The sequence below is a fragment of the Macaca mulatta genome, chromosome 12 (genome assembly GCF_049350105.2).
Source record: "Macaca mulatta isolate MMU2019108-1 chromosome 12, T2T-MMU8v2.0, whole genome shotgun sequence".
NCBI classification, from domain to species: Eukaryota; Metazoa; Chordata; class Mammalia; order Primates; family Cercopithecidae; genus Macaca; species Macaca mulatta.
This window is the reverse complement of record NC_133417.1, coordinates 123,253,818-123,397,390: the sequence shown is the minus strand read 5'-3', so window position 1 is coordinate 123,397,390 and position 143,573 is coordinate 123,253,818. Positions and strand designations below refer to the sequence as shown.

General features: G+C 45.5%; 3 protein-coding genes, 1 long non-coding RNA gene and 1 pseudogene across 10 annotated transcripts; 3 read left to right on the top strand and 2 right to left on the bottom strand.

Annotated features, from left to right (window-relative positions):
* The first annotated feature begins 10,637 nt into the window (after window positions 1-10,637).
* CXCR1 (C-X-C motif chemokine receptor 1) lies at window positions 10,638-14,367 on the top strand. 2 transcript variants are annotated; one of them, XM_028830352.2, is made up of 2 exons: window positions 10,638-10,779; window positions 12,446-14,367. In XM_028830352.2, exon 2 carries the CDS (start codon window positions 12,479-12,481, stop codon window positions 13,532-13,534), a length of 1,056 nt encoding a protein of 351 aa, XP_028686185.1. In that variant the 5' UTR covers window positions 10,638-10,779; window positions 12,446-12,478; the 3' UTR covers window positions 13,535-14,367. The 2 variants fall into 2 exon arrangements, with proteins under 2 accessions (XP_028686185.1, NP_001035510.1); NM_001040420.1 differs by lacking the exon at window positions 10,638-10,779 and having other exon boundaries at window positions 12,479-13,534.
* Window positions 14,368-42,613: 28,246 nt separating this feature from the next.
* Window positions 42,614-54,421, bottom strand: CXCR2 (C-X-C motif chemokine receptor 2). Of its 2 annotated transcripts, XM_028831101.2 has the most exons (4): window positions 54,157-54,421; window positions 53,737-53,799; window positions 50,727-50,778; window positions 42,614-45,196 (listed from the first exon to the last, which is right to left on the bottom strand). In XM_028831101.2, exon 4 carries the CDS (start codon window positions 45,154-45,156, stop codon window positions 44,089-44,091), a length of 1,068 nt encoding a protein of 355 aa, XP_028686934.2. In that variant the 5' UTR covers window positions 45,157-45,196; window positions 50,727-50,778; window positions 53,737-53,799; window positions 54,157-54,421; the 3' UTR covers window positions 42,614-44,088. The 2 variants fall into 2 exon arrangements, with proteins under 2 accessions (XP_028686934.2, XP_014966531.2); XM_015111045.3 differs by lacking the exon at window positions 54,157-54,421 and having other exon boundaries at window positions 53,737-54,149.
* Window positions 50,900-56,224, top strand: LOC144333480 (uncharacterized). Its single transcript, XR_013402152.1, has 2 exons — window positions 50,900-51,238; window positions 54,646-56,224. It is a non-coding gene; the product is annotated as an uncharacterized LOC144333480 (long non-coding RNA).
* Window positions 56,225-89,717: 33,493 nt separating this feature from the next.
* Window positions 89,718-112,427, bottom strand: RUFY4 (RUN and FYVE domain containing 4). 4 transcript variants are annotated; one of them, XM_077957556.1, is made up of 14 exons: window positions 112,047-112,427; window positions 111,773-111,871; window positions 111,564-111,641; window positions 110,482-110,676; window positions 110,259-110,365; window positions 108,660-108,785; window positions 108,274-108,380; window positions 107,792-107,935; window positions 107,300-107,369; window positions 105,436-106,083; window positions 104,646-104,752; window positions 97,126-97,272; window positions 91,005-91,115; window positions 89,718-90,415 (listed from the first exon to the last, which is right to left on the bottom strand). In XM_077957556.1, the coding sequence occupies exons 4-14, from the start codon at window positions 110,525-110,527 to the stop codon at window positions 90,313-90,315; spliced, it is 1,716 nt and encodes a 571-aa protein (XP_077813682.1). In that variant the 5' UTR covers window positions 110,528-110,676; window positions 111,564-111,641; window positions 111,773-111,871; window positions 112,047-112,427; the 3' UTR covers window positions 89,718-90,312. The 4 variants fall into 4 exon arrangements, with proteins under 4 accessions (XP_077813682.1, XP_077813683.1, XP_077813685.1 ...); XM_077957557.1 differs by lacking the exons at window positions 107,300-107,369; window positions 108,274-108,380 and having other exon boundaries at window positions 112,047-112,172; XM_077957559.1 differs by lacking the exons at window positions 89,718-90,415; window positions 91,005-91,115; window positions 97,126-97,272 and adding an exon at window positions 102,957-103,657 and having other exon boundaries at window positions 112,047-112,426.
* Window positions 112,428-116,157: 3,730 nt separating this feature from the next.
* On the top strand, window positions 116,158-122,327 carry LOC106992730 (C-X-C chemokine receptor type 2-like; annotated as a pseudogene). The gene is made up of 2 exons (XR_013402151.1): window positions 116,158-116,365; window positions 120,095-122,327. The product of XR_013402151.1 is annotated as a C-X-C chemokine receptor type 2-like (transcript).
* The last annotated feature ends 21,246 nt before the right edge of the window (window positions 122,328-143,573 follow it).

Sequence of the window (143,573 nt, the reverse complement as noted above, 5' to 3'; positions counted from 1 at the left end):
TTCTGGTGGATTGAATGTTGAGTGTAAGAGATAAAGAGGCATCAGTGATGCTTCCATGAATTTTGGCAATTGGAAGAATAGTTGCTATCCATTGAGCTAAGGTGAGAATTCTGTTCTGCTATTTCTCCTCTCCACTCCTTCAGTATTTCATCTATCTAACGCATATTTAACTGGCATCAAGACTGGCTACATAATTTGCAGTACCCATTACAAAATGAAATTGTAGGCCTCTTTCTATTTTTTTAAAAATTTTTATTTATTATTATTTTTTTGAGACAGAATTTCACTCTGTCACACAGGCTGGAGTACAGTGGCACAATCTCGGCTCACTGCAACCTCTGCCTCCCGGGTTCAAGTGATTCTCCTGCCTCAGCTTCCTGAGTAGCTGGGATTACAGGTGCATGCCACCACGCCCGGCTAATTTTTGTATTTTTTAGTAGAGATGAGGTTTCACCATATTGGCCAGGCTGGTCTTGAACTCCTGACCTTGTGATCTGCCGGCCTTGGCCTCCCAAAGTGCTGGGATTACAGGCATGAGTCACCGCGCCTGTCCTAATTTTTTTTTTTTTTTTTTTTTGAGACGGAGTCTCGCTGTGTCTCCCAGGCTGGAGTGCAGTGGCGTGATCTCGGCTCACTGCAAGCTCCGCCTCCCGGGTTCACGCCATTCTCCCGCCTCAGCCTCCCAAGTAGCTGAGACTACAGGCGCCCGCCACCACGCCCGGCTAGTTTTTTATATATTTAGTAGAGACGGGGTTTCACCATGTTAGCCAGGATAGTCTTGATCTCCTGACCTCGTGATCCACCCGCCTCGGCCTCCCAAAGTGCTGGGATTACAGGCTTGAGCCACCGCGCCCGGCCGCCTGTCCTAATTTTTTAACATTAAAATTAAAATTATTATTATTTCTTGAGACAGGTTCTTGCTCTGTTACCCAGGCTGTAGTGCAATGGCATGATCATGGCTCACTACAACCTCAACTCCCTGGGCTCAAGCAGTCATCATGCCTCAGCCCCGCAAGTAGCTGGGACTACAGGCACACACCACCATGCCTGGCTAATTTTTGTATTTTTTGTAGAGACAGGGTTGTGCCACGTTGCCCAGGATGGTCTCTAACTTCTGAACTCAAGTGATCCACCTGCTTCGGCCTCCCAAAGCGCTGGGATTACAGACGTGAGCCACTGTGCCCAGCGAGGCCCCTTGTTTAAATGCTGCAGAAAGCTTTTTCCTTTCTTCCTTTGTCTTTCCCTTGACTGGAAAGAGGGGTGTGTGTGTGTGTGTGTGTGTGTGTGTGTGTGTGTGTGTGTGTCTGTGTGTGTAAGTCAGTTTATTGATGAAGACACAGTCAAGCTTCCCCCAATTTCCACTCTCCCCAAGAACGGATCCCAACAAGAACAGAGGAATGAGACTCATTCTTAGGGCAACATTTACCTATCCCCGTTTCCCCATTTCCTTCCAGAGTCCCAGGCTTTACGACACAGACACAGGGAGCAGACTGGGGTAAGGACAGACACTCGGGGAATCTCTGACCAGCTCTGGTCAGAGCGCTAGGTGTGAGCTTCCCTTGCCCTTTGTATGACAAAGGCATTTGGAAGCAGAGGAGAGGGGAATGTGGGGCAACTCCCACCCCACATCCCCAGTTTGGCCAAAATTGCTGTGGCAGAGGCAACAGTTCTGTCTGCTAGGAGAGAGGTCCTTTGATGGAAGCAGGATCCTTCCCTGACTCCGCTCAGGGGTGTGAGGTGAGGCAGCCACCTCAGGGAGGTAAGCGTTCATCGCTTAGCTCAGCCAGGGCAGCTGAGAACAGGAGCTGTTACCCGTCACTGGTGGGGAAGCTAAGAGAAGCCTCACTTCAGGGCGTGAGGGACACATCCTGATACAGAATGGTGTTGTCTGCTTGCCCTGACATACACGGTTTCCTTGGGAAGTATAGTTTGCTTTGAGATGAGAACGCTGTGTTTGCAGTGTGAACCTTCTTCACCACTTACAGCCATTGATTTCACAAATGAGTCCCAACAAGGGAACTTTATCAATCTGCTTTTTCACCCCACACATCACTGAAACTGCCTTTGGAAAATTATGACTGAGACAGTGAAAGAGATCTAACTTAATCCACTCCATCTTGCCGCTAACCTCCAAGCTATCCTTGTTTATTCCTGGGCGTAGGCTGAACTAACTTTGAGAGAAACTCAGTTTATAGTTTATAGTTTAAAACAAAGATGATAACAGCCCTTTCCCAAAGTAGATCTCCTTCTTGCCTGGGGACTAGATGGCCTCTGTAGGGCTAACATTAGCCATAAGATTAGAAATTATAATTTAGGAGTCATGTAGCTGGAGGCTGCAAGATTCTGACACTCCCTAAACTGCTCCTGAGATCAGTGCTTGAGATATTTCGCAGACTCTGCGCTTGATGGATCAGCTGGCACCACCCAGATCGATAAACTGGCTCATCTGATCTTGTGGCCCCCACCTAGGAACTGACTCAGCACAAGATGACAGCTTCGACTCCCTGTGATTTCATCCCTGACCAATCAGCACTCCTCGCTCACTGGCTTTCCCTGCCCACCAAGTTGTCCTTAAAAACTCTGCTCCCTGATTGCTCCAGGAGACTGATTGGAGTAATAATAAAACTCCAGTCTCCCACATGGCTGGCTCTGTGTAAATTACTCTTTCTCCATCACAATGCCCCTGTCTTGAGGAATCGGCTCTGTCTAGGCAGTGGGCAAGGTGAACCCCTTGGGTAGTTAGATCACTGACTGTCCACCTTCCACACACAATCCTGTGCTATCTCCTGTTGCCCACGTGCCTGAGGGGTGGTGAGCGAAGGACATCTTTCCCTTCCCCAACCCCAGGCATTCTTCTCTGGGAGAGTCTTAGGGCTTAGGAAATGCTGTTAAGGGACCCACCCTCCCAGGCTTTGTAACTGATATGAAACGGGGTCATTTATGACATGATGAGGCTGGAGGGTAGTTTTTGCTCTTGTTTTCCTCGAGTCCTCCTCTGAGGCCAACACATTAGGTCTGAGTCCAATATGAGGCCTCTGGACGCCGGCATGCCTCTGATTTGAGCAGGGGCGTCTGAGAAGAGCATTCTCGGTCATGGACCCTGAAGACTGAGTGCCAGGCAATGCCACAAGTGCCCAAGATCAAACAGTGCCACACTGCTAACAGGTTGGTGTCTGGGGCATGAAACATTCTTTGACAAATCATATCCACTGTGTTAAGGTGGGGATATTTCACATCCCCCCTGTCTTTTCAGAGATTACAAGAACTGCTTGAACCTCTGGAATAATCTTCATATGCCCTGCAGCCCAAGTAACAAGAAGAAAGAGCAGATCGAGGACTGAAGGGATAAAGAGAATTTGTGGCATGTCTAAGCTCATTTCATCATTGTATTCGCTGGACAGAGTGTTTTTTATTTGCTTCTAATGTTGCAACCCCTGGGGCACAGGGATACTTGTGGGACAAGTTCAGATTGTCGTGGGAGCCTGGGTCCCGATGCTAACCTTCCCTGTGGCTGCACCAAGGTCACCTCCAGGGGGTGAGGACTGTGGTGGTCTAGCGGCTGGGGAGTGGGTAGCTGAGACCTCATCCCTCAAGGCAACAAAGGTAGGACAGCATGTGAGCTGAGGCTCCCAGTACCTGTGCATGATCCAGTGGACTTCACATGTTTTTTTTCTAATTTGTAGTTACAAAACAATTTTTTTTTTTTGAGAGGAAGTCTAACTCTGTCGCCCAAGCTGGAGTGCAGTGGCATGATCTCGGCTCACTGCAAACTCTGCCTCCCAGGTTCAAACAATTCTCCTGCCTCAGCCTCCCGCATAGCTGGGATTACAGATGTGTGCCACTATGCCCGGCTAGTTTTTGTATTTTTAGTAGAGACAGGGTTTCACTATGTTGGCCAGGCTGGTCTCGAACTTCTGACCTCGTGATCCACCTGCCTTGGCTTCCCAAAGTGCAGAGATTGCAGGCGTGAGCCACCACGCCTGGCCTAAAAAAAAAAATTTTTTTTTTTTTGTAGAGATGGGGATCTCGCTATGTTGCCCAGGCAGATTTCAAACTCCTGAACTCAAGCGATCCTCTAGTCTTGACCTCCCAAAGTGCTGGGATTACAGCCATGAGTCACTGTGCCTGGCTGACTTCACTTGTAAAACACACATTCCAAGATAAAATTATTAAGATTTATAAGACAGTGACTGTAGAATATCAGACCCTAAGTTGGGGCTTTTCTAAGCCCAGGTCCCAGGCAGCTGCAGAGGTCACACACCCCTCCTTGTGTCACACACTTTGCTGGGCACCAGGGATGCAAACTAGAATCCTTTACAGTTCTTGCCTTCAGGAGGGGCCAAGGGAGAAGGCAGGGGAGCTTTATGAATCATGACCACGTGCCAGGCGTGGTGCCCGAGTCCTGCCTACTGATACTCCAGTGGAAGACAAAGACTCCTAAAAATAAGCATGAAACAGTCTGAGAAAACAGCAGCGGTGGAGAACTAAGTGGTGTGGGAGCCCAGAGGCAAAAAAGCCTGTAGGTTTCAGGGCTGAGGAGGGAGGAACCCAGTGGGGCCGAAGCTCAGAGTCCTGGGCATCTGCTCACAAATGGAGCTGTGCAGGCAAATTGGAGTGAGGGGACGGGAATGACTGCTGCAGTGGTATTTATTTACTGATTTTTATGAAAACGGCTAAATATGTATTTTTTTTCTTTTATTTTTTGAGACCGAGTCTTGCTCTGCCACCCAGGCTGGAGTGCAATGGTGCAATCTCAGCTCACCTCCGCCTCCTGGGCTCAAGTGATTCTCCTGCCTCAGCCTCCCGAGTAGCGGGGATTATAGGCACATGCCACCATGCCCGGCTAATTTTTTTTTATTTTTGGTGGAGACGGGGTTTCACCATGTTGGCCAGGCTGGTCTCGAACTACTGATCTCAAGCAACCCACCTGCCTCGGCCTCCTGAAGTGTTGGGATTACAGGCGTGAACCACTGCGCCTGGTGTGTATTGTCTTGTTTTGCTTTTTCTGATTGCAAAAGTAATGCTCATTTTAAAGATTGGGCAACATCGAAAGACGTAAGCAAGGAAGCAAATAGCTACAATCCCAAATATCTACAGTCCTCAAAGATAACCCCTGCTAACATTTGACTACATTTCCCATGTTTTCCCTGTGCATATACATATATGTATTTGACACAAAATGTTATACTGTACATTCTGCTTGTTAATCTTTATTGCCACTTGGCATCCTATTACAAACATTTTTTCCATAGCATTAATTATAGCTGTACATTATTTTAAATAGAAGCATAGTGTTTCATTTTATAAATCCAGTGTAATTTGTATAAACTTTTTTGAAGAACATTGAAATTATTGCCGTTTTATTATTATAAACAACCCTGTGATAAACTTCCTTCCTTCCTTCCTTCCTTCCTTCCTTCCTTCCTTCCTTCCTTCCTTCCTTCCTTCCTTCCTTCCTTCCTTCTTTCCTTCCTCCCTCCCTCCCTCCTTCCTCCCTCCCTCCCTCTCTCCTCTCCCTCCCTTCCTCCCTTCCCTCTTTTAGTGGAATTTCAGGGTCAAAGGTTCTGCATTTTTGGGTGTGTTTGATACACAGTCCCCCAACGGGACCACAGGGGGTTGTGTACTAAATAAATAAATAAAGTGATCATAAGAGCCTGGGCAACATAGCAAGATCCTCATCTCTAAAAAAGCGTTTTAATTATCTAGGTGTGGTGGCACACACCTGTAGTCCCAGCTACACGGGAGGCTGCGGCAAGAGGATCGCTTGAGCCCGGGAGTTCAAGGCTGCAGTGAGCTATGATCACTCCACTGCACTCCGGCCTGGGAGACAGAGTGAGGTCCTGTCCTGAAAGAAACAAAAATAAAGGAAAGTGGGCATCTGAGCCCTCGTTTGAAGGAAAGCCTCCAGAATGGATTCAGAAATCCTCATGAGGGACCCAGAATTCCCTGCTTTGGAGCCAGCCAGACCAGGATGAACTAAAAGTGACTTAACACTTATTGTCTGCCAGACACTGTGCCAACCACTTTACACATATTAACTAATTGATCCTGATGCCAATCCTACAAACTAGGTCCTACTTTTATTATCCTTTTACAGGTGAGAAAACTGAGGCACAGAGTGAGCATCTAAGCTGCCCAAGAGCATACATCTAGCCAGGGACAGAGTTAGGATTTGTACCAGCTGGTTTGGTGCTCAAGCCTTCCATCATCACAACACCTTGGAGAGGTGAGTATTATTATCCCCATTTTTTATAGATAAGGATATTTTGATAAATGATAAGAGATGCCACATTTTGCCAGTTGACTGGCATTCAGGCTGCACCTGTCACAGCTTTCTTCGTGGCACTGAGTGTTCGGCATAGAATATAAAAATGCTTTCCTATCACCATCAAGATCACGAACTGGTAAAGAAGAGCCAGTATTTCCATCCTGCTCTGTCTGGCTCCAAAGCAGGGAATTCTGGGTCATTCATGAGAATTTTCTGAATCCATTCCAGAGGGTTTCATTCAGATGAGTGTTCAGACGCTCACTTTCTTTTTTTAAATTTTCTTTCTTTCGGGACAGTATATCACTCTGTCTCCCAGGCTGGAGTGCAGTGGAGTGATCACAGCTCACTGCAGCCTTGAGCTCCTGGGCTCAAGCAATCCTCTTGCCTCAGCTTTCCATGTAGCTGGGACTATAGGTGTGTGCCACTATATCCAGATAATTAAAACATTTTTGTAGAGATGGGGTGTCACTATGATGCCCAGGCTGACTTTATTTATTTATTTAGAGACAGGATCTCACTTCATCACCCAGGCTGGAGTGCAGTGCTGTAATCATAGCTCACTATAGCCTTGATCTCTCCGGCTCCAGCGATCCTCCTGCCTCACCCTCCCTAATAGCTGGGACTACAGGCACTCACCACCATGCCCAGCTAATTTTTACTTTTACTTTTTATTTTTAGAGAGATGAGGTCTTGCTGTGTTGCCCAGGTTGGTCTTGAACTCCTGAACTCAAGCAATCCTCCCACGTTGGCCTCCCAAAGTATTGGGATTACAGGCGTGAGCCACCATGCCTGGCCTATTTATTTATTTGTTATTTTTTTTTTTAATTGAGATTGCAGGAAACAATTTTTTTATTTAATTTTTAAAACGGAGATTGCAGGAAACAAATATGCTCATTTTTCAAGGTCCTTCTCTGGCTTCCTCTGGAGGTTGGAGATCAGGGCTGGGAGGTCTGCGCCTGGCCAGGTCACGTGTCTGTCAATGCCCCTGTATCTTTACCACTGCAGCCGGGACCCAGTGTCTCACTGACACTACTTCCTGCTCCTCTCATCCTAGACCATGTTTGGTTTCCAGAATTCTCACAGTTGGGCATGTTTTGGTTGCTAGTAACAGAAAAGTCAACCTGAACTGGTCTTAACAATAAAGAGAATTTATTGGCTTTTGGAACTGAACAAAGTACAGAGAGAAGATGGCCTCTGGGCATGGTTTGTTCAGGACTCCGGGTCTGTTTCTCGGATTCTCTCAGTTGTGCCTTCTTCTGTGTGTTAGTTTCTTCCTTGGACTGTTTTTGCCATTTATGGTAGCAAAATGGCTGCTGTCTGCAACAAGACTATATACTTGCTTTTCTGCATTCGTTGAGCAAACATCTGACCTTTGCTCTGACCGGATCATCTCAGGTCACAGACTTACTCCCTGAGCCTGTTGCTGTAGTTATGAGGATGTCACTGGAGAGAGAGGAGAAACCTCCTTCTACCCTTTTCCTCCACTTTGATCCCAGATCCAAGTGGATTCTTCTAGAGGAATGAGAAGAGATGCTTAAGCTGGCATAAGGCTGATTCAGGGACAAAATAGATGTTCTTATAGCCATATCGTGCTGTTCATATGGTCTGTGTAGAAGCCACCATGTTTGAAACAGATTGGTAAGAAGATGTCACCCAAAGAGATGTCCCATTTTGCCGGTTGACTGGCATTTGGGCTGCACCTGTCACAGCTTTCTTTGTGGCATTGGGAACTCTATATGGAATGGAAAAATGTTTTCTCAGCAGGAGCATTCTAGGCCATTTTAAGAGGGCACAGTTATATGTGGGAAGTGAGGTATAGAAGATAGTTCGGGTGGGCTGACTCGCTGGAGCATTTTAAAGTGGGTAAAATTTTATTCTAAACTCATCTGTATGTGCTTTCTCCCTCCTTCAGTAAAATGCTCGTCCTACTGCGAAGTGAAAGGTTTCCACCCTTGTCCTCCAGATGCAACTTCTCCTGGAGACACCCGCATCGCTGTTGCCCCCACCACACTCATGCAGCAGGGCTGCTTCCCCTTCACTCCTCGGGCTCCAGGAGACCAGACCCTTCCCTAAGCCCTCAGTGATTCCTTGAAATACACTGGAATGGTGAACCGACTTACTGAGGGTTTAGGAAAAGCAGAAGGAAATTATACACCAAGAAGAACTTCACACCGGGTATTAAATACACCTGTTCTTGGCTGGCCCTGTTCTTTCTCAAGGGGGTGTCTCTCAGGGGATTCCCTGTCCAGCGACTGCTGCCCCCTTGTGGCAAAAACTATCCTTCTCCTGGCCTCAGGGTCATTCTTGAGTATAATAGGCAGGTGTTTTGCAATCCAGGCCCCCGTCTTTTTTCTCCTTTGTCCCCAGTGACTATTTGCTGCCCTCGGGGCTGCTTTTACCCTAGATGATTAATAGAGGGAGTCTCCCACCTCCTGGGACTACCCCATCTTTGACTCCTTTCTAGTCTAGGCATCAGAGCACAATAGTCCAACATCAGTAAAAGCAAAGCATGAGTGGCTATTGTCTCCTTGCACTTCCTGTTACCATTTATGAATGATAAAAGAGCCCAGGAGGAGAGCATGACTTAGCTTAAAAAATAGGCTTGCCGCCTGGGCATGGTGGCTTATGCCTGTAAGCCTAGTGCTTTGGGAGGCAAAGGTAGGAGGATCACTAGAGGCTAGGAGTTCAAGATAAGCCTGGGCAGTATATCAGGACCCTTTCTCTACAAATAAATAAATAAATAAATAAAATAAAATAAAATATATAAAAAAAAGAAAGCCAGATGTAGTGGCTCTTGCTGGTAGCCCCAGCTATTCAGGAGTTTGAGGTGGGAGGATTACTTGAGTCCAGGCATTTGAGGTTACACTGAGCTATGATTACACCACTGTACTCAGCCTCAGCAACACAGTGAGAGCCTGTCTCTTAAAAAAGGAAAAAATGGGCCAGGTGCAGTGGCTCACGCCTGTAATCCCAGCACTTTGGGAGGCCAAGGCGGGCGGATCTTGAGGTCAGGAGATCGAGACCATCCTGGCTAACACGGTGAAACCCCATTTCTACTAAAAATACAAAAAAATTAGCCAGGCGTGGTGGCAGGCGCCTGTAGTCCCAGTTACTTGGGAGGCTGAGGCAGGAGAATGGCGTGAACCTGGAAGACGGAGCTTGCAGTGAGCCGAGATCCCGTCATTGAACTCCAACCTGGGAGACAGAGCAAGACTCCGTCTCAAAAAAAAAAAAGAAAAATTGTCTTTCCAGTGCAGAGCTGTAGGAATCCATGGCATGATAAATTTGGCATTTGTGGTAGGGCAGGATTTATATTTGCACAGACTGGCACTAGCTCCAAACATTAGAGGAAGGTTGGGAAGAAGCAATGCCAGGCAGACCAGCTGGGCTGTATGGAAGTGAAACTATCAGGCATACCAGTGACTTTAGTGTGTAGCCAAAAGCAATAGATGCTGAGTCGTGGTGGTGACGTATGGTCCATGAATCACAGGCGCAATGTCTCTCTTCATTTATTCTACAACCATTGATTGAGCACCTACTATATTCCCTGAAAGAGAACATAAAAATGAACCGAAGAGGGTTCTTGCTGTCTCATGGCTCCCAAGCTAGAAGAGGGGTGACTTGCAAATGCCTCACAGTTGGGTTCATGTTATATGGAGAAGTGACGAAGGTGCCAGAAGACTCAAGCTAGAGGACAGCTATTAGCTGCTGGAGGCAGCTAAGGTGGGTTCCCAGAGATGCTGTTCTCCATTACTGAGATAGGGGCAGCAGTGACCTTGACCCCAGCTCTTCCATTCGTGGACTGCCCCAGCTCTGTGGTCTCTCTGCTAACCAGCCAGCCTCTGGGAGTGGCCTATGCCCTCAGCCTCAGAGCCATTTCAATCAACTGGTCATTGTCAGTGGTTGTGCAAAAGAGTGGCTGGCAGCAAAGGAGGGTTCGTGTTCCCTTCAAATCCCCACCAGGCCACCTCAAAGAAGGCTGCAAAATAAATAAAGATTGAGGGCCTGCTATTCAAACACAACTCAAGTGCAGTCCTCCTGCTCTTTCCCATCGAATTGCCCTCAAGTCCCTCCTACAGGGGACTCCTTCTGAAGTCTCTGCTGTAAGTCAAATCCTTCCCCCTTTCTTCTTGTCAGGCAAGTTGCAAGCTTCTACAGGTGATCTACCAGGGAATTTAGGAATAAACAAATGGAAATAAATCCAAGAAAAGGAAAAGAATAAAAACGATCATCCATAGAGTGGAGAATTCAGATAATGGATCCTGAACCCCAGCTTCACACCTGGGACCCCTGCTTGGTCATATGGACCCTGGCAGTCTAATCACGAGTCTGCGATCCCTTGACTTAAACTGTTCTTCCCCAAATGTAGACATGGGTGGGGCTCAGAAGGGAGGTGTCGTCTGACGTGGTTTCCTTATTTTCCTTTATTCATCAAGGGCCCTCTAGCTGTTAAGTCACTCTGATCTCTGACTGCAGCTCCTACCTTTGGACACACCTGGCTGGTGCCTCAGGTAGGAAGCCGCCTCCGCTTGCTAGGACTTTCTGTGGGGTAGGGCTGCTCGGCTTGACTTTATTTTGGAAAATGTGTTCATTTCTGTGGGAGCTGGGGATTTCTGCTGCCCGCTTCCTCTCTTGCGACCACCACTAATACATAGAGGGAGCAGGTGAGGAGGACAGCCTCCTTGTCCTCTCTTTTTATACCTCACCCTTTTGTGGAAAGAGGCTGAGAATTCCCCAATTTGGTGTTTATTGCTTCACCTTAAGACTTTGTCTTTGGTGAAGATGCAAATACTGGTAGGGAGGGAACATACTAAAATGTGTGGATCTCAGTGGACTCATTATACACCCTCAGGCCTGGCAGCAAATGAGAAGTGGACGACTCTGTCTTCCTCGATTTGCAGATGAGAAGACTGAAATCTATAGGGATACGAGACTCCATTGAAGGTCATGAGACTTATTTATTTACTTATTTTTTTGAGACAGAGTCTCGCTCTGTTGCCCAGGCTATAGTGTAATGGCACGATCTTGGCTCACTGCAACCTCCATCTCCCAGGTTCAAGTGATTCTCCTGCCTCAGCCTCCTGAGTAGTTGGGATTACAGGTGCACGATACCACACCCAGCTAATTTTTTTTGTATTTTTAGTGGAGACGGGGTTTCATCATGTTGGTCAGGCTGGTCTCGAACTCCTGACTTTATGATCCACCTGCCTCGGCCTCCCAAAGTGCTGGGATTACACACGAGACTTATTAATAGTAGACTCAGGATAGAATGAAGACTGGATGCTAGGTGACTTTCCAACCAACCTAGGTGACTTTCCAAAGGTTTTCAGACGGTTCTCTGGAGAGCCCTGGAGCTTCAAGGGGCTCTTTAGGGGCCATCTGGGTTGGGAGGTTAGCACACTCTGCCCCACAGTGGCTTAGCTTTTATCTGTTTCACATACTGGGCTTCTGGCAAGATCTTATTTCAGCAAAATATTTCACAATAGGAAATACATTTGAAAACTCTTGAACAATTTTGTGAATTTTGTCAGGGGTGGAGGGTTTCAGGGACCAAGAAGGAGACTTTGTCTTCTCAAATACTTAAAACTCCTTTAGACAGAGGAACAAAATGTATGCTGCTCATTTAAAGACAAGGCTTAAAATATACAGTTTAATGCAACGTGTTGTTATCACTTGCTTCCCCCAGTGGATTTTAAGGAGGGAAAACAAGAATCAGGGAGAATATAGGAAAGGAAATAGTAGAAGGGGCCACCTGGGAACAGGTTTGCCTTCTTACATTTTGCTTAATGCTGGCCCTTCCCTGAATGTCTAAGACCAACCTGGTTCCCACATCTGAATGCACAGACACAGCTGAGGATGGAGAAGGCTAAAGAGGGACAGAGGTAGAGACATAGGCTGAGAGGAGGAAGTTGTAGGTTGAGCTAGGGCTAAGGCATTTTCCCCATATTCCCCATATTACCCCATACTCAGGCCAGGCCTTGGAATTGTGGAAGGTGGAGAACACTGGGAAGCCAACCTCCAAAGAACCCCAGGTCGGAGGCAAAGGAGGAAGGGGGGCTCTCGTTGCCAAAAAAAACAGGGAAGCAAAGGATATCCCAGTAACTGCTCTCTCATCCTTTACGACAATGCCTTGAATCCAAGCTACTAAATCACATTTCCTTCCTTCTAACCTTCCAGCTAGATCAAACCATTGCTGAAACTGAAGAGAACATGTCGAATGCTACAGATCCACAGATGGGGGATGATGACTATGATCTAAATTTCACTGGCATGCCACCTACGGATGAAGATTATAGCCCCTGTAGGCTAGAGACTCAGTCACTCAACAAGTATGTTGTGATTGTCACCTATGCCCTAGTGTTCCTGCTGAGCCTGCTGGGAAATTCTCTCGTGATGCTGGTCATCTTATACAGGAGGGTCGGCCGCTCCGTCACTGATGTCTACCTGCTGAACCTGGCCATGGCCGACCTACTCTTTGCCCTGACCTTGCCCATCTGGGCCGCCTCCAAGGTGAATGGCTGGATTTTTGGCACATTCCTGTGCAAGGTGGTCTCACTCCTGAAGGAAGTCAACTTCTACAGTGGCATCCTGCTACTGGCCTGCATCAGTGTGGACCGTTACCTGGCCATTGTCCATGCCACACGCACACTGATCCAGAAGCGTCACTCAGTCAAATTTGTTTGTCTCAGCTGCTGGGGACTGTCTGTGATTCTGTCCCTGCCCTTCTTCCTTTTCCGCCAGGCTTATCATCCAAACAACTCCACTCCAGTTTGCTATGAGGTCCTGGGAAATGACACAGCAAAATGGCGGATGGTGTTGCGGATCCTGCCTCACACCTTTGGCTTCACCTTGCCGCTGCTGATCATGCTGTTCTGCTATGGATTCACCCTGCATACGCTGTTTAAGGCCCACATAGGGCAGAAGCACCGGGCCATGAGGGTCATCTTTGCTGTCGTCCTCATCTTCCTGCTCTGCTGGCTGCCTTACAACTTGGTCCTGCTTGCAGACACCCTCATGAGGACCCACCTGATCAAGGAGAGCTGTGAGCGCCGCAATGACATTGGCCGGGCCCTGGATGCCACCGAGATTCTGGGATTTCTTCATAGTTGCCTCAACCCCATCATCTACGCCTTCATCGGTCAAAATTTTCGCCATGGATTCCTCAAGATCCTGGCCACACATGGCCTGGTCAGCAAGGAATTCTTGGCACGTCATCATGTTACCTCCTACACTTCTTCCTCTGTCAATGTCTCTTCCAACCTCTGAAAACCATCGATGAAGGAATATCTCTCCTCATAAGGAAAGAATAACCAACACTCTGAGGTTGTGTGTGGAAGGTGGTCTGGCTCTGGACAGGCACTATCTGGGTTTTGGGGGGACGCTATAGGGTGTGGGGAAGTTAGGAACTGGTGTCTTCAGGGGCCATACCCACCTTCTGAGGAGCTGCTGAGGTACCTCCAAGGACCAGCCTTTGCGGCTCCATGGAAAGGAAGCACCATCATTCCTGTTGAACGTCACATCTTTAACCCCTAACTGGCTAATTAGCATAGTCACATCTGAGCTCCGAATCTGACATTAGATGAAAGACTAGGGCTGAAGCTATGTCCTCATAAGGGTTGGATGCTCTCGTTGACCCTCTCAGGAGCATCTCTTCAACTCTGAGTGTTAAGTTTTGAGCCCCCAGGCTGGTGGCTCTGTGTGCTGTGATCGGAGCTCCGGGAGTGGTTTTCCCACCTTAGGTTTGTTACAGTGTCAGCTGGAGACATTGAGGCAGGCACTGCCAAAACATCAACCCACCAGGTGGCTTTGTGAGGAGCTGGAAACACATGTTCCCCTTGGGGGTGTTGGGTGAACAAAGAGGAAGAGGGTTTGGATGCCAGATCCATGCCACAAGAACCCCCTTTACCCCCATGCCCAACATTGCACACACATGTGCTGGCCACCTGCTGAGCCCCAGGTGAACCGAGACAAGCAGCCCTTAGCCCTTCCCTCCTGAAGCTTCCAGGCTGGCACGGAGCATCAGCATCCCCAGAAAGCCATGCACAGCCACCAGTCCACTGGGCAGGCAGATGTTCCTAATAAAGTGTCTGTTCCATGCTTGTCCCTGTGGAAGTATCTTGGGTGTGACAGAGTCAAGGGTGTGTGCGGCATTGTTGACTGTTCCTGCAGTAGAATGGGGGTAGCACCTCCTAAGAAGGCACTTCTCTGGGTTGAAAGGCAGCATTCCCTGGGGCTTTAACTCCTGCTAGAACAGTCTCTTGAGGCACAGAAACTCCTGTTCATGCCCATACTCCAGGCGGAGGAGGATCCCTTTGTCCACAAGTAAAAGGAAATGCTCCTCCAGGGAGTCTCAGCTTCACCCTGAGGTGAGCATCATCTTCTGGGTTAGGACTTGCCTGGCTTCCTCAAACTACGTGAGCTTGCCTCTCCCTCCCAAAATGCTTTCCGTGAGTTGCAGTTTTTTCCTAGTCTGTTTTCCCTCCTTGGAGACAGGGCCCTGTCAGTTTATTCACTCTATGTCCTTGGTGCCTGGAGCCTGTTAAATGCTCAATAAATAATGATCACAGGAATGAACGCATGTTGAAAAGACCACAGCTCAATTTTTTTTTTTTTTTTTTTTTGAGACGGAGTCTCGCTCTGTCGCCCAAGCTGGAGCGCAGTGGCACGATCTTGGCTCACTGCAAGCTCCGCCTCCCGGGTTCACACCATTCTCCTGCCTCAGCCTCCCGAGTAGCTGGGACTACAGGTGCCCACCAACATGCCCGGCTAATTTTTTTGTATTTTTAGTAGAGATGGGGTTTCACCGTGTTAGCCAGAATGGTCTCGATCTCCTGACCTCATGATCCACCCGCCTCGGCCTCCCAAAGTGCTGGGATTACAGGTGCGAGCCACTGCTCCCGGCCAACCACAGCTCATTTGCACACCATCTGCTCAAAGCTCCTCTTGTCTGTCCTCTCCCCTTTCAGCCTCTCGCTGTCCTCTTATTAAGTTTGCCTTTGTGGTTTAGCTTCATTAGATATTTATCTGTGTAAAGATGTCCCAAGTGAGGGCTGATGATGTCAGGGCTCTTCTGATAGCAAATGATAGAAACAGAAGTCAAACTAGCTTAAGCAAAACTGAGAGTGTGTGGGTTTAGCATGTGTGGGGAAGGATCAGGGATGGCTTGAGGTTGGGAATAGGGTGAGGCTCAGAGACAGGACCTAGATCAAGCTTGAGATGGGGATCAGCGATTGATGTTGAAATCAAAGATGGGGTGGGGGCAGGGATGGGGTGGCAGCTTGGGAGGAGGTCAGAGAAGGATGAATGCCAGGAATCGGGAGAGATCTACAAGGAGGGAGAGTAAGAGTCAGGGTCGCAGTGAGGTGTTAGGAACAGGGAGATTCAACATGGAGCTGGGACCAGATACAGTGTGAGGCTTTGGAATGGGATAAGTGTGGGGGAGTGGTGAGGCTCAGGGAGGGGGTGTCAGGCCTAGAATGAATGTCAGGGAAGGCTTAGTAGCTACGAGGCTGGAGCAGAAGACGTGCCTGGTAGGGTCATCACCCCATATGGAGTATTATCTAAGATGCTCTTCAGGGGCCAGGACTGAGGCTCCTCAGTCTGTCTTGCTTGAGGCTCTCCAGACAGGTGAGTGAGGAGTGAGTTAGGCACTCGAGCCCTAAGAAATAGACCTGATTCAGCAGAGAAGACAAGAGGGATGCAGATGATGCAGAGAGAATCTAGGGCAGAAGGCTGAGACTGGGACCTCCTTTTCCTCTCTTCCTTCCTCTAATCCCCCTCCACCTCTCCTACTGTTTCCTCAAAGTCCAACTTCCTCCTTCTTCACCTATGCCCCTGCCAGGATGATTCCATCAGGGGCTTCAGTAAATAAATTCCTTCAGGGGCTTCCATGTTGGGTCCAGGGGAAATGCAAATTACTCATAACAGCATGAAAAATGCTCAGCCTCACTAGGAACTTGGGAAATGAGGCTCAAACAGCAACAAAACAACTCAGAAGTGCTTTATACAGGGGAAGGATATAGTGGACTCTTCAAACAAGTGCAACATTTTTTGATTAGATTTTTTTTTTTTTTAAATGAGACAGAGTCTTGCTCTGTCACCTAGGCTGGAGTGCAGTGGTGCAGACACAGCTCACTGCAGCCTCAACCTTCTGAGTTCAGGTAATCCTCCCAACTCAGCTTCCAGAGTAGCTTGGACCAGAGCTGTGTGCCATCATGCCCAGCTAATTTTTAAAATTTTTTGTAGATATGGGGTCTTGCCACATTGCCCAGGCTGGCCTTCGACCCCTGAGCTCAAGTGATCTGCCTGCTTCGGCCTCTTAAAGTGCTGGGATTACAGGTGTGAGCCACTGCACCCAGGTTGATTGGAAATTTTAATGCAGCCTGTAATTTTCTGGGTATAGCTCAAGACACAAATGATTTGGATTTCAGATTTTTAAAAAATGTCAGGATTTTGGTACTTAGTTAACAGCATATTGAAGTATCAAAAACTGATATTTCAATTACTAGATAGGGTGAGGATTAGATCTGGTCAGAGGCAGGGAGAGTGTTTGCCTTAAGGAGGGACTCACTTGTCTAGGATAGGGCTGGGACTAGGGATGGGGTGAATCTTAGGACAGGAGTGGGGGTCAGAAATGGGAGGGGTCAGTGATGAGATTGGGATTATGGAGCGGATGCATATCAGGGTAAGGTGAGGGACGGGGATTGGGAGGTAACAGCATGTTCTGCACAATGCTTCCCAATGTTAAAATTTGTTTTGTAGCCTTGGTACAACATTTGAGACTCTAAATCAAATGTCAAAATCTACTGTTTTCCCCTAAACCAGTTCCCCTTCTGACCTACCACAGCCTCTCACCACCCCTTGCCCTCCATCCCCTGGCCCATTCTTGTTAATTCTAGCAAAAATACTAATTGATAATCCACATTTTATGCCATAGAGGTAAAATTTGCCCCTTTCTCAGCAAAGTAGTATTTCAATAAGAGTCTTTCAGAGACTGAAAAATCTCAAAGATGCCAATGAAGTAAAATGACAGTCTCCTCTCTGGTCTGAGGATTGTCCCAAAGATGCGCCTTCCTAGAGAAGACCACTCACCAAGAGACAGTGGTGGAGCCCAGTCTTTTGTTGTTTCCATGCAGAGGTCAGAGAGGCCACTCTGGGTTCCACCCAGAAAGCCCTAAGGAGCTAACAGTGGAGCTCTCAGCACCAATGTTTTCTTCCAGCTTGGTATTCAGTTTTTAAATCCAAAGTCTTCCTTCCAATCTTCAGGGTAGAAATGAATCAAATACATAATAAAATAAAAAATAATGGAAATATGTTAACTCGACTTTTTAAGATTAAATTTTCTTTTTATTGTCTAAGTATTTCATACACATTGTTGAAAAAATGAAATGGCTTTATGAAGCTTATAACAAAAAACCAGCAGTCTTCCAGCTCCAATCCCTGCAGACAAGGGCAGCAGCTGTCAGCTCTCATAGCTGTTTCATCTGATAGTGATCTATATATTTCTAAATATCGTACTTGTTCTGCTAGTTTTTTTCTTTTTCTTTTTCTTTTTTTTTTTTAATCTCACTCAGTCTCCCAGGCTGGAGCGCAGTGGCATGATCTCAACTCACTGCAACCTCCACCTCTCTGGTTCAAGTCATTCTCCCACCCCAGCCTCCTGAGTAGCTGGGACTATAGGCGTCCGCCACTACGCCTGGCTAATTATTGCATTGTTTTGGTAGAGACAGGGTTTCACCAAAGTACCAGGTTTCACCTGGTATTACCCTACCCAGGTTTGGCCAGGGTAATCTTGAACTCCTGACCTCAAGTGATCCCCCCACCTCAGCCTCCCAAAGTGCTGGGATTACAAGTGTGAGCCACTGTGACCAGCGCTCTGCTAGTTCTTGTTTTTTTCCCCCTCCAGGTTTAGGTATCATCACTGACTCTCTCTTTTGACTTTGAGAATGTAATATTCTCCCAATCTCTCTCCTGCTTTCACCCCCATCCAAGCAAACACAAATACTGCCTTCTCCATTCGCCAGAAACAGATACCACCTTTTTGGGTTAAGTCAACATTCAATTTTTTGTTATTATCACTAGGTAAAAAATTATTCACAGTTGGGTTCGATGTTTACACTTCCTTTCTTTGTACAAGTTTTGTTTTCCCTGCAGTTGAGGAGAGGATGTTCCATGTATTTATCATGACATCAGTTCCAATGTCTCCCTCAACACATCCACATTCAGCAGATAATCTATTAATTTTTCTTTCTCGAAGACCTCTCTCCTGGAGTCCTTCATTGTCTTCTTCCAACCTGGACAGGTGACTCTTAGGGAAGGGGCCAGTTCCTCTTTCCTAAGTTGCTTTGACTATGTTTCCAGAGAAATTTTAGAATCTGCTTATCAATTTCTATAAAACATCCAGCTGGGATTTTGATTTGGATTATGTAGAATCCATGGATCAATTTAGAGAAAATTGACACTATAGTATTGAGTCTTCTAGTCCATGGGCAAGATATCTTTCTCCATTTAAATCTTCTTTAATTTTTTGCAAAGGATGTTTTATAGTTCTTGGTACATAAATCTTGTACTTATTTTGCTAAATTTGTCCCTAAGTATTTTATGGGGTTTTTGGATGCTATTACAAACGATATCTTTAAAAGTTTTCATTTTCCAAGTTTTTTTTGGTCACTATAGCATATAGAAATGTAGTTGCAGTATGTATATTGACCTTGTAACTTGGGACCTAAGTAAATTCATTTATTAGTTCTAGCAGCTTTTTTTTTTTTTTAAAGATTGCTTTGGATTTTAACTGTATACAATCATTTCAGCATTTAAATCTTCTTTTTAGTTTTAGAATTCATGATGTATACCTTGGTGGTGCTTTTCTTCATTCATTGTGCTGGGCACCTGGTAAATTTTCTTAATCTGGAAGTTTAGGTTATGTAAATTTATCTGGTATTAGTTCTTTGACAGTTTTCCACCCTTTGTTTTCCTTATTCTTTAATTTTCTTTTAAATAATTTTTTTGTTTTTATTTTTGAGATAGGATCTTACTGTATCACCCATGCTGGAATGCAGTGGCCTAATCTCAGTTCACTGCAGCCTTGACCTCCCACTCAAGGAATCCTCCCACCTCAGCCTATTAAGTAGCTGGGACTACAGGTGTGTGCCACCATGCCTGCCTGGCTAATTTTAAATTCTTTAATAGAGTCGGGGTCTCCCTATGTCACCCAGGCTGGTCTCCAACTCCTGGGCCCGTGGTCCCCTCACCTTGTCTTCCAAAGTGCTAGGATTACAGGTTGAGCCATTGCACCCTGCCTATTTAAAAAAAAAAAATTAAAAAATCCTCCTGCCTCAGCCTCCCTAGTAGCTGGGGCTACAGGCATGCAACACCACCTTTGGTTAATTTAAAAAAAAAATTGTAGAGACAGAATCTTACTATGTTGCCCAGGCTTGTCTTGAACTCCTGGGCTCAAGCAATCCTCCTTCCTTGGCCTCCCAAAGTTCTGGAATTTCAGGCATGAACCACCAAACTTGACCTATTATAAAAAAAATTTTAGGGGCTTGGTGCAGTGGCTCATGCCTGTAATTACTGCCCTTTGGGAATCCAGAGTGGGAGGATCATTTGAGTCGAGTTCAAGGCCAGCCTAGGCAACATGGTGAAACCCCATCTCCACAAAAAAATACACACATGCACAAAATTAGCTGGGCATGGTGGCGTGCACCTACTCTGGAGGCTAAGGTGGGAGGATCACTTGATCCTGGGAGGCAGAGGTTGCAGTGAGCCAAGATTGCACCACTGCCTTCCAGCCTGGGCAACAGAATGAGACCTTGTTGTTTCAAAAAAAAAAAAAAAAAAAACTCCTGCCTTAGCCCCCAAGTAGTTGGGAGTACAGGGACACACCACCACCTCTGGCTAATGTTTAAACTTTTTTTTTGTAGAGATGGAGTCTCACTACATTGCCCAGCCTGGTCTCGAATCACTGGCCTCAATTGATTCTCCCAACTCTACCTCTCAAAGTGTTGGGATTATAGCTGTGAGTCACTGTGCATGGCAAAAAATATAGTTATTTTAAAGTCAAATCCAAATTGCTGTATTATCTTTAGCTCCTCAGGTGTGAATTCTCCCATTTGCTGTTGACTGACTGTTGATCGCGATGACTGTCAGCTCTTTGTAACATTTTATTGTGAATTCATCTTTTGAAGGCATCTTTTTTTTTTTTTTCATGGGAGTCTTGCATGTGCCCTGGATTATGAAGAAGTCTATACAGGGTGGCTTTATGGCTGCACCTGCTGGGGCCTTACTGGGTTACACGGCTCAGAGCATTTTTTGTTATTGATATTTCTTGGCCCTAAGTTTCCACACCATTGCAAATGGCAGATTTAGGTCCTCATCACTTGATACTAGGGCTTGAGATTCTGAAATGTTCCTCAGTTGGCCCCTTTCCTCTCATGACCTAGGAAGGCAGCTCACTTGGGGGTTGTGTCTCAGGCTGCAAAGTGCTTTTCTTTTTTTTTTTTTTTTTTTTTTTTTTTTGAGACGGAGTCTCGCTCTGTCACCCAGGCTGGAGTGCAGTGGCCGGATCTCAGCTCACTGCAAGCTCCGCCTCCCGGGTTCACGCCATTCTCCTGCCTCAGCCTCCCGAGTAGCTGGGACTACAGGCGCCCGCCACCTCGCCCGGCTAGTTTTTTGTATTTTTTAGTAGAGACGGGGTTTCACCGGGTTAGCCAGGATGGTCTCGATCTCCTGACCTTGTGATCCACCCGTCTCGGCCTCCCAAAGTGCTGGGATTACAGGCTTGAGCCACCGCGCCCGGCCGCAAAGTGCTTTTCTATTCCCATTCAAGGGCATGGCAGCTCTTTCTTGGTCCTGACTTTTTATAGGCAATCAAGTTATAGCTCCTGCTATATATGGGGCCTCTAGGGTCACTGGTATTATCATTCCCATCCTTAAGGCACATGATCAATTTTAGTATCTTTCTGGGTTCCTCTGGTTTTAATCCTACCCCCTGATAAGCCCATACATTTTTAAACTCCCTCTTCATTTCTGGCCCTTGGAGATTTTTTCTGTCTCCCTTGCCTGCTTTTGATCTCAGATATTTATTTTTAAAAATTAATTAATTAATTCATTTATTTTTGAGACAGAGTCTTGTTCTATTGCCCAGGCTGGAGTGCAGTGGCATGATCTCAGCTCACTGCAACCTCTGCCTCCCGGGTCCAAGCAATTCTCCTGCCTCAGCCTACTGAGTAGCTGGGATTACAGGCACCCACCACCACGCCCAGCTTATTTTTGTATTTTTAGTAGAGACAGGGTTTTGCCATGTTGGCCAGGCTGGTCTCAAACTCCTGACCTCAGGTGATCCTCCTGCCTCAGCCTCCCAAAGTGTTGGAATCACAGGCGTGAGCCACCACGCCCAGCCTAGTTTTAAAAATTAGAAAGAATTTTATTTAGGATGCCTATGGAGGGCATCCTTGTATTGCTGTGTTGCTACTATGCCTCCTCAGTCCATTATCATGACCAGAAATCAGTACGAATTCAGACAGCACATCAAACAAAAAACAAAGTTCCTTTTCTTGTATTTTATTTCCCTTTCTTATGTTAAAACTTTCTTCCAGAAAACGTTACGTACCCCAGGAGGATACACTGACGGGATTTCTAGGTAACCCACAGTGTGTACGTGCATGTTGCTTATGCATGGGTGTATACGTATATCCGTTTTGGGGATGAATGATCCAATGTTATTCCAGAACTATCACCCCCTTCTTTTAGCCAGGCTTGCATCAGGGGTATGGAAGAAGTAAGATCTAGAACGTAAATGGGGAGGGGCCTCTGAAGAAATCTAGTCACTTCCGACATAGGAAGGAATTGTGTTGCCCAACTGAAACCTAAGAGGCCACATCCGTACCTCTCCCTTGGTTCCCATACTGTAAACAACATGGCTGTCTTTAAAGGTATTGCTCCAGCTTTAAAGGTATTGTGGGTGTGGGGAGATGAGGCAGGTACAGGTCTCAGGGCTGTGCAGTGCAGGGTTCCCCACTTGGCCAGCATCCTTGAGCACTCCTCTGAGTGGGACCCTGGCAAGACTCAGCATGTACTGTCTTTGTGCACATTCCCACATGTTCCGAAGTGAGAATCCGCTAGTTGTCTGATTATGTAACAAATGCTTATTTGCATCCAACTCTGTGTTAGGTATTAAAGTAATGGGTGGCGCGGTGGCTCACACCTGGAATCTCAGCACTTTGGGAGCTGAGGTGGGTGGATCATCTGAGGTCAGGAATTCAAGACCAGCCTGGCCAACATGGTGAAACCTGGTCTGTACTGAAAATACAAAAATTACCTTGGCGTGGTGGTGGGCGCCTGTAATCCCAGCTACTCGGGAGGCTGAGAAAGGAGAATCGCATGAACCCAGGAGGAAGAGGTTGCAGTGAGCCAAGATTGTGCCATTGCACTTCAGCCTGGGTGACAGAGCAAGACTCTATTTCAAACAAACAAACAAACAAACAAACAAACAAACAAACAAACAAAGTAATGTACTAAAAAGAAGTAAAATCTAAGGGGACAAAGGAAGTGAGTGAATGGAGGATATGTGAGGAGTTTATGAAACTTCCTGTAGGGTCATTGGAAAAAAGAGATCTATTTGGGGGTCCTAGTGTACCACAAGCTGAACTGGAAGATTTGGAAAAATGTTTCTAATTAAATAAAACAGAGCAAAAAGACAGACTTAGTTGCTGTGTTGCTGTGTTACTTGAATTTTCACTTAAATTTTCAGAACCTTGGTTTCCGCTCCCATAAAATGAAGTTTGATTAGGCAAGCTTCCTTTCAGTTCTAAGAATGGGGGATGCTCTAAATCTAAGAGTGTACTGCTACGGACAAACAGCACTATAGCTCTAGTGAACTTGACATGAAACGTCTATCTTTGCCCAGATTATGATTATCTGCAATTAGGTGTCCTGTGAAGGTCGATTCTTACTATGTGTTTTCCAGGTAGCTGCTGGCCAAGTCTGACCTGAGGAGTTCCTAGGAGGCCTTTCTCTGTCCCCTTCTCTTTCTCCTCTCTTCCACCTCCCCATCCAATATTTCCCTCCCTGGTCTGTCAGCCATTCTTTTATTTGGCCTAGGCAGGCCTCTTAGAAAAAGAGCAAATGCTGCTGGGTTGGGGGAATTCTTTCAGTCATTAAGCCAGGGATGAGAATGGAGTTTTGAAAGTGTTCTCCAGCATAGGATCCTCTATTCTAAGCCTTCAAGGTCATGAGCAAACTGGCACACTCCAGTCCAACGTGTTAAGCTCAGCCTCTCACTAACAGGTAGGTCCGTGCTCACTGATATGACCCCACTTTGGATTTAGGAATAGCCTCTTAGATGCTAACATTAATCTGTTGGAAGATTTTGCAAGGAGAGAGAGAGGAGTAATCTGGGATTCCTGAGGGCTTTGTTGCAAAGGAAGAGCAATGAGTTGTTGAAAGGGACCCAGGCCGGGGGCAGCGGCTCACATCTGTAATACAACACTTTGGGAGGCTGAGGCGGGTGGATCACTTGAGGTCAGGAGTTTGAGACCAGCCTGGCCAACATGGCAAAACCCTGTCTCTACTAAAAATATAAAAATTAGCCAGGCGTGGTGGCGCACGCCTGTATTCCCAGCTACTGGGGAAGCTGAGGCAGGAGAATCGCTTGAGCCCAAGAGGTGGCGGTTGCAGTGAGCTGAGATTGTGCCACTGCACTCCAGCCTGGGTGACAGAGCGAGACTCCGTCTTAAAAAAAAAAAAAAAGCACCCAAAGGTCAGCTGCTTCTGCCCTACTTCCATGGAATTGTCACTGTGATCCCTGAGTTCTATTTTAGATTCTACAACACAAGGAGAACCCTTATCTAAATCCTTATATGTACAGTGTGTTTCCCATGATATTGTAATTGAAGATTTACTCTGTGCCAGGCACTGAAAAAAACACTTTTACTTTATTTAGTGGTCATCAAGACCTGATGGTGGGAATTATTATTATCCTTATTTTATAGAAGAGGAAAATAAGGGCCAAAGAGATTAAGTCCCGCCGGGCGCGGTGGCTCAAGCCTGTAATCCCAGCACTTTGGGAGGCCGAGACGGGCGGATCACGAGGTCAGGAGATCGAGACCATCCTGGCTAACACGGTGAAACCCCATCTCTACTAAAAAATACAAAAAACTAGCCGGGCGAAGTGGCGGGCGCCTGTGGTCCCAGCTACTCGGGAGGCTGAGGCAGGAGAATGGCGTAAACCCGGGAGGCGGAGCTTGCAGTGAGCTGAGATCCGGCCACTGCACTCCAGCCTGGGCGACAGAGCCAGACTCAGTCTCAAAAAAAAAAAAAAAAAAAAAAAAAAAAAAAAAAAAAAAAAAAAAGAGATTAAGTCCCTTACTCAAGGTAACAGCAGTGGGTAAGTGGCAAAACTGGAGTTTAAGTCAAGGACTAGCTGCCTTCGGAGTCTGAGCTCTCAACTGCAGTGTGACACACGGAGAGGTGCTGTGGTGGAGAGAGAGCCACGGAGTGAATTTGCGGTAGCCTAGGGCTTAGTCTATCCCAACTCGTGTGATCTTGAGCAAGTAATTTAACCTCTCTGGACCCCTCCCTCCTTGAGGGGATGGCAGCATTGGAAGCTTGTCAAGGTTCAGGGTAATATATGCCAGGCTCTCAGGGTAGACTAGGGTCTCCATAAATGGCAAACATTATATATCATAGCAGAGAAATCTTGGAAAGGCAAGTCCACTGGGAAATCGGGATGTAACTTCAAATCCTCTAACTGTGATGGCAGTGTTTCCTACATGATGTCATAACTCCAGGGAACTTGGAGGAGAGTTGGGATATACCTCTTTCCAAGAGATGCTTTGAGATGAAAAGATAAAACTTGGAAAGGTGATCAAGGTATATCCTTATTCCTGTGACATCCATTTTTTTCTCTCCTAGATCGCCCGTCAGCGCACAACCCGCTGTAGGAGTTCCCATCTTATAACAACCCTCCCTTGATCCCACATCACGTCAGCTACGGTCCTATTTTTCTGCTCCACTTCGCAGCTAAGGTCTGAGGCCCGCTGCCCAAGGGGTACTTCAAGTCCGTGAGGGGAGATTAGCAATACTGAGCAGAGTCTCAGTTTGAACCTAAACTGGTTTCACTCTGGAATTCACGTAAGTCAATGCAAGCAACGTCCCTGAAAGAAATGAAGAGTTGAGAGCTCTTAGGGAGGAGCTCATTTCTGGGGGTCAGGAGGAAAGCACACAGGCCTGCTGAAGGCAATGCTTCAGGTTTGGGGCTTAGAGAGACCTTGAGGGTTACAGGAGTTGAGTGCTGAGGCCAAGACCAGCCCAGGTCCAGGGCTTCTCACCTGCGTAGTAGGGAGATGGGGCTGGGAGGGAAAGTGAAAAAAACTGGGGAGATTTTGGCAGTGCCAGCAACACACTCAGGGAAACCTGGCCCTATTCCCCTGCAGGTGGCTGGGCTGGAATTGGTAGAGGGTGGAGGCCAACGTGGCAAATGGGTGCAGGCAACCTCAGGGATGCATGTGGGAGGAAGGACCTGGGGAGGCTACCTGAGGTGCTGAGTCACAGGTTGGCTCACGGGGTACACAGGTACAGAGTGTGAACACAGAAAGAGCCAAAAAAAAAAAGGTAAAAAAAGAAAAAAAGCACTCATATTTCCATCACTCAAAGTCAACCCAGTGCACATTTTGGTTTATTGCCTTCTAGCATTAAAAAACAACAAAGAGTTTATTTTTCAGAGCAGTTTTAGGTTCACAGCAAAATTGAACAGAAAATCTTCTAGTATTTTTTCTTCACTTTACTTTTTTTTCTTTTTGAGTCAGAGTTTTCGCTCTTCTCGCCCAGGCTGGAGTGCAATGGTGCGATCTCGGCACACTGCAACCTCTGCCTTCTGGGTTCAAGCGATTCTCCTGCCTCAGCCTCCTGAGTAGCTGGGATTACAGGCACCTGCCACCATGCCCGGCTGATTTTTGTATTTTTAGTAGAGATGGGATTTCACCATGCTGGCCAGGCTGGTCTCGAATCCTGACCTCAGGTGATATACCCGCCTCGGCCTCCCAAAGTACTGAGATTAAAGGCGTGAGCCACTGTGCTCAGCCACATTTTTTCATTGTGGTATTTCTTTTTGAATGTTTCAATGTCATATGTGATGGTATCACCACAATGTCTTGTCAGTACAGCTTAGGTTCATACTATGTTCGTTGAATAATTTAATGCAGTTTTCATGTTATTACGTTTTAATCTTTTTTTCATTTTTAAAAATCAGCCTACATAGTGCTTTGATTTCATGTTATTATCATATTTAACATTTCCTTGCCTGTTATATTCCTCCCACTTAGTGATTTTCTCTGGCTTTCTCCTGGCCTCTTGTTATTTCGGTCACTTTCCTCTCTAGCTTGCCATCCCAAGGTTGTGCATAGTCTTGCTTTCTCTCTCCCAGCTAGATGCCTCCCATCGACCTAAGAAACTAAGGCTGCTGGCCGGGCGCGGTGGCTCAAGCCTGTAATCCCAGCACTTTGGGAGGCTGAGACGGGCTGATCACGAGGTCAGGAGATCGAGACCATCCTGGCTAACACGGTGAAACCCCGTCTCTACTAAAAAATACAAAAAATCAGCCGGGCGAGGTGGCGGGCGCCTGTAGTCCCAGCTACTCGGGAGGCTGAGGCAGGAGAATGGCGTAAACCCGGGAGGCGAAACTTGCAGTGAGCTGAGATCTGGCCACTGCACTCCATCCCGGGCGACAGAGCGAGACTCCATCTCAAAAAAAAAAAAAAAAAAAAAAAAAGAAACTAAGGCTGCTGGGCCGGAGGTTCCTCAGCAATTTGACGCCTCACCAGCATCCACACTTACTCTCCTCTCCTCCCTGTCCCTTATGTGATGTCCCGGGAGGAGGTGGCCTCCACTCCTTCTATTTGGTTGAATCCTCCTGCAGTGCCTGATCCACCCACCTCCTCAGCAATGTTGAACCAGCTCTGGCTTCCTGCCCCCTCTTAACCCACTGTTGTGTCAACCTCTCCCAGTCTTCAGTTCCTCCCCTAGGTCTCTGCATATGGGATTTCCGGACAACACTTCCTCTCTGTAGCATTTGACCCTATTCATATCCTTTCTTCATTTATGAAAAAGAAATGGAGCAATGTCTGTGTGTCAGGCCTCCTGCAGTACCTGAGGAACAGCAGGAGCAAAACCTGCCCTACAAAAGCCTAAATCCACACCTCTTGCCTGATTTTTTTTTTTTTTTTGAGACAGAGTCTTGCTCTGTTGCCCAGGCTGGAGTACAGGGCGTGATCTTGGCTCACTGCAAGCTCTGCCTCCCAGGTTCACACCATTCTCCTGCCTCAGCCTCCTGAGTAGCTGGGACTACAGGTGCCCGCCACCACGCCCAGCTAATTTTTTGTATTTTTAGTAGAGATGGGGTTTCACCGTGTTAGTCAGGATGGTCTTGATCTCCTGACCTCGTGATCCACCCGCCTCAGCCTCCCAAAGTGCTGGGATTACAGGTGTGAGCCACCACGCCTGGCCTCCTCTTGCCTGATTTTTTAAAAAAACACAAATCCCCAGATTCACAGTATGAAAAGGAGAAAATTTATGTATAAAAGATTATTTTGGGGGTTAGCGGTTGTGGCTCACACTTGTAATCCCAGTGTTTTGAGACACCGAGGTGGGAGGATCATTTATAGCCAGAAGTTTGAGACCAGCCTGGGCAACATAGTGAGACCCCTGTCTCTATAAGAAATTAACACAATTAAAAAACATTAAAAAATGAGAAGATTCAGAAAAACTAAAGAAGACCATAAGAGTCTATTTCCTCACTTACAGATAACCACTGTCAACTTGTGGTATATCCTGCCGTACCTTGGTCTATGCATATAACACTTTAAAAAACAAAACAAAAATGTGGTATTTTGTAGCCTTGTTTGTTTTCCTCTCAGTACCATCCGTTTTGCCATAACACCATACAGTATTCCTAGGAAATTTCGTTATACCAAAAGTGTCTTAAGGGGAGAAGAAGGGTTGTAATCCAGAGAGCTCAAATTCACAATAACAGTTATTGCTTTCTAGAAACGTACATAATGATAATTTTTGAAGATAGTTAAGTCTATGGCTATAAGCCCTAAATATCACCAAGCAAATTCAGAGTTGATGAAGTCCACCTTTTACTCAAAAGACGAGTTTTCTCTTATTATCCCTGATGTGTAGAGTCTCCTGTCATTTTATAAACTGTCACCTTCAAGTTCTCCCTAAGATGCAACCCTAAGTCATTACTTTCTCAAGTCTTCTGAGATTCCAAGAGGGACCAGCACCAGGAGCAGGAAGGTGGTGCCTTTCTCAGGCTTGCTCTTTCTGGGGCCACTGATTCCTCACCTTTACGTCATTTGGCAGGTCTGTGTCACTCTTCTTTCTAGGCCCACCACCTCTCCCTGCCTTTTTCTGCCTGTAGATGCTCCCTGAATTTACATCACCCCAGATCAACTGACAAGTCCAAGTAGCATCGCGGTTGCCCACTTCCAGGAAAGCAATTGTGGTTGACTCAGCTATGGCCAGGGAGGCGCCTCCAGGAGAATGCAGGAAAGGGTGGAAGAAGGAAGACCAGTTAGCAGGTTATTTCAGTCGTTCCAAGAGAGAGGGGATGGTGGCTTGGATGAAGGTGATAGGGGAGGAGATGGTGAAAGGTGGTCGGATTTCCACTCCCATCAGGAGCGCAGCAGAGCATTATTTTCTCACATGTCATGCTTCCCCTTGCTTCAAGTTCTATTTCTCAGGCCTCCTCTTTTTATCCAGAGTCTTTGGCTTCTTTTCAGTCCCCTTTGAAAGCCCCTCTTCCTCTTTTAGTCCCTCAAATGCTGGCATTCTCCAAGATTCTGTTCTCTCCCATTTTCTGCCCTTTCTCTGTTTCCCAGTTTCCCTGTGTGATGTCATCTCCTCCTGTGGCTTTAATGTGCCATCTCTGGGAGAATGATCTCTGAAAAAGTGTGTGGAGGCTCTGAAAAATGTTTTTCCTGGGCTCCCAAAGCTAAGTGTCCCAATGCACAGTGACACATCTACTTGTACTCTCACCACAAGACCGGAATTGAAGCCAACATCTTCCCCCCAAACCTGTCCCTTTAAGCCATTTGTCCAAGCTATGGGCTGAAGAATCCTGTTTGAATCCTTCTGTTTTTCTCACTGCCCCATCCTCCTTCCAGTTGCTAGCCAAGTCCTGTTGGACTTGCCTTAAAGATCTCTTGAACTTACCCCTATCTCCACCCACATTGTTGCTCCAGGTCTTCACTACCTCTGCTCTAGTCTCCTAACTGGACTCCTGCCTTGAGCCTTTACCTCTTTCTATGTATTCACACACAAGCTCAGGGGAGTGATGGGATTGTATTATGCATTTGCTGAAAGCTCTTCCAGGGCTCCTGTTGCCTGTGAGATAAAGTGCAAACGTTTTAGCTCAGCACTCAAAGCCCTTTGTGGTTTGGTCTTGCCTTCTGGGCCAGGTGCATGTCTTATCTATTTCATCCCACATCTGGAATGGCCTTTGCTCTGGTCATTCTAGATTCCTTAGTTTTCCCCTGATGCCTCATGTCATCTGCCTTTGACTGGATTTCTTTTGTTGTAAGGGACAGAAACCTGCTTTGAAAAGGCTGAAGCCAAGAGGGAATTTAGCAGAAGGATCAAAGGGTATCTGATGGGCCCCAGGGTCCTGAGATTCCATGATTTTCTCAGGCTCACTCTCTTTGTGGCCACTGATTCCTCACCTCTACTTCATTTAGGGGATCTGTGTCACTCCTCTTTCTAAGCACACTATCTTTCCCTGCCCTTTTCTGCCCATGGACACTCCCTGAGTTTACATCACCCCAGATCCACTGACAAGTCCAGGTGGCATTATAGTCTCACATTTCCAGGAAAGCAATTGTGATTGGCCCTGCTATTAGCTATAGCCAGGGAGACAACCTCATGGAGAACAAACACAGCTTGGAGAAAGAAGGCTTGGAGGGACAGCCCCAGAAAAATCCCCAAACTCTCCATGTGGATCTTTACGTATACTATTTCTTGTCATTGGATACCCTTCCCTGTGTCTTCATCTGGCTAAATTTTTTTTTTTTTTAATTGAGACAGAGTTTGACTCTGTTGCCCAGGATAGAGTGCAGTGGCGTCATCTCAGCTGACTGCAACCTCTGCTTCCTGGATTCAAGCGATTCTTCTGCATTAGTCACCCAAGTAGCTGGGACTACAGGTGTGCACCACCACGTCCGGCTAATTTTTGTATTTTTAGTAGAGACTGGGTTTCACCATGTTGGCCAGGCTGATCTCAAACTCCTGATCTCAAGTGATTCACCTGCCTTGGCTTCCCAAAGTACTGGTGAGCCACCTCACTCGGCCCATCTGGCTAAATCCTATTCATCCCTTAAGAGTTAGACCTTCCCAGAAGCCTCCTCTGGCTGAGTTAGGAGACCCCTCCATGTGTTTCTGTAAATCCATAGCAAACCTTGGTTCGAACACATCATACTTGGGTCATATCCATTGATTTCTTGTCTGTCTCTCAGTAGACCATGAGATCCTTGGGGGTAGGCTCAGAACCTGTTCATCTCCTTTTCTCTAGAGTCAGGGGAAGAACCAGGTCTAAAATAAGGACAGATTCATTTTTTTTTTTTTTTGAGACAGTCTTGCTCTGTCAGCCAGGCTGCAGTGCAGTGGTGCCATATCAGCTCACTGCAACCTCCGCCTCCTGGGTTCAAGTAATTCTCCTACCTCAGCCTCCTGAGTAGCTGGGATTACAGGCACCTGCCACCATGCCCGGCTGATTTTTGTATTTTTAGTAGAAGCAGGGTTTCACACCATGTTGATCAGGCTGGTCTCGAACTCCTGACCTTGTGATCCACCTGCCTCAGCCTCCCAAAGTGCTGGGATTACAGGCGTTAGCCACCGTGCCTGGCTGATAGGTTCAATTTTTAAATGAAGGAGCCAAACAGCCTTTTAGTTTTCATCCACCCTGGGCAGGACGCAGGGCATGTGATAGAAAAAAAGAGAATACCACAGCTAGCTTGCTTACGGCATTGGCTGCCTGTTCCTCATAGCTCATCAGAGTCCCACGAGTATCAACCCTCAGGAAGCTACGTAACTTAGGATTCATTTTCTGCAACACTGCAGGGTTATCTGTGGCTTTGTAGATTAAAATTGCCCAATCTGACTTATTAGGTGGTGTAAATAAATGAATGGCTAAAAGTAGAATAAGCCTGGTTTAGAACAGATTTTATTAACTTAATTAATTTTTTATTGAGACAGTCTTGTTCTGAGACCCAGGCTGGAGTACAGGGGTATGGTTATGGCTCTCTGCAGCTTCTACCTCCTGGGCTCAAGGGATCCTCCCATCTCAGACTCCTGAGTAGCTGGGATCACAGGTGTGCACCATCATGCCTGGCTAATTTTTACAAATTTTTTGTAGAGATGGGGTCTCCCTATGTTTCCCAGGCTGGTCTTGAACTTCTGGGCTCAAGTGATCCTCCTGCTTCAGCCTTCCAAAGTGCTGGGATTATAGGTGTGAGCCACTATGCCTAGCTAGAATAGATTTTAAAATGTCACAACGTTTGACTGGGTGCCGTGGCTCATGCCTGTAATCCCAGCACTTTGGGAGGCTGAGGCAGGCAGATCACCTGAGGTCAGGAGTTTAAGACCAGCCTGGCCAACATGACGAAACCCCATCTGTACTAAAAATACAACAATTAACCTGGTGGGTGGCAGGCATCTGCAATCCCAGCTACTCGAGAGGTTGAGGCAGGAGAATTGATTGAGCCTGGGAGGTGGAGGTTGCAGTGAACTGAGATTGCGCCACTACACTCCAGCCTGGGTGACATAGTGAGACTCTGTCTCAAAAAAAAAAAAAAAAGTCACTACTTTTATATGACAGGCTAGTTGATGATGGCTATGTGTATTTTGTATTAATACTATAGCTAGGATCTTTTTTGAACTTTATATCAAAATTTCTATTTACAAAATTTAGCCCAAATTATTTTATTTGTGAACTTGAAACAAAATTAAAGATTTAAATAAAGATCAACAGCTAACATTTATTGAGAGCTTACCATGTTCTAGGCCCTGGGCTAAGTGCTTTATATATGTTTTTCTTAACTAACCTAATCCTTCAAATTACCTTATAAGGCTGGTTCTGTAATGAGCCCATTTTATGCAGGAGGAAACTGAAGCACAAAAGTTTAAGTAACTAGAGTTGGGATGTGCATTTAACATTCTGGCCCCAGGGCCTACACCCTTAACCACTCTGCTAGACCGCCTCAAGGCACAATTTGGTACCTTTATCCCAATTCTTATTCATTAATGGTTGTTATTTCAGTTATGTCTTGTTCACCATACTTTAAAATAGTTTTTCTTTTAACACTTCTTAAATGTTTATGTTTTTGGGTAAAAAATGAAACATCTCTCTGTTTGAATACAAGGCATCTTGGCATTAAAAGCTCTTGCAAGAAGCTGTCATCATGCCAATGTTTACCACTAAACCAGCTCCAAATACTTACTTGACTTGCATGATGAAGAGGAAAAAAATGAATAAGTGAAGGAGTAGCTTTAGGACTGTCCTCTGTGTCTCTATTCCTGGGTCTTCTTTTTCTCTGAATCTTTATCTACAGGTACTGGAAGAAAAAGGCCATGGGCATAATCTTATGAGTCTTGCCACCAGTCCCATAAGAATCATTTTCTCAGTGACTTGAGAGTGGCTTCCTGGTAGTGAGGAGGGTAATGAATGGGGAATCTGGAGACCAGTGTCCAGTGCTGCTTCTGTCACTTATAGTTTGAGATCTCTTGCAAGTGTCCACCTGCTCTGGGCCTCCAGTCATTCACCTGTCAAAAGGGGAGGTCAGTTCAGAAGTGGATCTTCAAGATTCCTTCCACCCAGACAGGGTGGATTTAGGTAAAGCAGTTCAAGGCCACCACTCACACAAGTGATGAGTGGAGAGTAGAGAGTATGATATAAATAACACACTTCTGTGTGTATGTCCTAAACTGAATGAGCAGAATCTTCCCATAAACAGAGGGTTTCTGGGCACCCCTGACTGTGGTCCCTGGGAACTACTATGACATCGAGACCCCTGAGCCTTGCAGAAGATCCCTGGTAGCCCTGCTTATGCATTTTTGGCAGTTGGGTTGGACTGTTGGGCAAGCATGGAATTAGACATGGGAAAGCGAGGTATTCCAAGTGCCATAGCTAGCTGTGCAGTCCAGCAGAGCAAATCCCTTAGCATGTTGCTTGACTTCTAAGAAAGTCCTCTAGAAATGCCAGCTGGGATCATGACTGTAGCAGAATAGACAAAAAACACTGGACAGACCACCTCGTGGGAACCAGGACTTTAGCCCTGTCTCTGGGTCTGCCTGGCACAGAGCCAGTGTTGATGGGAAGCTGGCTCTTCTGTTTATGAGCAGGGAACATGTCTGACATCAGACCTAGCAAGTCCCTGTTGAGAAATCAGTGGTGTGTTTGTCTTCTCCCGGAAGGTGCTCCTTTGTTCACGTTTCTGAAGCTGTCCTTAGTGGAGGGCCCTTGAGTTGGGGCCATGATTTCTGCTCCTCCCTGTTTTCCCTCTGGACTCCCATAGTTGCTCCACCTTGGGCAGATGGAATGACCACAAGAGGCTCCAATGCAAGGCCATCTTCTTTTTGGCTAGGCCAAAATCATGGCCGAGTACCAAGACCAGCTCAGTCAGGAAGACCCTAACCCAGTGGCGCTAGAGGAATTAAAGACACACACACAAAAATATAGAGGTGTGAAGTGGGAAATCAGGGGTCTCATAGCCTTCAGAGCTGAGAGCCCTGAACAGAGATGCACCCAGGTATTTATTAACAGCAAGTCAGTCATTAGCACTGCTTCTATAGATATTAGATTAATTAAAAGTATCCCTTATGGGAAACGAAGGGATGGGCCAAAATAAAGGGGTGGGTCTGGCTAGTTATCTGCAGCAGGAACATGCCCTTAAGCCACAGATCGCTCATGCAATTGTTTGTGGTTTAAGACTGCCTTTAAGTGGTTTTCCGTCCTGTGTGGGCCAGGTGTTCCTTGCCTTCATTCCGGTAAACCCACAACCTTCCAGCGTGGGCATTATGGTCATCATGAACATGTCACAGTGCTGCAGAGATTTTGTTTATGGCCAGTTTTGGGGCCAGTTTATGGCCAGATTTTGGCAGGTCTGTTCCCAACAGCTGGGTGTGGTGGGTCACATCTATAATCCTAGCACTTTCGGAGACCAAAGAGGGCAGATCATTTGAGATCAGGAGTTCGAGACCAACCTGGCCAACATGGTGAAACCCCATCTCTACTGAAAATACAAAAATTAGCTAGGCCTGGTTGCGGGCACCTGTAATCCCAGTTACTTGTGAGGCTGAGGCAGGAGAATCACTTGAACCTGGGAGGTGGAGGAGCAGTGAGCTGAGGTCACACCGCTGCACTCCAACCTGGGCAAGAGCGAGACTGCCTCAAAAAAAAAAAAAAAAAAAAAAAATCACCCTCAGAAACAATTCGAATTCCAAGAGGGCATTTCTCATCTCCAGTTTGAGAGCTCTGCTGCTATTACTTCTGGGTTGGTGGGTTTTAAACTTGAGCCATGACCAGAGTCATCGGGGCTCCAGATTCTCAGGATCCACCCTCAGCCATACAGATTTGGTAGAACTGGAACCATCACTCTTAACTTGAAGCTTGGGTGGTGAATTGGATATCGTCTATGTTTTCCTCCAGATACACTCTCTACCTTTCTTTACTGTGTTCTATGCCCTGGGATGCTGACTACATGGACTATCTCAGGGCACTCCCTTGTCCTCTGGTTTCTGAGCTGAACCAATGGGAATCCTGGTGATACGGGAGTGGGGCAGGGAAGTGCTGGGTAGAGAAGGGTGGGGTCCCTGGTGAGGGATCCACTCTGGGCCTGTGTCCACGGACCTAAATGAGGAGAGTCATTTCTGTTGCATTTTCTAAGCTCACACTGACCCCCTACGCCCCCCTTCCTGTGCCCATATAAACCCGAGAGACCTTAGCAGGTACACACACACAAGTAGCTAGACGTCAGGAGGAGCAGAACAACACACCAACAGACACCAGCAGACACCAGCAGACACCAGCAGGCCATTGAGGGTGGAACAACACGGAAATCGGTTGGGGGTGGTAGGAGGAAAGGCTGGCTGCTGGGCAGCCTGACTCCAGGGGAAGAGCACCTTCCCACTGCATCCTCCTTCTGGCTTCCCATCCACCTCGCTGAGAGCTACCTCCACCACTCAATAAAACCTTGCACCCATCCTCCAAGCCCATGTGTGATCTGATTTTTCTGGTACACTAGGGCAAGAACTTGGGATACAGAAAGCCCTCTGTCCTCGTGATAAGGCAGAGGATCTAATTGAGCTGATTAACACAAGCCACCTGCAGATGGCAGAACTGAAAGAGCACAGTGTAACACATGCCCACTGAGGTTTCGGGAGCTGTAAACTCTCAACCATAGGCGCTGTTGTGGGGTTGGAGCCCAAAAATGCTCCCCACGACCTGCCCACCTGCATGCTCCCCCTCGAGGTTTGAGCACTGAAGAAGCGAGACACACCCCTGTCATACGCCTTGCGAGAGGGATAAGGGAACTCCTCCTGTTTCACTGGTAAGAGATTGGGTTGAGCTCAACCCAAGGGGACCCAAGTGGGAGATGGGACTGAGTTCAGCCAATGGGAACCCTGGTGAGAGAGGCTTCAGGAACCCTAAACAGGAGCAGTGTCAAGTTGGGGCATTTCTTTGCTCAGCCCTGTCCCTGCTGGTTGCTGGGGTTGGCACCTGTCAGGCAGCCCACATCATACTGCTGTCTCTTGGACTCCTGTCATGGTTCCTCACCTTGTTGCTTCAAGCCTAGGGATAGTGACTGCTCCCTACTGTCACGGTCATTAGGGTACTGAATTTCACATTACTTTCCCCAAATCCTCCACACACTGTTGTTCAAGGTCCCTTTATTCAACTCTTACTGAAGTTGATAAAACTCTCTCTCCTTGCCTAGCTCAAGTGCACTGTCTAGTTTCTGCCAGGAAACTGGGGATTATCCATAAATCCATATTTTAAGCAAGAAGCCTATTATATTATATTTTATTTTATTTTGAGAAAGAGTCTTGCTCTGTTGTCCCAGTTGGAGTGCAGTGGCATGATCACAGCTCACTGCAGCCTCCACCTCCTGGGCTTAAATGATCCTCCCATCTCAGCCTCCTGAGTAGCTAGGACTACACATGTACGCCACCATGTCTGGCTAATTTTAAACATGTTTTGTAGAGATGGGGTCTCACTGATGCTCAGGGTGGTCTCGAACTCCTGAGCTCAAGCAGTCCTCCTCCTGCCTTGGCCTCCCAAAATGCAGGAATTACAGGCAGGAACCACCTGGCCAAGAAGCCCATTTTAAGCATGGAGTATTTTAGAAATGCTGTCCCATGGCCATCAGTGGTGCGTAGTTCTTTTTTGGTCAAATATCAACAAGCCTCTTTATTACTTAACTCATTTGGGACTAAGGTGATGTTTTTCAAAAAGCAACTTTACCAGGAAATGAAGTAAAAAAAAGAATATGAATATTGTTCAAGAAAGAATATAAAACATAGAAATGGTCATGTCCACAAAGCCCAGCTTCTTTGCCTATAAGGAGGCCTGTGCAGACCCCTCCAAAATCAGCCTCAGCTCCTTCGTTTTTGGAAAAATACAGCCCCAACCAAATAAATGGAAACAATGCAAAACTGTGCAAACCAGTGATGAACCCCATCCTCTAGTTCTCTCCAGCCTAACTCCTACTGACAGCTTGCTATATGTTCTCTCAGACATTTTTCTGAACATTTACAAACCCATATATAGATTAGAGTGTTTTTTACACAGGCAGGTAAGCCATTTACTACACATGCTGTTCTACCTTCCTTTTTCTTTTTTTTTTTTTTTTTTTTTTTTTTTTTGAGACGGAGTCTCGCTCTGTCGCCCAGGCTGGAGTGCAGTGGCGCGATCTCGGCTCACTGCAAGCTCCGCCTCCCGGGTTCACGCCATTCTCCTGCCTCAGCCTCCTGAGTAGCTGGGACTACAGGCGCCCGCCACCGTGCCCAGCTAATTTTTTTTTTTTTGTATTTTTAGTAGAGACGGGGTTTCACCGTGGTCTCGATCTCCTGACCTTGTGATCCGCCCGCCTCGGCCTCCCAAAGTGCTGGGATTACAGGCGTGAGCCACCGCGCCCGGCCCTACCTTCCTTTTTCTTTTTTGTTGTTGAAATTTTATTTTTTTTTTGAGACGGAGTCTCAATCTGTCGCCCAGACTGGAGTGTAGTGGCCGGATCTCAGCTCACTGCAAGCTCCACCTCCCGGGTTTACCTGCCTCAGCTTCCCGAGTTGCTGGGACTATAGGCGCCTGCCACCTCGCCCGGCTAATTTTTTGTATTTTTTAGTGCAGACGGGGTTTCACCATGTTAGCCAGGGTGGTCTCGATCTCCTGACCTCGTGATCCGCCCGTCTCGGCCTCCCAAAGTGCTGGGATTACAGGCTTGAGCCACCGCACCCGGCTGTTGTTGCAATTTTAAACACTGTATTTGAGCAAACAGCAATTCATGAATCATCTGCCTTCCTTTTCCATCCAACATTATTTCTTGAAGATCTTTCCATGTCCATTCACAGAATTACTTCATTATTTTTATATTACATTATATTTAATTTATTTTTTTTTTAGACAGAGTCTCCCTCTGTCACCCGGGCTGGAGTGCAGTGACATGATCTCAGCTCACTGCAACCTCTGCCTCCTGGGCTCAAGCGATTATCATGTCTCAGCCTCCTAAGTAGCTGGGATTAGAGGCACTTGCCACCATGCCCGGCGAATTTTGTATTTTTAGTAGAGATGGAGTTTCACCTTGTTGGCCAGGCTGGTCTCAAACTCCTGAGCTCAAATGATCCACCTGCCTCGGTCTCTCAAAGTGCTGGGATTATAGACATGAGCCGCTACGCCTGGCCCTACTTCATTATTTTTAAAGATTGTTTTAAAGAACGGTTTACTGAGATATCACTAACCTACTATCAGATTCAGTCTGTCCTGAGAATACCATCCAGTAAATTTTAGTAAATTTACAGAGTTGTGCAACCATCACCATAATCCAGGTTTAGGATATTTCCATCACTCCAAAGGGAACCCTGGTGCCTGTTTGTAGTCAATCCCTTTTCGCACCCTCAACTCCAGGCAACTGCTCATATGCTTTCTGTCTGTATAGATTTGTCTTTTCTGGACATTTTATGTAAATGGAATCATACAATATGTGGTCTTCTGATCAGCGGCTTCCACCTTGCATGTTTTACTTTTATTTTATTTATTTATTTTTTGAGACAGAGTCTCGCTCTGTTGCCCAGGCGGGAGTGCAATGGCACGATCTCCTCTCACTGCAACTTCCACCTCTCTGGTTCAGGTGATTTTCCTGCCTCAGTCTCTCAAGTAGCTGGGATTGCAGGAGTGTACCACCACGCCTCGCTAATTTTTATATTTTTAGTAGAGATGGGGTTTCACCACGTAGGCCAGGCTACTCTCAAACTCCTGACCTCACGTGATCCACCCACCTCGGCTTCCCAAAGTGCTGGGATTACAGGTGTGAGCCACTGCGCCTGGCCGTACTTTCCATGTTTTAAACATCGTTTTCAAACCACTGCATTCACAGTATTCCACAGTGTGGCTGCACCTTCAAAGTGTTTCTAACCAATTCCCCATTGATGAATATTTAGGTTGTTTCTGAGCTTTGACTTTTATTAAAAAATGCTGTGATGAATATCCTGTACACATTTATCCACCTAGATGTGTATTTCTATAGGATAGATTTGTAGTAGTATAATTCTTGGATCAGAGATAGTGTGCATTGAAGTATGTATCACAAAATTGCCTTCTTGAAAGATCGTTCCTAATTCCTCTGCTACTGGCAGTGGACGATAATATCTTCTAATCTGGTGAATTCTGATCCCCAAACTACACCACACAAAAGCTTGCAGTCCACTCCCTGCAGTGGTTCCTTGAAATGACCCAGGTTGTCCTTTTGTTCTTCACTGTTTCTTTATTTTTCCCTTCATTTTAATGATTAAAAACACTTTTATTGTGAATAGCATACATACCACAGGTTACAGAAAACTAACATTTATAGCTTAAAAAATAATAATATAATGGCTCTTAAGCATCTATCATGTAGGATAAGAGAGAGGACATTATCAGTGGTCTCTAAGGCCCCCATGTGTTCCTCCCTTTCCCGACCCTTTAATAAATATCACCTGAACCTTTGTGGGAACAATTCCTTTTCTTTAGAGTTTGCACATAAGTTTGTGCAGAGAATTTGTACTGCGTCAGCATAGATAAGATAGAACTGTATTTCCCTAAATTCTCTTCCTTTCACATTTCCAGGTCAGCGAGGGGCCCGAAGGAACCTTGTATGTGAGATCTGGAAGGTGGAAGTGGAGCAGCAGCTACATTCTGTTTCAGCTCAGGAAGGTCAGTGCAAGGTACCAGATACCACCATATAAGTCACATACCTGCCGGCTTCTGTAGGCGTGGGGCCTGAGTTGGCCTGTAGCCCCTCAGGTGTGGGTTTACCTGCCTGGTGCAGATGCCAGCTTCTCCATAGGCCATTCACATACTGAACTTGGATCAACACAGGTGTCAGCCTATCCTGGTAGGTTCCAACTCCTCCTCGCGATTCCCCACTTTACATCCATCTTTCCTTCCAGGCTGTCCATCCTACCAGCTTCAGATCCCAGCCAAGAAACAAAGCCAACAGGCTGACACTAATGGTTTAGCCAGCTCCCACAGTTGCCTAGGGTCAAATGCTTGTCACAAATTCGTCTTCCCAGTGGTTTTGCTTCTCTGATTGGCCCCTGCCTGATAAGATATGTGTCCTCTGTAGAGGGGTTAGTTGTGCCTGTCTCTGAATTTTGTGTTGGGCTCTGATTGTGTCTTTATTTATTTATTTATTTATTTATTTATTTATGAGATGGAGTTTCACTCTTGTTGCCCATGCTGGAGTGCAATGGCGTGATCTCGGCTTACTGCAACCTTCGCCTCCCAGGTTCAAGTGATTCTCCTGCCTCAGCCTCCCATGCAGCTGGGATTACAGGTCCCCATCACCACACCTAGCTAATTTTTGTGTTTTTAGTTAGAGACTGAGTTTCACCAAGTTGGCCAGGTTGGTCTTGAACTCCTGACCTCAGGTGATTTGCTCTTCTCGGCTTCCCAAAGTGCTGGGATTACAGGCGTGACCAACTGTGCCCGGCCACGACTGTGTCTTTAACTGTCCTGCCTGCCAGCCGAGAATAGGAAAACCCAGCCTGAGGCTGCTCCCACACCTGTGCCCCTGAGCCTCCGCTGGGGCACCCCTATCAGGATGACAGAGACTCCAGCAACCCCAGCTCAAGGCACAGATGAGTGCAGGTGCAGAAAATGTAGACTGATCTTACCCATGTGAGTGAAATGGTCTGAAAAGGTCATATCTACATGTAATTTTCCATCTGTCAGGTGCTCGCACCGAAAAGCAAAATATCGGTTAAAAAACGAACTGTCTAGGAATCTTATTTCAGCTCTACTACTGTCTAGCCATGAGATTTTGGCCAGGTTGCTTTGGTAAAGCTTCAGTTTCCTCGTTGATGTATGGAAATGCGGATCTTCAGGCCTCTTTGACTCTGCTATGCATGGTAGTGTGGTTCTCCCTGTGGGTCTGCATGTTATGAGTTTGAACAGGACATGCAGACTGAGGTGCTCTTTAGACTGGGTGCTGCCTTGATTTAATGAACAAAGGGAGCCCATCCTGCAGAGACTGGGGATTGTGGTGGAGAGAGACACCATGAACTCAGAGAGATAGATAAAAATAGACAATGGTGTTAGAGTGAGTACAGGAAGCAAGAATGGCCAGTTCAGACCGAGCAGGCAGATCAGGCAGAAAGGTGCTGGACCCTGAGACCTTGGGACTCAGGCTCAGAAACATCGGAGGGAAGAAAGAAGTCAACAACTCAAAGGCAAGCCCCAGATTTGCCTGTCCTAGGGATGGTGTGGTTGGTAAATTATTTGTGCCAAGACTATTCTTATGAGAGAGAGTCTGAAAGAGAGAGAGAGAGACAGACAGACAGACAGAGAGAGACAGACAGAGAGAGATTGGAGATAGAGATGAATTACAGAGTTCATGTAAGCATAATTTAATCTCTGCCTCATTTTCCTAGGCTGAGGGTATCCTTTTATTATCCTTGGAGAACCATGTTTCTTCCAGTCCTTGTTAGAGGAAAGAGCAGAGTCCTGAAACTAGAGGCATAATTTGGCCTCCTCCCTCTGGGAGTTGTCTCGGGGAGCCACCTGGTCCATCAGCCTTGTCCAGGCAGAGCACCATTGGTTCCTCTGGCAAGTCAGGTCCTTGGTAAATACACGTTTCCCTGCATTTCCTGCTACTGAATCAGAAGCTGTTCCCAAGACTCAGCCAGAGCAGTTGAGTCATGCTTGGTCCTGAGTTTAGCAAGTGCCCAGCATAGAATGAGCAGGAAAGAAGGGATTGTTGTGCTGAATGCAATAGGAAAGGCAGTTTTGTGGCTTTTGAGTGGAAGTTCTCTGCCCCCAAGCCCTCCCACTCAGAGGTGTGCTCCTGCCTCCCTGTTTTCTCCTAGATTTAGTTGTTAACCTGAAGGGGGTTGTTTGGGAACTGAGGTCGTTTAGTTCCTCTTGCCTCCTTCCTTCCTTCTCAGGCTGCTCAGACCCAGACGCCCTCTAGACAAAGACCCTGCAGAGACAAGCCCTAGGAATGCGAGCTCCCCCAGGGCAAGGCACTGTCTGTCTTGATCTCTGCTGTATCCCCACTCTCTGAACAGTCAGAACTCCATGCTGTTGGAGGCATGATTCGAATCTTTTGTTTTCTCCTAATGACAGATTATAAACCACTTCCCCATTCTGCAATCGGGCTGTCCTGTCAAACCTGGAATGATGGGTGTGTGCTTGGGTGGGAGAGAGGGAAGAGGGTAGGGCACTCACAGCGGGTGCTGCTGGCTGAGCTGGGAGAGCTCTCTGCCTTCCTACTACGTGATCAGGGGGATTTGGTGAACTTACTCAACCCTCTGCACCTTCTAATTCTAAGTCTCACCCCTGACACTCCTGACTACTGCCTAACCCAAGGACATGAGAGGCCCTAAAGCATCCCAGAACACATTTCTTTCTATGATGCGTGGTCTACAGCAGGAAGCTTGGGTTGGGGGCAAGGGGATGGCAAGACTGGGCTCCATCTCTATTGCATCCTTCTCTCTACGACACAACAAATAACAAAGAGATTTACTTCTTGTAAAGACTCTCACTCAAGACCTCTGCTCACCCTTGCCCCACCGCTCTGTAGCAATTTGGAAGCAGTAATATAAACACCCAAGTAAAAATGGTTTATTAAAAAAAAAGATATTAATGGAATCATTTAACAAAAAATATAGCCAGGTGGTTCCAGCCTTGGTTCCAGCCTTGGTTTAATCAGCCTTGGTGCTTAAAATACCTTTTAGGCTTAGTTTTTTTTTTTTTTTTTTTTTTTAAATTGATATAAAATATACATAACAAAATTGATCATTTTAACCATTTTAAGTGTCAATTTAGTGGCATTAAGTCACATTACTGTACAATTATCACTACTGTTTATCTTCAGAACTTTTTCAACATCCCAAACATAAACCCTGTGCCCATTAAACCATCACTCCCCATGCTCCCCTCCCCTCAGTCCCTGGTAATCACTGTTCTGCTTTCTGTCTCTGTGAATTTGTTCACTCTCAGTACCTCATGTAAGTGGAATCATAGCTGTTTATGTCTGGCTTATTTCACTTAGCATAACAAGGTTCGTCCATGTTGTAACATGTATGAGTACTTCATTCCTCTTTCAGGCTGAAGGATACTTTGTTGTGTACATATCACATTTTGTTCAGCCATTCATTCATTCATTCATTCATGCATGAACATTTGGGTTGTTTTTGCCTTTTGGGTCTTGTGGATAAGCTAATAAGCTGCTATGAACATTGGTGGACAATATGGGTTCAAGTCCCTGCTTTCACTTCTTGTGGGTCAATTCCTAGAAGTGGAATTGCGGGATCATGTGATAATTCTATGTCTGATGTTTTGAGGAAAGCTGCCATACTGTCTTCCGCAGTGGCCACACCATTTTACATTCCTGCCCTCAATGCTCAAGAGTCCCAGTTTCTCCTCTACATCTTCATGGACTGAGATAGAGTTCACTCTGTCACTCAGGCTGGAGTGCATGGGCACGATCTCAGCTCACTGCAACCTCTGCCTCCCGGGTTCAAGCGATCCTCCCACCTCAGCCTCCCAAGTAGCTGTGATTACAGGTACTTGTCACCATGCCCGGCTAATTTTTTTATTTTTGTATTTTTAGTAGAGACAGGGTTTCACTGTGTTGGCCAGGCTGGCCTCGAACCCCTGACCTCAAGTGATCTGCCCGACTCAGCCTCCCAAATTGCTGGGATTACAGGCCTGAGCCACAGCGCCCAGCTTGATTTTCTTTCTTCTGATACTAGCCATCCTAATGAGTACACAGAGCTGTCTCACTGGAGTGTAGATTTTCACTTCTTAGAACACAGAGTGCCACGGGCTCAGGGACGGGATGCACAGAGCTCCAGCAAGTGATGTAGTAATTATGGCAAGGGGTGAGGCACCAGGGCAGGCTTTTTAAACCATGCAAGAGAAACTAGTAAGAACGTGGCCTCCTCTGCTTCCTGTGACCACAATGGGGGCTGCACAGACACTGAGACCAAGAAGAACCAGTGGACATGAGGCTTGGAATGTGACTGTGAAGAGAAGGGAGGAACCCCACGGGGCTGCACTTAGGCAGGACGTCTCAGAGAGTAGTGGAAGTGTGCCCTGAAGAAGAGCCAACAAAGGAAGGCCTGCTGTCTTTGGGCAGGGAGTCCTTGCTGATCAAGCCATGTGTGGCTAGAATCTTGAGGAGTCCATGGCGAAACTTCTGGCCAATGAAGGCGTAGATGAGGGGGTTGAGGCAGCTGTGAAGGATGCCCAGAATCTCGGTGGCATCCAGGGCCTGGTCGATGTTGTTGCGGCGCTGACAGGTCTCGTTGATCAACCGGGTCCTCATGAGGGTGTCTGCCAGCAGGACCAGGTGGTAAGGCAGCCAGCAGAGTAGGAAGATGAGGACGACAGCAAAGATGACCCGCATGGCCCGGTGCTTCTGCCCCATGTGGGCCTTAAACAGCGTGCGCAGGGTGAATCCATAGCAGAACAGCATGATCAGCAGCGGCAAGATGAAGCCAAAGGTCTGGGGCAGGATCCGCAACACCATCCGCCATTTTGCTGTATTGTTGCCCATGTCCTCATAGCAGACTGGGCTAATATAGGTCAGGTAGACAGTCCTTCGGAAAAGTAAGACAGGCAGGGCCAGGAGCAAGGATAGACTCCAGATGCTGAGACATACGAACTTGACCAAGTAGCGCTTCTGGGTCAGTGTGCGTGTGGCATGGACAATGGCCAGGTAACGGTCCACACTGATGCAGGCCAGTAGCAGGATGCCACTATAGAAGTTGACTTCCTTCAGGAGTGAGACCACTTTGCACAGGAATGTGCCAAAAATCCAGCCATTCACCTTGGCGGCAGCCCAGATGGGCAAGGTCAGGGCAAACAGTAGGTCGGCCATGGCCAGGTTCAGTAGGTAGACATCAGTGATGGAGCGGCCGACCCTGCTGTGTAAGATGACCAGCATCACGAGGGAGTTTCCCAGCAAGCTCAGCAGGAATACCAGGGCATAGATAATGACCACAAAATACTTGTTGATTTCCAGGGATTCTGGTCGACATGGGGCGACATCTGGTAGAGAAGGGGGCAGGTCAGAGCTGTAACTGTAATTACTAAAATCTTCACCTTTCCAGAGATCTTCAAAATTGAAACTCTCCATGTTAATATCTTCTGTTTTTGAGGTAAACTTAAATCCTGACCTATAGAAGAGAGACGAAGGTTACTGCACAATAAATTCCCCAGATTCTTGCACATCCACCCAAGAAACTGGGATAGGATTCTTTGTGTTGGCTTGAGTATTACATTGAAGTAATTTTTCCCTACAAATTTGTAATCAGTAGCTCTTAGGTTATGAGATAAATTTGGTGATAAATGGTACATTTTATGAAAGGACTATAGTTCTCTTTAATATAAGAGAGAAATTCTTAGCATTTCTTTTAGCATCGCCATCACCTAAAACTTTGCAGAAAGTTCTCTTTGGACAGGCCCTGGTGCGTGATGTTCCCCTTTCTGTGTCTCAAGTGTTCTCATTGTTCAATTCCCATCTATGAGTGAGAACACGCAGTGTTTGGTTTTCTGTTCTTGCGATAGTTTGTTGAGTATGATGGTTCCCAGCTGCATCCATGTCCCTACAAAGGACATGAACTTATCCTTTTTTATGGCTGCATAGTATTCTATGGTGTATATGGGCCACATTTTCTTAATCCAGTCTGTCATTGATGGACATTTGGGTTGGTTCCAAGTCTTTGCTATTGTGAATAGTGCCACAGTAAACATACGTGTGCATGTGTCTTTATAGCAGACATGGCACAGGTATACATATGTAACAAACCTGCACATTGTACACGTGTACCCTAGAACTTAAAGTGTAATAAAAACAAATAAAATAAAAAAATTATAAAATATATAACCCCCTCCCAAAAAAAAAGAAAGTTCTCTTTGGATAATCCCCACAGAACACTCAATACTGCCTGGATCCTGCAGTGGTGAGCATCTTTGGCTATCAAGGCTGGGTTTCATGTTCAGAAATGTGAGATGCCACTCAATTCTTTTTTTTTTTTTTTAGAGATGGGGTCTTGTTATGTTTCTCAGGATGGTCTTAAACTCCTGACCTCAAGTAATTCTGCTTCCTCTGTCTCCCAAAGTGCTGGGAATAAAGGCATGAGCCACTGCATTCAGCCCCATTCAGTTTTTAATCAGGGGATTAAGCAGGCACTCCAAATGGGCTGTACCCTCAGAAAAGATCATGGTTTGACTATAAAACTGAGGCATGAATCCCTTTGTTCAATTTTCTAAAAGTTATTTTAAAAGAGGTACTCTGGAAAATGGTTTGAACAATTGTGGCATGGAGTTTTGGAAGGCTTGAGCTAGCAGAATCTTCAGTTAATTAGTAAGGTCCAGCGTTTCTCCTTTGGGTAGAAGGAGGCCTGCTTTGGGAATGTATGTGTAGTTTGGAAAAGTATATTAAAAATAATAAGCAAGCGGGCTGCCTGATTCTCCCTGTGGGTGGAAACGTAACAGGTTATTCAGGGAGCTCTGGGCAGCCATGGCCACCATGCAGGATGAGCAGACACAGCCAGTCTGCTCCCCAATAAAAGAGAGGGACAGCAGGAAGCAGAGAAGACAGGGGTTGCACTACCCTTGCTTGGTGGCTCTCCAGCCCTGTTGGGGACCCTTCCTGTCCTGCATGTGTTTGTCTCCATCCAGCCCTGACTCCCCTGTTCCTCTCAGATTTAGTCTAACTCCCCGGGCTCTGCCCTTGCCACAAGGACAGCACAGATCCTGCTTTGGGGAAGCCTGGGTGTAGAGGGTGGGCTGCAGCTATTCAAAAATATGATCCTGACTGGGCGTGGTGGCTCACACCTGCAATCCCAGCACTTTGGGAAGCCAAGGTGGCAGGATCACTTGAGGTCAGGAGTTCGAGACCAGCCTGGCTAACATGGTAAAACGCTGTCTCCACTAAAATTACAAAAATTAGCCAGGTATGGTGATGCGTGCCTGTAATCCCAACTACTTGGGAGGCTGAGGCACAAGAATCACTTGAACCCAGGAGGTGGAGGTTGCAGTGAGCTGAAATCACATCACTGCACTCCAGCCTGGGCAACAGAGTGAGACTCTGCCTCAAAAAAAAAAAAAAAAAAAAAAAAAAAAAATTCCCAGTTTCTCAAAGAAGAAGTCAACTAAAGCAATCCAGCTCCCTAATTAACTTCTTTTTGAACCACAAAACAGATCACCCTCCAGCCATTGCCTTAGAGTAAGGGATGACTATCCTACCACCAACCATGTCCAAGTCCATAACCTACCTCCAAATGGAACCCAGAGTCAGAGAAAAACCAGGAAGTTAAAGGTCCCAGGACCCACTTCACACTCACCAGGCTGGGCACACTCAGAAAAAGACGCCCAAGAACAATGTGGGTGAGGAAGTGGAAAAGTCAGAACTCTCCCATATTGCAGGTGGTAATGTAAGATGGTGCAGCTGCTTTGGAAAACAGTTTAGCAGTTGCTCAAAAAAGTTCAACACAGAGTTACCACATGAACCAGCAAACCCCATCCTAGGTATGTACCCAAGAGAATTGAAAGCTAATGTTCATAGCAGCAGTCATCATTAAGCTCAAAAAGTGGAAAGAAACCAAATATCCATCAACTGATGAATGGACAGACAAATTGAGGAAAAGTCATGAGTAACTGGAAGACTTTTTGGTCAATGACACATCACAAATACCACAGTGGTCCCATAAGATTATAATATTGTATTTTTAGTGTTTTTTTCCTATGTTTAGATATACAAATACTTACCATTGTGTTATAATTACCTATAGTATTTAGCACAGTAACGTGCTGTATAGGTTTGTAGCCTAGGAGCAGTAGGCTTTACCGTATAGCCCATGTGTGTAGTAGGCTATAACATCATATACTCTACGATGTTCACATGACATAGTTCTCAGAATGCATCTGCATTGTTAAGCAACCTATGACTGTATTATATACAATGGAATATTATTCAGCCATGAGAAGGAATGAGGTACTGATACACAATACAACATGGATGAACTTTGAAAATGTTCGTCTAGGTGAAAAAAGGCAGACACAAAAGTTTTCCTATTGTGTGATTCCATATATGTGAAATGACCAAAATAGGCAAATGGGTAGAATTGGTAGAGACAGAAAGTAGATTGGTGGTTTCCAGGGGCAAGGGGAGTTGGGAGAGGAATGTTAATGACTACAGAGTTTTTCTTTTGAGTGATAAAAGTGTTCTGGAATTAGTGGCAATGGTTGTAGAATATGCTAAAAACTTTAAATGGGTGACTTTTGTGGTATGTGACTTATGTCTCAATTAAAAACAAAAAGATTAATCAAAGGGTGCACAGCCTTGCAAAGCAAATACAAATATTACAACAATAACAACAAAAGTCCTAGGGAGGATTTCTCTTTAGCAGAAAGGAAGTCTCTGTTGTTGTCAATCATATGTAGCAAAGAAGAAAGCGGAAGAAGATTAAGCAAAACTGGGAAAATAATGCCCTTTTCCCCCCAAGAGTGACGGAATTCTTAGCCATCACCTTCCTGACAAGTTTTTACTTTCTCTTTTGAGAGTTAGGGGCCAGATACATTGCCTTCCCAGCATACCAAGGCAACTGATAGAGAAGATTCAATCAGTTGATGAACCTAGAGAGACATGATGATGATGGTGAGGCCCTGCCTGGCCGGAAGGCTGGGGAGGTATTGAGAGGGCTGGTAATACAGCTTGCTGGACCAGTATAGTCAGCAAGACCTGAAAGAAGTCACCAGCACCACAGTCCCATGGTTGAGAGCAAGTTTGCTCAGAGGTCCAGGGTATGTCCAATGAAGTCACGAGGTCAAGGGTGGATCACTTCTGAGAGCAGATGATTACAGATGCTCTTAAGGGAACAGATGACCCAAGAGAAGACCCTTCTTTGAGAGTAGATGCAGGGCATATTGGGTGCAGAGAGCTTGTGCTCTTAGAGAGCAGGGCCTTGTATGTATGAGTATTGGCTGTGAGAAGCCAGGACTGGGGCTGCTGCAGAAACTGTCGTGTCGGCACAGGCAGCAGTGGCAGAGCATGTTTCACAGGTAAATCCTCACTGTGGATAATCCAGTGCTCAGCTGTGCTGACGGTGGGCTGGACGTATATGGGTGAGCCCATGCTCCCAGGCATTATGGGTCAACTGCAGGTTCCAGAGGGAGAGCATGTAAGTCAGGACAGAAGGTAGAGAATTCAGCAAGGAGAACCAGGTCAGGCCAATGACCTTCAGCTCCTAGGGTAGGGAGAGGGGTGTTCGCTGTTGGTGTTGTTTTTTAGTTTACCAGTCTCTACAGAGGATGACTTGGCAGACAGAGGGACAAACTAAGGGAAGGAGACGACACATCTGAGGTCTGCTTTGTGCCTCACAGGTACATGATCTCCATGGCTCATTACAAATAGATACAATTAGGTCCTGTTTCTAGAAGACTGAGACACAAGGAGGTTCAGCTGACCTAACAGGGAGGCTCAGTAACCAGCCTGCGATAACAGGGTGGAGAAGTGGTGAAACCACTGTTCCAGTGAGGTGTAAAGGGCTCCACTTGTATTATTTGCAGTCTATAGCCCTTCTTCTTAAAAAAAGTGCACCTCATCTATTAAACATATTTGTAAGTTAAGTTCTTGAGATATAATTAAATCAACCTGTGTATGGTCCACTCACATTCTTTGATGTTTTATGCATTGTTTTCTTTTGCCATTTCTTAGGCCCAGAATGAAAGAAACAGCTCTGGCAGGGATGATAAACCAAACACCCTTGAAATGGCTGGGTCCGGCTGGCCACCCAGTCATATTTTCCAGGATAAAAAGGGGGCTTTCGGCCGGGCGCGGTGGCTCAAGCCTGTAATCCCAGCACTTTGGGAGGCCGAGGCGGGCGGATCACAAGGTCAGGAGATCGAGACCACAGTGAAACCCCGTCTCTACTAAAAATACAAAAAATTAGCCGGGCGCGGTGGCGGGCGCCTGTAGTCCCAGCTACTCAGGAGGCTGAGGCAGGAGAACGGCGGGAACCCGGGAGGCGGAGCTTGCAGTGAGCCGAGATCGCGCCACTGCACTCCAGCCTGGGCAACAGCGTAAGACTCCGTCTCAAAAAAAAAAAAAAAAAAAAAAAAAGGGGGCTTTCTTGACTTAGGGAAAATGCCAGCCCCTTAGTGACTCATGGTAGTTTGGAAACTCCATAGATGATGGCATGAATTCTAATTTATTACATGAAAATGCTATAGAATGAGAGACATTTACAAGATCTCAAACATTTAAGGCAATCTTTTTAACAACAAAACAGTCATTTTAGTACAGTTTCAGTATTCTTTCTCTCTATAAATATAATCCACAAATATTTGCATTTAGTGTAGGGAAGTGGGAAGTGAACAGTGTTCGTTCGGCCCATCCTCAGACCCAGTCCTAGCCCAGGCCAGGAGGGCTGGTTGAGTCTTGGAAGGCCACTAGGCCAAGGGAAGAGCGTGGGCATCAAGTGGTCCTGAGCAGTTAGAGAGGGTTGTGAGGGAGGAGGAACAGAAGTTCTCCCTTTGGGGATCGGGTCCCCAAAGGGAGAAAATGAAGAGGCCAAGGGGTGAGGGTGAGGGGCCCACCAAGGGTGGGGAGAGATGCTTGGGATAAATGTAGGCTGGGTATCAAGGGAAACAAAGAACAGAAACATTCTAGCTGTTGGGAAGGGTGGGTGTTCCAAGACTTACCAGGATGCTGGGCTTTTCACCTGTAGGACACCTCCAGGAGGGCAGCTGCAATCTATGAAAGGGAGGTGGTGGTGAGAACACAGTGGAGGAAGTGAGTGGTGGATTGATTGCTCAATGCAGTGCAGGGGTGGAGCTCCTGAGGGTGCGGGTGATTCTGATAACTTTGAATAATTAGTTCCCAGGTCAGCTCCTGGATCCATAGTCATTTCACGGACTCGTAGAGTTTATATTGGGAAGGGACCTGAGGGGTTTTCTAGCTAGTCTTTTCATTTTACAGATGGGGAAACAAGCCCAGAAAAGGAAATGGCTTGCCCAGGATCGCATGGATTTCTTTCATCTTTGCTGTATCTCAGAGCCCCTGGCTCCTTCAGCTACCTTGTCTGAGTCTCCTGGCACTCCAGCTGCCTCAGGCTTCCCCGTCGTACCATCGGCAGTACTATAGCTCTTGAATGTCTTTCACATGTCAAAGGGGAGCAGTGCATTAAAACGACAGAGATGGACTAAAGCTTCTGGTGAGTCTGGTGGTGTTCCTCCCTGGACCTGATGCCTCTACTTTTCGGCTCCACTCCTGCCTCTCTTCTTTCCCCTCACTCCCCAACCATCTGCTCTGACCACAGGTGCATCTCTGGGTATTGATATTCTTTCTTGGTTCATACACTTGGCATTGGGTCTGAGGACCCCAACTCTGTAGCAGCTACCACCCTTGGAGCCAAGACCCTCTAATTTGGAAAGAAAGCCTTTTGGTAAAAGTGAAGATTCCACCCAAGTCCAAATATATTTTTAAAAACAGTGTTGAGTGACCCTAATAATGTATTTTATCAATTTGCTATTGATTACAAATGAATGAATTAATCCAGGGAGAGCTATGAACACTAATTCTGCTCCCTCCCAAGTGCCCACCCCAGTGAACAACACCTCAATCCTCTCCATTACTCTTTACCCTATCTCTTGCTCCATGCATCCCAGGGCCCAGAGGGCACTCAATGCCTGTGGCAGATGCACTTAAACTGCCTACCTACCCCAAAGAAAGAATGTTTGAGTCTAACTGTTTAGCAAATGTTTCTTAGTCTTCGTCACCTCTCTTTCCCAAGCTGGGGAAGAATGCAATGCCACCTGGCCAGCTGACGCTAAAACCAGATAGAGGCTTATTACATATGGAGAGAGGCAGATGAGACCAGAGCTAGCTGAGCAATTCTGAGCTACTGACTTTTCCCATCTGAGTCTCAGTTTACTCATCTGTAAAATGGGGCCAATACAGACTCCAACTTATGGGGTTGTGGTGAGGATGAAATGAGGGATTGCTTGTAAATCATGTAAGACATACATAAAGTACAACGTTAACCTTTATTATTGTGATCATTATTACTGGAATAGTTTATTCACTGATAACATGCTGCCTCTCTCACTACATCCCCAATCAAGGGAAAGCAGTGGGCAGTGGGTGTGCTTTCAAGGCTGACTTTGATGACATCTAATTTGCTTTGCCCTGGATATTAATTGCCATATTAGCTGTAATGTTGAATGTCTACCAGGTTCTAGCTTCTGGGCAAAGTGCTTTCTAGAATTTATATCAATTAATCCTCAGGACAACCTCATGAAGCAGGCACTTTCTGGATGAGGAAATGAAGACTCTGAGAGGTTAAGCAACTTACCTAGAGTGACACAGCTGAATTAGGCTTTCAGTTTAAAAAACCTCTAAAAATCTACTCTCAAATGCTATCTCCTGTTCACTGTAATAAGGAGCAGGATCCCAGCCTAAAGTTTCTGAGCCCCATTAGGTACCTCCTTGTGTCCCAGAAAGCCAGATACGAAGGCTGTAGAGAGGGGAGCCCAGATTTGACGTTTCCCAGTCAGCCTCCTTCACACTCCTTAGGTCAATTTCATTTCCATGGAGATCACTGCTGTTGTATGTAGGGTAGAGTGAATTAAAAAACTGGCTTCTGGTGAGGTGGCTCATGCCTGTAATTCCAGTGCTTTGAAAGGCTGAGGCGGGTGGATCACTCAAGGCCAGGAGTTAGAGACCAGCCTGGCCAACATGGTGAAACCCCGCCTCCACTAAAAATGCAAAAATTAGCCAGGCGTGGTCGCACATGCCTGTAATCCCAGCTACTCCAGAGGCTGAGGCATAAGAATTGCTTGAAATAGGAAGGCAGAGGTTGAAGTGAGCCGAGATTGTGCCAGTGCATTCCAGCCTGGGTGACAGAGCGAAACCCTGTCTCAAACAAAAACAAAACAAAAACCTGGCTTCTAATCCTGCTTGTAGAAGTCATTCTTTCTGGGCCTTGGTGTGTGCCTTTGGAAAATGGGAGCTTCTTTCAAGTCTATTCTGTCCAGCATGATAGCTACTAGCCATGTGTAGCTATTTACATTAAAATTAATAAAATAAAGGCCAGGCAAGGTGGCCCATGCCTGTAATCCCAGCACTTTGGGAGGCCGAGGTGGGCGAATTGCTTGAGCCCAGGAGTTTGAGACCATCCTGGGCAACACGGCAAAACCCTGTCTTTACAAAAAACAAACAAACAAACAAAAAAAACCCCCCAAAAACCCCCCAAAAATTAGCTGCGTGTAGCGGCACGTGCCTGTAGCTGCAGCTACTTGGGAGGCTGAGGTGGGAGAATCACCTGAGACCTGTAGGTCAAGGTTGCAATGAGCCAAGATCATGCCACAGCACTCCAGCCTGGGCATTAGAGTGAGACCCTGTCTCAAAAAAGAAAAAATAAAATAAAATAAAATAAAAATTGAGATCCTCAGTCACACTAGTCACACTTCAAGTGCTCCGTAGCCACGTGTGACTAGTGGCTACCATATAGGGCAGGGCAGATCTAGGACATTTCTATTATTGCAGAAAATTCTTTTGTGCAGCGCTGTCTAGGTGAAGACTTAGTTGTCTTTAGCTCTAAGTTTCTACACTTCATCACCCTAGTTCTCAGGTCCTCAGAGGAGGCTGAAGTTTCTAGATCTCTTCCATTAGAAATATGTCCCCAGCACTCAGACTGAACAAGTCACCTACCTGCTGTTATTGGAGTGGCCACCGATGTCTTCACTGTGCCTCAAGGTTGGATGGTAGTCAGAGCTGTTAGACAGGAAAAGAAAAAAAAAAAAAAAAAGAGACAGCTTTGACAATGAAACTTCTGACCTGGGTTGCAAGGGGGAAATCCAAGAGGCCCTCCTGGGGAGGTGTTCCCACAGAGGAACAATGAGGTCTGTCCTGGGACTTTGGCCCAGGAGAGGTGCCACTTAGTGATTCTGGGATGAGTGCTGGGGATTTTCACATCTTCCTGTCTGATGGCTTCTGGAGGAGCCTACCAGTCTGAAGGTGGAGATTTGCCTACCCACCTTCTGTCTCTAAATGTTTTGAACCTGCACTTCCTTTTTTAACAAGGAAGATGCGGGCATCCCAGCCCCCGCCAATGGACGTGTCTGAACTTACACGCAGTTTCTTCCTTCTTTCCAGGGCCAGAGTGAGAAACGTCCCTCCTTCTGTTTCTGTTGAATCCCCACACCTCTGTGGGCCCCACTGCCTCTCCAGTCCTTGAGGATCCTCTTTCTCTGCCCTCTGTCCTGGCTCTTTTCCTTCCACCACACCTTACTTATGGCTTTATCATGCTCCCTCTGTCCTAGCACCCTTCGGCTACCACAGCTGCTCTTTCCACTTCCTTACCTCCCCTCTGCTGCTCAACAAAGACACTGCAACTGGCTTCCTTCCTACTGCTCCACTGAAATAGCTTTCGCCAAGGTTCCCAATGACCTCTGGGTTGCTAAAGCCAGCAAATCCATTTTTTTTTTGTTTTGTTTTTTAAACCAAATTGCTTCTTTTCCCCCCAAGACAAACAGATTGGAGGTAGCGTTCGCATGTCTCTCCCACTTGGAAGGACAGAGTAGTGTGTAGAGATTCACACTATAAATTTTTTTTCTCCAGGAATGAATGCAGGAACTGAACAGGAAAACTGAAAGAATCCACAAAACTTTTGAAAGAAGTGGCAGCTGCAGCCTACTCTGTGAGACAGGCAAAAAACTCACCTCTAGGCAGAATAGTACTGCACCCAGGAAGGAGAAAACGGCTGCATATTCTCAGCTATCACCATTGCTTACAACACCCTGGCTAACCAGAAGTCCTGCATCCGTCCACGTGATAACATCACTATAATTATAACCAGCATTTGAGAAAGTCAGCATGCTAAGCCTTTCGAATCTTGCAGAGTTTACATCACTCCCCTTCCACGTCTATCAGAGGTGGTGCTGGTGTTCACTGCTGGGAGTCTTAAAGACAGGTCACATCACTGGATCCCTTGCAGACATTCCCCAGCACCAGCCCAGAGTCTGGTAGGCCCCCTGAGGAGCTAGACCCAGAAGAGCACTGTAGTCTGGTCTCAGGAAGTCCCATTCCTAAAGAAAGGGGAAGAACATCACATCAAGGGAACACCCTGTGGGACAAAATAATCTGAACGGCAGGTCTTGAGTGCCAGATCTTTTCACTGGTGTGAAGTTTCCTATAGCAGAGACACAATTGCCGTGCTGTGCTGGGCAGAGTAGGGAAAGTTTGCACCTCTACCCAACAGGCAGGCAGCCTCTGGTATTGTGAAGGGTCTTAGAGAAGGGATCCTTTTTCCCCCTGGTACGCCACTGCAGACAGAGCTGGGGCTTCTCCCAAAGGAATGCAGCATGGATGCACCTACAGACAGCTTTCCTGGACAAATCAGGGTGATTGCATCCCCACGGGAGGAGCACTCCCCAGATTCAGGCTTGCATGACAGGCAGTCCCAATTCCACTCTACTTGGAACATCAACATTTCTACAGATGAAAATAACTGCCTGTCTGATGTGAATAGCCAGAACACTGGGACAGGAGTGAAGTGGGGAGGTGGATAGTTTTCTAGCTGGCCTTGTGGGGGACCTGAGGTAGCTCTTACCCTTCACCCTGACAAAACCTCAGCATATCTAATTGAGAGCTCCCCAGCCACTTTCATCAAGGCTGGGATCTCTGCCCACCATTGGGTATTACATCTACCCACCTGCTTTAGCTACAACTGGTGCCTACCCAGGGATACTTCCCCTACTGGTCCGAAGCCTGAATCATCAACTCAGTAAATAAAATACTGGGGAAAAATTAAATAAATAAAGAGTACACCATGAGAGAATGAGGTAAGCTTAAAGAGATTCCTGCCATTCCAACCCCATAGGAGACAGTAAACCTTCTCACACACTATGTACATAACTACTACAACCAGGATCTGGGAAAGCCAGCACACACTCTCTCACACTAAGGAACTCATACAGAGTCTTCACTCCTAAAACCCAAAAGTCTTCACCCCTAAAAACCAAGGATCAAATTAGGCTAAAATAAACTATAAACATTAAAGTCAGATCCTTAAGAGGAAAGAAAAACAAATTTAAAAAAAAAAACATAGTCGCTGGGCACGGTGGCTCATGCCTGTAATACCAGCATTTTGGGAAGTTGAGGCTGGCAGATCATCTGAGGTCAGGAATTTGAGACCAGCCTGACCAACATGGAGAAATCCTGTCTCTACGAAAAATACAAAATTAGCCAGGCATGGTGGCACATGCCTGTAATCCCAGCTACTTGGGAGGCTGAGACAGGAGAATTGCTTGAACCTGGGAGGCAGAGGTTGCAGTGAGCCAAGATCACATAATGCACTCCAGACTGGGCAACAAGAGTGAAACTTCATCTCAAAAAAAAAAAAAATAAAAATAAAAGTCAAATCAAAAATAAATTCAAGAATAACTTGAAGAAATAGTCTACCCAAATGAGAAGGAACCAGAGAAGTAGTTCTGGCAATATGACAAAACAGGGTTCTGTGACACCCCCAAAAGATCACACTAACTCTCCAGCAATAAATCCAAACCAAGAAGGAATTTTCGAAATACCAGATAAAGAACTCAGAAGGTTTATTATTATTATTATTATTATTATTATTATTATTATTATTTTGAGACAGATTTTTCACTCTTGTTGCTCAGGTTAGAGTGCAATGGTATCATCTTGGCTCACTGCAACCTCTGCCTCCCAGGTTCAAGTGATTCTCCTACCTCAGCCTCCTGAGTAGCTGGGATTACAGGCATGTGCCACCACATCCAGCTAATTTTTGTATTTTTAGTAGAGCTTGGGTTTCGCCATGTTGACCAGGCTGGTCTCGAACTCCTGGCCTGAAGTGATCTGCCTGCCTCGGCCTCCCAAAGTGCTAGGATTACAGGTGTGAATGACTGTACCTGGCCCAGAAGGTTGATTATTAAGCTACTTAAGGAGATACCAGAGAAAAGTAAAAACCAACATAAAGAAATTTTAAAACACCAGTTCAGGATATGAATGAAAAAATTTCTGGAGAGGTATATATCATGAAGAAAAACTAATCAAAACCTCTGGAAATGAAAGTACACTTAGGGAATACAAACTGTGGTGGAAAGTTTCAACAATAGACTAGAACAAGTAGAAGAAAAAACTTCAGAGCTCAAAGAAAAGGCATTTGAATTAGCCCAATCAGACAAAGATAAAAAAAAAAAATCAAAAGAAATGAACAAAGTCCCCAAGAAATATAAAATTATGTAAAACAGCAAAACCTGAGAATAATTGGTATTCCTGAGGGAGAAGATAAGTCTAAAAGTTTGAAAAACTTATTTGAGGGAATAATTGAGGAAAACTTCCCTGACCTTGCTAGAGATGTAGATACCCAAATATAAGAAGCTCAAAGAACTTCTGGGAAATTCATTACAAAAATATTATCACCTAGGCACATAGTCATTAAGTTATCTAAAGTCAACATAAAGGAAAGAATTTTAAGAACTCTGTGACAAAAACATCAGGTAACCTATAAAGGAAAACCTATCAGACTAACAGAAGATTTCTTGTGGAAACCTTGCAAGCCAGAAGGGATTGGGGTCCTATCTTTAGCTACTTTAAACAAAATAATTGTCAGCCAAGAATTTTGTATCCAGCAAAACTAAGCTTCATAAATGAAGGAGAGATAAAGTCTTTTTTCAGACAAACAAATGCTGACAGAAATTGCCACTACTAAACCAGCATTATCAGAAATTCTAAAAGGAGTTTTAAATGTTTAAACAAAAGCTTTATGTGCACCAAAATAGAATCTCCTTAAAGCATAAATCTCACAGGGCCTATAAAACAATAACACAATGAAAAAAACAAAGTATTTAGGTAACAACTAATATGATGAATAGAACAGCAACTCACATTGAGAGGTGAAGCTGGCTGGGCTTCTGGGTTGGATGGGGACTTGGAGAACTTTTCTGTGTAGCTAAAGGATTGTAAACACACCAATCAGCACTCTGTGTCTAGCTAAATGTTTGTAAACACACCAATCAGCACTCTGTAAAAATGCACCAATCAGCATTCTGTGTCTAGCTAAAGGTTTGTAAATGCACCAATTAGCACTCTGTAAAAATGGACCAATCAGCACTCTGTAAAATGGACCAATCAGTGCTCTGTAAAATGGACCAATCAACAAGATGTGGGCGGGGCCAAATAAGGAAATAAAAGTTGGGCACCTGAGCCAGCAGTGGCAACCGGCTCAGGTCCTCTTCCAAGCCATGGAAGCTTTGTTTTCTCGCTCTTCACAATAAATCTTGCTGCTGCTTACTCTTTGGGTCCGCACTACCTTTATGAGCTATAACACTCACTGCGAAGGTCTGTGGCTTCACTCCTGAAGTCAGCCAGACCACGAACCCACCAGGAGGAGCCAGCAACTCTGGATGCGCCACCTTTAAGAGCTGTAACACTCACTGCAAACGTCTGTGGCTTCACTCCTGAAGTCAGTAAGACCATGAACCCACTGGAAGGAAGAAACTCTGGACACATCTAAACATCTGAAGGAACAAACTCCAGACACACCATCTTTAAGAACTGTAACACTCACTATGCGGGTCCGTGGGTTCATTCTTGAAGTCAGTGAGACCAAGAACACACCGGAAGGAACCAATTCTGGACACATTTTGGTTACCACAAAGGGACTATCGCCTATCGCCAAGCGGTGAGTACCATCAGATCCCTTTCACTTCCTAGTCTGTCCTATTTTTCCTTAGAATTCAGGGGCTGAATACTGGGCACCTGTCAGTCAGTTAAAAGTGACTAGCACGGCTGCTGGACTAAAGACATGGGTGTCAGGTTTTCTGGGAAAGGGCTCTCTAACAATCCCTGACTCTTTGGAGTTGGGAGCATTGGTTTGCCTGGAACCAGCTTCCACTATTCCTGTACTTCTGGGCTGAACCAAGGGTCGACAGAGAGGAAAATCATTTAGCTCCAGGGTCCTGACAACAAATTGGTTGACCCTGCGGCCATGAGCGGAACTCTCAAAGTCATGTCACCCAAGGGAGACTTGCCCATCTATCCTATCAACCCTGACCGTTGCCTCCTGGGTCCTAATGCCTGTCAGACAAACTTCCTCTCACCTCTCTTCTCTGAGGCTAGTCCTGCTTCTAAAAACCACTCTCTGTCTCTGGTGCTTTTCTAGTTTCTCTTGTAAGAATGATTTCTAGTACAAACTTCAGGACTCTGTTACCTTCTGTAGGCACCTGGGCTCACCAATCAGAAAGACATAATTTTTCTTGAAAGCCCCATCATAGGGGGGTCTATCTGGAATTTTAGGATCCCTCCCCAGACAAGCAGGCCTAACAAAAGCTATTCCTGAAGCTAGGATATGGGGAGCCTCAGAAATTGTATCTTTCCTATTTGTATAAATGAGGACAAAAGGCCTCACTCTTCCAACTCTGGAAATCCCTTCCCTCCCTCAGGGTATAGCCCTCCACTTCATTTTTGGGGCATAACATCTTTATAGGACATGGGTAAGGTCCCAATACTAACAGGAGAAGGCTTAGGACTCTAACAGGTTTTTGAGAATGCGTCAGTAAGGGCCACTAAATCCGATTTTTCTCAGTCCTCTTTGTGGTCTAGGAGGACAGGCAAGGGTGCAGGTTTTTGAGAATGCATCAGTAAGGGCCACTAAATCTGACCTTCCTTGGTCTTCCTTGTGGTCTAGGAGTAAAACTAGTGTTTCTGCTGCTGCGTTGGTGAGTACAACTATTCCGATCAGCAGGGTCAAGGGACTGTTGCAGTTTCTTGGGCAGGGGGAGAAACAAACAAACAAACCAAAACCGTGGATGGTTTTGTCTTTCAGATGGGAAACACTCAGGCATCAACAGGCTCACCCTTGAAATGCATCCTAAGCCATTGGGACCAATTTGACCTGCAAACCCTGAAAAAGAGGCAGCTCATTTTTTCTGCACTGTGGCCTGGCCCCGATATTCTCTCTCTGATGGGGAAAAATGGCCACCTGGGGGAAGTATAAATTACAACACTATCTTGCAGCTTGACCTTTTCTATAAGAGGCAAGCCAAATGGAGTGAAATACCTTATGTCCAAGTTTTCTTTTCATTGAGGGAGAATACACAACTATGTAAAGCTTGCAATTTACATCCCACAGAATACACAACTATGTAAAGCTTGTAATTTACATGCCACCCCTTACCTGAAAGATCAGGTAAGCTGATCTTTCAGCTTACCCCCATATCCTAGCCTCCCTATAGCTCCCCTTCCTATTAATGATAAGCCTTCTCTAATCTCCCCTGCCCAGAAGGAAATAAGCAAAGAAATCTCCAAAGGACCACAAAACCTCCTGGGCTATCAGTTATGTCCCCTTCAAGCTGTAGGGGGAGGGGAATTTGGCCCAATCTGGGTACATGACCCCTTCTCCCTCTCTGATTTAAAGCAGATCAAGGCAGACTGGGGAAGTTTTCAGATGATCCTGATAGGTATATAGATGTCCTATAGGGTCTAGGGCAAACTTTCAATCTCACTTAGAGAGATGTCATGCTATTGTTAGATCAAACCCTGGCCTTTAATAAAAAGAATGTGGCTTTAGCTGCAGTCCGAGAGTTTGGAGATACCTGGTATCTTAGTCAAGTAAATGATAAAATGAAAGCCAAAGAAAGAGACAAATTCCCTACTGGTCAGCAAGCCATCCCCAGTATGGATCCCCACTGGGACCTCGACTCAGATCATGGGGACTGGAGTTGTAAACATCTGTTGACCTGTATTCTAGAAAGACTAAGGAGAATTAGGAAAAAGCCCATAAATTATTCAGTGATGTCTACCATAACTCAGGGAAAGGAAGAAAATCCTTCTGACTTCCTCGAGTGGCTATGGGAGGCCTTAAGAAAATATACTCCCCTGTCACCTGACTCACTGGAGGGTCAATTGATTCTAAAAGATAAATTTATTACCCAATCAGCTGCAGATATCAGGAGAAAGCTCCAAAAGCAAGCCCTGGGACCTGAACAAAATCTAGAGGCATTATTAAACCTGGCAACCTCAGTGTTCTATAATGGGGACCAAGAAGAACAGGCCCCAAAGGAAAAGTGAGATCAGAGAAAGGCTGAAACCTTGGTGGTTCAGAGAGGACAGAAAATGGAGCAGCCAATAGGACTTGTTATCAGTGTGGTTTACAAGGACACCTTAAAAAAGATTATCCAATGAGAAACAAGTTGCCCCCTCGCCCCTGTCCACTATGCCGAGGCAATCATTGGAAGGCATGCTGCCCCAGAGGACAAAGGTTTTCTGGGCCAGAAGCCCCCAACCAGATGATCCAAAAACAGGACCGAGGGTGCCTGGGGCAAGTGCCAGCTCATGTCATCACCCTCACTGAGTCCCGGGTATGTTTAACCATTGAGGGCCAGGAAATTGACTTCCTCCTGGTCACTGACGTGGCCTTCTCAGTGTTAATCTCCTGTCCCAGACGACTGTCCTCAAGGTCCGTTACCATCTGAGGCATCCTGGGACAGCCTGTAACCAGGTATTTCTCCCACCTCCTCAGTTGTAACTGGAAAACTTTGCTCTTTTCACATGCCTTTCTTGTCATGCCTGAAAGTCCCACGCCCTTATTAGGAAGGGAAGCCAAAGATGGAGCTATTATCTACATGAATATGGAGAACAAGTTACCCATTTGTTGTCCCCTACTTGAGGAGGGAATCAATCCTGAAATCTGGGCATTAGAAGGACAATTTGAAAGGGCAAAAAATGCCCGCTCAGTCCAAATCAGGCTAACAGAGCCCACCACTTTTTCTTATCAGAGGCAATATCCCTTAAGGCCTGAAGGTCATAAAAGATTACAGAATACTGTTAAACATTTAAAAGCTCAAGGCTTAGTAAGGAAATGCAGCAGTCCCTGCAACACCCCAATTCTAGGAGTACAAAAACCGAATGGTCAGTGGAGACTAGTGCAAAATCTTACACTTATCAGTGAGGCAGTAATTCCTCTATGTCCAGTTATACCCAACCCCTATACCCTGCTCTCTCAAATACCAGAGGAAGCAGAATGGTTCACTGTTCTGGACCTCAAGGATGCCGTCTTCTGTATTCCCCTGCACTCTGACTCCCAGTTTCTCTTTCATTTGAGGATCCCACAGACCACACGTCCCAACTTACATGGATGGTCTTGCCCCAGGGGTTTAGGGATAGCCCTCATCTGTTTGGTCAGTCACTGGCCCAAGACTAGGCCACTTCTCAAGTCCAGGCACTCTGGTCCTTCAGTATGTGGATGATTTACTTTTGGCTACCAGTTCAGAAGCCTCATGCCAGCAGGCTACTCTAGATCTTTTGAACTTTCCAGTTAATCAAGGGTACAAAGTGTCTAGGTTGAAGGTCCAGCTTTGCCTACAGCAGGTCAAATATCTAGGCCTAATCTTAGCCAGAGGGACCAGGGCCCTCAGCAAGGAACCAATACAGCCTATACTGGCTTATCTTCACCCTAAGACATTAAAACAGTTGTGGGGGTTCCTTGGAATCACGGGCTTTTGCTGACTGTGGATCCCTGGATACAGTGAGATAGCCAGGCACCTCTATACTCAAATCAAGGAGGGCAAATATTTATCTAGTAGAATGGGAACCAGGGACAGAAACAGCCTTCAAAACCTTAAAGCAGGCCCTAGTAAAGCTCCAGCTTTAAGCCTTCCCACAGGACAAAACTTCTCTTTATACGTCACATAGAGAGCAGGGATAGCTCTTGGAGTCCTTACTCAGACTCGTGGGACAACCCCACAACCAGTGGTATACCTAAGTAATGAAATTGATGTAGTAGCAAAAGGCTGGCCTCACTGTTTATGGGTAGTTGCAGCAGTGGCCATCTTAGTGTCAGAGGCTATCAAAATAATACAAGGAAAGGATCTCACTGTCTGGACTACTCATGATGTAAATAGCATACTAGGTGTCAAAGGAAGTTTATGGCTATCAGACAATTGCCTACTTAGATACCAGGTACTACTCCTTGAGGGACTGGTGCTTCAAATACATACGTGCATGACCCTCAACCCTGCCACTTTTCTCCGAGAGGATGGGGAACCAATCGAGCATGACTGCCAACTGCCGAGACCAGCTTGGTCAGGGAGACCCCAACCCAGCGGTGCTAGAGGAATTAAAGACACACACACAGAAATATAGAGGTGTGGAGTGGGAAATCAGGAGTATCACAGCCTTCAGAGCTGAGAGCCTCGAACAGAGATTTACCTAGGTGTTTACTGACAGCAAGCCAGTGAAAAGCATTGTTTCTATAGATTGTAGATGAACTAAAAGCATTCTTTTTGGGAAACAAAGGGATGGGCCAAAATAAAGGGATGGGTTTGGCTAGTTATCTGCAGCAGGAGCATGACCTTAAGGCACAGATCACTCATGCTATTGTTTGTGGTTTAAGAATGCCTTTAAGTGATTTTCCACCCTGGGTGGGCCAGGTATTCCTTGCCCTCATTCCGGTAAACCCACAACCTTCCAGCGTGGGCGTCATGGCCATCATGAACATGTCACAGTGCTGCAGAGATTTTGTTTATGGCCAGTTTTGGGGCCAGTTAATGGCCAGAGTTTGAGGGGCTTGTTCCCAACATGTCCCCCTTTGATTTGCAAAGCGATAAAAACAAAGGCAGCTTTGTCACGGTGAGCTACTTCTTGCAGGAGTCAGGATCTGCATCTGCAGACTATACAAAGACAAACAACACAGATTAATAGCACAATCACCATTGACATCACAGAGCTTCTAAGTGCTTTTATCCGTTTTAATGGGTTATTAGCTGCTAATCTGTCTGCAGCTCCTTCAGGCACTCCGGTTCCTGGCATTAAGGTCAGGTTTGCCTGGGATGCTTTAAATATTTGTTCTTTTAATTTTGCAATATCCAAAAACAAGCCTGTAGAGTGTCCTTCTAGATGATTTTTTATTCTTTCCCAAATTTTAATCTTATTAAGAGCTATTAACAGTTTCCACAAATCCTTATGTTAAGCTCCTAGAGCAGGCCATGTCACTTGAGGTTGAGGTGCCACTATGCTGTCATGGTTCCAGATAATAGGAACTCTTGCCATACTTCTTATCTCTACCATCTGACCCTTTTGTTCAGACTAGCTGGACATAGTGTGGCCATGGCATGCAGACTGAGAGGTGCAATTTAAGCTAAACATCCCCTTAGGGGACCAATCAACAATGATTCCATAGGAATTGTGCAGTACCTCTGCCTGTTCTGCAATGCAATCTTCCTAAACAAGTAGATTCATTATTTCTGGGCAGGTTCTATTTTGTTTACAAATAGGTTTTTGAGGGTGGTATGCTTCAATCATAGGAGCAGATTTATTATAGTAAATACTGAGATCAGAAAGCACGTGTAACTGTCACAGAGTGATTACATCCAGGCATTATTGCTAGCCAAGATTGATAAATATGCCCAATAAGTATAATTGTTCTCTGTGTCAGACCTTGTTTAAGGAATACTCATGGCAATGGTGATCACCGCGATCATAGCTACCATTAAATCACTCATTGTGACTGGTTGTCCCGCTTTCCTCAGGTTTTCTTCTGCCATCTGTGACAGCTTCTTGATCTGTCCCCAGGTGGGTGGCTGTGTTTGACAGGTGTTGCTTATGACAGTTGGGGTCCTCCTCAGCATCGGCCTTGACATGGCTGCAACCAGGGGGTCCTGGGGATCCTCCCAGAGTATCTTCCTCAGCATATGGCTCATGATAAGGTTTCAGGTGTCTTGATGGTATCCAAATTGGCTGTTGATTTTGGCCTGGAGAAACACAAGCATAACCTCTACCCCAAGTTATTATTGTACCTATTTCCCAACTTTCTGTTATCAGATCTTTCCACCAAACCAGTTGTTCTGCTTGTGTCTTTGCAGCTGGTTTCTGTACATGCTGTTCAGCTGCTGATAACATCTGGCCTTTGGGCATGCTCAAAAAATTTAAAGTTAATAATGCTAGATTCAGTTGTATATGGGCTGTGCTATAATCCGTTTCTCCCCCTTTTTTGTTTTTGTTTTCAGTTGTTCATCTGTATGAAATCATAACTGAGCATTTTCAATTAACTTTGTGGAATGAACCACATATGAAGAATCAGAAATCACATTAATAGGCATATCAAAATCAGTCAATACCTCAATTACAGCTACAAGCTCTGCTTTTGAGCTGAAGTATAGGATGTCTGGAAAACCTTACTTTTTGAGCCAGAATAAGAAGCTTTACCATTACTAGACCCATCTGTAAAATAATGAAAATGCTTAGCAGGCTGCAGGTTGTTTACTGCAGGAATTGTAAATGCAAACCATTTACAGTTTTGCTCAGCTAAGGGGATAGTCAAGAGACAGGCTTTTAAATCTATGACTATTAAAGCCCAATTTTAAGTTCTCTAAAGTCTCCAGTTTCTCTTTACTCAGCAGCCATTGTTCTATCCAAATTGGCTTATCTGTTAACCATTTTAAAGGTATAGGTTCTGGAGGCTTAACAATGGCCACCATCAAAATGATATCCTAAACCTTGGTGGGAATTTGTCTTTCCGCTTGAAGTGGTTCCTTTAAATCTTGCAAATTTTTTCCTAGTCTCATACCAGGGACATACCCCATTTTATGCATCATATGTTGACTTTGAGGGCTATATAATTGTTCTGGAATTAGAATTCGTGCTCCCCATTGTTGTAATAAATCTCTCCCCCATAAATTTATAGGTACAGAAGTTATAATTGGTTGAATAATCCCAGGTTGTCTATGGGGCCCTTCACAATGCAAAATATAGCTACTTTGATATACTTCAGGGGCTTTTCCAACTCCAACTATGTGAAATTGAGTGGGTTGAATTGGCCATGTGGATGGCCAGTGCTGTAGAGAAATGATTGAAATGTCCGCTCCTGTATCTTCCAACCCTTTAAATTTATTTTCCTGAATAGTTATTTTATAGGTAGGATGTTTATCAGTAATTTGATTTACCGAATAAGCTGCTTTGCCTTGTTTATTTGTGCTTCCAAATCCTCCCGTTCATTTAATTTCACTTTTCCCCATTCCCACATACGGCACAATCAGGAGCTGTGCTATGCCCTCTCATGGCTCTGCTTTCCAGGGAACAGAAGTAGATATAACAATTTGAATTTCCCCATTGTAATATGAATCAGTGACTCCTGCATGTATTTGTATCCCTTTTAAATTTAAACTAGACCTGCCTAGAAGTAATTCTATCATTCCCACTGGCAAGGGTCCACAGACTCCTGTTGGGACCTTTTGCAGGGGTACCCCAGGCAGAAGGCTCACAGCTTTTAGGCAGTATAAATCTACTGTAGCACTACCAGCTGTGGCGGGGGACAGACATTGTACAGGGGTGAGGGAATGGCCTGAGCTGGAAACGCCCTGGTTTGGAATGGGGCCCAGGACGGGCCTTTCATGGCATTTCCTGAAATCGGGTTCCCGTCCTTATCAAACTTAGAGTGACACTGATTAGCCCAATGTTTTCCTTTTTTACATTTTGGACATATTTCAGACTCAGCAGTTTTCTTTCATCCCCTATCTGGTGGCCTGACTAGCTGATTTTTTCTACATTCTTTTTTAGTGTGACCATGCTTCCTACAGTTAAAACAAGCTCCAGGAAACAGAGTATTTCCTTTATCCACTCTCAGTCCTGCTGTTGCCTGTGCCAACAAAGTAGCTTTATGCAGATTACCTCCGATACCATTATAGGCCTTGATATAATCAACTAAATGTGCTTTCCCAAATTTAAAAGGAAAAGGCTCAAATGTAGCTATAATATTTCCCTGTTGATCTGGGGGGTATATTCTAACAGGGAACTGCCAAGCCTCCATATCACCCTCTTGTCTAGCTTGCTGAATTCCTGCCTGAATAGAACTGAGAGTGATCACTCGAGGCGCTGCTCAAACAGTCACTGGGGCAACTACTTTTCACCGTATCCTCTGGAAAAGAAAGATCTGGAGGGTCAGGCCACTGTTTATCTTCAAAATAATAATGAAGGGGTACAGACGGGTAGGGAGGAACCTCTCCCTCCTTTGCTATTTTAGTTTTAGCTGGCAAACAAACCTGCTCTGTAACCTCTTTTGTTACTTCATTATACTCTCCTTCCTCCTCATCATCAGTGTGAAAAGGTTCCAAGGTGGAACAAACCAGAGTCCACACTTGTCCCATTGTTACTCTGATGCTTCTGAGCTCCCCTTCTTACTCACTATGGGGATTGCTTTAAGAGTACTTGGGTGTCCTCCAGCTTAGTTCCACATTCTCCAACCATTGCTCCGGCAAGCCTTTGACCTGGATTCGAGCCCCCACAATGGATGCCACTTGCTGAGACCAGCTCAGCTGGGGAGACTCTAACCCAGTGGTGCTAGAGGAATTAAAGACACACACACAGAAATATAGAGGTGTGAAGTGGGAAATCAGGGGTATCAGAGCTTTCAGAGCTGAGAGCCTCGAACAGAAATTTACCTACATATTTATTGACAGCAAGCCAGTGAAAAGCATTGTTTCTATAGATTGTAGATGAACTAAAAGCATTCTTTATGGGAAACAAAGGGATGAGCTGAAATAAAAAGATGGGTTTGGCTAGTTATCTGCAGCAGGAGCATGACCTTAAGGCACAGATCCCTCTTGCTATTGTTTGTGGTTTAAGAATGCCTTTAAGTGATTTTCCGCTCTGGGTGGGCCAGGTATACCTTGCCCTCATTCCGGTAAACCCACAACTTTCCAGCGTGGGCATCATGGTCATCATGAACATGTCACAGTGCTGCAGAGATTTTGTTTATGGCCAGTTTGGGGGCCAGTTAATGGCCAGATTTTGGGGAGCCTGTTCCCAACAACCAACAAATTATAGTCCAGATTTATGCCACCTGATATGATCTCTTAGAAGTCCCCTTAGCTAATCCTGACCTTAACTTATATACCGATGGAAGTTCATTTGTGGAGAATGGGATACGAAGGGCAGGTTATTCCATAGTAAGTGATGTAACTGTACCTGAAAGTAAGCCTCTTCCTCCAGGGACCAGTGCCCAGTTAGCAGAACTAGTGGCACTTACCCAAGCCTTTGAACCAGGAAAGGGAAAAAGAATAAATGTGTATACAGATAGCAAGTATGCTTATCTAATCCTACATGCCCATGCTGCAATATGGAATGAAACGAAGTTCCTAACCTCTGGGGGAACCCCCATTAAACACCACAGGGAAGTTATGGAGTTATTGCATGCAATGCAAAAACCCAAGGAGGTGGCAGTCTTACACTGCCAAAGCCATCAGAAAGGTGAAGGAGAAAAGGCAGAAGGAAACCTTTGGGCAGATGCTGAGGCCAAAATTGCTGCCAGGTGGAACCTCCCATTAGAAATACCTATGGAAGGACCCTTGGTATGGAACAACCCCCTCTAAGAGATTAAGCCCCAGTATTCCCTGACTGAAACAGAATGGGGACTTTCACGGGGGCATAGTTTTCTCCTCTTGGGGTGCTTAACAACAGAAGAAGGAAAGGTACTTTTACCCGAAGCCAGGGGAAAATACTTAAAACCCTCCACCAAACTTCTCATATGGGTATTGAAAACACTCATTAAATGGCCAAATCCCTATTTACAGGGCCAAATCTCCTCCGGACCATCCAACAGGTAGTCACAGCCTGTGAGGTGTGTTAAAGGAACAATCCCTTAGTCCATCATAGGGCCCCTTTGGGGGAACAAAGAATAGGTCACTATCCTGGAGAAGACTGGCAGTTAGACTTCACCCATATGCCTAAGTCAAAGGGATTTCAATACTTGTTGGTCTGTGTTGATACCTTTACAAATTGGATAGAAGTTTTCCCCTGAAAGACAGAGAAGACTCAGGAAGTGATTAAAGTCCTAATTCATGAAATAATTCCTAGATTTGGGCTTCCCCAAAGCTTACAGGGCAACAATGGTCTGGCTTTTAAAATCACCATAACTCAGGGAATTTCCAGGTGCTAGGGAAACGTGACCGTTACTGCACCTGGAGGCCACAATCCTCAGGGAAGGTCGAGAAGGCAAATGAAACACTCAAGAGGCACTTAAGGATACTAACACAAGAAACTCATCTCCCATGGCCTACTCTTTTGCCCATGGCCTTGTTGAAAATCCAAAATTCTCCTCAAAAAATGGGGCTCAGTCCATATGAAATGCTGTATGGACGACCTTTTCTCACAAATCACCTACTTGCTCAGGAAACAGCCAACTTGGTAAAAGATATAACTTCTTTGGCAAAATGTCAACAAAACCTTAAATACCTACCTGAAGGATGTCACAGAGAAAAGGGAACAGAGTTCCTTCATCAACCAGGAGATCTAGTGTTGGCCAAATATCTTCCCTCTACCTCTCCATCTATGGACTCTGTGGGAAGGACCATACTCGGTAATCCTCTCTCCCCCCACTGCAGTTAAGGTGGCAGGAGTGGAATCTTCGATTCACCACACCCGAGTTAAATTTTGGATATCCCCTGAGGAACCTGTGGGACCGTCAGCTCAGGAGTCCCAAGATCAGCCAGACCAACTTCAATAACCTGAGAACCATTGGAGGACTTGCGTCTCCTATTTTGGAAGGAAACATCCCAGACTAAAAAGGCTCCTACCACTGATCCTGAAGAAAAACCCCTTCCTCCTTAAAAAAGAGAAGTGAAAACCTACATAATCTTTAACACCTCTCCTTGCTCCTTTAATGGAATCCTTTTACTATTTCATCATATTATTAAGCAGCATACTAACCATACTCTTCACGATAGGACTATATACTGTAGCTTCTGCCAGGACGAAAATAAAATAGAACACAGGGAGTCACTCTGTCTCCCAACACCCCTTTCCAGACACTCACCAGAGTTAGCTTGGCAAGTACTCTAGAAGTATGAAAAAATGAAAACAACAAACTTACATGCCTTTTTAACATACACAACCAGTTCTTTCTACCCAGCCAAGGTATATTCTTCTTATGTGGAACATTGACCTATATCTGCCTCTCCACTAACTGGACAGGCACCTGCACCTTAGTCTTTCTAACTTCCAACATTAACATTGCCCCAGGAAATCAGAGCCTATCAGTACCCCTCAAAGTTCAAGTCCATCAGTGCAAAGCCATATGACTAATACCCCTACTTGTAGGGTTAGGAATGGCTACTGCTACAGGAACTGGAATAGCCAGTTTATCTACTTCATTATCCTACTACCACACACTCTCAAAGAATTTCTCAGACAGTTTACAAGAAATGACAAAATCTATCCTTACTGTACAATCCCAAATAGACTCTTTGGCAACAGTGACTCTCCAAAACTGCCGAAGCCTAGACCTCCTCACTGCTGAGAAAGGAGGACTCTGTACCTTCTTAGGGGAAGAGTGTTGTTTTTACACTAACCAGTCAGGGATAGTACGAGATGCTGCCCGGCATTTGCAGAAAAAAGCTTCTGAAATCAGACAACGCCTGTCAAACTCTTATATCATCCTCTGGAGTTGGGCAACATGACTTCTCCCCTTTCTAGGTCTGGTGGCAGCCATCTTGCTATTACTCACCTTTGGGCCCTGTATTTTTAACCTCCTTGTCAAATTTGTTTCCTCTAGGATCGAAGCCATCAAGCTGCAGATGGTCTTACAAATGGAACCCCAAATGAGCTCAACTAACAACTTCTATCAAGGACCCCTGGACTGACCAGCTGGCCCTTTCACTGCCCTAAAGAGTTCCCCTCTGGAGGCCACTACAACTGCAGGGCCCCTTCTTCACCCCATCCAGCGGGAAGTAGCTAGAGTGGTCATCACCCAATTCCCAACAGCAGTTGAGGTGTCCTGTTTAGAGGGGGCATTGAGAGGTGAAGCTGGCTGGGCTTCTGGGTTGGGTGGGGACTTGGAGAACTTTTCTGTCTAGCTAAAGGATTGTAAACACACCAATCAGTGCTCTGTGTTTAGCTAAAGGTTTGTAAACGCACCAATCAGCACTCTGTAAAAACGCACCAATCAGCACTCTGTAAAAATGAACCAATCAGCACTCTGTAAAATGGACCAATCAGCAGGATGTGGGCGGGGCCAAATAAAGAAATAAAAGCTGGCCACCTGAGCCAGCAGCGGCAACCTGCTCAGGTCTCCTTCCATGCTGTGGAAGCTTTGTTTTTTCGCTCTTCACGATAAATCTTGCTGCTGCTCCCTCTTTGGGTCCGCGCTACGTTTACGAGCTGTAACACTCACTGTGAAGGTCTGTGGCTTCAGTCCTGAAGTCAGCAAGACCATGAACCCACCGGGAGGAACAAACAACTCTGGACATACCACCTTTAAGAGCTGTAACACTCAGAAGGAGGTTCCAAGATGGCTGAATAGGAACAGCTCCAGTCTGCAGCTCCCAGTGTGAGCGACGCAGAAGATGGGTGATTTCTGCATTTCCAACTGAGGTACCAGGTTCATCTCAATGGGACTTGTCAGACAGTGGGTGCAGCCCATGGAGCAGGGTGGGACATCGCCTCACCGGGGAAGCACAAGGGGCCGGGGAATTCCCTTTCCTCCCAAAGGGAAGCCATGACAGATGGTACCTGGAAAATCAGGACACTCCCACCCTAATACTGCACTTTTCCAACAGCCTTAGCAAACGGCACACCAGGAGATTATATCCTGTGCCTGGTTTGGAGGGCCCCACGCCCATGGAGCCTTGCTCACTGCTAGCACAGCAGTCTGAGATTGAACTGCAAGGTGGTAGCTAGGCTGGGGGAGGGGGATCTGCCATTGCTGAGGCTTGAATAGGTAAACAAAGCAGCCAGGAAGCTTGAACTGGGCAGAGCCCACTGCAGCTCAAGGAGGCCTGCCTGCCTTTGTAGACTCCACCTCTGGGGGCAGGGCACAGCTGAACAAAAGGCTGCAGAAACTTTTGCAGACTTAAATGTCCCTGTCTGACAGCTTTGAAGAGAGTAGTGCTTCTCCCAGCATGGCGTTTGAGATTTGAGAACAGACAGACTGCCTCCTCAAGTGGGTCCTTGACCCCCGAGTAGCCTAACTGGGAGACACCTCCCAGTAGGGGCCAACTGACACCTCATACAGCTGGGTGCCCCTCTGAGATGAAGCTTCCAGAAGAAGGATCAGAGAGCAACATTTGCCGTTCTGCAATATTTGCTGTTTTGCAGCCTCCGCTGGTAATACCCAGGCAAACAGGGTCTAGAGTGGACCTCCAGCAAACTCCAACAGACCTGCAGCTGAGGGTCCTGACTGTTAGAAGGAAAACTGACAAACAGAAAGGACATCCACACCAAACTCCATCTGTACGTCACCATCATCAAAGAAAGACCAAATGTAGATAAAACCACAAAGATGGGGAGAAACCAGAGCAGAAAAACTGAAAATTCTAAAAATCAGAGTGCCTCTTCTCCGAAGGAATGCAGCTCCTCCACAGCAAAGGGACAAAGCTGGATGGAGAATGACTTCGACGACTTGAGAGAAGAAGGCTTCAGATGATCAGTAATAACAAACTTCTCTGAGCTAAAAGAGGATGTTCAAACCCATCACAAAGAAGCTAAAAACCTTGAAAAAAGATGAGACGAATGGCTAACTAGATTAAACAGTGTAGAGAAGTCCTTAAATGACCTGATGGAGCTGAAAATCGTGGCATGAGAACTATGTGACGCATGCACAAGCTTCAGCAACCGATTTGATCAAGTGGAAGAAAGGGTATCAGTGATTGAAGATCAATTGAATGAAATGAAGTGAGAAGAGAAGTTTAGGGAAAAAAGAGTAAAAAGAAATGAACAAAGCCTCCAAGAAATATGGGACTATGTTAAAAGACCAAATCTACTTCTGATTGGTGTACCTGAAAGTGACAGGGAGAATGGAACCAAGTTGGAAAACACGCTTCAGGATATTATCCAGGAGAACTTCCCCAACCTAGCAAGGCAGGCCAACATTCAAATTCAGGAAATACCGAGAATGCCACAAAGATACTCCTCAAGAAAAGCAACTCCAAGACACATAATTGTCAGATTCACCAAAGTTGAAATGAAGGAAAAAATGTTAAGGGCAGCCAGAGAGAAAGGTCGGGTTACCCACAAAGTGAAGCCCATCAAACTAATAGCAGTTCTCTTGGTAGAAACTCTACAAGCCAGAATAGAGTGGGGGCAATATTCAACATTCTTAAAGAAAAGGATTTTCAACCCAGAATTTCATATCCAGCCAAACTAAGTTTCTTAAGTGAAGGAGAAATAAAATCCTTTACAGACAAACAAATGCTGAGAGATTTTGTCACCACTAGGCCTGCCTTACAAGAGCTCCTGAAGAAAGAACTAAACGTGGAAAGGAACAACCGGTACCAGCCACTGCAAAAACATACCAAATTGTAAAGACCATCCATGCTATGAAGAAACTGCATCAACTAACGAGCAAACTAACCAGCTAGCATCATAATGACAGGATCAAATTAACACATAGCAATATTAACCTTAAATGTAAATAAGCTAAATGCTCCAATTAAAAGACACAGACTGGCAAATTGGATAAAGAGTCAAGACCCATCAGTGTGTTGTATTCAGGAGACCCATCTCATGTGCAGAGACACACATAGACTCAAAATAAAGGGATGGAGGAAGATCTACCAAGCAAATAGAAAACAAACAAACAAAAAAAGAGCAGGGGTTGCAATCCTAGCCTCTGATAAAACAGACTTTAAACCAACAAAGATCAGAAGAGACAAAGAAGGCCATTACATAATGGTAAAGGGATCAATTCAACAAGAAGAGCTAACTATCCTAAATATATATGCACCCAATACAGGAGCACCCAGATTCATAAAGCAAGTCCTTAGAGACCTACAAAGAGACTTAGACTCTCACACAATAATAATTGGAGACTTTAACACCCCACTGTCAACATTAGACAGATCCATGAGACAGAAAGTTAATAAGGATATCCAGGAATTGAACTCAGCTCTGCACCAAGCAGACCTAATAGACATCTACGGAACTCTCCACCCCAAATCAACAGACTATACATTCTCCTCAGCACCACATAGCACTTTTTTTCAAAATTGACCACATAGTTGGAAGTAAAGAACTCCTCAGCAAATGTAAAAGAACAGAAATTATAACAAACTGTCTCTCAGACCACAGTGCTATCAAACTAGAACTCAGGATTAAGAAACTCACTCAAAACCACTCAACTACATGGAAACTGAACAACTTGCTCCTGAATGACTACTGGGCACATAACGAAATGAAGGCAGAAACAAAGATGTTCTTTGAAACCAGTGAGAACAAAGACAAAACATACCAGAATCTCTGGGACACATTTAAAGCAGTGTGTAGAGGGAAATTCATAGCACTAAGTGCCCACAACAGAAAGCAGGAAAGATCTAAAATTGGCACCCTAACATCACAATTAAAAGAACTAGAGAAGCAAGAGCAAACACATTCAAAAGCTATCAGAAGGCAAGAAATAACTAAGATCAGAGCAGAACTGAAGGAGATAGAGACACAAAAAACCCTCCAAAAAATCAATGAATCCAGGAGCTGTTTTTTTGAAAAGATCAACAAAATTAATAGGCCACTAGCAAGACTAATAAAGAATAAAAGAGAGAAGAATCAAATAGATGCAATAAAAGATGATAAAGGGGATATCACCACCGATCCCATAGAAATACAAACTACCATCAGAGAATACTATAAACACCTCTACCAAATAAACTAGACAATCTAGAAGAAATGGATAAATTCCTGGACACATACACCCTCCCAAGACTAAACCAGGAAGAAGTTGAATCCCTGAATAGGCCAATAACAGGCTCTGAAATTGAGGCAATGATTCGTAGCCTATCAACCAAAGAAAGTTCAGGACCAGACAGATTCACAGCTGAATTCTACCAGAGGTACAAAGAGGAGCTGGTACCATTGCTTCTGAAACTACTCCAATAAATAGAAAAAGAGGGAATCCTCCCTAATTCATTGTATGAGGCCAACATCATCCTGATACCGAAGCCTGGTAGAGACACAACAAAAAATAATTTTAGACCAGTATCCCTGATGAACATCAATGCAAAAATCTTCAATAAAATACTGGCAAACCGAATCCAGCAGCACATCAAAAAGCTTATCCACCATGATCAAGTTTGCTTCATCCCTGGGATGCAAGCCTGGTTCAACATATGCTAATCAACAAACGTAATCCATAATATAAACAGAACCAAAGACAAAAACCACATGATTATCTCAATAGATGCAGAAAAGGCTTTTGACAAAATTCCACAGCCCTTCATGCTAAAAATTCTCAATAAACTAGGTATTGATGGGACGTATCTCAGAATATTAAGAGCTATTTATGACAAACCCACAGCCAATACCAATATCATACTGAATGGGCAGAAACTGGAAGCATTCCCTTTGAAAACTGGCACAAGACAGGGATGCCCTCTTTCACCACTCCTATTCAAAGTGTTGGAAGTTCTTGCCAGGGCAATCAGGCAAGAGAAAGAAATAAAGGGTACTCAATCAGGCAAGAGAAAGCAATAAAGGGTACTCAATTAGGAAAAGAGGAAGTTGAATTGTCCCCGTTTGCAGATGACATGATTGTATATTTAGAAAACCCCATTGTCTCAGCTCAAAATCTCCTTAAGCTGATAAGCAACTTCAGCAAAGTCTCAGGATACAAAATCAGTGTGCAAAAATCACAAGCATTCCTATACACCAATAACAGACAAACAGAGAGCCAAATCATTAGTTAACTCCCATTCACAATTGCTTGAAAGATAATAAAATACCTAGGAATCCAACTTACAAGGGATGTGAAGGACCTCTTCAAGGAGAACTACAAATAACTGCTCATTGAAATGAAAGAGGACACAAACACATGGAAGAACGTTCTATGCTCATGGATAGGAAGAATCAATATTGTGAAAATGACCATATTGCAAGGTAATTCATAGATTCAATGCCACCCCCATCAAGCTACCAATCACTTTCTTCACAGAATTGGAAAAAACTACTTTAAAGTTCATATGGAACCAAAAAAGAGCCTGCATTGCCAAGACAATCCTAAGCCAAAAGAACAAAGCTGGAGGCATCACGCTACCTGACTTCAAACTATACTACCAGACTACAGTAACCAAAACAGCATGGTACTGGTACCAAAACAGAGATATGGACAAATGGGACAGAATAGAGCCCCCGAAAATAATACCACACATCTACAATCATCTGATCTTTGACAAACCTGACAAAAACAAGCAATGGGGAAAGGATTCCCTATTTAATAAATGGTGCTGGGAAAACTGGCTAGCCATATGTAGAAAGCTGAAACTGGATCCCTTCCTTACATCTAGTACAAAAATTAATTCAAGATGGATTAAAGACTTAAATGTTAGATCTAAAACCATAAAAACCCTAGAAGAAAACCTAGGCAATACCATCCAGGACATAGGCATGGATAAGGACTTCACGACTAAAACACCAAAAGCAACGGCAACAAAAGCCAAAATAGACAAATGGGATCTAATTAAACTAAAGAGCTTCTGCACAGCAAAAGAAACTATTTCCAGAGTGAACAGGCAACCTACAGAATGGGAGAAAGTTTTTGCAATCTACTCATCTGACAAAGGGCTAATATCCAGAATCTACAAAGAATTTAAACAAAATTACAAAAAAAATCAAACAACCCCATCAAAAAGTGAGCAAAGGATATGAACAGACAGTTCTCAAAAGAAGACATTTATACAGCCAACAGATACATGAAAAAATGCTTATCATCACTGGCCATCAGATAAATGCAAATCAAAACCACAATGAGATACCATCTCACACCAGTTAGAATGGCGATCATTAAAAAGTCAGGAAACAACAGGTGCTGGAGAGGATGTGGAGAAATAGGAACGCTTTTACACTGCTGGTAGGACTGTAAACTAGTTCAACTATTGTGGAAGACAGTGCGGTGATTCCTCAAGGATCTAGAACTAGAAATACCATTTGACCCAACCATTCCATTACCAAGTATATACCCAAAGGATTATAAATCATGCTGCTATAAAGACACATGCACATGTATGTTTATTGTGGCACTATTCACAATAGCAAAGACTTGGAACCAACCCAAATGTCCATCAATGACAGACTGGATTAAGAAAATGTGGCCCATATACATCATGGAATACTATGCATCTGTAAAAAAGGATGAGTTCATGTCCTTTGTAGGGACATGGATGAAGCTGGAAACCATCATTCTCAGCAAACTATCGCAAGGATAGATAACCAAACACCACATGTTCTCACTCATAGGTGGGAATTGAACAATGAGAACACTTGGACACAGGGTGGGGAACATCACACACTTGTCGTGGGGTGGGGGGAGGGAGAAGGGATAGCATTAGGAGATATACCTAACATAAATGATGAGTTAACGGGTGCAGCACACCAACATGGCACATGTATACATATGTAACAAACCTGCACATTGTGCACATGTACCCTAGAACTTAAAGTATAATTAAAAAAAAAAAAGAAGAAGAAATTAGTCTTACAGGAGGCATGGACCACATAGAAATCCAGAGAGGTGATAGGGAGACAGAGTTACTACAGCCTTTGGTCTCTTAGTGACTAGGAGGAGTTAAGCTAGTTTCTACATGGAATAATACCACAGTCAAGAAGATCTTAGCTTGTAAAACCGCATTCCCTATAAGTAACAAGCATAAGAAGCAAAAAGGCACCATCTAAATCTAGAATCAAAAGGAACCATGTAAACACACTGAGATAGCATCCTAGGTGTTTCTGCCATAGCCAATAGTTACGTAAACCAGAATCCCAAATCTACCAAAGGAATTACAGGATTCTGTTTGTTGGATGGTGTAAGATAAGGGGGTGTTCTCATAACCAGGAGACACCAGGCGGCTCAGAGAGAATGGAATTAAATGAACAGAAGTGTAGACAATAGCTCAGAAGTTAGTTTTCTTCCTTAACATCATTATACTACAAATTTCTTATTGCCTCTACTTTTCTTATTGCCTCATTCTTTAGGACAGTGATTTTTGGACTCTCTTTTTAAAGTAAACACTTTCTTTGAAGATATCTTTAAAGATAACTCATGTAAAATCCTACTTCATAAAATTAGTAAAAGTGGATCTTTTCTGGTTGAAGTTGATTCTCATAGCAAAGAGCTCTGCCTCTTTGACCATCCTCCTTTCTCCCCATCGATCTGTCTGCCTCCTGCATTCCTCCAAATCCAAGCCCCTTTTAAAACTTTTTGAATCTGAGAACACTGTATGAAGGTGCTTCTTTAATTAATGTCTTCAGAATTGTTTTTGTATATTGGTTAGTCAGACCTTTGAGAATTTCTACTTCTTACCTGAAAGTAGGTATGCAGAAATGAATGTCATGATGAAGCAACTGCCTAAGAAGTTTAATTATTGGCTGTGATTCTGACTTGTTGATTATTATTCTTAAAACATGAAGCGATTTCTGGCTCTGACTTAGCTTCTTTAATCGGAGGGTCACCCACATTACCTTGCCCTGAGCATACTTCAAGGCTGCAAGTCATTTTCTTGTTTGTTTTGTTGATGTTCTGTTTTCCATATTAAAAATATTGTCTCACAGATCTGGAACCAAGCATAACTTTGATAAAATAAAATAAAATGTAAAATTAAAAAAAAAAAGAGCTATAACACTCACTGCGAAGGTCTGCGGTTTCACTCCTGAAGTCAGCAAGACCACGAACCCACCGGAAGGAAGAAACTCCAGACACACCTGAACATCTGAAGGAACAAACTCTGGACACACCATCTTTAAAAACTGTAACACTTACTGCGAGGGTCCATGGCTTCATTCTTGAAGTCAGCAAGACCAATAACCCACCGGAAGGAACCAATTTCGGACACAATATCTCAATTTTAACATTGAATGTAAGGGGCCTAAATGCTCCACTTAAAAGATATAGAATGGCAGGATTGGTTTAAAAACCACCCACCAAATATCTGCTGTCTTCAAGAGACACAACTAACATGTAAATGTTCCCAGATGAACAAGGTCTGGCTGCTTGCACTTATGGTCTGATAACAAGATGCAGACGGACTGGGAAAGAAGGGAGTTTATTTCTATAACTGGTTACAGGGAGAAGGTTGGAATAACTCACCAGACCAACTCAAAGTTACAAAATTTCCCCCAGTGTTTATATATATTTTGCACTCTATGTCTACATGTGGGAGTGCACCTACAAGCAAGATTGTTTTATTCAATATATATCTAATCTTTAACTAGGGTCTGGAGTCTGGAAAGCTTTCTCTAGAGCCTTGGAAAGTTTCTTAATCTTAAGTGGGTCCTGGTATGAGGTATATGTGTTAGAATGCTTTTATTATTCCATCAGACTTTAGGGTCTGAGAAAACCCAGGCAAGGTCTTAATGGGTTTATTTTTGCATTCTAGTCCTCATACTCAATGACATGGCTTGGCTTCATGTCCCTACCCAAATCTCATGTCGAATTGTAATTCCCAGTGTTGGGGGAGGGACCTGGTGGGAGGTGATTGGATCTTGGGGGTGGATATCCCCCTTGCTGCTCTCATGATAGTGAGTTCTCATGAGATCTGGTTGTTTAAAAGTGTGTAGCCCTTCTGCCTTCACTGTCTGTCTCCTGCTTTGCTATGGTAGGACATGCTTGCTTGCCCTTCACCTTCTGCTATGATTGTAAGTTTCCTGAGGCCTCCCAGCCATGCTTCCTGTACAGCCTGCAGAACTGTGAGTCAATGAAACATCTTTTATTCATAAATTAACCAGTCACAGGTAGTTCTTTACAGCAGTGTAAGAATAGACTAATATACCCAGACACTGGTTTCTCCAGTTCTTTAATATTTAACTTATGTATTCATCAAAATTATAGTAAAGGGTTAGTGGAAACTGACCTTGGCTGCTGAGGAAAACCTGACCTGCTGCATAAGGACTCATATAAACTCAAGGTAAAGGGAAAAAAGATATTCCACACAAATGGAAACCAAAACCAAGCAGGTGTAGCTATTCTTATTTCTGGCAAAACAGACTTTTGAGCAACAACAGTAAAAAAAGACAAGAAGGATATTATATAATGATAAAAGAATTAGTCCAACAAGAAGGTATTACAATTCTAAATTTATATCCACCGAATACTGGAGCTCCCAGATTTATAAAACATTTACTACCAGACCTAAAAAATGAGATAGACAGCAACACAATAATAGTGGGGGACTTCAATACTCCACTGTTAGCACTAGACAGATCATCAAGACAGAAAACCAACGAAGAAACAATGGGCTTAAACTATACCCTAAAACAAATGGACTTAACAGATATTGACAGACATTCTTTCCAACAACTGCAGAATATACATTCTTCTCAACAGCACGTGGAACATTCTCCAAGATAGAACATATGATAGGCCACAAAACAAGCCTCAATAAATTTAAGAAAATCAAAATAGCAAGTATCTTCTCAGACCACAGTGGAATAAAACTGGAAATTAACTCCAAAAGGAACTCTCAAACTATACAAATACATGGGAATTAAATAATCTGCTTTTGAAAGATTTTTGGGTTAGCAATGAAATCAAGATGGAAATTTAAAAATTCTTTGGCATGAATGATAGTAGTGACAGAACTTATCAAAACCTCTAGGATACAGCAAAAGCAGTGGTAAGAGGAAAGTTCATAGCGTTAAATGCTTACATCAAAAAATCTGCAAGAGCACAAATTGACGACATAATGTCACACATCAAGGAGCTGGAGAAACAAGAACAAACTAAACCCACATCCAGCAGAAGAAAAGAAATAATTATAAGAGAAGAACTAAATGAAATTGAAACAAACAAAAACAATATAAAAGATAAATGAAACAAAAAGCTGGTTCTTTGTAAAGATAAACCAAATTGATAGACCATTAGTGAGATTAACCAAGAAAAGAGAAGATCCAGATAAGCTCAATTAGAAATGAAACTGGAGATATTACAACTGATCACACAGAAATACAAAAAATCAATCAAGGCTACTATGAACAGCTTTATGTGCACAAACTAGAAAATCTAGAGGAAATGGATAAATTCCTGGAAACATACAATCTTCCTAGATTAAATCAGGGAAAAATAGAAACTCTGAGCAGACCAACAATAAGCAGTGAGGTTGAATCAGTAATAAAAAATTGCCAACCCAAAAAAGTCCAGGACCAGATGGATTCACAGCTGATTTCTATCAGACATTCAAAGAAGAATTGGTGCCAATCTTACTGAAACTATTCCAAAAGATAAAGAAAGAAGGAATTCCCCCCCAAATGATTCTATGAAGCCAGTGTCACCCTAATACCAAAACCAGGACAGGACATGACAAAAAATGAAAACTATAGACCAATGCCCCTGATGACCATAGATACAAAAATCCTCAATAAAATACTAGCTAACCGAATCCAACAGCACATAAAAAATATAATACATCATGATGAAGTGGGTTTCATCCCAGGGATGCAGGGATGGTTTAACATACACAAGTCAATAAATGTGATACATCACATAGATAGAATTAAAAAGGAAAATCCTATGATTGTCTCAGCAGACACAATGCATTTAATAAAATCCAGCACCCTCAACAAAATAGGCATAGAAAGGACTTAACTCAAAGTAATAAAGCCATTATATGACAAACCCACAGCCAACATCATACTGGATGGGGAGAAGTTGAAAGCATTCCCCTGAGAACTGGAATGAGACAAGGATGCCCACTTTCACCACTTCTATGCAACATAGTACTGGAAGTCCCAGCCAGAGCAATCAGACAAGAGAAAGAAATAAAGGGCACTCAAATTGGAAAAGAGGAAGTCAAACTGTCACTGTTCACTGATGATATGATCATATACCTAAAAAACCCTAAAAACTCATCCAGAAAGCTCCTAGATCTGACAAATTATTCAGTAAAGTCTCAGGTTATGAAATCAATGTACACAAATCAGTAGCACTACTATCTACCAACAACGACCAAGCTGAGAATCAAATCAAGAACTCAATCTCTTTTACGACAGCTGCAAAAAATAAAATGAAATACCTAGGAATATGCTTAACCAAGGAGGTGTAACATCTCTACAAAGAAAACTACATAACACTGCTGAAAAATCATAGATGACACAAACAAATTGAAACACACCCCATGCTCACAGATGGAAAAATTAATATTGTGAAAATGACCGTGCTGCCCAAAGCAATCTACGGATTCAAGCCATTCCCATCAAAATACCATCATCGGTCTTCACAGAATTAGAAAAAAAAAAATCCTGAAATTCATATGGAACCAAAAAAGAGCCTGCAAAGCCAAAGCAAAACTAAGCAAAAAAGATAAATCTGAAGATATCACCCGACTACAAATTATACTACAAGGCTATAATTACCAAACAACATAGTACTGGTATAAAAATAGGCATGTAGATGAAGGGAACAGAATAGAGAACCCAGCAATAAAGCCAAATGCAGCTATCTGACCTTTGATAAAACAAGCAAAAACATAAATTGAGTAAAGGACATTTCAATAAATGGTGCTGGGAAACCACATGTAGAAGAATGGAACTGGATCCCTATCTCCCACCATGTACAAAAATCAACTCAAGATGGATCAAAGACTTTAAATCTAAGACCTGAAACTATAAACATTCTAGAAGATAACTTTGGAAAAACTCTTCTGGATCTTGGCTTAGGCAAAGAATTTATGACTAAGATCCCAAAAGCAAATGCAACAAAAACAAAAATAAATAAATGGGACCTAATTAAACTAAAAGGCTCCTGCATAGCAAAAGAAATAACCAGCAGAGTAAACAGACAACCCAGAGTGGGAGAAAATATTCGCAAACTTTCTATCAGACAAAGGACTAGTATCCAGAATCAAGGAACTCAAATCAGCAAAGTAAGCATCTGACAAAGAACTAGAATCTAGTATCTAGAATCTACAAGGAACTCAAACAAATCAGCAAGAAGAAACCAAATAATCCCATCAAAAAGTAGGCAAAGGACATGATTAGACATTTCTCAAAATAAGATATACAAACAGCCAACAAACATGAAAAAACGCTCAACATCACTAATCATCAGAGAAATGCAAATTAAAACTGGAATGAGATGCCACCTTACTCCTGCAAGAATGCCCATAATTCAAAAGTCAAAAAACAATGGATGTTGGCGTGTATGTGGTGAAAAGAGATCACTTTTACACTGCTGGTGAGAATATAAAGTACAACCACTATGGAACACGGTGTGGGGATTTCTTAAAGAACTAAAAGTGGAGCTACCATTTGATCCAGCAATCCCACTACTGGGTATCTATCCAAGGGAAAAGAAGTCATTATATGAAAAGGACACTTGCACACACATGTTTATAGCAGCACAATTCACAATTGCAAAGATACGGAGCCAACCTAAATGCCCATCAACCAATGAGTGGATAAAGAAAATGTGGTTTATATGCACCTGAAGGGGCGGCCTGCCCCTCCACACCTGTGGGTATATCTCGTCAGGGGGGACGAGAGACTGAGAAAAGAAATAAGACACAGAGATAAGGTATAGAGAAAGAACAGTGGGCCCAGGGGACCGGCGCTCAGCATACCTCTGGAGGACGTGCACCGGCACCGGTCTCTGAGTTCCCTCAGTATCTGTTAATTACTATTTTCACTGTCTCAGCAAGAGGAATGCGGTAGGAGAGCAGGGTGATAGTGAGGAGAAGGTCAGCCAAGAAAACATGTGAGCAAAGGAATCTGTGTCACAAATAAGTTTAAGGGAAGATACTATGCCTGGATGTGCACAGAGGCCAGATTTATGCTTCTCTCCACCCAAACATCTCAGTGGAGTGAAGAATAACAGAGCAGCATTGCTGCCAACATGATTCACCTCCCACCACAGGTCAGTTTTTCTCCTAGCTCAGAATTGAACAAATGTACAATTGGGTTTTATACCGAGACATTCTGTTCCCAGGGGCAGGCAGGAGACAGAGGCCTTCCTCTTATCTCAACTGCAAGAGGCCTTCCTCTTTTACTAGTCCTCCTCAGCACAGACCCTTCACGGGTGTCAGGCTGGGGGACAGTCAGGTCTTTCCCATCCCACGAGGCCATATTTCAGACTATCACATGGGGAGAAACCTTGGACCATACCTGGCTTTCCAGGGCAGAGGTTCCTGCGGCTTTCCGCAGTGCATTGTGCCCCTGGTTTATCAAGACTGGAGAATGGCGATGACTTTTACCAAGCATACTGCCTGTAAATATTTTAACAAGGCATATCCTGCACAGCCCTAGATCCCTTAAACCTTGATTCCATACAACACATGTTTTTATCAGCTCAAGGTTGGGGCAAAGTTACAGATTAACAGCATCTCAGGACAAAACAATTGTTCAGGGTACAGGTTAAAATCCAGTTCCTTATGTCTTCCTTTTCTACATAGACACAGTAACAGTCTGATCTCTCTTTCCCCTACGTATACCATACAATACTACTCAGCCATAAAATGGAACAAAATAATGTCTTTTGCAGCAACTTGGATGGAGCTGGAAGCCATTATTCTAAGTGAAGTAACTCAGGAATGGAAAACCAAATATCATATGTTCTCAGTTATAAGCGGGGGCTAAGCTATGAGGATGCAAAGGCCTAAGAATGATATAATAGACTTTAGGGATGTAGGGAAAAAGGTTGGGAGGGAGGTGAAGGATAAAAGATTACATATTGGGTACAATGTACACTGCTTGGGTGGCAGGTGCATAAAAATCTCTCAGAAATCACCACTAAAGAACTTATCCATGTAACAGAAAACCACCTGTACCCCAAAACTATTGAAATAAAAAAGAAACACACGAATACACAAAACTTTTAATATGACAAAACAAAGCATGCATATGTAAAGAATACAAGCAATACAAAAGCACAAAAGCATATAAAGCACAGCTGGAAAGTCTCCCTTCTGTTCCTCTGTTCACCCGTATCTTTTCCTCAGATAACTACTGTCTACAGCTTGGTGTGTACATTTTCCCAGAATTCTCTCTATGTAAATACAAACATGTTTTCCTTCCTTCTTTTCTTAATAAAAAGATATATATACTATATCATATATATGTATATATATGTGTATACACGTATATATGTATATATATGTATGTATCTCACCTCAAGTGATCCTGCCATCTTAGCCTCCTGTATATCTGGGATTACAGGTGGGAGCCACTGGGTCCAGCTGAATTAATTATTCTTATCTCTTTCCTTTTTGCTTGGATCATTATTTTGTTATTTATTTTTTATTTTTTTGGCCTCAAGTGATTCTCTCGCCTCTGCCTCTCAAAGTGTTAGGATTACAGGCATGAGCCATTGTGCATGGCAAGAAATATACCTTTTTTTTTTTTTTCCTGGAAATAGAGTCTCACTCTGTTGCTCAGGTTGGAGTGCAATCTTGGCTCACTGCAACCTCTGCCTTCCAAGTTCAAGCAATTCTCATGCGTCAGCCTCCCGAGTAGCTGGGACTACAGGTGTTCACCACCACTCCTGGGTAATTTTTGTAATTTTAGTAGAGATGGGGTTTCACACCATGTTGACCAGGCTGGTCTCAAACCCCTGGCCACCCACCTCGGCCTCCCAAAGTGCTGGGGATTACAGGCATGAACCACCATGCTGAGCCTCAGATTGTTAATTTGTTATTGATTTGTAGGAGCTCTTTATATAATTTGGGCATATTGTGTTTTGAATATTTGTTAGTTATGTTAAGATATTTTCTTCCTGCCTGCTGTATGATTTTCAACTTCATTTATGGTGGACAGTTACTGTTCAGGTCTTACTTGATCTCTATATCATTGAATCCCACTGACCTATTCTCCTCTATTCCCTTTGATCCCTCTTGGTCTTGTTTGTTGCTCTATTTTTAAATTTATTCCTCAGATATTGAAGTTCCTGAGGATTCTACCTTGGTTTTCTTCTCTTCTCACTCTACCTGCTCCCTCTTGGGGAGTCCACTGGTTTTCATGGCTTCAACTGTCATCCAACATGTGCCAGGGTCTCCCATAGCTACTGCTCCTAACCAGTGTCTCCCCTAAGCTCCAAACTCTGACATGCAATTACCTCCTGAAATCTCCCTGAGGGCCCGCAGATGTTGCAAATTCAACATGTAGAAAACTAATCTCATTGTATTTCTTGACATGTCTTTCTTCTGAATTGTTCCTCGTTCAATCATCTGCCAAACCAGAAATGTACCTGCTCCTCACTCTTCCTCTCCTTAACATCACTCCTGACTATCTCCTCCTCACCACCTTCACTGAGAGTGTTAGGCAACACTTTATTCTCTCTCACCTTACCTAAGGCAATGGTCATGCAATAGTTGTGAGTTCTAGACTGGGCTGTGTGAGTTAGAATCCACCTACCTAGTCCTGGACCTTTGGTCAAGTGATTTAATATCACTGGGTCTCAGTTTCATTATCTGTGAAGTGGGTATAATGAGAGCAGCTCCTACAAGGGGTTGTTATGTGGATTAAATGAGTCTATACTGATAAACACTTAGAATGATGCTTGGCTCTATTAGCTGCTCCTCATCCTCCTCTTCCTCCTCTCCCCCTCCTCCTCTCCTAAATGTTTTCTACTTCAAATAGTTCCCCCTTTAACCCGCCCTCCAATCCACTGCCAGAATGAGCTTCCTAATATGTGAATTTGATCACTTGCTTTTCCTCTTAAAATTTATCAACGACCCTGGTTACACTCAGGTAAAGTCAGACTCCTGAGTCGGTCACCTGGCACCCTCCATTTAACTCCTGTTACTTCTCCAACCCTGTCACTTCCGGCTCTCCCCACCCCCCAATACAGAACACTTAACTCCAGCCACAGGGAACCACTTACAGTCCCCTCAACCCCCAAGGAGCTGTTCTGGTTTCCTCTGGGGTCTTGGCATGTGTTTCCCTTTTCCCTGGGATGCTCTTTCCCACTCTTTTGGTTTGGCCAACTCTCCTTTTGCCTTGCAAATGTAGCCAAGGGTTTATAATTCATCATCCATTTGGCTGCTCCTTCCCCCACGGTGAGGTTCTTGAAAGCAGTTCTTTCATATATATTTTTATCTTTGTATCTCCAAACCAATCATTGTTTGGCATATCATAGAAGCTTAACATATTTTTTTTTTGAGCACTGAATGAATTGACAGGTAGGGGAAACTGATGTATGTTGGAGCATCCCAGTGACATCTAATTTAAAGAAATAACTATGTTGCCCCAATTACCCAGGGTATCCCCAGCCTATGAATACAGATGAAGTCACATCAATAGCAACAACCTGGATCACGCTGGCTCAGAGCCCATGTGTTCATGCTGGACTTCAGCCCTGTAATGCGCTCCTCAGGGACTTGGGGGAGTCTATTGGGGTGTCTCCCACAAGCTTCTCTGGGCTTTGCAGTTGCTGGACATGCACCCTAGAGTCACCACTGAAGAAGGATGGGTGCACTTGCAGTGCCAGGCTCTGGGAGGTCTATGGTGATTTTTGTGGATCTCTCTGCTTGAGAGTCCCCAAAGTCTAACAGACTTTTCTGATTTCTTTTTGGAGCTCTGTTGCTCTCCATTGGACTTGGTGCAGACTCTTCAGGGCCAGTGTTGAGCTACATGTTGGTCTTCAGCATTGCTCTTCTTTACCCCAAACAGTGGGAGAAGGTCCAACTCCCCGAGTCCTGGCCGCTGATTCCCGTCTGATGAGTTCTCTTCCAGGAGCAGCCTCCTTGCTCTGTGAAACGGGCTTCAGCCAGTCCCCCTCCCCACCCCGTGAACATCCAATCAATTCATCAGGAAAGTCTGAATTTTGTGCTGGACTTCCTGCTAGAATATGACTTCTTCTGCTATAGTAAGAACCCTGCCCTAGTAAAGACATGTGAGTAAGCCTCATTTCCAGAAAGGGACTGCTGCTCTTTTTTTTTTTTTTTTTTTTTTTGAGACGGAGTCTCGCTCTGCCGCCCAGGCTGGAGTGCAGTGGCCGGATCTCAGCTCACTGCAAGCTCCGCCTCCCGGGTTCACGCCATTCTCCTGCCTCAGCCTCCCGAGTAGTTGGGACTACAGGCGCCCGCCACCGCGCCCGGCTAGTTTTTTGTATTTTTTAGTAGAGACAGGGTTTCACCGTGTTAGCCAGGATGGTCTCGATCTCCTGACCTCGTGATCCGCCCGTCTCGGCCTCCCAAAGTGCTGGGATTACAGGCTTGAGCCACCGCGCCCGGCCAGGACAGCTGCTCTTTAGGGTAGTGGCAATTCTATTGCTCTGCTTGCTCCAGGAGCCCCCCAGTTTCTCCCTTCGCCCTGTTATTGTGTTTGCTAAGCAGAAGTTCTCACCAGCTTTCTAGGGCAGAAACTACTCTTGCAAAACTCTTGCTCCATGTGAAGGTAACGGGATGCAATCTGGGCGGCCTAACCCCGAGAGGCTGTCCAGAGCTCTGGTCAGAGCCACAGGATTGCCCAACAGCTGTGGAGGCTCTAGCAGTGCCTGCAAGGCAGAGCAGATAAGGATAGTGTGAATGCCTGCTGGGGGCCACAGAATGTGTCTTAGAACTGTGTAGGGCAGCTAATCACCTTATCCTAGAGTGTGGTCTGCACCTCTTCTGAAACAGTTATTCTCAGAAGTACCACAATCAGGTGCCGAGTGAATGACCTACACCTTTCATAAGCCTTCTTGGACAATATAGGGGATGTGATCTTATGCCACACTACTACATAGTCCACATCAATGGTCCTTATCAAAAGTCTGGCCAAATGAACGCTGCACAGAGAGTCACCTAGATTCAGCCCTTCCCTCCAGGTGCTCTCAACTTGAGATCAATCAAGAACTATAGTGGTTGGTGGGGAAGGACAAAGAGGCCCAAGTTCTGTGTCTGTGCCTCTTTCCTGCCTTCCAAACCCAGGTGTCCTGGCGGGAGTGGGGTGGGGGCAACAGAAACTCTCACGTAGCGCTGGTGGGAAGGGCCAATGTACAACCTCTTTGGGCAATAGTTTCCGGTTCCTTAAAAGTTAAACATGGCCGGGTGCGGTGGCTCACACCTGTAATCCCAGCACTTTGGGAGGCCAAGGCAGGCAGATCACGAGGTCAGGAGATCGAGACCATCCTGGCTAACACGGTGAAACCCCGTCTCTACTAAAAACACAAACAATTAGCCGGGCATGGTGGCAGGCACCTGTAGTCCCAGCTACTCGGGAGGCTGAGGCAAGAGAATGGCGTGAACCCGGGAGGCGGAGCTTGCAGTGAGTCAAGATCGTACCACTGCACTCCAGCCTGGGCTACAGAGCGAGACTCTGTCTCAAGAAAAAAAAAAAAAAGAAAAAAAAAGTTAAACATAATGACCCATTCATGTCATTCCTAGGTATTTATGTAAAAGAAACAAGTGTATGTCTACACAAGAGAAACATAAGACAAACAAGTGTATGTCAGCAGAGACTCATGTGAATCTTATTTGTAATAGCCTCAAGTTGGAAACAACTCAGATGTCCATCCACAAGTGAATGTAGAGACAAATTGTGGCATATCCATATGGCGGACACCACTCAAAAATAAAATATGTTCCTGATATATGTGGCAACAAGCAGGAATCTCAACATCATGAAGCTGAGCAGAAGAAGGCAGGCAATAAAGAGGGCGTACTGTATGATTTCACTTACATAAAATTCTAGAAAATGTACATTAGCCTGTGGTGACTGAAAGCAGATCAGTGTTTGCCTAGGTATGGAGGGAAAGCAAGGGAGGGAGGCCACAGAGGGGCACAAGGAAACTTTGGGGTGGATAGATATGTTTATGAAGATGGTTCACTGGCGTTTATTAAAATCAAAACTCATCAAATTGTACACTCTGTCATGTTTATCATGCATCAGTAGTACTTCAATAAAACTGTTAAACATAAAAAGAAACACAGCAATACAAACACAGATCCCTGAAGCTGACTCTAGACAAGAAGCTGCGGGAGAGCCCAAGACAGTGCAGGCTTCACTTCTAGTGAATCAGGAAGGGTGGGCACCAGTGCTGGGTGAGTGGGGAGTGTGGAGGAGAAATGTCAGGGCTGCTGGCGTCTTATCTACAGTCATGGATTTGCTGATCCCAGAGGGACTTTAGAGAGGATGGGGCCCGACTCCTAACGTTAGAGAAGAAGCCCTGAGCGCTGAGGGCTTCGCCAAAGTCACCTGGCTCCTTGTGGTAGCTGCAGGGCTGGAACCACTCCCCACACCCTACTCTGTCCACAGAAGTGCTGGTGCCTTAGATCTCCAATGTCTAGAATTTGGACTGGACAAACAAGAGGGCTGGGAAGAGCTACGGGCAGGGAGTGGATTGAGTGGGATGGGCAAGCGGGTGGGAGGCCAGTCGTGGGCTGGTCTTGGTCAGGTGACCTGGGCTTCTCCTCCCTGGGCACAGGGTGGGCAGCAGCGGTCTCTCTTCTTGTAATCTGCAGAGCAAGCGTGGCAGAGCAGGCCTCCGCAGAGCCTGGAAGGCAGAGGCAGGGAAGCCTGGGGTGGCCTCTGCAGCTGGCACTTCCCCAAGTGGGCGCTGAGGTCATGGAGTTCCAGCATCTTCAGGTCCACCTGAGACATCTGTTTCTCATCTCCCAGTGGAATGCCCTTGGTCTGTCTCAAGAGGTCTCCCCTCTCCTGAAGGGTGTCCTGATGCCTGACCCCTCCAGAGCCTCCACCTTCACATGGCAGCTTCTCCTGGTGGCTCACTTTCCTCTCTCTCAAGGCTGGTCCTAGTACTGTGCCCACAGACGAAGGAGGGGGAGCAGCTTACACTGTACAGACGCTCCCTTCCAGATGAGAGGCCCATTTCTTGGTCAGTTCTTGGAGGGGGACCCAATCCTGCCCCCCGGACCCCACTCCTTATCTGACCCTTCTGCTCTTCTCCTTCGTGGCTCTGCTTAGTGTTGGAAGTCAGATGTGGTAGAATGAGTGGCCAGCTGTAAGTGGCCTTTTATAAACACCCAGTTGCTGTGTCCCTCCCTTCCCTGGGGTGGGTGGGGGCTGTCAGCTGGTGGAAACTGGGCTGTCCCAGAGGGAGGAATCTGTGCCCTTCCCTTTACCTGCATGGATACCGCCGGGACAATCGGCCAAAGATCTTGCTACAGGCCACACAGCACCCAGGGGCCATGGAAGAAAGATGCTGGAGCCTCTGCCACAGGCGGTCCTTCTCTCTGATGGGGGATGAAGGTGGGGAGACATAGACAGAGACAGAGATCAAAAGACAGAAATGGGAAATGACTCAGACAGAGAGACAGAGAGGAACAGAGGGAATCACACAGACAGGAAGAGAGAGACAGAGAGGGTGATGGAGGGAATCACATGGACACACAGAGAAATAAAAAGAGATTCAGAGACAGGGACAGAAACAAGAGCAGAGACGCAGAAAGACAGAGACACAGCAATGGAGGGGGATACAAAGATGGACAGAGAAAGATGGTTACTCAGAGAGAGGGGGGCAGAGAGAAGGGGAAAGAGGGAGAGAGAGACAGAGAGAGAGAGAGAGAAAGAGAGAGAGAGAGAGAGAGAGAGAGAGAGAGAGAGGAAGCCAGAGGATTGGAGAGAGACAGAGAGTGACATAGAGAAGTTGAGAGATATATAGAGGGAGAGAGACACACACAGAGAAATAGACACAGAGACAGAGAAAATGGAGACAGAGGGGAAGAGACAGATACGGAGACAGATGGAGAGATAGAGAAAGAGACACAGGGGCCAGAGAAAGACAGAGAGAAATGAAGAGACAGTGAGAGACACATACAAGAGATCAGAATGCGTCTGACACCTGGCCTCCTCTTCGCCCAAAATAACCTTGACCCATGATTTAAGGATCCATTATTTAAGCACAAAGGAGTGCTCCCTGATCACAGAGCCCCCTGGGGTTTCTTGCTCCAGACACTTACAGCACATGTTGCCTACTGTCTCTTATCTGGCACTTAGTACAAACTGCCTTGGTATTTATTTACGTGTATGCCCTTGCAAAACTGATTTCACTGCCTTTTTTTTTTTTTGCGAGAGCATCTAACTCTGTTGCCCAGGCTGGAGTTCAGTAGCATGATCACAGCTCACTGCAGCCTTGACCTCCCGGGCTCAGGTGATCCTTACACTTTAGCCTTCCAAGTAGCTGGGACTATAGGTGTGTGACTGGCTAATTTTTTGTAGAGCTGGGGTTTCGACATGTTGCCCAGACTGGTCTTGAACCCTGCCTCAACCTCCTAAAGTGTTGGGATTACAGGCATGAACCACCATGCCCTGCCTTCACTCCCTTTTGAAAGGATATTTAGGAAGAAGGGTTCTTTTAAATTTGTATCAAAATAATACATACACGTGATTTAAAAATAAAATCATACAAAAGTGCTCATATCAAAACACCTCCCTCTCTCGTTCTCAGTGGCAAACCATTTCTGACATCGTTTTGCTTTCTCTCCTTGAAATTGCTTCCATATTTAAGTAATATGCTCCTTTATCTCCTTCTTTGTTTACCAATAGAGAACATTCTCTATAGAGCTCCGTCCTTTGGTATCAGAGGATTTAGCTTATTTATTACCATCCTCACTAACTCACCATCCTCACATTGTTATATTCCTGTTTTTAGTTCCTCTATTGGCTACTATTGTAATTTTTTTCTTTTTTTTTGAGACAGAGTCTTTCTCTGTCACCCAGGCTAGAGTGCTGTGGCATGATTTTGGCTAACTGCAACCTCCGCCTCCTGGGTTCAAGTGATTCTCCTGCCTTAGCCTCCCAAGTAGCTGGGATTACAGGCATGTGCCACCATGCCTGGCTAGTTTTTATATTTTTAGTAGAGATGGGGTTTCAGCATGTTGGCCAGGCTGGTCTCAAACTCCTGACCTCAGCCTTGGCCTTCCAAAGTGCTGGGATGACAGACATGAGCCACCGTGCCCAGGCTACCATTGTAATTTTTACAGAATATACTCACATATTTATTTCTTCATCTACTAACTATAGGTAGTATCCTTATGACTCCTATTCTGTAATATGATGATGCCAGCATCTCTTCCTTTCAACTCACCTCTTTCCTCCACCTTCTAACTTGCCATCTGTTCTCACAGCATCCAGAATGGTAGCCACTACCCCACATGTGGCTATTTACATTTAATTTAATTAAAATATTAATACATAAAATAAAAACTTTAGTTCCTTAGTTGCACCAGCTCAATATTTCAAGTGCTTCGTCTCTACATGTGACTACCAGCTACCATACTGGACAGCATAAATATACAACCTTTATAGAACATTCTATTGGATTCTATTCTATACATAATATTGTTAAGGTGGTAGCATTTACGCTCTGTTTCTATAATTACATAATTGCTTTCTGTGCTTTGCTTTTAAGTTGATTCTAACATTGAAAAAATTAATGAATAATATTTACATTATTAGATAATATATATACATATTTCTTCCCAACAAGCTAAGATACCTTCTATAACATTTTCCTTCTTGGAAGGCTTTTGGTTTTCTGGGAGTTTTTAATTGCCTTTCTTTTTTCCTTGCATTACTTGCCTTTAACATATTATTTTCCTCCCAATTCTTCATCATTTCAGGTGTTCTCTTGATTCCCTTTCTCCCCAGATACCTTCCTCCTGCGTCCTTGGTCCTTCTGCTACAGTCTGGACTGACTGCTCCCTGGGCTTGCTGCCCACTTGTCATCTTGGGAATTCCCTTTTCTTCTCTCCTAGGCTAAAGCAATTTTTTTTTTCCTGAATTCCACATCTTCTCCTTTCTTGGCTTACTTCCTTGTTTTTCTGGAGCACATCCTCAACTAACTTCCTATGAAAGGCTATGTGGGAGGTAAATTTTCTGAAATCTGTCTATGTGAAAATGTCTTTACTCCACCACCTCCCCCACTTCATTCATGGTTTGTCTGGAAACAAGATTCTAGGGCAAAAGTCAGTTTTTCTCAGAACTTAAAAAGAATTGCACCATAGACTGTTTACATGATTTCTACTTCTTTTATAGGTGATCTGTCTTTTTTTTCTAGACAATCTTAGGACATTCTCCTTATCTGTTTTACTGAAATTTCATAATGATGTATCTGTGGGCTTTGTTTTGTTTGTCAATTCTTTGCTCAGTGAAATCTTCAAATCTGAAGATCTGTGTCCATCAGAGCTGGGGAATTCTCTCACATCTTAATTTTTGCTATGTTTCATTTGTTTCTCTCCTCACAGTTAGAAAGGACATTGGAATTCAGAGACTGATTATCTGTATGTTTAATTATTTCTCTCCTGACTCCCATCTCTCTATGCTTTTTACTCTACTTTCTAAGAGGCTGCCTCATCTTTCTCTTCTAATCATTTTAGTGAATAGAGAAAAATTCAGTGATCATAATTTTAATTTAATTTTTAATTTCCAAGAATGTTTCTCTTTTGACAGATGCTTTTTATAGCATCCTGTTTCATGGAAGATGGATCTTTTTCCTTTGTTTATCTTCATCTCTTCCCTTTATGTTCTAGACTCTCCTCAAATATCTGGGGATCCTTGGTTGTCATTTTATGTGTAAGAAAGAGGCAATAAAAGCTGTTTAGAGCTCTGAATAGTGGACAGGAATGGTTGACTAGTGGCTTCCCTTTAGTGGGGACTGGGCAGGGAGCTACCTGCTACAACCAGACACCCAAATGCCAGGACAAACTGGTCTTTTATTTGGGGCACTTAAATTCCTTTAGTGAAGGATATTTTGGTCGTTTGCTTGGGAGATACGCCCCTGAGTGCTGGATATTCTGCATGTGAGGAGGCAGGCAGAAGGCAGCAGGTATGGACTGTTCTTTCTAATGACTTTATCTCTCATCTCACTTCTGCCATCTGTGGCTCTGGGATCTCTGGGTCCTGCAAAAAACTTGGGCTTCACACAGTATCCACTTCTCCATCCATTTTCCAGCTTCTGGAAATTAGTTGAAATCTCTCCTCTGTGGTTAGCTCCTCCACTTTTCTCTCCGTTTTAGGTTTTAGTCTTTTATAGTCATTTTAGAGAAATTTCAGGATGGAGAATAGATAAGATGTGGGCAGTCCACCATCCTGACGCAGAAGTCAACCTTGGTGGCTATTTTTTTTCCTTTTTCTTTTCGTTTTTTGCTTAGGGTTGTATTTTCCATAAGCTTCTTCCAGGGACATTGTATTACATAGTTTAATGTTTCCTGCCTGAGAACCTGTGATTAATCACCTTTGCACTGGGAAACTAGTGCTGATGAACTAGTATATTTTCTTTGGATGGGAAGTGAGATTTAGTCACTCTGTCTTTCCCTTTTTGATCCTGCTACCAATATGCTCAGTGCTGAGTTCTAATGCTAACCCTAATCCCAACACTTTGGGGGATATATACTTTTTGTTTTCTATTACATGTTCCATTTAATTTTCTTTCTTTCTTTTTTTTTTTTGAGATGGAGTTTCACTCTTGTCGCTCAGGCTGGAGTGCAGTGGCATGATCTCGGCTCACTGCAACCTCCGCCTCCTGGGTTCAAGTGATTCTCCTGCCTCAGCCTCCTGAGTAGCAGGGATTACAGGTGCCCGCTAACACGCCCAATTAATTTTTGTATTTTTAGTAGAGACAGGGTTTCACCATGTTGGTCAGGCTGGTCTCAAACTCATGAACTCAGGTGATTCACCCACCTTGCCCTCCTAAAGTGCTGGGATTACAGGCCTGTGAGGCACTGCACCCGGCCATGTTCCATTTAATTTTCTAGTTTTCTTTAACAATCACGTATATATGTCTTTTATTGTTGGCTATCTTAAATTATTTCATGAGGTCAATACTTCACTTTTTATATCTCTCTTCCTCCAAATTGACAGTAAATCCTTTGGAGGAACTATTCCTTAAATTATTGTTTGTCCTTTCCAAGTTGATGTCTCCTTTTTCTCACCCTTAATACCATTTGGATATTGTGTAAGAGGATTTAGTTCTAAATGACCCCTCACCTGAAATCCTAGCACTTTGGGAGGCCGAGCTGGGTGGATTGATTGAGGTCAGGAGTTCAAGACCAGCCTGACCAACATGGTGAAATCCTTTCTCTACCAAAAATACAAAAATTAGCCCAGCATGGTGGCACGCACCTGTAGTCCCAGCTACTTGGAAGGCTGAGGCAGGAGAATCACTTGAATCCGGGAGGTAGAGGTTGCAGTGAGCTGAGATGGCGCCACTGCACTCCAGCCTGGGTGACAGAGCTAGACTCTGTTAAAAAAAAAAAAAAAGACCCCTTAGCAACCTTCCAATTTTAATGGAACCTGAGTCCTCTGGTCTCCTGTTTCCTGAACTGTATGAGAGGATAACATATGTATGTGAACTCTCTACCCAACTAAAGGGCAGGAATTATGCTTTCCGCATCTTCCCTGTCTCTCAGTGAGCTTAGTGGTTTGGAGCTGACCCTGGTGAGCCCAGCCTCTGGAACCTAGGACAGCTGACCCAGGGCAGGTCCACAGGCCCAGGGCCTGACGAAGTCCCGTGGGCAGGTAGGTGTAGGACACGTGATCACCTCTGGGTTCTCCCTGGTGTCTTTTTCCTCCTTCTCCCAATTCCTTCTCAACCCATGGTTCTTTTTTCCTCCCTAACCTCAGTAGGTGTGTGTATGTGGGAGTGGGTCCGGGTGGTGGTGTGCATTATTGTCAGGGGACTCTATACAATTAATATGCTATGTGTCCTAGGTGACCAAGTCTGCCTTTTTTTTTTTTTTTTTTTAAATGGAGTCTCGCTCTGTTCCCTAGGCTGGAGTGCAGTGGTGTGATCTTGGCTCACTGCAACTTCTGCCTTCTGGGCTCAAGTGATTCTCTTGCCTCAGCCTCCCAAGTAGCTGGGACTACAGGCACGCGCCACCATGCCCGGCTAATTTTTGTATTTTTAGTATAGATGTGGTTTCACTGCATTGCACTGCATTGGCTAGGTTGGTCTTGAACACCCGACCTCATGATCCGCCCACCTCGGCCTTCCAAAGTACTGGGATTACAGGTGTGAGCCACTGCACCCGGCCAAGTCTGTCTTATTTCTGACCCTCAGTTTCCTTTTCTGTAAAATGGGGATAACAGCAGGGAGTGGCTAAAAGAAACAGAAGAGTTAGCATATGTAAAAGTTCTAGAACCCTGCTTGGGAGCTGTGAGTGGAGTAGAATTCTCATGCTCCGGGCTCCACATTCCTTACCGTTCCCCCATCTGTCTCCCCTTTCCCACTGTCCCCGTCCTTACTGGATCAGTTCCAACACCCGCCTCTTCATGGCCTGGACCAAGTCCCGCTGCCCTCCAAGCTCCTCCTGGTACATGGCGTCCCGCCTCTCAGCCTCCTGTTGCTTCTGCTCCAGCTGTGCCTGCAGCTCGGCTCTCTCTTCCTGACACCTGGGTACAGAAGGAAGACTAAGTTCTCAGGGGGCAAAACTCAGCCTTTGTGCCTGAGCTAGGCTGGGCCTCTGCCGGATAGGGAGCCCATGGGAGACACTGGTGATGCCCCCAGTAGCTGAAGTCCACACACATACACACACACACAACAATACACACCACACCACACACAAAATGCACACACATAATACAATATAACACAAGAGACATAACACCCAACAGAACACCTATATACAATACACACAACACACACAACCCCCACACATTGTAACACACACAATACTACACACAACACATACACACAATGCATATACACAACACAATGACAACACACAATATAACACATACACACAACTCAACATATACACAACACAACACAAATGTAGCCCATACGCATAACAGCATTCACACAAAAACACAACACATATACACAACACAAAACACAATACAACACACACAATGTACTCACACAATACCACACATAACAACAGATACAACACCCAACAGAACACATATACACAACACACACAACATATACACACAAGACAATACACACAACACAACAACCCCTATATATCATAACACACACAATACAACACACGGCACACACACAACACATATAGACAATGCAACAAATACACAACACACAGTATAACACATACACACAACTCAATATATGCACAACACACATGTAACCCATACACATAACACAACACACAAACACAACATATATGCACAACACACATATAACACATACTACACAGCATACACAGACACAGCACACTACATACACGTTCATAATGCACACGTAACAACACATTGTACACACCACACAATCACAATCACACAACACAATGCACGTGCATAACATGCACACACAACACATGCAATACAACACAAAATGCAACACAGCATATACACAACACATAGCACACACATCTACAACACAACACACGCCCTAATACACACAAGGTATAACAGAACACATATACACAACACAGAAGACACACAACGCTACACGCATATAATTTATACATATAATACAATACATACACACACCACGACACACCACATATCACAACATATATAACGCACACACAATACAATACACACAACACATACATAATGCACACACCACACACATAAACAGAACACAAACAACACAACATATAAACACACACTTGCACAACACATACAACAGACATCCATAAGGCAGACACACAACTCAACATGCACACAATGTGTGTGCGTTTACACACATACATACAATGCACACACCACACACTGAACTGCACACTGTGTGTTGCCTGACACCTACGAACTGACTCCTCACCAACTATTTAGAGAAATGAAAACAGGGCCCTGCCCTGAGTGTTCCTTTAGAGGGAGGGGATGAGCCAACATTTCCTCCTCCCGGCTTTGTTTTCAAACATTTCCATTTCAAATGTAACTTTCTTGAAAGGTGTGTTCACTATCATGGCTGCTCTCTGGAGGGAAGGCAGATACCTGGGAACCCAGGCTGGATGGTCGGTGCCCAGCTGGAAATAATTGTGTGTGGAAGGGGAACAGTGAAGGATTTAGAGCGATTTTTTGCTTTAAAATATTTTTTAAAAAGTTATGTTACATTGTCTTTTCAATTAAAAAGAAATAGTAAAAATATGGCTTTCCTAAATTTGTTTTAGTTTTGGGCTTGGTAGCGTCTCAGTTCCACTCTTGGTTTTTCTTTTTGTCTGTAGTGGTTTTCTGAAAAATTCCAAGAAGACCACTGGACTGGAAATAAAAAAGACCTGGTCCCAGGGCCCAGCCTCTGGCTCGGTTGGGAGGCCCCTGGCTCAGCTGGGAGGGCGTTGCAATGGCAGACGGCACGGGTGAGAGTCCCGGTGCTCAGGGTGCATGTACGTGTCTGTGCCGGTGTGTGTCCTGGGGCTTGAGCGTGTTTGAGTGGAAGAGGCTTGCAAGGGGCTTGACAATGAATTGAACATGCAATTTTAAAACACCCCCTTTTAGCATGTTGCAGGGAAGAAAGTTGGGTGGGCCGTGACATCAAACTGTTAGCAGCCCAGCCACTGACATTCCAGAGTTCAGTCACTGCAACCCCAAGAGCGTTCTGGTGCTCAGGCACGGAGCAGGGCCATGTTTTTAATTTTAATGAACATTCTAGTCTTTTGGCATCTCATTTCTTAGCTGCTGACTTTAATTTTCCCGAGCCAGTTTACTTGCCCTGTGATCCTGGGCCCTTAATGTGATCACCGTGGTGTGTGCATGTGTCTCTTGGGTGGGAGAGAACACTTACTTAGCACCTACTGTGTGCCAGGGGATGTTTAGGTGCCAGGAATAAAGCAGAGCCTATGGATCTTACAGTGTTTGCGGCAGGGGTAAAATAAATGATAGACTCGTAAAATAACTAAACTAAGTGCTACGACAGAGACAAAGGAGAGGCTGAGACAGAGACCACGGAAGGCTCTTGGAGAGGCTCCTCAGACAAGGTGAAATGGAAGCTGAACTAGAAGATGAAAAATCAGCAATGTAGAGCCAGGCGTGGGCACATGCAAAGGTCTGCAAGTTGGAAAGAGCTGAGCTTGTTTGAGGAACTGAAAGACGAATGATTCTGGGCTGCCACAAAGGGCAGTGGGGGGCTGGGAAGGCAGGAGAGGAGTGGGGAGGTGGGCAGGACCTGAGCTGTCTGCCAGTGGCCCAGGAAAAGTGGATGTTAATCTCAGTGAAATGGGGAGCCCTGAAGTATTTTAATCAGGGAGTGATGGATACTTCTAGCACATGAGGGGACATGGAAGGGGAATTAGTTTACTGAGCACTTACTATATGCCAGGCCCAAGCTTAGTGTTTTATGGCCCCATTCATTTAGTTTTCACAATTTTAAGAGACAGATAATATAATCCTCATTTTACAAGAGAGAAGAGTAGAACCTCAGAGAGGGGGTGACACTTGCCCAGGGTCACACAGCTTGATGAGTGGAGGGAGCAGAAATCTGGACACAGACCAGCCCAGATCAAAACTCTTTTGCCTCCCTACACCTTCATCCAGGTAAAGCCTTGATCACCAGTGATTCCTGGCACCGGTGCCAAGTGGGCAGCAGGTGGGAGGGAGGGAGGGAAGGATGCTGATGGAGTCTGGCAGGCCTCAAAGGAGCTCAGTGCTGCTGTGCAGGGGTTGGGGGGACATGTGACATCTGCCTAGTTCCCCATCCTGAGGACCTCTTCAGCTGATGCTTGTCCTAATTTCTTTTGCTCGAGGTCTTACTCCCAGTGCAGAGGACACCCACCTGCTTGGAAAGATTGCGTCACGAGCATCTGAGCTGGGAGGAGGAACCTTAGCCATCCCACCGTCTCGTTTTGCAAATCAGGGACCTGAGACCCAGAGAGGGCAGGCCACTGTCCCCAGGGGCCCACAGCCAGAAAGCTGTGAGGTGGGTGTTGGAAGCTCCATGTCTCAGCCCAAAGTCCATTTTCACAGCCCCAAGGGCCTGCCCTGGGCCTGCCGCCTTCAGGTCGGCTGTGGCTCACCTCTGCCCCCAGTCTGTGCTCTGCGTGGGACTTCTACCACCCTTCCACTGTCCTCCATACCACAGCCTGAGTGAGCCTTTAAATACAGAAGTCAGACGGAGAAACGTCCCTGCTCTAAACCCTGCCCCAGCCTCTGGTAGCACAAAGAAGAATTCCAGCGCCTCACTCTGCCTTTGAGGCCCCTGCCTCCGGCTCTGCCCCTCTCTCCTCTGCTCAGCCATACCCCGTATGCATTTGGCCTGCCTGTCCACAAACGCATGTCTTCTGGCCATTCCTCTGGCCACAGCACTTCTCACTAATATTTGAACAGTCCAGTCTCTCATGTGGTTGGGGCTTCTGCTCAAACGTCACCTCAGAGAGGACTTCCTGGCCCCTAGCCTGAATGACTATCCTGTCTTTGTCTGCGCCCTTCCCTGCCTTTGTTTCCCTAGCATCTATCCAATGGCCATTGGATCTGTTTACCTGCCTGCCATTGGATTGCTATCTGTTTATCTGTTTGCCATTGGATTGCTATCTGTTTATCTGTCCCAGGTCTTCTAGAGCAGGCTGGGCCAGGTTTGTTCACCACACCTGCTCATGGCCACTGTGGAAGCATAATAAATGTCCATGGAATGAATGGGTCCCTCAGCACTTCTATTCTCTGTGTTGAGGAACTCATCGCCAGCTTGATGCCCATGGGCTCCTTTCTTGGGAGTGAGCTTTGTCCTTAGCTCCCTGGGTCCCAGGCATCGGGGTAGCACATCCTCTTCTGAGCCTCAGGATCAGCTTTACTCACCATCCTTACTCTGAGGACTCCAGGATCGATCTCCCAGCCCACACTTCCCTCCTGAGTTCCACACTCAGTTGCTTGTCCAGCGGTCCTTGTCTAACATGTCTAACAGGTGTCTCAAACATAACATGTTCAAAACCAAGCTCTGACTTTCCCCACAAACCTGCCCTCCCACAGCCCGCATGCTTCAGTTAACAGTGACTCTAGCTTTCCAGCTGATCAGGTCGAAAAGCTCAGAGTCATTCTCAACTTCTGTCTTTCTTTCAGACCGCATATCCAATTCCTCAGGAAGTTCTACTTCACACTTCATCCAAAGCCCAGCAGCTTCTCCTTGCTCCATGCTGCCAGCCCAGTCTGAGCACCCCCACTCTCCCTTGTGCGGTAGGGTCCTCACTGGACTCTCTGTGTTCAGCTTGCCTGCTAACAGGCCAACTCCAAGGGGCCTTTAAAACACACATGAAGCCGGCCACCGTGGCTCATGCCTGTAATCTCTACACTTTGGGAGGCCAAGGTGGGTGGATCACCTGAAGTCAGGAGTTTGAGTCCAGCCTGGCCAACATGACGAAACCCCATCTCTACTAAAAATACAAAAAAATTAGCTGGCTATGGTTGCGGGCGTCTGTAATCCCAGCTACTCAGGAGGTTGAGGCAGGAGAATCACTTGAACCCAGGAGGCAGAGGTTGTGGTGAGCCGAGATGGCATCCCTGCACTCCAGCCTAGGCAGCAAGAGCGAAACTCTGTCTCAAAAACAAAAACAAAAACAAAACCACAAAACCACCAACAACAAAAAACATGTCAGCCTCTAACAGGCTGATCTATAGAGGAAGTGGACTGGCGTTGCCTAGAGCTGGGAAAGGAATGAGGAATGGCTGCTAATGGGTACAGGGTTTCTCTTTGGGGAGATGGAAATGTTCTGAAATTGATTGAGGTGGTGGATGCATAACTCTTGAATATACTAAAAACCATTTAATTGTTAAGCATTTGAAAAAGCATATAAACATCTTTTTGACATTAAAAAAAGTCAAGTCCCTCTCCTGCTCTGAGCCCTCAGTGGCTCCCATCTTCCTCTGAGTCAAAGTCAAGGCCCTTCCGATGACCTCGCAGACTCTCTCTAACCTGCCTCCTTGGCTCACCTGACCTTTTCCCACATCCTCTCCCTCCTTCACTCTACTGGGGCCCGGAAGGCGTCCTTGATGTTCCTAGAAGCTGCCCTGCCCGTCCCCCATCAGGGCCTTTGTTTTTGCTGTCCCCGCGGCCTGGAACATTCTACCGAATGGTCAAAGGGCTCGATCCTCACTTCCTTCAGGTCTTTAGATCAATGTCACCTTTTCAGGGAGGTCTTCCCTGGCCATGTTACCTTATTAAAATGTAAAATACCACACCAACACGTCCCGTTCCTCTTGTCTGCTTTATGTCTTCTTCTTATAACTTATTCCAATCTGACATCCTAGGTACTTCACTTGCTAATCACATTTATTGCTTCACCCCACTAGAATGCGAGCTCCACGAAGGCAGGTGTTTGGCCTGTTTTGTCTGTGAGAGGATTTCCCGTACCTAGGACAGGCCTGGCTCAGAGTGGGTGCACAGAGTGTTTGTGGAATGACTGAATGATGAGTGACAGGTGGCCGGAGCACTGTGGTCTGTGAGACAGGGCCCCCAGCAAAGGGAGCAGCCAGGGCCAGGCCGTATCTCTACAACCTCCCAGCTGCTCCTCCTAGCTTGTCTTGATCCCTTGAAGACTCTCGTGTGGGCAGAACCCCCATGGTCATTTGGGCCCTGAATCATGGAAACCTTTGCTGACCACACCGTGGGCTCAGCTGAGTGTGGAGTGGGAGGAGCCCGAGGGGCCCTTTTGGGTTGATTTCTGGGCTCCTGGGCCTCTCTCCCCTGCGAAGCAGAGAGTCAGCAGGCTTCCCAGTGATTCAGGCTGAATCACAGCTACTCAGGCCCTGCTGGAGTCTGACTGGTGTCTGTTGGACCTGGGGCAGGTGTTAGCCATGTGGGAGGGAGAGACAGGGGCAGGTGGGCAGACCGAGGCACCCGGAGACCACAGGAGACAGACACAGAGAGGCTGATTCAGGCCACGGAAGATCTCTGCAGGGAGAAGAGACTTTAACAAATACGTTATGGGCTGGGTGTGCTGGCTCATGCCTATAACCCTAGCACTTTGGAAGGCTGAAGCTTGAGCCTAGGAATCTGAGGCCAGTCTGCGCCATGTAGTAAGACCTTGTCTCTACAAAAAGAGAGAGAGAGAGAAACTGAGACCTGAGAGACTGAGGACTGAGGGGCATGGTAGAGACAGACAGCGTGCTGTGGGCCCCTGGGGTCAATGTGATGACGGAAGATGAAGACACTGGATGGTGAGAGACACTGAGCAAGAGAAACGGAGAGACTGAAGTGCAGGCACCTGACATGCTGCCTGAGCCAGGCGTCTGAGCTCACTGATTCTGGAGTCAGCCGCAGGCTTTGAATCTCAGCTCCCCTGCTAACTAGCCAATGGTGGGTGAATTGTGCAGCATCTTTGAGCTTCAGCTTCCTCCTCTATAAAATGGGGGTTCTATAGAACTCATCTCATAAGGGTGTTATGCAGAAACACCTACAGCAGGGCCCAGGACATAGTAAATGCTCAGTAAATGATAGCTATGATTATGTGAGGGTGAGAGGTGGCGTAACAGGAAAAAGCAAATGAGACACAAAGAAACCGAGTAAAAGAGGGAGACAGAAAGAGATGCGGGAAAGAAGCCCAGTGGAGTAGGGAGGCAGAGGGTGGAAAAGAGAGAGGAGCTGCCCAGGGGAGGCAGCAGAGGGAGGCAGGGGTGAGGGTGGGAGGGAAGCAGGCCAGGAGGTGGGGCCTCTCCTGGGGCTGCTCTGGGAGGCCTATGAGAAAGGGATGCACAGGGGAGGGAGGGTGGAGCCCTGGGATCAGGAGCAATGCCCTACAGGCCTCAGATCCCAAAGGTGTGCCCAGCCCAGGGTGTGGTACACAGGAGGTTCTCACAAGACCTCACTGACTTGACCGTGACTGACAGCAGGACTCAGGGAGCACCTCCCGGTGCCCTGTGCTGTTGGTTGCCAAGGTTACCTGCTGAGCTGCTCCCGAAGTGCCTGCAACTCCCCCTCCTGCTTCCTCAGCAGCTGCTCCTGGTGCTGGGCCTGCTCCTCGGCCTTCTGGAGCCCAAGTCTGAGGCTCTGGGGATTGGAAGGAGGGGAGGAGGAGGCTGAAGGAGAAGGACAGAGACCCCAACACCGGGGCTGACCTGAACAACATTCCCGAGAGATCCCAGGCCATGCCCTGGCAGGGCTGGGGACAGTGCTGGGAGCTGTGATGCCTGACTCTGTCCTAGGCCTTACTTCTGGGTGAGGCTGGGCCACTGTTTCTTCCTTCACTGAAGGGTGGAAGTTGTAAACTCAGAAACTTGCAAGTTCCTGGGTGGAAGCTGAAGGAAGGCTTGGTGACAATCTTGAGTGACCTCCAGGAGAAGCATCTACCACAGGAGCAACTAGGTGGGCTCTGCAACAGTAGAACTTAGATTTGGGGACGAGACCTACCATCATGAGGTTATGGAACTGGAGAGGAAGTGACTGCCTGGAAGAACTGTTGGGAAGGGATCTCAAACTCCAATGCTACTGGGGCTGGGTAAGAAGTATTGCCGAATAAAGTGGGTCTAGCGTGAGGCAATAGGGAGATGTGGGGACTGTGGTGACCTGAAGAATGCATGGCTTTCAAAGGCATTCCCAAATAATAATCCTGAGTGGGCCAATAAAAATTGATCCATGGGAGGGAATGGTCCCAGGCTACCATTTCAGACCCTCATCTGTGGGCCAGGTCAGAGAGGGGAGAATAACCAGGTATGGAGCTCAACTGTTCTCACCTTGATCTCGTCCTGCAGGGACACCTCGGCTTGCTCCTCCCTTCTGGCCACAAGGGTAACTTCTGTTTGCACTTGTGGATTCTCCATGGTAGAGTCTTCCTTTGTTGTGAGTCCCTGAAGGACCCAGGGCTCCCCCAGGATGCTAGAGTCCCCCGATCCCTGCCTGCTCCCTGATACTGTTCCCGCTATGGTCCCTCTGGGGCTGGGCATCAGCAGCCTCTGGACATGACTCCACTCTGGTTCCTTTTCATGAGTCTCCTCTGTTGTTCTCTGACCCTCTGCACCCAGCAGAACCCCTGTGCCCTCAGCCTCCATCCCTATCACCTCCTTCTGAGTGTCCATAGCCCCCTTCCCCTGTCCCTGGGTGCTGGGTGTTGAGTTCCCCAGGAACATCTCAATCCATGGGGTTCCTTCCTCCTGGTCTAGTTGAAGCTCCTCTTCTTCTGGTTCCCACATACTCTGGGGGTACCTATGTCTCCTGGAATTTCCCCCCTTCTTTTCCAAAAAGAAAGGAAGATGCCTTTGCTGCTGGGACCTGGGCAGCCCTGCCAGCTGCTGTCCACTGGGTGCATCTTGCAGACAGACAGCTTGATTGGTGTGTGAGTCCTCAATCTGGACATTTTCGGGCCTTCCATATGCAGCTGGGATCTGTGGAGAGGACCCCAAACCAGTCATCCCTCTCAGCACCAATTCACTGACCTGGTGCGTGGGAGAGGCCACAGTGCTGATCTAATGGGCTTGCTAAATAGATAGGTACCAGGTCCTCTCACTGGAAACTTTGATTTATCAAACCCCAAATCTGACTTTTAGCAACACCCAGGTGATCTGAGTGCCATGCTTTGGTCTGGTGAGGGACAGCGGTACATCCTGATGTCCTTCTCTCCCTTTCTCCTGTCCGCATCCTTCTCCTTTCTGCACCTGGGTCTTGGGTATTGATCTGGCTCCCCCTAAGTTCCACCCACCCCTTTCCTTTAATTCTTCGCCCTGAACTACACTTCGTGTTTCAGTTTTTTCATCTGCAAAATGGGAATGATAATATCCGGTTTTAGGGTTGTGATGAAATCTTGACTAGACCAACACTCAGCTAAGAGCAACTTCTCAAGAAGCCTTCTCTGTGCTCCCATGTTCCTCTGTTCATTTCTGTGTCACTTACACTGAACTCATATATTGCAATGCTTTTCTTTATGATCTGTCTCCAAGAAGAGACCCTGAACTTTTCAGACCAGAGAACTAATAGTATCTGTACCCAGTGCCTGGAAGCTGGTGGGGGTGCAAAATGTGCTTGTGGGATGATGATAACAACAATGAAGGTGATCACACGGTGCCATGAGGGGAGCGTGTAGCCAGGAGCCCTGTGCAGTGCTGGATGTGAGTTGCCTCAGTGCATCCTCACAATATCCCTATGGGGCAGGACAAGTAACTTGTTCAAGAACCATAGTTTGTAAGGGGTGGGGCTGGAATTCGACCAGGCAACCTGGGTCTTTAGTCGCTTCTTGAACTGAACTGAGTTGTTTGTCTATTGTCCAGTGCAGGGGACTCAGCAGAGGGCATCTCTCTCATCTGTTTCCTGAAGCTTTCAGTGGCCTGCCCCCCTTGGAACTTTCTCCTCCTCTGGGCCCAGCGGCTCCGGCAGAGGGTGCTAGAGTTCCCTTTCTCTCCCAGTGTCCCCACCCCAGGAATAGGAGCCCTCTCCTCCTCTGCTTCTCCCCAGGCCCCTGCTCCACACACTGGCCTCTTGCTCTGTCTGTCCAGTTGGGTCAGGGCTCTCTGTACACTCAGAGGGGGAAGCTCAGTTACTACGCAAACTGGGGACGCCAAGGAGATGGGGAAGAGGCAACTCAGAGTGAAGGCGGGGCAGGGGCACCTTCTTTGGGGCATCTTTGGTTTTTCTGGGTCTCCTTCCCTGGGTTTGGGTGGAACTGGAGCAGCGTGACCTGAAAGTGAAAGAGGCAGGGGGACCCTGGGCTTCTCTTCGGTGGTGGGCTTGGCCCTCAGATGGAGGGTATCCCATCTTTCCACTCGCCCATTCATCCCATGACACTTCCCCCTTCCTGCCCACCCACCCTCATGCATCCCATCCTGCATTCATTTCCCTCCCAGCATCCTGCTATCCATTCATCCTCCAGCCCGCCACCTCAACCACCCAGGAAGTCGTTAGTGAGTGCGTATTCTAGGCTGCATTATGCCATGAATTTGCACTGGGAACATCGAAGTCTAGAAGGATCCAAAGTCATGGAGCAAAAGGAGGCAGAGACAGACGGGGCTGGGGGCCGAGGGCTTGGGGCTCGCCTGGGACCCTTGGTGGCCATGGGATCAGGTGTCAAAAGAAACTTCCCTCCTGGCCGCACCCACTCACTCTGAGAACATGGGCCAGGCTCCATCCAGGTCTGGCTGCTGGAGGTCCAATTCGAAGGCCACCCCATTGAGAGCATAGAGAGAGTCCAGGATGTCTTCTTGGCGTTCTGGGCAGAGCAGAGGGCTGCGGGGTCCATACCATTCCCTGTGTTAACAGTGATCAGAACCTTTGGCCTTTGACCCTGGGGCTATTTCCCTCGACCCCAACCACCCCCACCCCAGCTCAACCTCAACACCGTCATGAGGCTGGTCCCCAGTCAGAGTCGTGGCCCTTCAGGAGCAGGAGGCCCAAGAACCCTGATGCTGCCAGGACGCCTGGGTTCCAACCTCCCTCTGCCTTTTCTCCCTTAATTTTTCCTTCATGACTCTCATCGTAACGGTCCTTGATAGAAAGCCATCCATGGGGGGTGAAGGAGGGCTCTTTTACAAAGGAGGGAAAGTGGCTCAGATGGCATTGGCAGGAGGATGTCCCAGCAGCCCCACCTGGTGAGCTCTGGGTTTAGGAGGCAGAGCTGCAGGGCCTCAGCCAGCTGCCCACGGGCCAGGCAGAAGCGGATGAAGGCACGGCCTTTCCCCAGAGGGGTCTTCAACTGCAGAGTGCACAGGGGCAGAAGGGGGGGTGGTATTAGGACAGAGGGTGCCCAGGAAACACAGAGGGAGGGGACTGGAAGTGCTGGGCAATGGGAAGGGTGTGGGGGGACCTGAGGCCATGGGAGGAAAAGGGTGTCTGGAGGGGTGCTGCGGGCAGGGTTTAGGAGACATGCGGAGCAAGTGAGCGGTCTATGGTCGGTAGAGCAGGATGTGGGAGAAGGAGCAGGCCTATGTCCACCCCCACCCTGTCAGCTTTCTCGCTGCCTGGCCCTGGATACCTTGTCCTGGGAACGGACAAAGTGGATTGGCTCCATGTCCACCCGCTGCCGTCGTAGGGCAGTGCAGAGAAAGTCCCAGTAATCTTTCCGAGGCCCCAGGAAGCTCTTCTGCTCTTTCTGGTCAAACTAGAACCAAAATGAGGCAAAGAAAGTGTAGAAATGCTTCCCCCTAGAACACACCCTGCATTCTAGCGTGCTGAGGGGACACCTGCTGGAAGAGAGGGCTCCTGCAGACACACCCGGCATCCCGACCGAGCCCTGTCCTTACTGGCTGTGTGACCATGAGCAAGGTGTTTGACCTCCCTGAGCCTCAGTGTTCTCATTCATTCATTCATTCAGAGGTCCTTATTGAGCACTGACTATGTTCCAGGCCCTGTTCTATGTTCTGGGGATACAGCTATGAACAAATTGACTTCATGGAGCTTACATCTCGACAGGAGAGTTAAGACAACAAACAGATGAGATAAGTAAAGCATCGAGTATGTTAGATAGTGATGACTGCTACGGAGAAAAAAATAAAGCAGGAAAGAGAATGGAAAATGTGGTGGGTGTATGTGTGGTGCGTGGTGTGTGTGGCAGGTGTGTTGAAAATCTAGGGTGTCCAGAAAAGCCTTCTAGCGCCAGGCGCGGTGGCTCAAACCTGTAATCCCAGCACTTTGGGAGGTCGAGACGGGCGGATCATGAGGTCAGGAGATGGAGACCATACTGGCTAACACGGTGAAACCCCGTCTCTACTAAAAAAAAATACAAAAAACTAGCCAGGCGAGGTGGCGGGTGCCTGTAGTCCCAGCTACTCGGGAGGCTAAGGCAGGAGAATGGTGTGAACCCGGGAGGCGGAGCTTGCAGTGAGCTGAGATGGCGCCACTGCACTCCAGCCTGGGGGACAGAGCGAGACTCCATCTCAAAAAAAAAAAAAACAAAAACACAAAAACCCAAACAAAAAAAGAAAAGCCTTCTAGCTTGAAGGAGCTGAGAAAGTGTGCTGTGCATTCCAGTGGAAGAGCATTTTAGGTAGAGGGGAGAGCACGTGCAAAGGCCCCGAGGCAGGAGCATGCCTGGTGTGCTCCAGGAAGATCCAAGAGGCCAGGAGAGCTGGAGTGCAGCAGATGAGTGGCAGGCTGGCAAGAGATGAAGTCAGAGAAGTAGGAAGGTGTGTGTTGGGGTGTTGGGGGGTGGACATCAAGCAACTCAGAGGGTGAGAGTGAGGATTGCACAAAGCCAGGCATATAGAGGCCAAAGCCTGACGCATAGCAAGTGTTCAATAAAAGCTGGTGCTGGTCATAGTTGGGGCTCTGAGTAGCAGCAGGAAGGGCCAGTCCTAGGACATCCATGCCTCTGAAGCTTTAAACAGTGGTGGCTACCCCCAGGTCTGTGTCCCGCCCCAAGGCCCAGGTCCCTTCCAGCCCCACTTTGCCTCACCTCGCTTCTCAGGCTGCAGTGACAGCCTCCAAGAGTGAGGTCAGGTGTCAGGAGGGAGAGGGAAATGGCATAGTGCATGGTAAGGAATGGGACTGTGGCTCCTCCCTTGTTTTCCAGGAATGTCCTGCCAGTTGTCTGGGTCTGGGGAGAAGGATGGGGAGGGGGAGGAGAAGGTCCCACCTGTAGCAGCAGCTCCAGGCAGCCACAGAGTCTGTACAGCTCGGCACTGGTATCCGTCACTGGCCCCTGCCCATCCCCATAGCCCTGGAGGATGGCAGAGACGGCAGCTGCAGGGAGGATGGCAGGCGTCAGGCATCGAGTAGCGAGGCCCCTGAGGGAGGGGCTCCCAGACCCTGACTTCTCCCGCGACTCAGTCCCAGAACATCTCTCAGGACACACTCACCTCTTAGGTCTTTGGTGATCTTGAGGATGGCTGCCTCTTCTGCCATGGGTACTTGAAAATGATGTGATTCCTTCCGACTTGGATGTGAGCCCAGGAAGGACCCTTGGCCTCACTGCCCAGCTCTCTCCTTACATAAAGCAGTATGCAGAGACTATAGAGGGGACGTGACTTATCTCGGGTGACACAGCAAGTTACCTAGTGGGGGGAAAATCCCAGCACTGTCTTGTAGGCCAGCGTGTGAAGATGATGGTGTGGTCTCCACCGATTGAGCAGTCCCTGGGTGACACTGTACTAACACTTGATGCCCTTGCCCCATTCAATCCCCACATCATCCTGGAGGTTATTAACTCCATTTCAGACCAGGACAAACAGGGAGTTGGAGAGGGTAAGTCTTTTATTTAACATCACAGAGGTACCCAGGATTTGAACTCAGGTCTGTGTGCCCATAGGGCCTGTGCTGTGGGTCCTGACTTGGTGTAAGTGACCCCGTGAACACTCATGCTATGTGGACACTAGGCTGGGGGTGTCCCCTCCTCCATGGGGTGTCCTCAGCCTTGCCCAGGTACTCATCCTCCTCGAGACACCCACTCATTGTTTCCTGGGCCCCAGCTGAGTGGAAAATGTGTGTTCTTTGAGGAGAGGGTGCAGAAGTAAAGCATGGCCCCAGGGCTGGGGCTGAGCATATGCTGCGTGTGTGCGGAGCAGGGCGCCTGGTTTTAATACTGCTTTTCTCTCCAGGGGGATCTCATCCTCTTCTCCTCTCGATGGGTCCTGGGGCCCAGAGAGGGACACTGTGGCCCCGACAGCTGGTGGCCTTATTCTGAGATCCTAGTCAAGACCAGGTATGGAGTGGAAAACCCAGGTGTCCTGCCTCCCAGGCTGTGGCCGCTGGAGTTTGGAGTGGGGTGGCAGTGGTGCAGCAGTGGGACACAGTGGAGGGGAGGGGAAAGGGAAACGGAGGTAAATGAGGGAGGTGGGTGGGACATGGGATTTAGGGAGGATGGGGTCAGGAGTCCAGAGACCTGGGTCTCCAGCCTGGCCTGGCTACGCACTCACTGTGTGATCTCGGGCAAATCACTCACCTTCCTTGAGCCTCAGTTTCCCCACCTGTAGACCAAGGATTGGACTGATGGTCTCGGCAGCTTCTTCCAGCCCAGATCCTGTGTGAAATCCATGAACGGCTCCATGTGTCTCCTCCTCTCCCTCCTCTCTGCCACGCATTTATCTTCCCTGGCTCCTGGTATCACTCCCCTTCTGTCCCCGTAAATTCCAGGGTCCCCCTGCTACTCACCCAGGAGAGCCTGGCTGGCTGGGGTACGAGAGCGCGGCTCTGCTGCCTGAGTCCGTCCCTAGTGACGGTGCCTTGCAGAGCTGTCCCAGGATTTACAGCCTGGGAAGAAGTGACTCAGTCTCAGCCCAGCAGCCTGGAGGGGGAACCTGGCTCACAGCGGTGGGGGAACCGAAGACGCTGCAGGGAAGAAGTGGTAGAGGCAGGATCCAGGGCACTGGGGCAGAATAGTGAGATGGGAAATGGGTCCTCTCAGGCCAGCCTGGGGTAGAGTCACCTGTTGGCCAAATGAGGGCTGATCCATTGTCGTTAGTGGGACTGCTGCTAGTTTCCTTTTCGTTTTCAGCACTTGCTCCTGCTTTTCTTCCTTCTCGCCACCAGGGGGCAGAGGGAGGCCGTGGAGCTCCGCAGCCGCTGTTCCTGTGGTTGTCTCTTCCGTGTTGTTTGGTTGGGCTGTGAGGCGGCGCTCCAGGGTGGGGAGGAGAGGGCGAGGTTCCCACCACGCTCCTCCTTCCTCTCTCCACCTTAGTGAGCTGAGCGGTCCCTGTGAGTGCTGGTCACCAGTGCCGCCCCCCCAGTCCTGGTCCCATTCCTAAAAGGATGGATGTGAGACCACCAGTGAGATCCTGTGCCCAGTAATGGGCCAGGCGGGTTTCCCAGGTGGGCTAGCGCCCCTATCCGCCCCGCGGCTGTACTCTGCCTTGTTAACGCTGGGATGTTTCCATGCGGAGTCCTCGTTTCTGCAGGCTGGGCTGCTCCAGGGGCTAGTACTGGGGCAAAGGAGCAGGGGCCTGGGAGGACGGCTGTTTTCACAGACCCCAAGAACCGCATCTAAAAACCAGCACAAGGGATGCCCCAGCCCGTCTGCCCTCTCCTCTGTTCCTATATCCCTCATGCAGAGGCTGCAGCCCCCATCTCTGTCTCCTGTATCACGTCCCTGTCTCCTGTCCCTGTCTCCCGTCCCTGTCTTTCCCTCATTCCTTCCCTTTCTCTGTTCTCTGCGTCTCACTGTGCACCCTTGGTCTCTTTCTTGCCCTCCCAATTCAGTCTGTCTGAAGCCCTGTCCGGGTCCCTGCCCCTGCCGTCCTCCAGCCCCCTGCCCTCCTCCAGCCCCCTGCCTCCCTCCAGTCCTCTGCCCGTCTCTAGGCCCCTGCCCTCCTCCAGTCCCCTGCCCTCCTCCAGTCCCCTGCCCTCCTCCAGTCCCCTGCCCTCCTCCAGTCCCCTGCCCTCCTCCAGTCCCCTGCCCTCCTCCAGTCCCCTGCCGTCCTCCAGTCCTCTGCCCTCCTCCAGTCCCCTGTCCTCCTTCAGCCCTCTGCCCTCCTTTGGCCCCCTGTCCTCCGGTCTCCCTTTGTCACTTGCCATGAGGGAGTCCCCAGGCGTGGATGCTGGCTGGGTGCTGGGAGCCCATGGTGTTCAGCTGGCACAGAGAGAAGGCAGCTACTGCTTCAGGTAGAAGCTGCAGGAATGGGTGAGGGAGGACACCCTGAGTTGGGAGCTGGTGGTTGGCAGAGCCCAGGGCACCTGACACAGGTAAGCAGCCAGCCCAGGACAGTGCCAGTCCGCTTGGGAAGTGCTACAAGGTAGGTGGACCCAGGGGGAGGCAGGACCAGGACCAGGACCAGGTGAAGGGTCCTCCAGTTGGGTGGAGGGCTCCCCTGGGTCTCTTGTGCCCTTGGGAAGAGGGTGATATAGGACCTGACTCCTAGAAGGGCAAATAGCTTGGGTGAGGTTGGTTTAGGAGCCATCCAAGAGGGGCAGGCCTGGAGTGCTGGGGCAAGGTAGGGAAAGGGTTAATCTTCCTTGAGCTGGACCAAAGGGCAGCTCTGGCGGTGTCCCTTGATTTAGAGGGCTCTGGAGTTAGGAGGGTGGGGGGCCACTGGAACAAGAACTGCCCCAGGATGGTGGGGACAGCTGGCCTCTCACTCCTGCCTTCTCTGTGCTGGGTAAGTCTCGGAGACTAGCAAGTGGGGAGCTGACCTGGCAATGGGGACAGGTCTGAGCTGGGAGGCAGGTGTCTGTTCTGGAGGAGGTGTCTGCCAGGGAACCACTAGGCCTGGTATAGGTGTGGTGCTGGTTTCTCCCTGGGAGAGTAGGAGGAGGTGTTTGGGGTCACCAGGGATGGGTAACTCCTCTCTAGGTCCCTGTGACCTCAGGACTCACTGTTGGTGGGTCTTCTTTCTTCACCCCTGTCCCTGCCTCCCCACCTCCCACACAGTCACCTTTGACATGGGGCGGGTGCCTATTGGGCCAGGTGAGGTGGGCCAGGGACAGGGACAGGCAGTGGGGCTGAGATGGAGGGAGGAGCTGGGGCTTTGGAGGTGGATGATCAAGGGGAGAAGAAGGGGAGGGTGTGTGTGCCGCTGTGTGACAGTGGCAGGGACAGGGATGGGGATGAGTGTCTGTCTGCATCAGATGAGCTGGTTTCTGAGAGGCCTCTTGGGAGAGCCTGGAGCTCGCCTGTGACTCCCTCCCTCCTCTATCTGTGGGGATCAAGCTCCATCCCAGCTGCTGTGCCCCGACTCTGGCTCCAGTGGGGGTTGCTGCTGCTCGGGGCTCCCCGCTTCAGGGGCTTAGGGAAGAGCAGCCTGCACCCATCACCTGGGCTCTCACTAGAGGAGGGGTGACACCCTCGTTCTTGGGGTGGATAAACATCTCCTGGGTGCTGATCCCCTCAGGAGCCAGGGCTCAGTGGCTACCTAGACATCTGGGCTGCCTGCCAGGGCACTCCTAATGCCAGTCCTGCTACTTACATGCCCCCATTCCTCCTCCTGGCTCTCCTGGAGCCCTCTCATGTGTGCTGTGTATATATGGATTGGGAGGGCGGAAGGCAAAGCAAGGAGCCTGGGAGGTGGGGCAGCCGTCTGTGAGGTGGTGCCAGTGGCTGGGGTTAGAAATGTTATGAGCCAGGGAGAGGGCCGAGTGGGGCCACAACTAACTTGGGAGAAAGGATCGGATGCAGACGTGGCTTGCACATAGGTGATTAAGAACGGGAGGAAGTTGAAAATGACCCCTCTCATCTCACAGAGACGGTGACTGACAAGGCGGCCTCAGACATTTGTCTGTATTACTGTGTTGAAATATTTCATAAATACAGAAAGGTGTCCAAATTTCCCACTGACTGAACACACAGGTGTATCGGTATCCTCAGCTCTCAGAGTCTAGAAATTACCATTAAAGCAACAGTAATCAAGACAGTGTGGTATTTGTGAAAGAACAAGGAAACTGAAAATCTGTCACATTTTGAAAGACATTATGAAGACGTGACAATTCAATGTAATGTGAGATCCTGGATTGGGTTCTGGAACAGAAAACAGACACTTCAGAATATGGTGACATTTTCATAGGGCTCACAGTCCTCTGAATAGCATTGCAGCAATGCAAATTAGCTAGTGTGGACACACGTGGCACGTAATGTAAGACGTTACCTGTAGGGAGAGCTGGTGGAGGATATATGAGACCTGTACTGTCTCTACCGCCATTGAATCTCTTCTGTAAACACACAATTATTTTAAAATAAAAAGTCAAAATAAAAAAGAAGTGAGATTCCTGGCCTGCATTCACAAAATGAATTGGAAATAGCATAAAGCAGAGTGCTCTAGAAAAATTGACAGTTGGCCGGGTGCGGTGGCTCACACCTGTAATCCCAGCAGTTTGGGAGACTGAGGCGGGAGGATCACCTGAGGTCAGGAGTTCAAGACCAACATGGCAAAACCCCGTCTCTACTAAAAATACAAAAATTAGCTGGGTGTGGTGGCGAGTGCCTGTAATCCCAGCTACTGGGGAGGCTGAGGCAGGAGAATCCCTTGAACCTGGGAGGTGGAGGTTGCAGTGAGCTGAGATTGTATCACTGTGCTCCAGCCTGGGCTGGATTCCTTCTTAAAAAAAATTCCTTCTTAAAAAAAAAAAAAAGAGAAGAAAAGTTGACAGTTGTTATATTGTTACTGTTATTATCATCATCATTATTATCATCATCACCGTCTCAGCAACCATCCTTCCCCACCTAGCAGCACTTTGGACATTTCTCTGCACCTGTGTCTCTTCTATGGGGTCCTGGTCTTCTTAAGGCCCTGATGCCTCCCTGTCTCCTTCCCTATCCACTTTGTCCCCAAGCCTTCTGGCCCCACCTCTCCTGTCCCCAGGGAGGCTGCTAGGGCAGTGGCTGAAGGAGGGGCAGCTGCACTCCCTGGCGATCTCCTGCCCAGGTGTCTGCGCCCTGCCATGGCCTGGCCAGAGCCGGTTAGAGTGAAGCCAGCAGGGCACTGTAGGGGTTAAAGGAGGCCATGGCTGGTGGAGGGGGCCCACTCCTGGCTGTCTCCGGGAAGAAGGCGGTGCACTGCTGGCCCGCCCCTGGGCTGGTCTGGGAGGGAACCCCACTAGTAAAGCCCTCTGCTCAGTTGCTCCCAGCAGTGGCCCTGGGACAAACTCTGCTCCTTGCACCCCACTCCCTGCCTGGACACAGGCTCGCTCGCTGCCTTCTTCTGGGAAACCAGCTTCTTGCCAGCCACAGCCTCTGCTCGCATCACCAGCCACCACTCCTGTCCTGGGAATCCCTTGTCCCAGACACCCACCTCATTCAGTGGCTCCTCTACAGGAAAGGTGAGTGAGTGAGTGGGGCTGGCAGGCCCGGCAAGGTTAGGGTTCAAAGCACTGTCTCCATATCCACTCTAAAGCGTGGGCCCTGCTCCCTTGCCCTTGGGCATAGCCTGGCAGGAGTGCCCCCTCTGCCCTCCCCAGCCACAAGTCCTTATTCCTTCTTTACCACTCTGGGCAGAAATGGCCAGTCAAGGTGGTTAATGAACAGACTGTAGCTGCCTCCCCTCTGCGCCTCCCTCTCCTCCCATCCCTCCTCTCCTCTGATGCTGATGCCCCGCCTGCAGTGGGCCAGGGAGAGTACTGAGCGGGGCCACGACTAATTTTGGAGAAAGGACTCGACATGGAGATAGCTTGGGTGTGGGTGAGAAGGAGTGGGAGGACATTGAAAATGGCCCCTCTCATCTCATAAAGATGAGACGATTCTCCACCAGGCTGGAAAATCCATATGGAGCTGACCTCAGTGTCTGTCCCCCAACCCCCAATCCAGGACTTGCGCTAGGACTGCCTGCCCAGATGTTTTAGGCTGGCTGCTGTCTAGAAGAGGAAACTGGATTTGGGGTGATGAAGGGGGACTCGGAGAAGGCTGCTGTGCTCCCAGGCGGGGCTCCCTGCAGGGGAGGGGATGGGGTTAGGGGACAGGATAGGTGCTGGGTGGGGAGGAGCTGGAGGGGGAGGGCAGGGAGGCAGGCAGTTGTGGGATGGGAATAGGAGGAGGAGCTGGAAACTAGGGTGCCAGGGTCTTTGGGCACAGAGGCTTCTCTTCTGGAAGCCCCAGTTGCCCCTTCAGCATGGCAGCAGTGTGGAAGGTGTAAGAAGAGCACCCTCTCTTTCCCTCCTGAAGCTGCCTGGGGTGGGTAAAGATCATGGTGGCTCAGACTTGTCCTCAAGTTGCACCTGCCCCTGCCAGCTGGTGGCCACTCCTGTCTCCCCGACTCCAGCTCTCCCTGGACCTCAGCACTTGCTATAGTTGGGGCACCCCCTGCCTGACACCTCTGGCCCAGGGTTGTGGGAGGGAGTGAGGGAGGATGTGGATTGAGATGGAGAGGTGGGTGGGAGAGCCCTGAACGGGATCAGCGCTGGAGACCCAACTTGAGGTTGTCCTGGACTCTCCTGCCCATGGAGGGAAGGGAGTTGGAGAGGAGTGGGCTGGTCCAGGCTGGGGAGGGTCTCAGCCAGTCCGGCTGACCACCAGGGCTGGGAGCCAGCACTGTGATCAGAAGCTGAGGGTTCTTGGTGGTGGAGGAGGCAACCTGGGGCCCTCTGCTTCCAGGCGCCTGGCCTTGAGCCCTTCTGGCTCTGCTTCCCCATCCCTTATCCCATACTTCTTCATGCTTCACTTCCCGCAAAGCCCCAGTGCAGAATTTCCCAGGGAGGTGGCAGTGTCCAGGAAGTATAAGTACAGTGAAGCTGGTGACCAGGTGGAGCGGGGCTGGGGTGGGGTGCTTATGGGTTCATGGAAGATACTATTGTTTTGTGACCAACTTCTGGCCTCTGATGGGCTGTGGCTGAAGCCTTGGAGTTTGGGGACCCTCGGGCTCCTGTTTCTACCCAGATAGGAGCAGGAATCAATAGGGGTCAGAAAAGACTTTTGTTTGGTTGAAGGAAGAGGAGCCTCAGAGGTGGAAGCTCGGCTCAGGTGAAGGAAGAGCTTCCTAAGGACCTTGCCTTATGGGCTGATGTGTGACGTGGTGAGCTTATTTTGTCTGACACAGCACTTGCAGAGGCCCCACCTCCCTGCTAGTTTTGGGGAACCGGGAGCCTGATGCTCTGCCCTCACACTGTGCGCCTCCCTCACACCCATGACTCAGTGCCTACCAGGTCTGCCCCCGGCTGCTTACTGCAAAGGTTCTGAGGTTCTTCCTATTCCTCTTGGCTCACTCTGCCCCTTGCCTGCTGGTTAATCCCTGAGGGCTGGAGCATGCCACTATGAACATGAGCTTTTGTGTGGGCATAGCTTTCAATTCTCTTGGGTATATACCTAGGATGGGGTTTGCTGGTTCATATGGTAACTCTATGTTGAACTTTTTTGAGCAACTGCTAAACTGTGTTTCAAAGCAGCTGCACCATCTTACATTCCCACCTGCAATATGGGAGAGTTCTGACTTTTCCACTTCCTCACCCACATTGTTCTTGGGCATGTTTTTCTGAGTGTGCCCAGCCTGGTGAGTGTGAAGTGGGTCCTGGGACCTTTAACTTCCTGGTTTTTCTGTGACACTGGGTTCCATTTGGAGATAGGTTATGGAGTTGGACATGGTGGGTAGTAGGATAGTCATCTCTTACTCTAAGGCAATGGCTGGAGGGTGATCTATTTTGTGGTTCAGAAAAGAGCTGGATTGCTTTAGTTGACTTCTTTGAGAAACTGGGATAACATTTTTGAATGGCTTCAGCCCACCCTCTACACCCAGGCTTCCCCAGAGCAGGATCTCTGCTGCCCCTGTAGCAAAAGCAGAGCCAGCAGAGATGGACTGAATGAGAAGAACAGGGGAGTCAGGGCTGGATGGAGGCACACATGTGCAGGACAGGAAGGGGCCCCAGCAGGGCTGGAGAGCCACCAAGCAAGGGTAGTGCAGCCCCTGTCTTCTCTGCTTCCTGCCGCCCCTCCCTCTTATTGGGGTGCGAACTGACTGTGTCTGCTCATCCTGCATGGCGGCACATGGCTGCTCAGAGCTCCCCAAATAACCTGTTACGTTTCCACCCACAGGAATAATCAGGCAGCGCACTTGCTTATCATTTTTTATTTATTTTTATTTTGTGTCACTTTATTTTTTTGAGACGGAGTCTTGCTCTGTCGCCCAGGCTGGAGTGCAGCGGTGCTATCTCGGCTCACTGCAACCCTTGCCTCCTGGGTTCAAGCAGTTCTCCTGCCTCAGCCTCCCAGGTAGCTGGGACTACAGGCGAACGCCGCCATGCCCAGCTAATTTTTTTGTAGTTTAGTAGAAACTGGGTTTCACTGTATTGCCCAGGCTTTTCACGAACTCCTGAGCTCAGGCAATCCGCCTGCCTCGGGCTCCCAGAGTGCTGGGATTACAGATGTGAGCCACTGTGCCTGGCCGCTTATCATTTTTAGTATACTTTTCCAAACTACACACACATTCCCAGAGCAGGCCTCCTTTTACCCAAAAGAGAAACACTGGGCCTTACTAATTAACTGAAGACTGTTCTACTCGAGCCTTCCAAAACTCCAGGCTACTGTTCAAACCATTTTCCGGAACACTTCTTTCAAAACAACTTTCAGATGGATGCACAAAGAGATTCATCCCTCACCTTTATAGTCAAACCTTGATCTTTTTTGGGGGTACAACCCCATTGGAGTGGCTGCGTAGTCCCCTGATTAAGAACTGAGTGGCATCTCATGTTTCTGAACATTAAACCCAGCCTCGACAACTGAAGGTGCTCACCACTGAGGAATCTACGTAGGATTGAGTGTTCTGTAGTTACTATCCACAGGGAATGTTCTACAAAGTTTTGGGAGACTGTGATGTCACGGGAAATGCTAAGAATATGTGTCCAGCATGGAAGGGAACCAGTACGGAAGTCTTTTGATAAACTGTGGCATTTATCACTAACATTGTCTCAAAACTTTACACTACCTGCCATATACAAATTAGAGGTGAAAATTACTTCCATGTAATATACAAGCCAACACAAAGAATCCTATCCCAGGTTCTTGGGTGGATGGGCAATAATCTGGGTAGAGTTTATTGTGCAATAATCCTCCTCTCTCTTCTATAGGCCAGAAAATAAGTTTACCTCAAAAATGGAAAATTTTAGCTGGGAAAATTACCTGTGGGAAGACATCTTCAGTGGAGATTTTAGTAATTACAGTTACAGCCTTGACCTGCCCCCTTTTCTACTAGATTCTGCTCCATGTTGGTCAGAATCCCTAGAAATCAATTATGTTTTGATCATCATCTATGCCCTGATGTTTCTACTGAATCTGATGTGAAACTCCCTGCTGATGCTGGTTATCTTATTCAGTTGAGTCAGCCACTCTGTCGCTGATGTCTACCTGCTGAACCTGGCCTTGGTCGACCTGTTCTTTTTCCTGACATTGCCCATCTCAGCTGCCTCCAAGATGAATGGCTGGATTTTTGGCACAATCTGTGCCAGGTGGTCTAGCTCCTGAAGGAAGTCAGCTTCTACAGTGGTATTCTACTACTGGCCTGCCGCAGCATGGACTGTTACCTGGCCATTATCCATGCCCCCCACACACTGACCCAGCGGCATCACTTGGTCAAGTTCATATGTCTGGATATGTGGACCCTGTTCCTGTTAGTGGCCCTACCCATCTCACTTTTCCGAAGGAGCACCCTACGTTAGCCCAGTCTGCTATGAGGACATGGGCAACAATACAGCAAACTGGCAGATGCTGTTACGGATCCTGTCCCAGACCTTTGGCTTCATTGTGCCACTACTGGTCATGCTGTTCTGCTATGGATTCACCCTGCGCATGCTGTTTAAGGCTCACATGGGGCAGAAGCACTGGGCCATGCAGGTCATCTTTGCTGTTGTCCTCATCTTCCTGCTCCGCTGGCTGCCCTACAACCTGGTCCTGCTGGCAGACACCCTCATGAGAACCCAGATGATCAAGGAGAGCTGTCAGCGCCGCAACGACATCGACCAGGCCCTGGATGCCACCGAGATTCTGGGCATCCTTCACAGCTGCCTCAACCCCCTCATCTACGCCTTCATTGGCCAGAAGTTTCGCCATGGACTCCTCAAGATTCTAGCCACACATGGCTTGATCAGCAAGGACTCCCTGCCCAAAGACAGCAGGCCTTCCTTTGTTGGCTCTTCTTCAGGACACACTTCCACTACTCTCTGAGACATCCTGCCTAAGTGCAGCCCCGTGGGGTTCCTCCCTTCTTTTCACAGTCACATTCCAAGCCTCATGTCCACTGGTTCTTCTTGGTCTCAGTGTCCGTGCAGCCCCCATTGTGGTCACAGGAAGCAGAGGAGGCCACATTCTTACTAGTTTCTCTTTCGTGGTTTAAAAAGCCTGCCCTGGTGCCTCACCCCTTGCCATAATTACTACGTCACTTGCTGGAGCTCTGTCCATCCCGCCCCTGAGCCCGTGGCACTCTGTGTTCTAAGAAGTGAAAATCTACACTCCAGTGAGACAGCTCTGCGTACTCATTAGGATGGCTAGTATCAGAAGAAACAAAATAATAAAATAGAAAGTGTCCACAAAGATGTAGAGAAAGTGGAATTCTTGAGCATCGTGAGTGGGAATGTAAAATGGTGTGGCCACTGCGGAAGACAGTATGGCAGCTTTCCTCAAAACATCGGACATAGAATTATCACATGATCCCCCAATTCCACTTCTAGGAATTGACCCACAAGGATTGAAAGCAGGGACTTGAACCCATATTTGTCCACCAATGTTCATAGCAGCTTATTAGCTTATCCACAAGACCCAAAAGGCAAAAACAACCCAAATGTTCATCAATGAATGAATGAATGGCTAAACAAAATGTGATATGTACGTAACGAAGTATCCTTCAGCCTGAAAGAGGAATGAAGTACTCATACATGTTACAACATGGACGAACCTTGAAAATGTTATGCTAAGTGAAATAAGCCAGACATAAACAGCTAAATAGTTTATGATTCCACTTACATGAGGTACTGAGAGCGAACAAATTCACAGAGACAGAAAGCAGAACAGTGATTACCAGGGACTGAGGGGAGGGGAGCGTGGGCAGTGACGGTTTAGTGGGCACAGAGTTTATGTTTGGGATGTTGAAAAAGTTGTAAAGATGAACAGTAGTGATAGTTGTACAAAAATGTCTGAGTACTTAATGCCACTGAACTGTACACTTAAAAGTCTAAAATGATAAAATTTTATGTATATTTTACCTCAGTTAAAAAGAAAATACCTTGGTCCTCAAAGGTATGTTTGCCAAAGAAACAAGGCTGGAATTTCTTGCTAAATGAGATCATTAAATGTCTTTCATTGCTTAAACCACTTTTGTGTGTTTATTTTGTTTCTTCCAACCAAAAGCTTCCAAACTGCTACAGAGAAGTGGGGCAAGAGTGAGCAGAGGTCTTGGGTGAGAGTCTTTACAAGAAGTAAATTTCTTTGTTGTTTGTTGTGTCGTAGAGAGAAGGATGGAATAGAGATGGAGTCCAGTCTTGCCATTCCCTTGCCCACAACCCAAGCTTCCTGCTGTAGACCACGCATCATGGAAAGAAATGTGTTCTGGGATGCTTTAGGGCGTCTCATGTCCTTGGTTGAAGCAGTAGTCAGGAGTGTCAGGGATCGGACTTAGAGTTAGAAGGTGCAGAGGGTTGAGTAAGTTCACCAAATCCCCCTGATCAGGTAGCAGGAAGGCAGAGAGCTCTCCCAGCTCAGCCAGCAGCACCTGCTGTGAGTGTCCCTCCCTCTCTCTCTTTCCCACCCAAACACACACCCATAAAGGTGTCTGGCACCTTGCGCTGACCTTCCTGAGCTGAAGCGGAATGAAACTGCTGCTCCATTTCCCCGTTCCAGATCTCACATACAGGGTCCCTTCTGGCCCCCCACTGATCTGGAAATGGGAAAGGCAGAGAATTTGGGGGAATCACAGTTTTATCATATCATGCTGACTCAGTACTAATCCTCCACACAAACTTATGTGGAAACTCTAAGGAAAAAGAATGGTTCCCACAAAGGTTCAGGTGATGTTTATTAAAGGGTCAGGGAAGGCAGAAGCACACTGGGGCTTTTGAAGGCCCTGATAGTGTCCTCTTTCTTTACCCACATGATAGATGCTTGGGCTTTAGTGTATTATTATTCCTTAGGCTATAAATGTAAGTTTTTCTTAACTTGTAGTATGTATACTATTCACAATGGAAATGTTTTAAAATGTTAAAATAAAGGAAAAGCTAAGGAGAAAGTGATTGAAGAGCACAGGGACAACTCGGGTAATTTTGAGGACCCACTGCACAGAGTGGAGTGCAGGCTTTTGCATCCTGCAATTTTGGAGTGAGAATTCACCAGATTAGAAGAAGATACTTTCATGCATTGCTGGTAGTAGATAAATAGGTACAAGCTTTAGAGAAAGCAATTTGATGACATCTCTTTTAATGCACACAATCTCTGATTCAGGAATTATACTACTACAAACCTATCCTACAGAAATACCCGCTTAATTGGACAAATGTGTACAGAACATTCATTGCACCCTTATTTACAAAAATCAGAGATTAGAAGAAACTCAAATGTTCATCAATAGGGAATTGATTAGTTACACTCTCAAGGTGCAGCTACACCAGGGAATATTGTGAATGCAATAGTTTGAAATCAAAGCTAAAAACATTATTCTGGCAGGCATCAGCAATCGAAGTGTGGGGCTAACATTGTCCTGTTCAGAGAACTGGCTTTCCAAAGATTAGACAGGCAATAAAACAGAGCTTACAGAGCAGAATACACAAAACAACCAGCAACAATATAATAAATCTAATTTGTACAATGGTTTTGAACAAAAACCCCAAGCCTCAAGGCAACCAACTAGACAAATCAAATTGAGACCTGTTGCAGTCATTGTGTAGCATTCCGTGACTGGGCTGAATTAAAGCAGAGAGTGCCAACTCTAGAAAAGGGACAATTTGAACAAAAATTTCTACTAAAATATTGCCAAAGATACTTGCTAGGTGGACTGAAGAATTTTTTTAGGTCAGATTCTGTCAAATTACCCATAGCAGTATCTAATTTGTGAAATTTTAATTATAGCATTATCCTGTGAAGTGGAAAAGGTAGTCAATGAGAGGGGTAGGAGTTGTACTACCTATGGAGTTATATTTTGACGGTCTTGGGAAAAGCTGCCTATAGCATGAAGTTGCCAGTTTTGTAGTTCAAATATCTGATGATGGCATTGGGGCGGGGATGGTTGGTGAACTCTCCGTGTGGACCCATACATCAGGCATGAGTCTTGTTCCTTGAAATGTATGTTAAGTTGTTTAGTTTTAGTTTAGGGCTTTAGGAAAGAGTAATTTCCTGCTTAGTAATTCCACTGGGGAAAATTGGATTGGAGGAACTCAGAAGAATTTAGGATACAGTCTCTTCTACAGTCAGATAATAAAAAATCAAAAACAAGGTACTGGACTACAATACAAAAGCAGTAACGAGTGTATTCTAGACATCCCAATTTTTACTGAAGATAATCAGAGTAACACCAAATTTAGTTTTATCAGGTTGGGCCTGATTATTTATATAAGTGTAGTAAAAACAGTGATTGAATCTTAGATTGTATTTTTTTTTTTTTTTGTGACAGTGTCTCAACTTGTTGCCCAGGCTGGAGTGCAGTGGCACGATCTCGGCTCACTGCAGCCTCCACTTCCTGGGCTCAAGTAATTCTCCAGTGTCAGCCTCCCATGTAGCTGGGACTACACGTGCCTGCCATGACACCTGGCTAATTTTTGTATTTTTAGTAGAGATGGGGTTTCATCATGTTGCCCAGGCTGGTCTAGAACTCCTGAGTTCAGGTGATCTGCCTGCCTCAGCCTCCCAAAGTGCTGGGAATACAGGCAAGAGCCAATGTGCCTGGCCTTGTATCTTATTATTATCATTTTTTTAATTTTGAGACTAGGAAGTCACATTAAGGCAGGCTTCTGATTTTATCTGCAGTACCCGGAAATAAGTTAAAACATGATAACTTAGTCTAACCCTGATAATATAATTAACATTTTTAATTGCATCTTGTTATAAAGGAAACAGAATTTTATTGAACTTATGTGAATAACTATATTGTCATAAAATAAAAAGTTCTCACAAATAATTTCCAAATTTTAGAAGGATCAAGTAGGAAGAATAAGTAAATGTTTTCACCTTTGTTCATGAAAATTTGCCTCACCAAATTGTTGTTAAACTACAGATAGCTTAAGAGAGAAACTTTTCTTAAATCTGGAAAACAAGACATTTAAGTAAAGAATCAACAATATTTCAAATGATATAAAAATCATAATTTGTATCAGTTACTCAATTTCATGTTATCAATTTTTATTCTGCTTGATTTTGATTAACAGTTTTATGAAACTATCAGTTTTCTCATTAGAGTTTTAGAAATGTTATTTATTTAGTCCATGATCTCTTTTTTTTTATTATTATTGTACTTTAAGTTCTAGGGTACATGTGCACAACGTGCAGGTTTGTTACATATGTATACATGTGCCATGTTGGTGTGCTGCACCCATTAACTCGTCATTTTCATTAGGTATATCTCCTATTGCTGTCCCTTCCCCCTCCCCCCTCCCCACAATAGGCTCCGGTGTGTGATGTTCCCCTTTCTGTGTCCAAGTGGTCTCCTTGTTCAATTCCCACCTATGAGTGAGAATATGCAGTGTTTGGTTTTCTGTTCTTGCGATAATTTGCTGAGAATGATGGTTTCCAGCTGCATCCATGTCCCTACAAAGGACACAAACTCATCCTTTTTAATGGCTGCATAGTATTCCACGGTGTATATGTGCCACATTTTCTTAATCCAGTCTGTCACTGATGGACATTTGGGTTGATTCCAAGTCTTTGCTATTGAGAATAGTGCCGCAATCAACATACGTGTGCATGTGTCTTTATAGCAGCATGATTTATAATCCTTTGGATATATACCCAGTAATGGGATGGCTGGATCAAATGGTATTTCTAGTTCTAGATCCTTGAGGAATCGCCCCACTGTTTTCCACAATAGATGAACTAGTTTACAGTCCCACCAACAGTGTAAAAGTGTTCCTATTTCTCCACATCCTCTCCAGCACCTGTTGTTTCCTGATTTTTTAATGATTGCCATTCTAACTGGTGTGAGGTGGCATCTCGTTGTGGTTTTGATTTGCAATTCTCTGATGGCCAGTGATGATGAGCATTTTTTCATGTGTGTGTTGGTTGTATGAATGTCTTCTTTTGAGAAGTGTCTGTTCATATCCTTTGCCCACTTTTTGATGGTGTTGTTTGTTTTTTGTTGTAAATTTGTTTGAGTTCTTTGTAGGTTCTGGATATTAGACCTTCGTCAGACGAGTAGATTGCAAAAATTTTCTCCCATTCTGTAGGCTGCCTGTTCACTCTGATGGTAGTTTCTTTTGCTGTGCAGAAGCTCTTTAGTTTAATTAGATCCCATTTGTCAATTTTGGCTTTTGTTGCCGTTGCTTTTGGTGTTTTAGACATGAAGTCCTTGCCCATGCCTGTGACCTGAATGGTATTACCTAGGTTTTCTTCTAGGATTTTTATGGTTTTAGGTCTAACATTTAAGTCTCCAATCCATCTTGAATTAATTTTCATGTAAGGATCCAGTTTCAGCTTTCTACTTATGGCTAACCAATTTTCCCAGCACCGATTATTAAATAGGGAATCCTTTCCCCATTTCTTGTTTCTCTCAGGTTTGTCAAAGATCAGATGGCTGTAGATGTGTGGTCTTATTTCTGAGGTCTCTGTTCTGTTCCATTGGTCTATATCTCTGTTTTGGTACTAGTACCATGCTGTTTTGGTTACTGTAGCCTCATAGCATAGTTTGAAGTCAGGTAGCGTGATGCCTCCAGCTTTGTTCTTTTGGCTTAGGATTGTCTTGGCAATGCGGGTTCTCTTTTGGTTCCATACGAACTTTAAAGTAGTTTTTTCCAATTCTGTGAAGAAAGTCATTGGTAGCTTAATGGGGATGGCGTTGAATCTATAAATTACCTTGGGCAGTATGGCCATTTTCACGATAGTGATTCTTCCTATCCATGAGCATGGAATGTTCTTCGATTTGTTTGTGTCCTCTTTTATTTCACTGAGCAGTGGTTTGTAGTTCTCGTTGAAGAGGTCTTTGACATCCCTTGTAAGTTGGATTCCTAGGTATTTTATTCTCTTTGAAGCTATTGTGAATGGAAGTTCATTCATGATTTGGCTCTCTGTTTGTCTGTTACTGGTGTATAAGAATGCTTGTGATTTTTGCACATTGATTTTGTATCCTGAGACTTTGCTGAAGTTGCTTATCAGCTTAAGGAGATTTTGGGCTGAGACAATGGGGTTTTCTAAATATACAATCATGTCATCTGCAAACAGGGACAATTTGACTTCTTCTTTTCCTAACTGAATACCCTTGATCTTTCTCTTGCCTGATTGCCCTAGCTAGAACTTCCAACACTATGTTGAATAGGAGTGGTGAGAGAGGGCATCCCTGTCTTGTGCCAGTTTTCAAAGGGAATGCTTCCAGTTTTTGCCCATTCAGTATGATATTGGCTGTGGGTTTGTCATAAATAGCTCTTATTATTTTGAGATACATTCCATCAATACCAAATTTATGGAGAGTTTTTAGCATGAAGGGCTGTTGAATTTTGTCAAAGGCCTTTTCTGCATCTGTTGAGATAATCATGGGGTTTTTGTCTTTGGTTCTGTTTATATGCTGGATTACGTTTATTGATTTGCATATGTTGAACCAGCCTTGCATCTCAGGAATGAAGCCCACCTGATCATGGTGGATAAGCTTTTTGATGTGCTGCTGGATTTGGTTTGCCAGTATTTTACTGATGATTTTTGCATCGATGTTCATCAAGGAGATTGGTCTAAAATTCTTTTTTTGTTGTGCCTCTGCCAGGCTTTGGTATCAGGATGGTATTGGCCTCATAAAATGAGTTACAGAGGATTCCCTCGTTTTCTATCGATTGGAATAGTTTCAGAAGGAATGGTACCAGCTCCTCCTTGTACCTCTGGTAGAATTCGGCTGTGAATCCGTCTGGTCCTGGACTTTCTTTGGTTGGTAGAGTATTAATTATTGCCTCAATTTCAGAGCCTGCTATTGGTCTATTCAGGGATTCAGTTTCTTCCTGGTTTAGTCTTGGGAGAGTGTAAGTGTCCAGGAAATTATCCATTTCTTCTAGGTTTTCTAGTTTATTTGCGTAGAGGTGTTTATAGTATTCTCTGATGGTAGTTTGTATTTCTGTGGGGTCTGTGGTGATATCCTCTTTATCATTTTTTATTTCATCTATTTGATTCTTCTCTCTTTTCTTCTTTATTAGTCTTGCTAGTGGTCTATCAATTTTGTTGATCTTTTCAAAAAACAGCTCCTGGATTCATTGATTTTTTGGAGGGTTTTTTGTGTCTCTATCTCCTTCAGTTCTGCTCTGATCTTAGTTATTTCTTGCCTTCTGATAGCTTTTGAATGTGTTTGCTCTTGCTTCTCTAGTTCTTTTAATTGTGATGTTAGGGTGTCAATTTTAGATCTTTCCTGCTTTCTGTTGTGGGCACTTAGTGCTATAAATTTCCCTCTACACACTGCTTTAAATGTGTCCCAGAGATTCTGGTATGTTGTATCTTTGTTCTCATTGGTTTCAAAGAACATCTTTATTTCTGCCTTCATTTTGTTATGTACCCAGTAGTCATTCAGGAGCAGGTTATTCAGGTTATTGTTGTTGAGCGGTTTTGATTGAGTTTCTTAGTCCTGAGTTCTAGTTTGATAGCACTGTGGTCTGAGAGACAGTTTGTTATAACTTCTGTTCTTTTACATTTGCTGAGGAGTGCTTTACTTCCAACTATGTGGTCAATTTTGGAATAAGTGCTATGTGGTGCTGAGAAGAATGTATATTCTGTTGATTTGGAGTGGAGAGTTCTGTAGATGTCTATTAGGTCCGCTTGGTGCAGAGTTGAGTTCAATTCCTGGATATCCTTGTTAACTTTCTGTCTCGTTGATCTAATTTTGACAGTGGGGTGTTAAAGTATCCCATTATTATTGTATGGGAGTCTAAGTCTCTTTGTAAGTCTCTAAGGACTTGCTTTATGAATCTGGGTGCTCCTGTATTGGGTGCATATATATTTAGGATAGTTAGCTCTTCCTGATGAATTGATTCCTTTACCATTATGTAATGGCCTTCTTTGTCTCTTTTGATCTTTGATAGTTTAAAGTCTGTTTTATCAGAGACTAGGATTGCAACCCCTGCTTTTTTTTTGTTTTCTGTTTGCTTGGTAGATCTTCCTCCAACCCTTTATTTTGAGCCTATGTGTGTCTCTGCATGTGAGATGAGTCTCCTGAATACAGCAAACTGATGGGTCTTGACTCTTTATCCAATTTGCCAGTCTGTGTCTTTTAATTGGACCACTTAGTCCATTTACATTTAAGGTTAATATTATGTGTGAACATGATTATGTGTGAACTTGATCCTGTCATTATGATATTAGCTGGTTATTTCGCTCGTTAGTTGATGCGGTTTCTTCCTAGCATCAATGGACTTTACATTTTGGCATGTTTTTGCAATGGCTGGTACTGGTTGTTCCTTTCCATGTTTAGTGCTTCCTTCAGGATCTCTTGTAGGGCAGGCCTGGTGGTGACAAAATCTCTCAGCATTGGTTTGTCTGTAAAGGATTTTATTTCTCCTTCACTTATGAAACTTATTTGGGTGGATATGAAATTCTGGGTTGAAAATTCTTTTCTTTAAGAATGTTGAATATTGGCCCCCACTCTCTTCTGGCTTGTAGAGTTTCTGCCGAGAGATCTGCTGTTAGTCTGATGGGTTTCCCTTTGTGGGTAACCCGACCTTTCTCTCTGGCTGCCCTTAACATTTTTTCCTTCATTTCAACTTTGGTGACTCTGACAATTGTGTGTCTTGGAGTTGCTCTTCTTGAGGAGTATTTTTGTGGGGTTCTCTGTATTTCCTGAATTTGAATGTTGGCCTGCCTTACTAGGTTGGGGAAGTTCTCCTGGATGATATCCTGCAGAGTGTTTTCCAACTTGGTTCCATTTTCCCTGTCAGTTTCAGGCACACCAATCAGACATCGACTTGGTCTTTTCACATAATCCCATATTTCTTGGAGGCTTTGTTCATTTCTTTTTACTCTTTTTTCTCTAAACTTCTCTTCTTGCTTCACTTTTTTTTTTTTTTTTTTTTTTTTTTTTGGAGACAGAGTCTCACTCTGTTGCCCAGGCTGGAGGGCAGTTGTGTGATCTTGGCTCACTGCAACCTCCACTTCCCAGGTTCAAGCAATTCTCGTGCTTCAGCCTCCTGAGTAGCTGGGATTACAGGCACACGCCACCATAACTGGCTAATTTTTGTATTTTCAGTAGAGCTTGGGTTTTGCTGTGTTGGCCAGGCTGGTCTCGAGCACGTGACCTCAAGTGATCTTTCCGCCTTGACCTCCCAAACTGTTGGAACTACAGACATGAGCCATCACGCTTTACCCTAGTCCATTGATCTTAAAGTAATTAAAAACCTGCATTTAAGAGTACTTTTAAGAGTCTTATGAATCTGATTGCAGATGCCTTTAGAGAAGAATCAACACAGTAGATGATAAAAACTTAGAATAGCCATGCTTAAAATCTGATGTAAGTTCAACTTTTGAAAAGGAATTCTGTCATTTGTATTGCAAACACCATTTTAAGACAAAAATGAGAATCATGACTGACAGCATAGCACCAGGACCATCAGACTTTTATAAATTTCATATAATCTTTAGAAGATGAAGATTTCTGTCAGTAACATCCTTGTGAATATAACTTAAAATATGTTTATGCCATGTGCAGTGTCTCAGGCTTGTCATTCCAGCACTTTGGGAGGCCTAGGCAGGTGGGTTGCTTGAGCTCAGGAGTTGGAGACCAGCCTGGGCAATGTGGCAAAACCCAGTCTGTACAAAAAATTACAAAAATTAGCCGGGTGTGGTGGTGCACACCTGTAGTCTGAGCTATTCGGGAGGCTGAGGTAGCAGGATTGCTTGAGCCTGGGAGGTTGAGGCTTCAGTGAGCCATGTTCATGGCACAGAACTCCAGCCTGGGTGACAAAGTGAGACCCTGTCTCAAAAAAAAAAAAAAGAAGAAGAAGAGGTTTAATATCATTTTGTTATTTGACAGTGCTTTTCATACAATTAAACATATTAAATAAACCTCATGAGAGATACATCCTTTGAGACTTTCTAGGGGCCCAACTAGAAAATCCCAAGGTCAATGTTAGGTTAAAAAGACTTAAATTAGAATTCTATTTTAGGGAAGTTTGTCAAAGATGTTAAAAAGGCTTAAAACATTTAATTGAAATAGAATCATGAGCCAGGCACTGCATCTTGCACCTGTTATCCCAGCTACCTAGGAGGCTGAGGTAGGAGGATTCCTTGAGCTCAGTAGTTTAAGGCTGCACTGAGCTATGATCATGCCATTGCACTTGAGCCTGGGTGACAGGGTGAGCCTTACGTTTATGAAATAATTATAACAACAATAATAAGTGGAATCAAATGTCATTTTGAAATAACAGTCATTTATTGAATCAGAAGGATAATAAAAATACTTTAAAAGTAAATATAAAATATTACATAGCTGAGAGAAAATAAAAACCTTATACTTGTGTTAGGGATGGCTTTCAAAACACCTAATATTAGTTTATTAATATTAATAAACTAATAGGTTCCCCAAACCTTAATAACAACAGCACAAAGCACAAGAAGTTATCTTTTTTTTTTTTTTTTTTTAAAGAAAGATAGGGGTCTTGCTATGATGCCTAGGCTGGCCTTGAACTCCTGGACTCAAGCAACTCTTCTGCCTCAGCCTCCTGAGTAGCTGGAACTACAGGTGCTCAATACTCTGTCTGGCAAAAAACTACCTTAAAACTTGAAATCTCTATTTCTTAGGCAGATTACTTAAAAGGTAAAGAAAAGCCTCCTGCAGTATAACAGCTTGTCTTTATGGGAAGCCTATTTGGATAACCTGGAAGGCAAACCTCATACGAAGCTAATTAGACACAAGAAGATTATGTCCCAGGTTAGGAATGTATACCATATTATAGGAGAAAAAGGTAAACAAGAAAACCAATACCTTAGGCAATGGAATGCATGGCTTTTAGAAAAAGTAAAAGCATATGAAATTGTCTGGTTACATAGAACAATTTAGACACATCAGGAAGAGCTGAGTACAGAGTCAACTTACACTGGAGGACACGTTGTCCTTCTAGGCCTTTAAGACAAACTTTCTGGGTCAGGCCGCAAGAGCAGAGTCTGAAATAAAAAAAGAAAAAGCTGCAGGAACTGACAAATGTTGAAGGGGACAGTCACCACTTTAGTAAAGCAAAAAGATGTACCTTTTGAAGGAAGAAGAGCAGAAGGCAGTGACGCATGACCTGTGAGTCACATGTAGTGAGATGTGAAAAAAGCTGAACCCCTGAGACATAAGTCTGAAAAGCTTTAGGAGGAAAACTCTACCTTGAGAAAGGAAATTATCATTTTGAATGAGGAAGATAGCACTTCTAAGTTGAAATTATGTAGAACATTTAAAATAGAAAAAAGGTGTAATTTAGAAGATGATTGAAAATTCAACAGAATTCAGAATTAAACCCCTGTAATGTTTTTTTTTGTTTGTTTGTTTTACTAGGAGCAGATCAACATTTTAAGAAAAGCTTTCTGTTTCAAACATAGAAGATCAGTCTCCAGCCCTGTGCCATCGTACCCCTGATGTCAGTGTTTAATTTTTAGAAAACTTAGAAACATTTTTTTGAATCCAGGCAATGTAATCACACACAAAACTCCCTTCACAAAACCATCCTTCATAAACCCTCCCTAACTTGCTTAGGTCTTTCATTATTTTCTTAAGGTCTCATCACTGCCCTACACTTTTCTGTTTTTTTTTTTTTTTTTTTAATATTGGAACAGTCAGTCATTTTATCTTAGGACAAGAACGTTCTCTTTTTCCCATTATTATTGAAACCACATATTTTTTCTCTTGCAAAAATTAGCTTTCGTATATTTTGTACACATAATTAAATATATTGATTAGGACTTTAATTTTAGAAACCTTAATTTTTAGTAAAAACTCAGGAATAAGTACTTTTTTGGACTGTTATATATAAACATCCCCTGAATGTACGTTTTATAATACTTAAAAACATATTTTTACAGAACAATTTCTAATGTGGTATAGGACATTTTCTTAACAGACCCAAATATCTTTTGTGTTTTTATAATATTTCAGAAGTCAAAAATAAATAAGCTTGAAGTTATGTTTAACAATTAATGTTTCAGCATTTTATCTTATTTAGAAATGGCTCAGGACTGTGATCCCAGCACTTTGGGAGGCTGAGGCGGGAGGATTGCTTGGGCCTAGCAGTCTGGGACCAGTCTGGGCAATATCATAAGACTTCATCTCCACAAAAATTTATTTAAAAAATGAAAAGAAATTACTTAGATATTTTATAAATATCTGTCATTTACTTTAACGTAACTTCAAAATTTTAAATTACATGAAAAGTTTGTGTATAACTGTTTATTCCATTCATATATACCTTGTTTTTTATTTACAATAATTTTACCTAGATTACTCTTGAAAACTGAGATATTAGAGCAGGTCGTTATTTCAAGTATTTTTCCTGTCAAAGAAAATCACTAAAGGTTAAATTGTGTTTGATATACAGAAAACAATGAGCATTGCATGTACTCTCATCTGTACATTTGTTCTTAGGTCAAACTCATACTTTTATGATCTTAAAACATCTAGCAGAGACAAATATAACACTGTCTGGCTAAGCCAAAAAAAAAGTATGTGGTAATATAGAGAAAGATGTGAATATCCAGCTATAAGAAGGTCATATAATACGAAATGTGGATTTTGTAGTTTGGCGAGTGGAAGGGAGTGGCACCCAGCAGCTTCTTTCACTCTTGCAGTTCTGTGAGCAGGAGGGAGAGTTATAGCTCTTATTCCCACCTCCCACAGCTTGGTGAGCTGGCTAGGAGTGTCACAGCTCTTTTGCTCCTGCAGTTCGGCAAGTGGAAGGGAGGGTTACAGCTCTTTCACTCCTGTCATCTGTAGCTCATCAAGCCAGCCAGGAGCATCACAGCTCCTTCACTCCTGCCTACTGTAGCTTGATGAGTTCCAGGTTCTTGTCCTGTGATCAAGAGGAATAGGATATGTGGACACTGGAGAGTGAGTAAGGCGGAGAAGAATTTTATTGAGTGACAGAAGAAAAGCTCTTGGCGCAGGAGGGGACACTGAAAGTGCGGTAGCCATCTGTGAGGCTGAGTCTGGGATTTTTATGGGCTTAGAATGGAGGAATACTTGCTGATTGGTCCATGGGTGGCTTTGGAAAAAACACCTTTTGATTGGTTAAAAGACATCATGCAGAAGTAGCCAATCAAGAGAAAGTGGGTGAGATGGGGATAGAAGTTCTCACTCCGGTCGTGGACTCTATCCAAAACTGACAGCTGGGTTTTCAGGCTTTAAACTGTTCTTGGTTTGAAGGTCAGGTTTCAACAGGGACCCGTCCCCGTCTGACTAGGAATTTGTCTGTCTCCTGTCACTATCACAAGCAGATTCAATTCAAATAAGATTATCTCAAGGCATCTATTCATCAAACTCAAAGATAAAGAAGGTCAAAGATAAAGAAAGGACCTAGCCGGGCACGATGGCTCACACCTGTAATCTCAACACTTTGGGAGGCTGAGGTGAGTGGATCACCTGAGGTCAGGAGTTCGAGACCAGCCTGACCAACATGGAGAAACCCTGTCTCTACTAATAAAAAAGTTAGCCAGGCATGGTAGCACATGCCTGTAATCCCAGCTACTTGGGAGGCTGAGGCAGGAGAATTGTTTGAACCTGGGAGGCGGAGGTTGTGGTGAGCTGAGATCATGCCATTGCACTCCAGCCTGGGCGACAAGAATGAAACTCCATCTAAAAAAAAAAAAAAAAAAAAAAGACCTAAAAACAGCAAGAAAAAAGAAGTCAATTAAATATGAAGGGGCTAATACATCTGGCCACAGACTTCTTAGTGGAAACTCTACTGGCCAGGAGAGTGAGATGATATATTCAAAGTGCTGAAGGAAAAATACTTTTGACCTCAAATATTATATTCAGCAAACTTATCCTTCAAAGATGAAGGAGACATAGAGACTTTCCCAGGGAAAAACACCTGCCAACTCTGGACATGATCCACAAGTGAGCTGCCTGCCCCAGGCCATGGGAAAAAGAAGGTCATTTGAGGAACATTCTAGAATCCCAAGCCTGAGTATCAAGTGATGAGGTCCCAAACCTGCCATTTGGAATGGTGTGGAAACTCAGGGCCAAGAAATCTATCAACAACAAAAAATACTGTGAACCATATGACCCAGTAGTGCCCCAGCCAGTACAGCCATGAAACTTCCTCCATGTAGATTTCTTTGTAATCAAGGGCAAATGCAAGATTACATGAAAATATGCTCTTCAAAAGAGAAATTCATGATTAAATATTACAAAGAACTAGTAACCACCAGAATCAACAATCAGCCAACTTAACCCATGGGAGATTTCACAACTGAGGATTAGAGATAATAGAGCAATCTGAATGTGATTTTCAAAATAAGCATGTTTTAAAAATCCAGAGGCATTTTATATTAAAAATGGAGAATTTAATGAATGTGTTACCTCTATTTCCTCTCAAAAATCCATTAAAAAAGGCAATAAAGGGATTTTTTTAAAGGCATAATCCTACAAGGTACAAGGATTAAGAGAAAGTGAAGAAAAGATAACTGATTTTTTAAAAAATAGAAATCTGAAGTAGATGGATATTTAGTAACTGAGTTTATCAGACCAAAAGTAAAGAGACAGAGACAATAAAGGGAATCAAATATATCTTTACAAAAACCATAATATCTTCAGAAACATAAGAAACACTATAAAAACTCTGGAAAACAATCTAGGAAATACCATTCTGGATATAGGAATGGGCAAAGATCTCATGACGAAAACACAGAAAGCGGGGTGGAGCAAGATGGCCAAATAGGAACAGCTCCAGTCTCCAACTCCCAGCGCGAGCGACACCGGTGATTTCTGCATTTTCTTTTTTTTTTTTTTGAGATGGAGTCTCACGCTGTTGCCCAGGCTGGAGTGCAGTGGCGGGATCTCGGCTCACTGCAAGCTCCGCCTCCTGGGCTCATGCCATTCTCCTGCCTCAGCCTCCTGAGTAGCTGGGACTACAGGCGCCCGCCACCGCGCCCGGCTAATTTTTTTTGTATTTTTAGTAGAGACGGGGTTTCACTGTGGTTCAACTGAGGTACTGGGTTCATCTCACTGGGGAGTGCCAGACGATCGGTGCTGGTCAGCTGCTGCAGCCCGACCAGCGAGAGCTGAAGCAGGGCGAGGCATTGCCTCACCTGGGAAGCGCAAGGGGAAGGGAATCCCTTTTCCTAGCCAGGGGAACTGAGACACACAACACCTGGAAAATCGGGTAACTCCCACCCCAATACTGCGCTTTAAGCAAACAGGCACAGCAGGAGATCATATCCCACACCTGGCCGGGAGGGTCCCACACCCACGGAGCCTCCCTCATTGCTAGCACAGCAGTCTGTGATCTACCGGCAAGGCAGCAGCGAGGCTGGGGGAGGGGTGCCCGCCATTGCTGAGGCTTAAGTAGGTAAACAAAGCTGCTGGGAAGCTCGAACTGGGTGGAGCTCACAGCAGCTCAAGGAAACCTGCCTGTCTCTGTAGACTCCACCTCTGGGGACAGGGCACAGTAAACAATAACAAACTTGGCAGAAACCTCTGCAGACGCAAACGACTCTGTCTGACAGCTTTGAAGAGAGCAGTGGATCTCCCAACACGGAGGTTGAGATCTGAGAAGGGACAGACTCCCTGCTCAAGTGGGTCCCTGACCCCTGAGTAGCCTAACTGGGAGACATCCCCCACTAGGGGCAGTCTGACACCCCACACCTCACAGGGTGGAGTACACCCCTGAGAGGAAGCTTCCAAAGCAAGAATCAGACAGGTACACTCGCTGTTCAGAAATATTCTATCTTCTGCAGCCTCTGCTGCTGATACCCAGGCAAACAGGGTCTGGAGTGGACCTCAAGCAATCTCCAGCAGACCTACAGCTGAGGGTCCTGACTGTTAGAAGGAAAACTATCAAACAGGAAGGACACCTACACCAAAACCCCATCAGTACATCACCATCATCAAAGACCAGAGGCAGATAAAACCACAAAGATGGGGAAAAAGCAGGGCAGAAAAGCTGGAAATTCAAAAAATAAGAGTGCATCTCCCCCGGCAAAGGAGTGCAGCTCATCGCCAGCAATGGATCAAAGCTGGACGGAGAATGACTTTGACGAGATGAGAGAAGAAGGCTTCAGTTCATCAAATTTCTCAGAGCTAAAGGAGGAATTACGTACCCAGCGCAAAGAAACTAAAAATCTTGAAAAAAAAGTGGAAGAATTGATGGCTAGAGTAATTAATGCAGAGAAGGTCCTAAACGAAATGAAAGAGATGAAAACCATGACACGAGAAATACGTGACAAATCCACAAGCTTCAGTAACCGACTCGATCAACTGGAAGAAAGAGTATCAGCGATTGAGGATCAAATGAATGAAATGAAGCGAGAAGAGAAACCAAAAGAAAAAAGAAGAAAAAGAAATGAACAAAGCCTGCAAGAAGTATGGGATTATGTAAAAAGACCAAATCTACGTCTGATTGGGGTGCCTGAAAGTGAGGGGGAAAATGGAACCAAGTTGGAAAACAGTCTTCAGGATATCATCCAGGAGAACTTCCCCAACCTAGTAGGGCAGGCCAACATTCAAATCCAGGAAATACAGAGAACGCCACAAAGATATTCCTCGAGAAGAGCAACTCCAAGACACATAATTGCCAGATTCACCAAAGTTGAAATGAAGGAAAAAATGTTAAGGGCAGCCAGAGAGAAAGGTCGGGTTACCCACAAAGGGAAGCCCATCAGACTAACAGCAGATCTCTCGGCAGAAACTCTACAAGCCAGAAGAGAGTGGGGGCCAATATTCAACATTCTTAAAGAAAAGAATTTTAAACCCAGAATTTCATATCCAGCCAAACTAAGTTTCATAAGTGAAGGAGAAATAAAATCCTTTACAGATAAGCAAATGCTTAGAGATTTTGTCACCACTAGGCCTGCCTTACAAGAGACCCTGAAGGAAGCACTAAACATGGAAAGGAACAACCGGTACCAGCCATTGCAAAAACATGCCAAAATGTAAAGACCATCGAGGCTAGGAAGAAACTGCATCAACTAACGAGCAAAATAACCAGTTAATATCATAATGGCAGGATCAAGTTCACACATAACAATCTTAACCTTAAATATAAATGGACTAAATGCTCCAGTTAAAAGACACAGACTGGCAAACTGGATAAAGAGTCAAGACCCATCAGTCTGCTGTATTCAGGAGACCCATCTCACACGCAGAGACATACATAGGCTCAAAATAAAGGGATGGAGGAAGATTTACCAAGCAAATGGAGAACAAAAAAAAGCGGGGGTTGCAATACTAGTCTCTGATAAAACAGACTTTAAACTATCAAAGATCAAAAGAGACAAAGAAGGCCATTACATAATGGTAAAGGGATCAATTCAACAGGAAGAGCTAACTATCCTAAATATATATGCACCCAATACAGGAGCACCCAGATTCATAAAGCAAGTCCTTAGAGACTTACAAAGAGACTTAGACTCCCATACAATAATAATGGGAGACTTCAACACTCCACTGTCAACATTAGACAGATCAATGAGACAGAAAGTTAACAAGATATCCAGGAATTGAACTCATCTCTGCAGCAAGCAGACCTAATAGACATCTATAGAACTCTCCACCCCAAATCAACAGAATATACATTCTTCTCAGCACCACATCGTACTTACTCCAAAATTGACCACGTAATTGGAAGTAAAGCACTCCTCAGCAAATGTACAAGAACAGAAATTATAACAAACTGTCTCTCAGACCACAGTGCAATCAAACTAGAACTCAGGACTAAGAAACTCAATCAAAACCACTCAACTACATGGAAACTGAACAACCTGCTCCTGAATGACTACTGGGTACATAATGAAATGAAGGCAGAAATAAAGATGTTCTTTGAAACCAATGAGAACAAAGATACAACATACCAGAATCTCTGGGACACATTTAAAGCAGTGTGTAGAGGGAAATTTATAGCACTAAATGTCCACAAGAGAAAGCAGGAAAGATCTAAAATTGACACTCTAACATCGCAATTAAAAGAACTAGAGAAGCAAGAGCAAACACATTCGAAAGCTAGCAGAAGGCAAGAAATAACTAAGATCAGAGCAGAACTGAAGGAGATAGAGACACAAAAAATCCTCCAAAAAATCAATGAATCCAGGAGTTGGTTTTTTGAAAAGATCAACAAAATTGACAGACCTCTAGCAAGACTAATAAAGAAGAAAAGAGAGAAGAATCAAATCGACGCAATTAAAAATGATAAAGGGGATATCACCACCGACCCCACAGAAATACAAACTACCATCAGAGAATACTATAAACACCTCTACGCAAATAAACTGGAAAATCTAGAGGAAATGGATAATTTCCTGGACACTTACACTCTTCCAAGACTAAACCAGGAAGAAGTTGAATCCCTGAATAGACCAATAGCAGGCTCTGAAATTGAGGCAATAATTAATAGCCTACCAACCAAAAAAAGTCCAGGACCAGATGAATTCTACCAGAGGTACAAGGAGGAGTTGGTACCATTCCTTCTGAAACTATTCCAATCAATAGAAAAAGAGGGAATCCTCCCTAACTCATTTTATGAGGCCAACATCATCCTGATACCAAAGCCTGGCAGAGACACAACAGAAAAAGAGAATTTTCGACCAATATCCCTGATGAACATTGATGCAAAAATCCTCAATAAAATACTGGCAAACCGGATTCAGCAACACATCAAAAAGCTAATCCACCATGATCAAGTGGGCTTCATCCCTGGGATGCAAGGCTGGTTCAACATTCGCAAATCAATAAACATAATCCAGCATATAAACAGAACCAAAGACAAGAACCACATGATTATCTCAATAGATGCAGAAAAGGCTTTTGACAAAATTCAACAGCCCTTCATGCTAAAAACTCTCAATAAATTCGGTATTGATGGAACGTACCTCAAAATAATAAGAGCTATTTATGACAAACCCACAGCCAATATCATACTGAATGGGCAAAAACTGGAAAAATTCCCTTTGAAAACTGGCACAAGACAAGGATGTCCTCTCTCACCACTCCTATTCAACATAGTGTTGGAAGTTCTGGCTAGGGCAATTAGGCAAGAGAAAGAAATCAAGGGTATTCAGCTAGGAAAAGAAGAAGTCAAATTGTCCCTGTTTGCAGATGACATGATTGTATATTTAGAAAACCCCATTGTCTCAGCCCAAAATCTCCTTAAGCTGATAAGCAACTTCAGTAAAGTCTCAGGATACAAAATTAATGTGCAAAAATCACAAGCATTCTTATACACCAGTAACAGACAAACAGAGAGCCAAATCAGGAATGAACTTCCATTCACAATTGCTTCAAAGAGAATAAAATACCTAGGAATCCAACTTACAAGGGATGTAAAGGACCTCTTCAAGGAGAACTACAAATCACTGCTCAGTGAAATAAAAGAGGACACAAACAAATGGAAGAACATACCATGCTCATGGATAGGAAGAATCAATATCGTGAAAATGGCCATACTGCCCAAGGTAATTTATAGATTCAATGCCATCCCCATCAAGCTACCAATGAGTTTCTTCACAGAATTGGAAAAAACTGCTTTAAAGTTCATATGGAACCAAAAAAGAGCCCGCATCTCCAAGACAATCCTAAGTCAAAAGAACAAAGCTGGAGGCATCACGCTACCTGACTTCAAACTCTACTACAAGGCTACAGTAACCAAAACAGCATGGTACTGGTACCAAAACAGAGATATAGACCAATGGAACAGAACAGAGTCCTCAGAAATAATACCACACATCTACAGCCATCTGATCTTTGACAAACCTGAGAGAAACAAGAAATGGGGAAAGGATTCCCTATTTAATAAATGGTGCTGGGAAAATTGGCTAGCCATAAGTAGAAAGCTGAAACTGGATCCTTTCCTTACTCCTTATACGAAAATTAATTCAAGATGGATTAGAGACTTAAATGTTAGACCTAATACCATAAAAATCCTAGAGGAAAACCTAGGTAGTACCATTCAGGACATAGGCATGGGCAAAGACTTCATGTCTAAAACACCAAAAGCAACGGCAGCAAAAGCCAAAATTGACAAATGGGATCTAATTAAACTAAAGAGCTTCTGCACAGCAAAAGAAACTACCATCAGAGTGAACAGGCAACCTACAGAATGGGAGAAAATGTTTGCAATCTACTCATCTGACAAAGGGCTAATATCCAGAACCTACAAAGAACTCAAACAAATTTACAAGAAAAAAACAAACAACCCCATCAAAAAGTGGGCAAAGGATATGAACAGACATTTCTCAAAAGAAGACATTCATACAGCCAACAGACACATGAAAAAATGCTCATCATCACTGGCCATCAGAGAAATGCAAATCAAAACCACAATGAGATACCATCTCACACCAGTTAGAATGGCGATCATTAAAAAGTCAGGAAACAACAGGTGCTGGAGAGGATGTGGAGAAATAGGAACACTTTTACACTGTTGGTGGGATTGTAAACTAGTTCAACCATTATGGAAAACAGTATGGCGATTCCTCAAGGATCTAGAACTAGATGTACCATATGACCCAGCCATCCCATTACTGGGTATATACCCAAAGGATTATAAATTATGCTGCTATAAAGACACATGCACACGTATGTTTATTGCAGCACTATTCACAATAGCAAAGACTTGGAATCAACCCAAATGTCCATCAGTGACAGACTGGATTAAGAAAATGTGGCACATATACACCATGGAATACTATGCAGCCATAAAAAAGGATGAGTTTGTGTCCTTTGTAGGGACATGGATGCAGCTGGAAACCATCATTCTTAGCAAACTATCACAAGAACAGAAAACCAAACACCGCATGTTCTCACTCATAGGTGGGAACTGAACAATGAGATCACTTGGACTCAGGAAGGGGAACATCACACACCGGGGCCTATCATGGGGAGGGGGGAGGGGGGAGGGATTGCATTGGGAGTTATACCTGATGTAAATGACGAGTTGATGGGTGCAGCACAGCAACATGGCACAAGTATACATATGTAACAAACCTGCACGTTATGCACATGTACCCTACAACTTAAAGTATAATAATAATAAATAAATTAAAAAAAAAAAAAAAAAAAAAAAAAAAAAGAAAATGTGGCACATATACACCATGGAATACTATGCAGCCATAAAAAAGGATGAGTTTGTGTCCTTTGTAGGGACATGGATGCAGCTGGAAACCATCATTCTTAGCAAACTATCACAAGAACAGAAAACCAAACACCGCATGTTCTCACTCATAGGTGGGAACTGAACAATGAGATCACTTGGACTCAGGAAGGGGAACATCACACACCGGGGCCTATCATGGGGAGGGGGGAGGGGGGAGGGATTGCATTGGGAGTTATACCTGATGTAAATGATGAGTTGATGGGTGCAGCACAGCAACATGGCACAAGTATACACATGTAACAAACCTGCACGTTATGCACATGTACCCTACAACTTAAAGTATAATAATAATAAATAAATTAAAAAAAAAAAAAAAAAGATCCCAGCGCCTGTGTAACCTACTGAGAAAGGCCTTCCCTACTCAGCACGAATCAGCCTCTCAGCCCAGCTTCACACACTCTAGCATCTCACCTGACACTTTTCTTCACAGCCCTTTTCACCATCTGAAATCGTCAGATTTACATGGGTTGTTATTTAGTGTCTGTCTCCTCCTACTAGAAAGTCAGCTCCATGACAGCGCAAACCATGCCTGTCTTGTCCACTACACACACTTGGCTTCAATAAGTATTTATGGAACGAATCCGTGAATAATAAGCAGGCAGAAAGAAGCACGTCAGTGTTGACTGGAGTTATCCAAGAAAACTCCAGGAACTCAATGGACCTTGCAGGATAAATAGCACTAAACCAACCAGTCAGAACCTGATTGAACTAAGAACTCTCCTCTTTTTTCTCACTGACATTCCTGGCCTCCTTCAGCATCTTCAAAAGGCAAACAAATAACTCCAAAAGCAATTGCTAAATGCTTATTAAATGGAATAAGTTAAAATAAGTTAATTGTGAAACAATTCCAAGTGACGTATATTATTCTGAGTTGAAGCTATAAGCTTGGGGTTCACTGAGGCTGTTTTTGGTCTAGTCGCAAAAGCAATGGTGTCCCAGTTAGAGACTGCCCTATGTCTAGAGTAAAAACAGAAACGAAGCAGAGCCACAGGAAACCCAAAGAGGTCTTGATGTAAGCAAAAAGTCTACTTCAAGCAAGCTTCTTTCCCACCGCTAGGCCTCAAGCCTAACCTAAAAAAAGTACATGGAATGTGAAATCCTGTTGGCTTTTGTGACTTAAATG

Coding starts and splice junctions, on each gene's coding strand:
- CXCR1 (XM_028830352.2), top strand. CDS start 12,479: ATGTCGAATGCTACAGATCCACAGATGGGGGATGATGACTATGATCTA.
- CXCR2 (XM_028831101.2), bottom strand. CDS start 45,156: ATGGAGAGTTTCAATTTTGAAGATCTCTGGAAAGGTGAAGATTTTAGT.
- RUFY4 (XM_077957556.1), bottom strand. CDS start 110,527: ATGGCAGAAGAGGCAGCCATCCTCAAGATCACCAAAGACCTAAGAG. Junction 110,366..110,481: donor GATCACCAAAGACCTAAGAG/GTGAGTGTGTCC, acceptor TCCTCCCTGCAG/CTGCCGTCTCTGCCATCCTC. Junction 104,753..105,435: donor CCCTGCAGGACGAGATCAAG/GTGAGAACAGTT, acceptor TCCAATCCCCAG/AGCCTCAGACTTGGGCTCCA.